Source organism: Arachis hypogaea, chromosome 8 (genome assembly GCF_003086295.3).
Source record: "Arachis hypogaea cultivar Tifrunner chromosome 8, arahy.Tifrunner.gnm2.J5K5, whole genome shotgun sequence".
Classification (NCBI taxonomy): domain Eukaryota; kingdom Viridiplantae; phylum Streptophyta; class Magnoliopsida; order Fabales; family Fabaceae; genus Arachis; species Arachis hypogaea.
In genome coordinates, this window is record NC_092043.1 from 32156803 (window position 1) to 32300981 (window position 144179).

The window sequence follows — 144179 nt, forward strand, 5'->3', positions numbered from 1 at the left end:
TGTTTTGTCTTGTATCTCACAGTTTATATCAGAAAAAAGTCATTTTACAATGCAATGATGCAGTTAGCTTCGACACTGATACGAGTTTGAAATTGAAGGAAGGAATGTACAATGCATTGGTAAGATAAAGATTTTCTAAAAACTTAATGGTTCACACGATGCAACTCACAGTGGAAGTACCATTAGGGAGTTTGACAATGATCGGATCAATTTTAAATGTTTCAAAAAAATCCCTGAGGCAATATGACACATGGTCAGTGGCACCAGTGTCTATTACCCAAGGTTTATACTTTTGTATGCAAACATTAAGAGCCTTTGTGTAAGATTTAAAATGCAGAATATGTGTCACCTTACCATGAGGAGGTGGCTGAGGTTGAGTTAAGATGTAGTTCACGCTATGAATATGTTGCACTTCTTGCTTATTGAGTAAGGCCAACAAGGCTTCCTTTTGTTCTGGAGTGAAATCGCTCCCTATAGTCTTCTTCTCCTCCAACTGGGGGTGATTGAAACCAAGACCATCATTTCTATCCTCGGTTTCTTCACCTATGTTGAAGCAATTCATCATTACTGGGGCAGAGTTAGTGTTTCTTTGCCTTAGATGAGGAGGAAGTCCGTGTTCCTTGTAACACATATCTACTATGTGTCCAGTTTTGTCACAAAACGAACACTGCATCCTTGTTCTGCCTCTTCTACCCCTCCCCCCAGCTTGAAACCTGCCTCCCCTACCTCTTCCTCTCCCTCTGCCTTGAGAAGTCATAACAGTGTTCAAGGAATTGGTAGGTACCGCCAAAATTTGAATGTCTGAGGTAGTTTCAAGGCTGAGAAACTGTCTCTCTTGTTGAGTAAGTTTGGAGAGCACTACATTCAGACTCGGCAACTTGTCCAAGAGCATGATCTGAGACCACACATTAGAATATTGCTCATTCAATCCTCTTAAAAACTTCACAATTCTTTCTTCCTCCCTTTGGCTTCTAATTACTCCTAGATCACATTGACACGTAATGCCACATTCACATGATGATATTTGCCAAAAATTGTCAATTTCTTCCCAAATAGTTTTGAGTTTCGTGTAGTAGGATGTCACATCCAATTCGCCTTGTCTTAATGTGCATAGTTCTTAATATAATTCACCAACACGGTACCTATCCTCTTGATAATAGTGTTGCTTCAGATCAAACCACAAATCACTAGCAAGATTGTTCCATGTTTCACTTTGACGAATATCTGGACTAATTGAAAGATTTATCCAGCCAATTACATAAGTGTTACACATTTCCCATATTTCAAACAATGGATCTGTGCTCTCTGATTTTGTGATGCTTCCATCAACGAAATTTTGTTTTGTTCTTTGATTTAAGTGCTCTCCACATTTCTCTACTCCATGTACTATAGTTCTGACCAGTAAGAACAACAGCAGTTATGGGGTACCTGGGTTTTCTAATGGGTGAAGAAAGTAGGCACTTGTTGGATCTTGAACTGGATTACTGGTTTTCGCGATGCGCGCTTGAATCGCTGATATCTGACTCAGAAATGATGCTATCTGATGCATATCCATGGTTCTTGAACCACCTGTCGAGCCTCCCAAACTTGAATCTGCCATTTTCGGCACAAATTCAATGAATTTCGGAGATGAGAATTCAGACCTTCTTCTCTTGATCTCGTTGATCGGAGTTATTACCTCACTCTTTGATGAACATACAAAGAGATAAACACACTCTCATCAAACACTATCGTAAGAGTCCAAGAGAAGAGAAGAAAAGAAATTTAGAAAAGGAAGAGATAAATCTGAGAAATCGAATTGGGAGGAGAGAAATTAGGTCAAAGAAATTAGAAATTAAAAAAAGAACATTATTGATGTGAGAATACGAACGATTGTGGTGAATCGAGAAATTAGGTCAGAGACGATGTTGAAGTGAGAAGTGAAAGAACAATTGAATGGAAAAATTGAAACAGGAGATTAAAAGGGAATGGATTCATTATCAATTTTTTAGTCACAAAGATAAAAAATCAAGTTGTTCCATCTTCAACCATGGCTTCTACGTTTACCGCACCATGTTAAAGGTGTGTGAGGAAAGAGATAAGCAAGTTTAAATTTAGAGCCAATGAAAAGAATAAGCCAAAAATGTTAACTTTTATTATGACTTTCTCTTAAGAAATGTTTACAGCAACTAACTGCATATGTATATATACTACACTAACATGCACTAACAAAATTAGGGAGAACTAATTAAGGCTAACTCATTATAAATACAACTAATAGTAGTATGTTATATCAGGTAATAGTACATTAAAATTAGTTATCAAAATCAGCTACCAGTATAAAATACATGCTAGAATATAAATACATATTACAAATAAATTAAACTACACATGTATTTATACATAAATATATTAGTGACTGATTTTAGTGGCTAATTTTAGTATACAAATAGTATTTTTCTATATTAAATTGATAATTTTGACAAATTGTCAAGTTGATAAACATGATAGGTTAATAAATTTAACAAGAGATATTTTTTTGTACTAACATAGAATTAGTATAAATAGGTGACTTGACTAGTTTAGTTTATTATGATAAAAGTAATAATGTAATAACGATTAAAGAGAAAATTGTAAGATTTTTTTTATGTGTTGTGTTTCTATATATTTTGTGTATTAAATTATTAATTATTTTTTGTGTTAGAGAAAATTAATTTTGTATTTTTATTTTTTTTGTATTTTAATTGATTATTTACATAATTTAACTTAGTATTTCAGGTATAATTTAAATTTAGTTTTTGATAAAATATTACAAAATACCACTTTATATCTCTGTATTAGAAATTTAATTTGGAGATAATAATTATCCGTTTAGTATCTCTTTAAAAAAAATTAGTTATTAAAATAAAGTAGCATCATCAATTATTACTTTTGTATATTATTAGAGATTTAATTAAAATAGAATAATTATCTAATTTTATAATATTATTATATTATATTATATTTTTTAATAACATATTTTTTAAGACACCAAAAAACAATGTTTTTTTTTTTGTAAAATTGTGTAAATTTTCACACTTTTACTTGTTGTACGTCTCGTTTTTAGCACAATCCACGTGTATTACATTTGAACAACGTAAATTTAAATTATTTTGGAATTTTAAGTTACCGGAATTAAAAGGAAATAAAATAATACATAGGAAGAGAATCTCTTGTGAGCTCTTAAGAGTAAATGAATGTTTGAGCATTTACTTTATTCTTAGTAATATGGATCGATTTAAAGTTAATTTCCATTTTATTATTTTTAAAATTATAAATTAAAAATTAATAGTAAATTAAACCTGCAATATTAACGTAAAAGACAATTAATGAATCAGAATAGGATATTAAATTATTCTCAGAATATCTAAAAAGTTTTCGTTATATAAATTCGAATAATTTATTCAATAATATATTAAATTATTGTGACCTGACCATCCATGTCATTAATTTGGTAGTTTTTTATATTCGGTCATAGACAAAAGCTATTTCTATCAAGTTTTATACAAAATTCCAGTGAATATTTCTTTAACTTTTTTATTTGATAAATAGAGGGATAAGTACTTTTTTCGTTCTAAGGTCTGGGGTCGAAATCAAAATTGTTCCTGACCTTTTTTTTTTTATTAAAATCATTCTCAACGTTACAAAACGTTATAAAATCGTCATTTTCTACTTCAATTTTATTTTTTTACCAAATTATCTTTATTAAATAATAAAAATAATTAAAAATTAAAACAAAACCTAACCCACCCACCCCCTCCCCCAACTCCCTCACCGTAACCCCCACCCCTCACCCCACTCCCTCACCCCCTCACCCCACTCCCTCACCCCCTCACCGTAAACCCCCCATCCCTCACCCCCTCACCCCCTTCTTTATCACCACTAACCCAGTAACCCCCAATTCCCTTTTCCATCATCAAATCTCTTACCCCCTTCTTCAAAAATTAGTCAACCAAAAAAGAGAGGAAAAAAAAGGAGAAAATAAAGTATATACGATTGAACCAAATTAACTAACAGAGCCAGTGCCATTGATAATAATGTAACCAAAAAATAATTAGAAACAGTCTAATTGTTCCTGTAATTAATATATCAAAATTGTCTAAACTACATTAAAACCAAAATCTTCATCTTGAAAGCATCTCTGAAACAACCAAAATCAATTATGATGAATCTGCAGACCAAGCAAGATTATCAACATTAGTGCTGTTCCCCAAACAACTTGAACAAAAATTGGTTCAAAATTTGATGAATTTGAATCAGCATAAAGATTTTGTAGGAAGAATGAAGAACAGAATCAGAAGCACCTCCTCACTCTCTTTTTCCTCACCACCATCACCATTGCCACCATAGCCAAATCATCATCAGAAAGCAACAAATATATAGAAGCAGAAGTAGAAGCAGAAGGCAAAAAGCAAAAGCAGAAAAGCAGAGGCAGCGGCGGAGGGTCCGGAGGGTCGGGAGCTGGACGGCAGCGGCAGTGCCTCCATGCAAGCTTGCAACGGCCGGTGGCGGCGGGTTGGACGCAGGTGGCGGCGGCGGGTTGGACGCAGGTGGCGGCGACGGGTTGGACGCAGGGGCGGCGGCGGGTGCACCTCCGAGGCAGTCCAAACGACAGCATGAGGGGGTGGGGGGTTACGGTGAGGGGGGAGGGGTGATGGAGTGGGGTGAGGGGGTGGGGGGTTACGGTGAGGGAGTGAGGGGGTGAGGGAGTGGAAACTGATGAAGATGATGATGATGGGATGGGATGGGATGGGATTTGGGGGTGGGGTTTGGGGGTGGGTGTAGGAGGAAGGGAAATTGGGGGTGGGTTTAGGATGGGGGGAGAGACGAAGAGATGTTGGGTGTCCGTGGGGTGGGGGTGGGGTTTTATTTTTTTAATATTATTTTTAATTTTTATTAATAATTAAGGGTAATTTGGTCCAAAAAAATAGAAAAGGACAATTTTATAACGTTTTGTAACATTGAGGATGATTTTAATAAAAAAAACTTGGGGACGAAATCGATTTTAACCCTAGACCTTGGGGACGAAAAAATTACTTATCCCTTAATTAAATAAAAGAATTTATTTTAATGTATGTGACTTGACCTGACCTAGATAAGAAGTTGGACTTATGAAGAGAAGCACTAGAAATGTATGGTTTGCGTATAAGCTATAGCAAGACGGAATATATGGAATGTAAGTTCAGTTTGAGAAAAGAAAATCCTAATATAAAGGTGAAGATTGGAGAAAACATCTTACCAAAAGTTAAAAGTTTTAAGTATCTTGGGTGCATCATACAAGATAATTGAGAGATTGAATAGGATGTAAATCATAGGATCTAGGTAGGTTGGTCAAAATGGCGGAGTGCATATGGTTTTATATGCGACAAAAAAGTGCTTTTAAAACTTAAAGGTAAATTCTATCGCACTGCTATAAGACCGGTTATGCTTTATGGTACGGAGTGTTGGGCGGCCAAAGGGAAGCACGAACATAAGTTGAGTGTGGCAGCGATGAAGATGTTGAGATGGATGAGTGGTCATACGCGATTGGATGAAATAAGGAGTGAAGATATAAGGGAGAGAGTTGGAGTAGCACCCATTGTGGAAAAGATGGTTGAATCGCGTCTTAGGTGGTTTGGACATATGAGAAGAAGAAGACCGATAGAACACCCAATCAGGAGGGTGGATGAAATGGAAGATGGACAATAGGTGAAAGGCAGAGAAAGACCTAAGAAGACCATCCATGAGGTAGTCAAACGAGATTTACATGTAAACGGTCTCTCTGTAGACGTGATACATAACAAAGCATAATGGCGTCGTTTGATTCATGTAGCGGACCCCACCTAGTGGGACAAGACTTTGTTGTTGTTGTTGTTGTTGTTGTTGTTGTTGTTGTTGTTGTTGTTGTTGTTGTTGTTGTTGTTGTTGTTGTTGTTGTTGTTGTTGTATGTGTAAAGCGCCAAGTACGTACCAAATTCGTTATTATATGGAACATCCACGGGTGTTTTTACTTAATATTGAGGATGTGGATATTTTGTGGGTATGTGGTTGGAGGTTCAACACGTGAAAGGTGTAGTGATAGAGAGCGTCAGCGACGTGGCCGTTTTTCGATAACACAGGGAGGATGTGGTGATTTGGCGGTTGCAGACGGGTGGCAGTGCTTTGCCAACATGTGGGAGCGTGTTGCCCCAGAGTCCATGAAACATTGTAGGGTTTCTAGCATTTCCGAAGAACCCGCAGCAATACGGGAACGTGTTGCAGGCGGTATGCATTCAGGAGACAGTCTCTCTACCTTAATAATTAGCGATGAAACAGTAAAGTTTTATAAATTGAGCTTCTTTCTGACCCATTCATGCATCATTTGTTAGTGTTAGCAGAAGAAGAAGAGAGCGTTAGTGTTAGCAGTGTGTTAACAGTCGTAGTGTGAGTAGTGTATTGAAAGAAAAAAATTATATAAAAAAAATATTAGTTTGTAGTGATTAAAAATACATGGTACGTAATTATACGACACCCGAAAAATATATTATCAATTATTCAGATCATCCAATTTATGTAAGTTGATAAATTTTTTTATGTATTTAAATATTTTTAATTTTTGTTATTGTTAGTATCATATAAAAATATAGTATTATTATTTTAGTATTTTTATTTTTTGGTATTTTATTAATATTTTCAAATAATATTTGTATTTGTCTAATATAATCATATTTTATTTTATATAAATGTGAATATATATATTTTTTTATTTTTTGTTATAAGCCAGTCGTACCCACGCCCATACGTCTTGCATTTTGTATAGAACGTTTGTGACTCAGACTCATAAATATTATAGTCGACTCCTCTAGAGATAGTGTAACTTCTTATTACTGCAACGACAGACTTTTTAAAACTATATTCCGTTCCGATCTTGAACTCTCCGTCTTCAGGATTAGCAACACCTATAGAAAGCAGAAATCATCATTCATTGATCCATCCAAAATATAAATTAACAAAAACGTATTATTCACTAATCACGTACCTATGTTTGCATATTTCGGGAATTTCAGTGCATTCATGGCGTCAAGATCCAAGTTATGCATAAAAGGTGGGACATTCATCAGTTGACTAACTGCGGGATGTACCACTACATTCTCTGCTGCTGCTTCAACTCCCACATCACCATCCTCATCTTCGTCGCTGGCTTCATAAGTGGCTTCGAAGTCCTCTTCGCTCTCACTGTTCATTCATTCGTACACTGCAGCTCTATCATCCTCTATATGTAAATCATTTTGAATCTCATCTGCCTCTACGTTTCCAAAATCAACATACAGCTCAATCTGTGGTTGTCACATCTGAGTTTGCCGGTGAATTTAGAACATATTCTGCATACTCACTTCGTCAATGATCGGCATAATATCAAACTGTAGACTACCAAAAACTATAATCGGATTCTGATACATAACACTACTCACTCTCCTTAATATACCATTCTCTATATTTTGACAGAGGCCGTTCTGAACTCCATGAATGTTATGGTGTATGGAGCCACAAACGAAAATGGATTACAACATACAAACCTCACTCCTTCTTGAGTATTCTGTATAATCTCACTGTTATGATATACTACCAAGTTTGTGATACCCTCTATCACACCAGAAACACACTTAAACAACTCTTCTCTTCGCAATGAAATAGTATCAAGCTTGGCCATATATAGGCAGAGCACTCAACAAGCCCCCACGTGTTATATCGCTATTGAATCACAAAATGACACGTCAACAATGCGCCCACGTGTTGATGCTGCCGTCCAATCACACTTCTCCACGTCATCAACATACCCCCATGTGTTGAGGGTGCATCGACTCACGCATTTCCACGTCAACAACATGCTCCTGCGTGTTAAGGGTGCCTTAAATCACGAATTGTCACGACAGCAATACGCCTTCCACGTGTTGCGTCAGCACGTCCCTACGTGCGCAACGCGCCCTTACGTGTTGGTGCTGTACTTCTGATACGTTTACCAACGTGTAAATACACAAAAAATGTCTACTTTTACCTAAAACACCAATATATTCTCTATATTAAAAAAATGAGCCTACTTATAATTATTAAAAGAATTTTAAAAATAGAAGATCATTCTGATTTTATTTAAAATAAAATTTTGAGTGATGTTCCTATGTGGCTAATTTACTGTCCAAGGTATAGTTTCTTTCAAGGAGGCGGCTCAAATAAAGACGCCTAAAACGTCTTTTTTTAAAGATGTTTTCATATTGTGTTTTAATTGGTTTCTGTATAATTTATTCGGTGTTCCTCATCACATATTATTAAATTTCTCAAAAGATTTTCTTTCCAAAAATAATAAAAAATATTTAATTTGGACTAAAACAAAAAAGATAATAGATTAACTATTAGATTTTTTTAAAAGATTATTTATATAAAAAAATATATCACATTCATCAATATATATATATTGATATATATAAAACAAGCTCAAGACTCGTAAAATTTTTATAAATAAAAAAATAATTAATTTATATTCGTACAATATATAAAATAATGATCATATTATTATTATATTATAGATTAAGATTCACTAATTTAAATTTTTTTTTATTTTTAATATAAGCATTAAAAATAAATAAAATTTTTATAACTAAATGTAGTGTAATAAATATATATAATATTAATTAGTTCTTAAAAAGTTCTAAAAAAAATGTTTCTTTCATTTTAGTAAAATAACTATTTATTAAAATAGACAAATTAATTATTTTCTTTTCATATACAGTTTTTTTAAGATATAAAAGTAATTAATTAGGACATTGGTTAAGATAATTAAAGTCACTATTTCATTAAATTTTTAATTTAAAGAAAAATTCTAGTTAATTTTGGTATAGAAATTTCAAATTTGAAAACATTGATAAAAATTATGTTGAATTTTGATTTATTTGATTCTCATTTAAATTAATCACTACATAAGTTAAAGTTTTGTTTTGAAGTTATATTTGAGCTTTAAAGTTTCAATTTACTTAGTTTGATTTTTTAACTTAGGTATCCGTGACTCATATTAGGGTTTTAAGTGTTTAGTTGAAAAAAAATAAGGTAAAAAATTTTCAATTGTCACATCAAATAGTCGCTAGAATGTATAATGTAGCAGTCGTTAGTCCATCTCAGCACGTCGTTAACGATTTTGTGAGACAGTGACAAAAATAAGATTAGGAACCAATATGAGTCATAACTATTAAGTTGGAAGACTAAATTGAGTAAATCGAAATTTTTGAAATTGGATCGAAACATAGTTGTTAGAACCGAACCAGTGATCGAACCGGTCAAGCTACTGGTTCACTGATTTATTGGTTCAACCGATAAATCACTGGTTGAACCGATAAAACCGGTCGCACGTAAATATAAAATATAAAATAATTAAAAACTTAAAATTAAAATTTGAAATACATATCTTTACTAACATTTTATGAAGAATCAAGTCTCAACTTCTAAAAATAACTAATATAAAAAAATTATAAAATTTTAATACTACAATAGTATCTTATTTTGACATAATAAAAAATAATTAATTCACAAAGCCTATCATCTAACTATAATATCAGTAGATTTTAACACTAATATCAAAACAAATAACCTTAATCACAATACTAGCAATAAAATAGATCAAGTAAATTAATAAATTTTTAGTAAAATTTATATTTATATTAATAATAGTATATAATTAAAATATAATTAATTTTAAAAATAGAAAAAATAAAAATTAAATTAAATTAGATATTTATGTATACTATATAATTAGTATTTGTCAAAAATAGTACTTAGAAGTGCAAAGGTTAAGTGGCAAGTAGAGGTTGTTTTTGCTCCAAGATTCTTGGTTCGAGACTTTGTGGAGACATTTTAAAAATTTTTTCAAGCAAACCAGTTCAGTTAGATCGGTTTGCACTGGTTCTTACCGGTTCATATCGGTTTTATTCCTTAAACGGTCCAAGGAGTAAACCGAACCGGACTAGGGTCTAGTTCTAGTCCGGTTCACTAGTTTTCCGGTCGAACCAGCCGATCCAGTAATTAAGATCTAATAACGGTTTATAATAAAAGAAGTATTCTTTTGCAACAATGAACCTATAGTAGTAGTTAGATCATATCCACAGTATTTATCCGTATCTGATCTGTAATTTGAGGATATGATCTGATCTGTAAGATGATCGGATTGGATCGAATCGGATCCACACTCTAATCAGATAGAAGTAAATATGTTTAAAAAAGTAAACAAAAAAAATTATTGACTTTTTTTTATAAAAATAAAATTTTTTAATATTTTTTATTTTATGGATATATTTGATATCTGATCCAAACATAAAAAGTGCGAATATCGAATTTGATCTAATGACTTTAGTGCGGATTGGATTGAAATTTCAGGCATATCCCATCTGGAAACACTTCTAGCAATAATAACTAAAAAATTATAATGATTGTATTTTTAACTAAGAGGAAGTGCAAACAAAAAAGTACTAAATAGAAGAACATTAAATCAAATATTAAAAGAAAATTTTACTTTAAAATAGTTGGACTTTTTTTGCTCATATATATATATATATATATATATATATATATATATATATATATATATATATATATATATATAATGTAATAATAATAATATGATAATTGTTTTATATATCACACAAATATAAATATTTTTTTCTATGATCTTAAGAAAGGTTTTGTAAGTCCCTAATCTTGTTATCGATTTTTGTAGTGTTAGCCCTCATATTATCAATTTGATTCATATATAATTCGGATGATAAATTATTTGGTGACGTGCTTCTTTTTTTACTGTGATATACTTGTTTATTATTATTATTGTTGTTATTATTATTATTATTATTATTATTATTATTATTATTATTATTAATAAAAAATAACAGGCCAAATTATTGCCATAACATAATAGAAGTATGGAAGTTTATCATTCTTCTCTAATGGAGAAAACAATTTCAATAGTTTATTTAATGTTTAGTAGAATAAAAATAAATTTTATTAGAATAAATTTTAGTACGAGTTTAATATTTTTATTCATCATAAAATCTTTATAGAATTATTCGTAGATAAATTTTGGAAAAAAGAAAAAAAACCATGATTTTTAATTTTATTTTTAAATAAATTTTATTTTTATTTTTTAATAATATTAATTTTTTACCGTGTATAATTATTCAATTATTTTTTAATCATATATAAATAAATTACTCTTAATAAGACTTTTTTGTGTTATTCAATTATCTTTTTTAAAAAATAATTAATTATTAAAATAATTAAACTTTTCACAACAAAATTAATAAAAAAATTATGAACGAAAAAAATTAACAATCCTAATAATTTTTTGTATTTTTATTCATATTTTAATTATAAACATAAATATAATTTGATTATATTATTTATGAAATGTGACTATAGATGTAGATAAAATTTAGTTATATTACTTATATATAGTTTTATTGTATTGTATTGTTTATATATAAAGTTAGATTATAATTATGACAATAGAATTGTTCTTGTATTTTTATATGTGTGACTAATTGGTGGTGTTAAAACATTACTCTTAATTATAAATAAGGTTTATAATTTAAAAAATGAAAGACTCAATTAAAAAGATACGAAAAAAATGATATTAAAATATTCTAACTCTTTAAAATAAAAATATTTGAAATTCAATTAAAAATTATTTAAAATTTAAACTCAACAAAAATTTATATTCAATGTGTTTTGTATTAAATATATTTAATAACCTATTATATCATATTGGTTGAAATTAATTTTTATAATGTTAATTTTTTAATAATACTTTATTAAAAAAACCATCTTTTTAGAATTTTTTAAAAATTAATTAATATTATATATTTTGTTACATTACATCTTATTATAAAAAATTTATTTATTTCTAATGCTTATATTAAAAATAAAAACAAAATTTAAATTAATAAATTTTAATCTATAATATAATAATAATTGTTGGGTATATGAAGATGGTAAGATGACAAAATCTTATATTTGTGTAGTGGTTTCAAGGCACGATTAGATCGCTTTCTTTAGAGAGATATTTGTCCCCACACTTAGTTGCTATAGGATTGATGACAATACTCTCCCAGGATACAATGAAACCTAAGAATTTCTTAATTAGCAATAGTAAGAAATTCTCAACTCTCTTGAACAAAGAAAATCTCTTAATAGTAGTGTAAATTGTACGCTTAGTACTTCATATCTGAAATAGTGGACAAGGACTTATTTTTACATATTGCACGTAGCAATTATGATTAGTTACGTATACAAATGGTTGTGTCATTTCTATTGCCAATGGATACAATATTTTGAACATATACAACTCTTAAAGAGTTGTGTCCCTTTAGCCAATAGACACAATGTTTTGAACATACACAATCCTTAAAAGGTTGTGTCCCTTCAACCAAATGGTACAAAACGGTTAGTAACCGTTTATTAATATTAATAATATTAATAATAATATTAATAATATTAATTAATCAAATTTGTAAATACCCTTCAATCCCCACTATTTACAAAATTTAAATATCATACAAGTATATGCATAAAGAATGTGTCACTAAGATTAAACATTCTTTTAGTGTAAATTTTAAAGTTCTAACGAAGTAATAAGTGTCTAATCGATTAAACATATACTCCATATGCTAGTACCAAAAATCACACACATTACTTATACCCTCCAAGTTCAAGAGTTTACAATTTTAAGCACTTATATGGCCTTGTGCTCATCCTGGTTTCATGAATATTTACGAGAATAAAATCTCTAAAATTCTCGATTAGAGCGGCACCACTCTTATATTCATATAGGTGGAATCTTTTGATAGATAATATTATCATTCCATTAAGAGTTTAAACTTACCCTCCTAATTTATTGTAAATAGCACTAAATCCTATACCTTAGTGCTCCAATTGCTAAATAACTTATTATTACCCATTAAACCTTGAAACTAGTGGTCTACTAGAATAAGGTTGGGTTCCCATCATTTAGCAATAATAGGTTTTAATCCCATTTTAGCAGTAGTTTCTTTGATTTTATCCCTTGACAAACCTTTAGTCAAAGGGTCTGCTAAATTTTCTTGTGATCTTACATAAGTGATGGTAATTACACCATCATCTATTAGTTGCCTCACAAATTCATGTCTCAAACTTATATGTCTAGACTTTCCATTATAAACCTTATTATATGCTCGAGACATGGTTGATTCACTATCACAGAAGATTGAAATGGCTGTCGTCTGCTATGGCCACAACTTTATATCATATAACAAATTTCTTAACCATTCCGCTTCTTTACCTGCGGCTGATAAAGCTACAAACTCAGCCTCCATAGTAGAATGTGTAACACATGTTTGTTTCTTTGAGGCCCAACTTATTGCTCCACCACCTATGGTGAAAATCCATCCTGAAGTGGATTTGTTATCACTAAGATTTGTAATCCAACTTGCGTCGGAATAACCTTCTAAAACTGCGGGATAATCACTATAATGTAATCCCAAGTTTATGGTTTTCTTGAGATAACCAAGAACTCTTGTTATAGCTTTCCAATGTTGATTGCTAGGCTTTCCTGTAAACCTTGATAATTTGCACACAGCAAATGCTATATCAGGTCTAGTACAATGCATTGCATACATTAAACTTCCTATAGCACTAGCATATTCTAATTGTACTATAGATCTTCCCATGTTTCCTTCTAATTTAAGATTAGGATCATACGGCGTATTGGATTCTTTAATTGTGAGATGATCAAACTTTTCCAATACCTTTTTAATATAATGAGATTGACTTAAAGTAAAGCCAACTTCATTCTTATGTACCTTTATGCCTAATATTGTATCAACTTTATTCAAATCCTTCATCTTGAATTTAGAAGTTAGATACTCCTTCGTTATACAAATTCCTTCTAAATTTGTTCTGATGATTAACATATCATCAACATATAAACAAATAATTACTCCATAATCTTTAGTAAATTTTGAGTAAATACATTTATCCGCACTATTATGTGAGAAGCCATTTGATAACACCACTGAATCAAACTTCTCGTGCCATTGTTTAGGCGCTTGTTTTAGCCCCATACAAAGACTTAATTAATTTGCAAACTTTCTTTTCATTTTCGGGTAGCACATAGCCTTCCGGTTGCTCCATATAAATTTCTTCATTAAGATCTCCATTTAGAAAAGCCGTTTTAACATCCATTTGATGTATATGAAGCTTATGTATGGATGCTAATGCTATAAGAGCCCTAATAGAAGTCATTCTTGCCACAGGTGCGTAGGTATCAAAATAGTCTAGACCTTCTTGTTGTCTAAACCTCTTGGCCATTAACCTTGCTTTAAAAGTTTGTAATGAACCATTAGTATTATACTTTTTTCTAAATACCCACTTACATCTTATAGGCTTTGATCTTGGAGGTAAATCAACCAAGACCCAAGTATTGTTAGATAATATTGAGTCCATTTCATCATTTATTGCTTCTTTCTAAAAAGCAGAATCCCTTGAAGCCATAGCCTCTTTGAATGTTTGAGGATCACACTCTATGTTCATAACAATAAGAATCTTGTTTGTTACAGAATTCCTAGTTCCTTCTACCAAAAAAGTGATAGCCTGAGAAGAAATAAAATCTGGACCCAAGTCCTTTTCTTTTCTTACTCTCAAGCTCTTCCTTGGTTTAATAAACTCTTTGTCGCTTAGACGTTTATTATTTTGATTATTTATTTCTTGTGAAATATTAGTATCATTTTGGGGATACTCTGAATTAGAAGTTGAATCATTGATAAATTTATTTTCAATAAATTCTACTTCTCTTGATTCAGCAACTACATTAGACACTAAGTCTAATATTCTATATGCTTTAGAATTTTGAGCATATCCTATAAAAGTGCCTTTTATGGCTCTTGGCCCCAATTTGGTTCTCTTTTGATTAGGAACTCGATAAAAGGCTAAACACCCCCACACTTTAAGATAATTTAAATTAGGTTTCCTTCCTTTCCAAATTTCATAAGGAGAAATTTTCTATGTCTTGATGGTATCCTATTATGGATATGACATGATGTCAATAATGCTTCACCCCACAAATTGTAAGGCAATTTTACATTTAGTAACATTGAATTAACCATATCCACTAAGGTACGGTTCTTTATTTCCGCCAAACCATTTTGTTGCGGAGTATATGGAGCGGAAGATTCATGCACAATACCATGTAATTCACAAAAGTGATCAAATTCATTAGAAAAATATTCTCCACCTCGATCACTACGAAGAACTTTTATTTTCTTATCATGCATATTTTCTACTTCCATTTTATATTTCTTAAACATTTCAAAAGCTTCATCTTTATTTCTAAGCAAATACACGTAAGTAAATCTAGAACAAACATTAATGAAGGTTATAAAGTATCTTTTTCCTCCTCTAGTAATATTGTCATTTAGCTCACAAATATCACTATGAATCAATTCTAATAAATGTGTATTTCTTTCAACCTTAGGAAAAGGTTTCTTAGTAATTTTAGATTGTATGCAAATATCACATTTCTTACTAAAATCCTTGTTACTAAGATCAATACAGTTATTCTTTTGCATATATTCAATTGATTTGTAATTTAAGTGTGCTAATCTACTATGCCATAAATCACAAGAATCAACAACATACAAGGAAACATTCACTTTATTAATACTAAGTTTAAACATGCCTTCAGTACAATATCCTTTTCCTATGAATACATCATTCTTAAGCAAGATCACTTTTATCGGATTCCATAATAACTTTGAATCCTTTCTTACACAAGAGACTAACAGAAACTAAATTTTTTCTCAAATATGGAACATGAAGTACATTTATTAAACTTAATTTCTTTCCAGATGTAAAATTTAATTCCACACTTCCTTGACCACAAACTTTGGCTGAGTTGTCATTGCCCATCAAGACTTCTCTATTGTTCACTTCTTCATATGTTTTGAATTGGTTACGAACATTGCAAACGTGAACAGTAGCCCCAGAATCTAACCACCACTCAAGTGATTTTCCTTGTGTTGCTATGTTGACTTCTGTAACCATGCCAATATGCATGTTTTGTACTTTTTCTACAACCATAGCAATTAGATCCTTCTCTTCCACTAAGTTGGTCTTTGGTGCTTCCCTTTTCAGAAGTCTACATTCTTTGATATAGTGTCTTTTCTTGTGACAATGATAACACTCTCTTTGTCTCTTCTTATCTTGCTTTGAATCTTTAGAGAACTTTCTTTTCTTCTTATTGGTGTTGTTTTCACCAATATGATTTACTTTAGAACTTTGAGAAAGATACACAGCATCACGTTTTCGAGTTTTCTCCTCTATACGTATATACCTTAGTAATTTCTCAATTGTGAAGTCCTCACCAAGATGTAAAAGTTTCTTCCTATAACCATTCCAAGATGAAGGCAATTTTGAAATAATTGCTCCAACTTGTAATGATTCAGGGATCACCACTTGTAGATCACGAAGTCTACTTACAAGGATTTGTAATTCATGAATTTAATCCATGACAAACATAGTATCATTCATAATAAATTCAAAATATTTCATCATAATAAACTTATCTGTTCCTTGTCGTTCGGTATTGTACTTTTCTTCCAAAGATTTCCAAATCTCTAATGGTGATTGAATTGACATGTAGAGATCATAGAGTCGGTCGGATAAAGTATTGAGAATATGACCTCGACATGCAAAAGTATCTTCATCACGTTTCTTTTTCAATTGAACAATCTTTTCTTTCTCTTCCGGTGTGAAATTTTCAGCGGCATCGGCAATTGGTGTAGTCTTTGGGTCAATCACATATGCAAGATTGAGAACTGAAAGAAGAAACATCATCTTGTCTTTCCAACAGTTGAAGTTCGTTCCATCAAAGCGATCTAATTTGACAAACTCTTGATTCATGACCTTGAACGTAGTGTTTTGATCTTGTGTCATCTTCAAGAAATATCTCTCTAAAATTGTTGGGTATATGAAGATGGTAAGATGACAAAATCTTATATTTGTGTAGTGGTTTCAAGGCACGATTAGATCGCTTTCTTTAGAGAGATATTTGTCCCCACACTTAGTTGCTGTAGGGTTGATGACAATACTCTCCCAGGATACAATGAAACCTAAGAATTTCTTAATTAGCAATAGTAAGAAATTCTCAACTCTCTTGAACAAAGAAAATCTCTTAATAGTAGTGTAAATTGTACGCTTAGTACTTCATATCTGAAATAGTGGACAAGGACTTATTTATACATATTGCACGTAGCAATTATGATTAGTTACGTATACAAATGGTTGTGTCATTTCTATTGCCAATAGATACAATGTTTTGAACATATACAACTCTTAAAGAGTTGTGTCCCTTTAGCCAATAGACACAATGTTTTGAACATACACAATCCTTAAAAGATTGTGTCCCTTCAACCAAATGGTACAAAACAGTTAGTAACCGTTTATTAATATTAATAATATTAATAATATTAATTAATCAAATTTGTAAATACCCTTCAATAATATAGTAATTATTTTATATATTATACGAATAAAAATTAATTTTTTTTATTTATAAAAATTTTAAGAGCTTTATATATATATATATATATATATTTTGATGAATGTGATATATTTTTTTATGTAAATAATCTTTTAAAAAAATTTTAATAATTAATCTATTACCTTTTTTATTTTAGTCCAAATTAAATGTTTTTTATTGTTTTTGAAAAAAATATTTTAATAAATTTAATAATATGTGATGAGAAACACCCAATAAATTATACAGAAATCAATTAAAATACAATATAAAAATATCTTAAAAAAAACATTTTAAGTATCTTTATTTATTTGAGTGGCCTGTTCTTCCCAATGATGTTGAATCGGCTTATTCTTTAATGAATGAACTATACGTCGTCGCATCATCAAGAACACAGTCTGATAATTTTAAAAGATGCTCAAGTCAATACAAATGTATTTCTTATTTCTTTTCTTTTTCATTTAAAAAACATACCTCTGTTGTCTCTAGAACTCCTTTTTTATTAGTGAACTATAAGAGATATTCATTGACACTTTGTATGGCACAGTTGGTTATAGGTGTATATTTAATTAAGAGCAATGTTAAGACCAGCAACATTTATGATTGGTAGTCATTAATTAGCCATCAATGATAATTTAATGGTGTGAGATTTTATCCAATGACTCACTTTTTTCTGCTGATTATATGCTAACTAAAATGTAATAAAATTGGTGACCTCCTAAACTTTTTCTTTAATTAATTCTAATAATGTACATAATCATTATATGCAAAACCGAGAATTATAACGGCGTATATATAGAGCAGATTGTAATCCGAGTTTAATATATCGAGATCAACATAAAAGAATCTTTTAAAAGTAAAATAAGATTTTTAGGTGGTGTTTGTTTATAGGAATGAAACACTGAGATAAAGATATAAATTATATATAGAGACATAAAATTATATTTGACAGATGAAATATAAATAGAGATATTATATTTAGAAATATTGAATTAATATATTTTATATTTATCTTGACAGAAAAAATATAGAAACACTAACAAAAAATATAATTTATTTTTTTAATCTTTTATAATTATATTTTTTATTATTATATATTTTTTAAAATTTTTTGGATAAAAAAATAAGAATAAGTTAATTTTTTATAATTTATCATAATTTATCATTAAACAAAATATAATAACACAATTTTATATCTCCATTCTTTGTATCTTGTCTTATCTTATTTTTAGAAACAAATACAACTTTAATTATTATATTCCCTTACAAATAAAAAATATATGTTTGGAGAGTATAATAATTGTAGGAGTTAAACTATAATTAAATAAAAGGTCAGAAACACTATATATTAAAATTGGATCTGGTTCGCCTTTTTTTCACCTAATTTTCCCTCTCACCAACATGAAAATGTGTATTTTATTGATATTTAATGTGGCTTTTATTGTTTTGGGGATATAATGATTTTTTTACTTATTTGGATTAAAAAACTAAAAGGAATAATATAAATTAAATGAGTTTTATTTTGAAGTTTCATGTTTTATTTTAGGATTTTGTTTTTTGAAAAGAAAAGAAAAGAAAAAGGATAGAATGACATAAACACGCAAAATACATGATTGAGTAGTTCACAGGTTTAATAAGATTGACATGAAACCTCTAAAATACAACATTAATCATCTCTTTAAATACTATCCGTTAAACACTTATATTTGCTACTCCAAGACTCAAGCTACTTGTCTAATATCAAATATGTGATAATCTTGTTCATGTATTAATTTTTTTATTTCGATTATATTAGATATACATTAAAATTAATTATAGATATATATATATAATACATATTAAAAATAAATTAAATTACATATATCTATATATAAATACATAATACAATTTAAAAATTGATTTTTTACGTGTGCATAGTATTTTTTATTTAAAATATGAGATTAATTATGTCTCTAAAATGTCTTTTATTATATATGATTTTTTTTGCTTAAATTAGAAAAATATGCTCGTTATTTGAAAAGCTATTTAATATGATCATCTTGCTGAATTTTGTTGGTAACTATTTTATAAATTTTTTAAATTTATTTACAAAAATTTTTTAATTTTAATATTATATTTTTTTAATATTATTGTAAAAAATATTTCTTCTGATAAGTATATATCTCTAAATATTATGATGTTCCTCACCTGGTTCAACTTTATCTCAGAATCTTTAATTTATACAATATATTATTTTTGTGTATTATGCTGTTATTTTATTTTTAAAATAAAAAATATAACAATATAAGTAGTTTTTTTAGTAAACCATTTTTATTATTCTAAAAAATATTTTCTTCTAATAAGTATATTTTTAAATATTATAATCTTTCTTTTGTCTATTATAAATGTTCAACTTCATCTCACAAATTTTAATTTATACAACTATTTTTGAATTACAATGTTATTTTATTTTTTAAGTTATAAATGTCAAAAAAAAATTGCCTATCACCATATCTATGGTACACCAAGACCAAATAAAAAGAATATTACGTGGTAAGATTATGGAAGTTTTAATTGTTCTATTTTATATGATAAAAATATTTATATAATATTAGAGTCCTCAACTAATTAAAAAGAATGATATGATTTAAGATGAGGGAAGACCTAACTGTTTAATTTGTATACTAACAAATAAAAATAATAACCATTGGACTAGTAATGTTCCTGTTACACCAAAAATTACAATTAAACTCAAAAAATAAAGAAAAAAGGCCTAATAAGAGGATCAACTTCTTAGTGAATACTTTTTTTCTGTGAAAGCTTGGAATTTTCGTTTTTGTGGCTTCTGGGTTGTTTTTACCTTGTGGTGTGACTCTTGATTAGTGAATTTTTGAGAGGCCTTGTGTGATCTTGACCTAAAGAGAAGATTCCCAAAAGTTGTAGATGAAATATTATTCGACGAAGACTTGAATCAAAACTCTTGTGTTCATTGTCACCTTGGTGTTTTGTCATACAAGAGGAAGAAGAAGCTTGTTTATCTGATGGTGTGGATGACTTATCATCTAAACGTCTTGCAGAACCAAAAAATGGTATAAACTCTCCAATCTTTGTTAAAATGTCAGTGTCATCTGCTTCTTACTGTTGTTTCCTGTCAAACGAAGTAGATGGCAACTGTTTCTTAACTTCTTTTTTATAATCAAGAGCTGGTCCAAAATCAATTTTACAGTCTGTTTCAATAAGACTGATAGCATGAGATGGCTTAGTTTCAATTAGATTAATATAGTATTTTTTGTTGTTGTATGAAATTATTATTGTGTCACCAGTTGTTACACATGAAAAGCTTCTCAGAATAATCTCCAGCATTGCTTTTATATTTGAGAAATCAATGAAATCCTTTGTGTGAGGCTGTAGCTTGAGGTATGTTTCTTTTTCAAGTGTAGTGTTTTTTCAGAAGCATAATATATTTTTTCATCATTCAATTCCATACAAAAATTTTGTCCTCTTTAGCAGTGAATGTTAAGACCCTACAATGAAAAAAATTTTCATTAGAAAAATGTCTCATTTCAAATAACATAGGCTATTCCACTTCACTTCAGCATACAAAAGTTTATGAAGTGCTGAAAGAGACATGATAATTTTATTGCCCAATTTTAAATTTGACTTTTCAACGGAAGAAACAAAATGACAGTGGTAATAATTTTTAAAAGTATAATCATCATCCTCCTCTTGGTCCCGTTATCCTCATTATGACTGACGTAGACTTTTTTATTTTCCTTACCTATGTAGTAATCACCCATATCAAATTGGTCCATTGGTATTTAGTAATACACGATTATCAATATGAAATTGTGAATTTAAAGAAATCCTAAGAGTACGTAAAAATAAAGAACATTTTGTTATGAAAAATAGGAAAATAAAAGAAAAAATGAAAAAAATTTATTAATTGTTGATTCATTAAATTGTGAAGATAAAATTAAATATATATAGAATATTGTCTTATAAAAGATAAAAATAAAGATAAGATATAATAAAAAAGTAACATAAAAGTAAAATAAAATAATAAAAATTAAAATTAGAATAGAATTTATATATTCTGTTCGGCTAAATTTATGAACCATACAATTTTTTTATTGTTGTCATGAGTTAAAATGAAAGAGTAATTGAATAGATTTGATAGGCTTATAACTCTCTCAACATTTTCTCACTCTGCCTTCACTTCTCGTAGTGCTCACTCTCTCAACCTGTCTTTGGTGCGATCTCATAAGCTAATTTGTCTCATACGAATAATAATTTTTTTTACAGTAGTATAATATTTTTTAATATCAAATATATATTTTTATATGTAATAACAAATTAATTAATGATTAATCTTTTAGATACATTTAAGATGATTGTTTAAGAATATATAACACATAATTTAAAGAATTAAGGATCACATTAAAATAGTCAATTAATTCTAATTCAAATGAGATATTCTTTTCGTTCTTATATAAAAATTTTAAATTTAAATTTTATTCTTAATTTAAAAAGAATATATATTAAAATAAAAAAATTATATCTTAAATAACATAATTTATTTATCTCACATAAAAATCTCAAATTTAAATCTTACCTCTAACTTTGGAAGAATGATGGCATTAAAATGCCTAACAAGGAATTACGAGAATAATTCGTCCTACAAAAAAGGCCATGCACAATTTTGTACATTACTTTGCCGCAAAAACCAAGAAATATGCATGACATGATGATGACCAATTGTTTACGTACGTATCTTTTGGAAATTAGAGTTGACATAACTACGTTTTCTCTCATATACTTTTTCTATTACATAATATATAGGTCTGTTTTATAACTTTTAACATATAAAATAATCATATATTTAATTGATTCAATATATAGTTAACGTCTATATATATATATAAAATTTAAAATTTTCATCAAAATTATGCAAATATGTCTCAAGTTTTAATTTTCAAAAAATATAAGAGAAATTGGGATGATGATTTTTATGACGCATTGAGTACCCACAATCCACAAATATATACCAAATAATTTCACAATTTCAAATTATTTTCAGCAAATAAATATTGAACAACAAAATGTGACAAATGTGACACATAATCATCAAGCTCAAGAACAACAAAATTAAAATCTATCCCCACAAAACACAAAATAAAATCTGTTACTGCCAAGTAATAACCCCAAGTGTATCCTAAATCCAATTTAAAAATCTGATATCACCTCTTTTCACAAACTTCTGGCCAATATTAAATCTTTAATTTCACCATTTTGTTTAGGGAAAGTATGAGGAGCCAATGAAATATTTATACAATGTGTACAATAGAGGTTTATGGAGTATTAGAGATATAATTATTAGTGTTACATTTTCCCATCAGCTGAAGCTTTTGGGATGAGTGGTATCATGACATGGTATTAAAGCGTTAGATCCGAAAGGTCAAGAGTTCGATCTTTGGTGAACCTAAAAATTAAACTAATTTTTCGAGAAGATGTTTATTATTCCTTGTACTCGGATGGTTATTCTAAATAGTATAGAAGATGTTCATTTTATATTTCAATAGCCATTGTACACATTGTACAAATAGTCCATTGTCTCCCTAGCGGAATCCGTTTGTTTAATATCCTAGTAAAACGGCTATTATAATTACACCAAAATAAGATGCATGAGTTTTCAGCCTCAAACTCATCCTAATCAGAGATGCCAACAATTCTTGAAGCTCATGTTTTGCCACATGAGACACATCAATTATAGCAAACCTATGAAAACCGTTAATAAATAACAACCTTTTTTTTTTCGGTTACTACCATGTTCATGCCAAACTCAACCAAGCTTACTACTATACTAGCTAGCACCCTCAACACTACAATCTTTTAACACATTTTGCTCGTGCTAGTTACCAAAATGTTCGTATAAGAGATATATTGACGATGATGATGATGATGCATGTTGAATTTTGTTCCGCAGGTTTGGCTTAATTTTGTTTTACAAAAGAAAAAAAAAATTGGTGCTATGTTATTTTTGAAATGATGCTTTAATCTCGTTGGTTGATTTCATTGAAATGGTAAAGGATTAGGTGCTGCATGGTTCTCAAGTTGGAGGATTAGATTAAACAAAAGCTGAATTGCCTCTATTATAAAGCTTTGTTAGTTTTAGTTTAGTTTAGTTTAGTCTAGTATGAATGAATGAGTTACATTATAGTTATAGGATGATCATGGAACCCCTATGTGAATTTTGTGGGGTTGTAAGAGCTGTGGTGTATTGCAAGTCAGATTCTGCGCGCCTATGCCTTAACTGTGATGCATCTGTGCACTCTTCCAATCCCCTGTCAAGCCGGCACGCGCGCTCTCTTCTCTGTGATCTCTGCTATTGCCATGCAGCTGTTGTTTGTTGTGTAGATCATAACATGTGTGTGTGTGAAGCCTGCGAATGGAAGCAGAATGAGTGCTTATTGAGGGGACATGGCCGCCTGCTGTTGAAGTTCTATACCGGTTGTCCTTCTTTTGAGGACTTGTCTAGGCTTTGGTCCTTTGTGTTTGATGCTAACTCCTCATGTGGTGATGGTTTGGAACCAATTAGTACAGTGTGTGTGGAAAAACCTGATAATGATGATGGTTTATTTGATTTGGTGAGTGACAAGTTGAATGAGATACAACCGTTCTTCAAATTCAAGCCTTGGACGGATCTGTCTCCCATGATTCCATCAAATCAAGATACCATGCAATTCTGCAAAGATCAAGCACTTTTTTCCCCTCCAGAATCAAACCAGCCAAAGGTAGGTATCATTAATTTTGATTGAGAATTTGTAATCTTCTTTGCATGCTTTGATTAGTACCACTAACAATACTTATGGAACTTAATAGCTGCAGGGATGTTCTAATTTCAACTATCTTGGAATCGATGAAGGAAATGGTTTATGTGAAGGTCTAACTGTGGATGGTGTTATTCAGTTAAACTTTGAAAATGCTGATGAATTAGACTGTGTATTAATGGATAATAACATATCAGTGACAGAATCTAAATGTCCTTCTGCGGATTCCATTGAGGTAATCTCACTAGTCCATTCAACTATTGTTTCTTAAACTCCTCATTGATATGCAAACTTAATTGTCACAAATGAGATTGTTTAATTTTAGGCATCATCATCAGTCCAACAAGATTTTGTAACCTTTCAATCTCCGAGCATGACGCCGACCTTCCACAGTAATGTGAATTGTGCTCTTGTGAGTCCTATTTACAACAGAGACATGAAACTTGGATTCCCTCAGGATCAAGTTCATTCCAGCATATCGATGGAATTATCCAACATTGCTGGAGACAGTAGTGCTACTGATCTAGCTTGTGAGTTGTCCAATGAGATACAATGCCCAGAGAGAAGGGCCAAAGCTAAAATGAGATACAATGAGAAAAACAAAACCCAAATGTGTGTACCTTTAACTCTTTACACTGATACATAATGGTTAAAATGTGATAATTAATTGATTATTATTCTCTTAACTATGCAATTTGCTGATCTCATCTGTGTAGGTTTGGCAAACAAATAAGATATGCATCTAAGAAAGCGAGGGCCAAGGCAAGAAAACGAGTGAAAGGTAGATTTGTTAAGACAGGAAGAAGAATATGATTATGACCCTCTGCTGCAGAATAAACCTGAATAAGCATCCAATGTGCAATCACTATTTTTTCATGCAAGATGTGGTTCTGTTTTGCAAAGTAGTCCTTAAACATTGTGCATACATTGTTTTTGTTCTGAGTTCTCAATGGAACAAATTATTTAATGCAACAAGATAATTGTTCAAATCCTGTTAGAACTTTTTAACAGGTTTCGCAATCAAAGGCAAGTGTGCACTTGGAAATTTGGAAAAAAAGGAGTTGCATACATACCATGATATTCCATTTTCTTTTATATGTAATAAATGTTAAGAGGTACAGGCATGGAACATAGAGGAGCATGAGGTTTGAAGTGAACAGATTCGAATTGCATCACAAACAAGCAAAGAAGGTAAGATAAGTACCTCTATATATCAAACAATCTTTTATTCTTTTTGTTTTCAAATAAATAAGGAAGCCTCTTTTGTTGCATAAGCATTAGAGTTGAAGATAGCATATGTTTTCCCTTCTTTAAATATTCATTTGAAGGTAAATGTTTTTCAAAAATAATCTTCTGCCTTCTCTTTTGACATTTGCATTTTCATCTGGTATTAGCAGGCCTATATGTTCTTCCTTGGAAAGTAAGCACCAGATTTTGGAAAATCTTGATTCTGTTTTGATCAGACACTAAACATTGTCAACTGTAGATTGAAACATTTTTTGGAAGCCAGTTTCAGCAGCAGCAACTTTGAAATCCTCTCTGTTGCCTCAATAATCATCATCATGCTTTGTACTTCTTCATATTTTCTTAAGGATTGGTAATTATTCTTTCAACAATGATTCAAACATTGTTTGAATGCCATCAAAGAGTTTTGTTTTTGTCACTTCTTTTTTCCAATGAAATTGGAGATATTAATGATTATTTGCTTGTTTTGACAAATACAGGTTTTAGTACCAGCACTGCATAAATCTGTTTTGGACCTCAACCATAAATTAGGAAAAATGACTCATCATATCATAAGCTTCTAAGTTGTTAGACATTAAGTTAAAAAGCCATAACAATTTTATAGCATAAATTCATCTTGATTAAGATTAACTCCTTAAAAAAAGAGAACATTCAGATAATATCATCAGGATAGTGTTGAATTTAAAGATTGGAAAAAAAATGTTTAAAAAAATGAACATCCCATTCTATTTTGAATAGTATTTTAGTTCTCATGCCAATTTTAGTTCTCATCCTAAGACTCTGATGCAATGAATCAAAGGAAGAATCATTGGAAGAATCTGATCAGCTAGGAAAGAAAGTGATGTTTTCATGTTGCCTTCTAATAATTGGTTGCTGATGAATCTTTAATTGTTAACTAATATATAATTATGACTTGATCATCCATGTAACTCTGTATAGAAATTAAACTTGGTAGTTTTTTTGAACATATAATTCATGATACAAGCAACTGAAGCAAGAATCCATATCATAAAAACCAGTTCACATTGATTTGGTATATTGAAATCTACAAGAAGTTAAAGAGATCTAAATTAACATTTCACATCATCAACACCTTTCTTATTCTGTGTCATCATGATATATATTCATCAACTATTACACCAACCTATAAATATACCTGATACATTATGATTAATTTATATTATATGCTGTCCACTAAACTCTCTCTATCTAAGAACCTGAGGATACAAATTAAATCATCCCCAACACAGAAAATCATCTCTAAAAAAGAAAAGAAAAAGATGGAGAATTAAATCAAAGAGACAAGGAAAGAGCAATATCATCATCACCATCATCATTGTTATCATGCATTATTCTTGAACATGTTGTTGTTGTGTTGGTGCTGTTGTTAGGAAGATTTCCATTGGCCCAACTTACATTAACAGGAAGAATAACCTCTGATGAAGCACCAATAACACATCTTCTTGTGAGATTGCTGCATGTGTTGCAGAGAAAGCATCTAATGTGTCTAAGGGCCAAGAAATTTGCTTCATGAACCCATCTGTCACATTTTCTACATAGATATGCATCATCAGCATGGCAATACAATGAAGCCCTTAATCCACATAACTCACAACAACATGTAGAAGAAGAAGAAGCTATTCCTCTTGTTGAGGCATGCCCTTTTCCTTGTGGACCTTTGCACATGTTGAGAAAACTATATGGTAACTATAATAACCTTTGTAATATGATTTTTTTTAATAAATTTGTGTATATTGGAATATATTGAGAACAAGCCTTTATATTCAGTTTGAATCACATACATGTTCTTTGGACATATTCTTTAGGACAAGGACAAGGATGCCACTGCCTCACGTAATCACCTTTTTTTTAATATAACAAAAAAAAATTGCCCCACATTTGTCTTATTCCTATGAAGCCAAGAGGGTCAATTTGGTCATTTAAGATATAAGGGAGAAAATATGTGAATCCTATATAGTTTTGACAAAGTAGGAAAATTGATGAACACATGATTAAGCTTTAAAGTTCTTATAAGATGCTTCAAGGGTTGTTATGAGCCATAATTTGTGTTTGTTGAGTGGTTAGGATTGAAAAAAAAAAATGAGGTTCCTAAAGTAGAAAGGTTTATTGTATGGTGTAGAAAGCACCTTTTAAAAACTAGTGACCCATCAAAGGGGTTCCATTTGATTCAATTGCACCACGTAATGCCACTTGAATTGGAAAAACATTATTATTATTTTGATTGATTGATTGTGTGCTACTTGGCATTGTTTGAGATTTCAGAACTTCTTTTTTGTGTAGTTTTGTGCCATTGTTTTTTCTTTCTCAATAAAAAAATCCTATGAAGTGTCTTTTTGTGAGGCATTGGAGGAGAACATGTCCTTGTCCACAAAAATGTTCTTGAGCATGACACATTATTATGACTCCACATGTATGGTTCAAACTTCAGGTGCATCACCCCATTATCTGCCATATCAATAATAACAAATTTAATTAAGAGTTTTAATTTGTCAAATAATTCTTAAATTATATCAATTGAAAACATTTTATAAATACTAATAAGTGTTAGTGATGATTCCAAAGAAACAGGAAGCTAATGGACGTGGGAGAGTGCAAACCAATTCATTTCGGATTTGGATCGCCTAAAATGATGCATAATGCATGCACTTTATGGATATGATGTACCATATGTATAATCATTGGGTTAACTAACAAGACATAATTGAATGTTTGAATAAATTAAAATTATTAGCATATTATATGATATTTTTTTTCTATGAGTAAGTATTATTAATAAATTGATTGAGTTTGGTGATGATGGAGGAGGAATTTTGTTATGAATTGTAACCGTTGAATTGGCACAACAGACAACCACAAAAGAGGCTATCAGATTGGATGGGAAGCAATCATGTTTAAATTATTGGACTGAGAAAATTAAATGAAGGGAAAATTGTTTATGATTTGGCACAGTTGAGGTAATGGGAAAGATTTTCATTATTATGAGGTAATTGAAAACTTGTGAATTAGTGCAATGATTGATGATTGAAGCATAAAAAAACAGATGACATAAACATATGTATAATGGAACGTACTAAATGGCCACCGAAAATGTTAAAGCAGAATCCACATTGCAAATATTTCACGCCACTCTGAAAAAGGTAAGGAAATTAAATGTATGTTGTTTTAATTTGAATGAAACTTCGTTTGATATATATATACTTCTGAGTTGTGAATAAAAAATTAGTTTCTACAAAAATATTAATTTCTTAAAATATTAGATGACATTGTGATTTTTTAGAATTTACTTAGTCTAAAGAAATGCATCATTTTAGTACAATTTGTTAGACGGGTAATAAATTGTTAATAAAAATAAAAGTTAGAATATTATTCTAATATTTGGAGGAAAATTATGTTGAAAATTATTTTTTTTTAAAATACCAAAATGATAATTTATTATTTATATAGTTGGAATAATGCATCTAGCAAATACAAAGAGTATATATATATATATATATATATATATATATATATATATATATATATATATATATATATATATATATATATATGCTTAGCTTAGTTGCTAATGATGAGATTATTGATATTATTAATAAAAATATGTTACTGCGTACACACAGAAAGAAGGATAATATAATGAGTTATAATAATAAGAAAAAGTTTAGGAGATTAGTATTTTTATTTTTATTTTTTTTAAGATGAGAATATATTTTGGTAAATATAAAGATGCAAACTTGGCTTCATTTTACTATTATATTGTAAAGATTATTTTAGTATATGCAATATCAAATTTAACTAAACTCTTTCGTTTTTCTTTAATATATAGAAGAGAGAAAGAGAGATGTATATGGTGCAACCCATATATATAATTCTATATACCAAACTTCCTAGCTTTGAAGTTTCAAATTAAATAATGCATTAAGTCGTCTAATCTTGGAAGAATAATGATCTCGTACGTGATTCTCTTATATTGCGTATACCTTTGGAAAATATAGTATTATTCAATGTTTTGAAGTTGGAAGATGAGATGAATCGAATCTAATTCAAAGAATCATCTTATTATTAGGAGAAGTTTCAATAAAAATTCCAGTAAAATCTAATTATATGGATATCAAATAAATAAGTATATATAAGAAGTTGAACAAAAGAGTTTATCAAAATTGCTTTGTCTTGTATTATCTTTGGTAATAAAGTCATAAAAATTAGAAGAGTGGATGAAAATTAGTCATATAAGTTAATTTAATTTATATTGATTTGCGACACAGAGAAATAAAATGTATGATGGTATGAATTTTGGGTGTTTCTTTCATTGTATGTGGTCTTAGTTGTCACCTTTTATGGGGATATTCCTCCTATTAAATTTCCAACTAATAGCAAGAATATGTTCGAATAATAATAATTATTGTATTTATTTTCTATTCACCTGTTTTTTCTAGTTGAGTTACATTTGGTTTAAGGGGAACCTTGTATATATTAGTGATGATGATTATTCGTCACAAATAATAAAAGCAAATCAAATGAAAGGAGACATTAATTTCTTTAGAATCACGTCACTCGCAAAGTAGCAATAATACGTGGTCATGCATAGAGAAACGCATTAGAGTAATAATAATAATAATAATAATAATAATAATAATAATAATAATAATAATAATAATAATAATAATAATAATAATAATAATAATAAGGATTTCGCTAGAAAATCAATTTGGGTATAGTTAATTATAGTTAATTAATTAGTTGAAAAATATATTAGTTATATATATAAAAAAATAAAGCAATTTCTCACTACTCTTATTGTCTGAAATTTTAAAATTGAAAACAAAAAAATTAAGTGAGTTAGCTTATATTATAGTTAGTTTTTTAGAATTTCTCTAATGATGATGATGATGATGATGATGATGATGATGATGATGATGATGATGATGATGATGATGATGATGATGATGATGATGATGATGATGATGATGATGATGATGGATGGGAGCAAATCACGTGGAGCAAACTCATAAAGCTAATCTTATGCAAGCATTGACACTTTAAGTGTTGGAGTGATTTCATCATATTTCTATACTAGGAAATCAAAGATATTAAGGTTATAAAATTTCATTCCTCTATTATTTATACTCACGTTAGATTTTCTTAATTTTGTACTATAAGATGGATTCTATATTAAGCAAGTTAGTTACTTAGTTTAGAAAATGTCGACTAAGACTAAGGATGAGTTTACTGTTTTTTTTCTAAATTGGGAACTCTTTTTATTTTTTATATTTTGACACGGGATCGTTAAATATTATAAATTTTCAATAATTTTCGATCCATGGATTTTAGTATTCAATCTTATGAAATACGGATACTTTTCTGATTTATTATATTTGTTGGACAAATTTTAGACACGACATCTATTAATACTTGTCTGATACATTTGTGTCCAAATTATGTTTTAATAAAAAAAAATTCTTTTTCGGACATACTTAATTGCTAGACACGTATTAACGCGTGTCCAACCTTATTCTAAACATATATTTTTAAAATGAGTTTAGAAATAGTATATATTATTAATTATTAAAATAAAAAATATTTTAAATATTTTATATAATTAAAAAAATATGAAAAATTTAATTTATATTTTAATATTAATAAAATATTAAAATATTATTACAATTTATCTAAAAAAATTCTATATTTTATATATATCGTGTCTTTGTATTTTATAAAAATTTTAAATTTATGTACATGTTCTATATTGTACCGTGTTATGTATCCGTGTCAATATCTGTATATCATAAGTTTAACCTAACAATGCAATGAACTTATAATAAGATTTTTCAACAAAATACAAGAGTTGTAACTTAGAAACAATAAAATAAAAATAAATTATGAATAGAGATAATAATCATGTTGATATCTTACTTAATAATTACTAAATAGAGATAATAATAATAAAAATTATTAAAATTTAGTGTTCTCTGTTAAGGGGCTAATTTGGTCATAATAAAGATAAAAATCGTGAAAATTATTTTAATTATTATCTCTATTTAGTAATAATTAAAAAATATTGTTATTAAATTTTAATATTATATTTGGACAGCTACTATTAAAAGGAAAAAAATTAGTCTTTTATTACAATATAAATTGATTACGTGATTATTGCATATTAGTTCAACATCTTAGTTAAATAATCATTTTTTTAAGGTTTAATTATTCTGTAGGTCTCTATAGTTCTACCAAATTTTTAATTAAATTTCTATATTTTTTTTCTTTTTAATTGAGTCCCTATACTATATAATTTTTTTTCAATTTAGTCCCTACTGTGACAAAAACGTTTAAAATAACAGAATATTCTGTTAAAAAAATGAATATTCTCACATTTAAAAAAAACTAATCAAAGATACCATCATATTTTGAAAATTCCCAAAAACCCCCTTATTATTTTGTCCCACACTCATCCCGTTCTAAGCCAGTAGCCCTAACTTCTTGAGCTCCCGCTGGATCCACCGTAAGGTCCCTATTGCGGCATCTCTTCTGCTCGGCCTCCCTCCTATGCTCGTCGCCACTAGAAAAAGGCCATTCATCCACTACCAGCAACAGTCGACGGAACAAAGATGAATCAAGGTTGGAAGTGTTAGCAACAAATCTTGGAGCTTCGATGCCGTAACAAAAATCACTTGAGATGTGGTTCTTTCTCCTTCAAATATTTCAGCATTCCAAACTCTCCACAAGACCCACACAGCGTTGCAATCAACGTTAGCTTTCTCTCTCCTTCTTGCTCCAAACTCATCGATGCGCACACTGCCAGTCACAGATCGGCAAAATTTTCAAATTGCTGCTGCGAGTTAATGGACTCGAAGCCTGATTCAGCAGGGCTGCAATTAAGCAAACAGTTTCTAAGGAAGTTCTGCATCTTGAACTTAGGTAGGGCAAAATAGCCTTATTTTTCCTTATTCAGAATCTATATACATTTTTTATTTTGAAAATTTTCTTAGATTTGCTATTAATAATACTAAGTTATTTTTTGATGTTGCTGGACCATTGATCTATAATTTAGAGGTCTTAGCATGTATCCCCCCTCCAAAAAAAAGTTTCATACTTGCTGATGAAAACATGCATTGGACGGATACTTTTGTTTTATTTTTTTTTTAATTTTAATTCTAAGCTTTCATTTTGGAATTCAGACTATGAATGCAAGCCTGAGAAATTAAAATTCGAGTTAATTAATAGTTTGAAAAAATGATAACATTTTGAGAATGTGGTCAGTCGGGATAAAGCTAAAAAAATTTCACCTTATTAGACCTAATAAACTCTCTCTGCTTGCAATTTCACCATTCCAAAGGGAGATGTAGTAGTAATTTTAATACCTTGAACATCTTCAATTAGATTATCACTGTCGAGGTATAATCTCTGGTTTGGTTTTATATCTAGGCCTTCAATTATGGAAAACTCCTTCAATAAATGACCTACAAGCTAACATTATATGCAAACATACTTGTCTTATCACAAGCATCTTGGATGGTTAGGTATTGGATGCTTTGCTTAGTAGAGGTGGGTTCTGCAGTAATGACCATTTGGATGTAAATTCTAATTGAATATAAGATGCAAAAAATAAAAGGGTAATGCTTCAATATTGTTCATGCAAGATGAAGCTTAATATGTTTAGCAGTCAATTCTGGTCATCTGCTCACATATTGAGTTTTATGCTGAGTAGGATTCATTCTTAAGGTGCTTCAAGTCAATTCGATAAGAACCTAAGAATTGGAATATTTATTTATTTCCTTTGTGGTGTTTTGGAGTTGTAATTCGATATTTGATTTTGTTCCTGCAAGGTCATCATATTACTTTTACCATATTTGCTTACATGTGATGCATCATATGGTATTACTAATGAAATATTACTATTTGCCTAGCTAATTTTAGATGATACTTATCCTTATAGAGATATGCTTTGATGCTGACATTATTAAAAGGACATGATTTGATCTTCAGTTTTTAAAATTTGATGTAACATGTTTATGTATATGTCAATTTTTTAAAAATATGGCATTAGCTGAATACCTATTTCTTGAATTAATTTTTGATTTTTTTATATGATAATTCAGAGTTTACAATATAAATATTTATGTACAAAGATTTTGTTAATTGGAGAATTGACATATGATTTAATTTTGCTGTGAACATCGTTAGCTGTGTGCATCCAGATCATTTTGTATATACAAGCTGAAATTAAGTTGTTGCAGATTGAATGGACCAAGGGTTTTTGTACAGACATTTTGTTCCTAAAAAGGACTTTCTCAAACGTGGAGACTTGCAAAGTGCAAGGCTTTATGTTCATGTGTAGCGGGCACTTGGTGGAACTTTTACAGACATTGCAATGTGGATTTTCTGTCTATTCAATGGACCAACTACTCTTAAAATTGGAATGAAAAACATACCTTTTGAGAATTGGCTTATAATTAAGATTTGGTGCTGTTCATTTGATATTATTTATTGTTGTTGATTTGGGTTACAATTTATCATATCTTCTAGGAAAATATTTTGTTGTGGTAAAGACGGTGTGAGAATGCATTGTATTCCCTGCTCACTTTTGGTGTTCGACGGCCTGTGCGTCACTTGGCATCAGTTGCAATGGCAAAGATCATATCTAAGGGAGATGGAATATCTGTTTATGCTAGAGCAAGCAGCCTTTAGGGATTTCTTTCTGATGGTTCTTGTTACCATAAGAAAAATTCATTTCTTCAATATACTTGTTTTTGAGTTTTTGTCAGCCAAATTGGTTCTCTTGTTTGAGGAATTATATAGAACTCAATTTTTGTAAACAATTTTAGTTATTATTCTATCAATGATTCTTGTTACCATATGCCATATGTAAGTTCTTTCATTATGTTGCTCATAATAAATACTTGAGTGCTAAAAATTGAATTTTATATTATACTTATTACTACTATTTTTCTGTTTCATTTTATCCTTTTTTTTATATTCTTAAGATAAGGTATTTTGAAAGTAAAAAAAATAAAAAGACGGTATTTTTGGTACAATTTGTATATAAATAAGAAAAAAATCATAGTGATAAAATAAAAGGGATTATAGAAATATTTTTTATGTCGTAGAATTATTCAATAGGAATTATAGGAATATCTTTCATTGAATATTTATAATTTCTCTAAATTTTCAATTAGGTCTCTATATTTTTTTTTCAATTAGGTCCCTAGGAATATATAAGTAATTTCACAATTCACTAACATTTTTTTAACGTTTAACGTTAACAAAGACTAAATTGAAAAAAAAAATGTATAAGGACCCAATTGAAAAAAAAAAGTATAGAAACCTAATTGAAAATTTGGTGAAATTATAGGACCTGTAGAGTAATTAAACCTTTTTTTAATTTAGAACTCACATCATTATATTTTTTATATTTTGATAACAAAATCTTTTGTTTATATTTGCATAAAAACCAAATATCTCATGAAAAAGTTCCTAGACCACTCTTTTGTTTAAGTTTAAATATTTGATTATATAAATAACAAATTAATTAATTATTTGTGAACGTGTTGACGAGATGTTTTGTTATTTTGCAAGTTAGAAGTACTACACAAGTCAGTTTGGTTTACAAGTCATATAAATTAAGTCAAACTTAATAAAAAAAATGCTCACCCTACAAATGTAAATGCGCACGCTATTCAACGGTTTTCATAGCGCGTTTCGCGTTCCTCCTCTTCTTCTTCTTTCTTTTTCTCCTTTTTCTTTGCGTTTTTCCTCCTTTTTCTTCGCGTGTTTCATCTTCATCGTCATTTTTATATTACTGTTGTTGCTGCTGCATTTTTTTCGTCATTCTCTTTCTATTGATTTTGCAACATTATGTATTTTTTCTTTTTTGTTTAATTTTTTCTAACTAAGAAGAATTATGAAAATATGAAATAAGAAGATGAAGAAAAAGTAGCAGCAGAAGATGAGAAGAAAGAAGCGGAAGTGTTTTGAATTATGCAGAACTTATCAGTACACATACACCAAAAGTTCTTAAAAAATACACCCGAATATCTTTGTATTACACCCAAATATTTTCGTGTTACACCCAAATTTACTGCAAATACAGAAAAGTGTTTCCTCTAATGCTGCATTTTTTCTTATTTTTTTCTTATTTTTTATTTTTCTTTTAGTTGAACGAATGTAAGTTCATTCTTTTCCAAGTAATTTTGTACCATTACGTGTTTCTTCTTCTTAATTTGTTTGATTTTTTTGTTTTTATTCTTGTTAAAAAAGTAAAATAAGAAGAAATTTGAGAAGATAAAACAAGACCAAAAAAGATGAATAAGAGAAAAAAAGAAAATGATGATAGAAAAAAAAAGAAGAAGAAGAAGCAGCGAAAATGAGGAGGAGGAAAAAGAAGAGTTTTGAATTATGAAGAATATATCAACACACATATACTAAAATTTTTTAAAGAATACATCTAAATATCTTCGTATTACATTCAAATACAAAAAATATTTTCTTTAATCCAGAATTTTTACATTACATTCAATTTAAACCATCAATGATGAATAATAATTTTCACAAACAAAAACAATATTATTCATCTACAGAATCATAAATTACTAACGAAAATAATTAGAATCAAACCATGATTGGATTCCAAATAATAATAATAATGGATCGGAGCAAATCACGTGGAGCAAACTCATAAAGCTAATCTTATGCAAGCATTGACACTTCAAGTGTTGGAGTGATTTCATCATATTTCTATACTAGGAAATCAAAGATATTAAGGTTATAAAATTTCATTCCTCTATTATTTATAGTCACGATAGATTTTCTTAATTTAGTACTATAAGATGGATTCTATATTAAGCAAGTTACTTAGTTTAGAAAAGGTCGACTAAGACTAAGGATGAGTTTACTTTTTTTTTTCTAAATTGGGAACTCCTTTTTATTTTTTATATATATTTTGACGTGGGATCATTAAATATGATAAGTTTTCAATATTTTTCGATCTACCTTAGTGTTCAATCTAAGAATGCAATGAATTTATAATGAGATTTCTCAACAAAATACAAGAGTTGTGACTTAGAAATAACAAAATAAAACAATAATCATATTGATCCCTTACCTAATCATTCTTAAATAGAGATAATAATAAAAATAATTAAAATTTGGTGTTCTCTTAACTCTTAAGGGGCTAATTTGGTCATAGTAAAGATAAAAATTAAGAAAATTATTTTGATTATTATCTCTATTTAGTAATGATTTTGGAAAAAAATTGTGTTATTAAATTTTAATGTTATGTTTGGACAACTACTATTAAAAGGGAAAAAAAATAGTCTTTTGTTAGAATATAAATTGATTACGTGATTATTGCATATTAATTCAACATCTTCGTTAAATATATTTTTTTTAATTTACAGAGCTTATATCATTATATTTTTTATATTTTAATAACAAAATCTTTTGTTTATATTTGCATAATAATTAAATATCTCATGAACAAGTTCCTAAACCAATCTTTTGATTAAGTTTAAATATTCTATTAGAGGCTTGCTACACATACAAGTCTTTTTGACTTACAAGTTTTACAAGTTGCTACACATTAGAGTCTTTTAATGCATTATTTAGTTTCCAAAGCGCTACACTCACCGTGAATTATGAACGACTCCTCTTCCTCTTCCTCTTCTTCTTCCTCTTCCTCTTCCTCTTCCTCTTCCTCTTCCTCTTCCTCTTCTTCACTCACCGTGGATTATGAACAACTCATCTTCCTCTTCCTCTTCCTCTTCACTCACCGTGAATTATGAACAACTCATCTTCCTCTTCCTCTTCCTCTTCCTCTTCTTCTTCTTTTTCTTCTTCTTCCTCCTCCTCCATGTATTTCTTCGTTATTCTCTTTGCCTTTTCATTAGTTGTTTTATTTGCGTTTATTACTAGTATTCTTGCTTCGTTTTTTTTCGATTTTCATGGTTTCTGAAATCAAGCTTTGAAATCGTTTTGAAGATAATGGAACTTCAGAAATACACCCAAACGATTATAAAAAATACACCCAAACGATTATAGAAAATACACCCAAACGATATTTTTTCGTTATTCTCTTTGCCTTTTCATTAGTTGTTTTACTTGCATTTATTACTGGTATTCTTGCTTCTTTTTTTTCGATTTTCATGGTTTCTGAAATCAAACTTTGAAATCGTTTTGAAAATAATAGAACTTCAGAAATACACCCAAACGATATTTCTTCGTTATTCTCTTTGCCTTTTCATTAGTTGTTTTACTCGTTTATTACTGGTATTCTTACTTCTTTTTTTTCGATTTTCATGGTTTCTGAAATCAAGCTTTGAAATCGTTTTGAAAATAATGAAACTTCAGAAATACACCCAAACGATTACAGCCCAAAGGACACTTTATGCATAATTCAGAACTCTTTCTCTTTCTCCTCCTCATATTCTGCTGCTTCTTCTTCTTCAAAAATGATTTCAGAACTTGATATCAAAAAATAATGGAAATCAAGAATAACGAAAAAAGAAAACAAAGAGAAAAGCACGTAAATGAAGAAGGAGAAAGAGAAGGCAAAAAACGAAAGAAAAAAAGAAGAAGAAGAGGAGGAGGAAGAGGAAGAAGAATGTGCAACAAGAAGAAGAAGACGGTGCAGTGAAATTGTGCAGTAACGGTTGAAGAAGGAGAAAGAGAAAGTAAGAAACGAAAGAAAAGAAGAAGAAGAGGAAGAGGAAGAAGAACGTGCAGTAACGTTCAAGCGCGTTAATATAATAACTTGTAAAGACTTGTATAAAAAAATGCTTGTACATGGAGAATTTCTCATTCTATTATATAAATAACAAATTAATTATTTGTGAACAAAAGAGTAATTTGTCATTAAAATGGAGATATAGTAACATTATATTCTCATTTTAATAAATTGAGAAAGTATTTAAAGAGAATTTATATATTAATTCTTATTTGAAGGCCGGAAGGAGCAGGCCGTGGCGGAGTACTGCAAGATTAACTCTTGGATAGCGGTGCCATCGATGACAGGAGCCACGTAAGCCATGGCAGTGGAAGATGCGGCAGTCGTGAAAGAGGCAGTGGAGGAGAAAGCAGCGACGGAATACCACAAGATTAACTCCGATAATGCCACGGAAGACAAAAAGCCAAATCAGCCAGGTGGCAGTGGCGTCGGCTGTAGCATTGACTTAGTACGATGGAATGAAGCCGAATTTTCTTAGCGTTTTTCAGTCTTCACGGGCGTTGACGAGGTCAATGGAAGTTCATTACTATCTGAATCTTAAAAAAAAGCCTTAAACTGGTATGTTTGTAGTTGCTGTCAACGCGATTAAGATAAAGAATATATATATATTATATATATATATATATGGATCGAATTCTTGACTTTTTTAATTTAGCGTTTTAATATTATGTTATGATACTACTTATCTCAAAAGTTTCAGTTGATAAGAAGATGTAACACTAATGATTATATTTCTAATACTCCATAAACATTCATTGTCTACATTGTATAAATATTCTATTAACTCCTCATACTTTTCCTATATATATATTATTGAAGACTCAAATCACAATTTTTTAGATGAATATGGAGAGATTATGTCATTTAAGTTATAATTTATTGGCTAAGATAAAAAATATTTAATGAGATGAGAAAATATTAAATCAATAGCAAGAACGAAATTATTTTTATCAATAAAAAGAAGCATAATAATTTTTTATAAAAAAATATAATTTATGTATCTTTTTCAAAGATGATACCACAGTAAAATTGAGAGAGTACGTAATAAAAATAGAGAATATATAAAAATAATTTGTATATTTTTTATTCAATTAAAAATAGAAAAAAATGGCTAATTATATATATGCACAAATGTAAAATAAGCTAACACAGTTTTAAATTTTAAATATGCTAACACACTTATAAAGTTTTGAATTTTAAACTTTTTTATGGACTTCTAGTTAATTCAATATAAATATTATCACCGGATCCAAACCCTAATTCACATTAGTTTTTGAAAAAGTTAATGTTACGTATCTAAATTTTTTTATAAACTAAGTTCAACTAAATTAAATAATAAGATTTAGAATAATGTTAGTCATAATTGATTTTTGTTATATTAGACTAATTTAGTTAGATTTAGTTAATAAAGACTTAGATGTATAATATTATTCATTTTGAGAAGGAAATTAATAATCAGGTGGGTTTATGTGAGATTTGCACCCTATTTCCATGTGTGCATTATGCTAGCAATAATGAATTTGAATATTCTAAATTTTGAATTTTAATTTTAGAGGTTAAAATGTGATCTCTCACTCTTAAGTAATTTTTCTCATTTTTTTTTGATTCCACCTATAAAATAAATTATAAAAGATCACACTATTTTTTAAAATAAAATTCAAAATTTAAAAGATCAAAATCCAGCAGTAAATTGGTGTGGGTAAAATAGGGTAGGGTCTACTATCCTAATTCTAGCTCTCCGTTTAAATTTTCTCTAAAATCTAAGTCTATCCGGGATTGAAATTTTTTTAATCAAACATAATATTTAATCATTCTATAGTCCATAAACATACTAATAAAATAGAAAATACAACATTAAGCCTATATTAAAATTAAAAGCAACAAAATTATAATAAAATTCATGTTAAAATTACAAAAGTGAAAAGATATAGATTTAATTTTCATCAACTTCGTTATATATGTATAATAATTTTTAATTATATACTATAATATATTAGGAGTATAGGTTGGTTGGGTTGGATTAGACTTAAATTCACACCTAACTATATCTATAGATTAACCTGCTCCACTCTCAATCAGATTTGCTGATCAAATGGTCAATTCTACTCGAATAGATTGAATCAGATTATATATTCACGAGTAGATTTAGGCACAATTTGGGTAAACAACTTAATTAAACTTCTTTTGAAAAAATAGTTTAAACAATAAATGATTATATTAAAAGTAGTTTATAAATAAGTTATTTTGTATTTGGATTTTTAGTTATAAAAGTTTCTATTTTATAGAAATGTGATAAAAAGTAATAACCTTATGAGAGAAGTCATTTTTTTAATTTCTCTATAAACTTCTAAATAACTTTTTAGAAAACTGTAATTTAATTTTAAAAATTGTATCAAACATTAATAATACTATTTTTTATAAGTTAAAAATTAAAAACAAAATATTTTTAACACTTCTCAAATAGGTCCTTAGTATTGCCAGCTCTGTTTATAAATTTTGGACTGTGACTAAGAAAGTTGCGGGCCGAAAATTCAGCAACCTTCTCTTTCTCGATTTTACTATTTAGTAAGAGAAGAATAAGAACAAAAATAGAGAACATAAGAAAAAGAAATTATTGAGTGGCACATTTCTCGAACAACCGAATTTGGGTTGAAATCTGGCCTTAGCCACTAGAAGTCGATTAAAAAAATATTTGTATGGTTTTTGATTGTTTGCTAGTACTATGTACCGTGTGAGTTACCCGTTTGTGGTTGAGAGTTAAATAAAATATTGAGAAAAAAAGGTAGACAAAAAAACTCATTTTTAGCACGCGTAAAACAGTTTTTATTTTTATTATAGAGAAGGTAATGTTGTAGGACAGCAATATGGAGAAGCAATATATTTTATAGGCGTATGGTATCAAAAAACTACTAATTGAATGGTGCGAGTGTTTTCAGACAAATGGAACGGTCCGATTTTAAAAAAAATATAATAATCAATTTGGACCATTTAATTTGATTTTTGTTCTATTAAAAAAAAATTTTATACAACACAGACGATCCGATTTGATTCTTCTAAATAACACGGACGATCCGATTTGATTCTTCTAAATTTCAAAATTTTTTCTCCTATAAATCGAATCATCCGATTTGTTCATAATATGTTTTTTTAAACATAACTCGTATGGTCCGACTTATCTATAACAAAAAAAAAATGAGCCCGCGTAGAATGGATCTGTTGTATTAAGGTAAAAAAAAAAAAAGGAAAAAGAGTGGGGAAACTCTAACTCTAATTCTGTTTTATACTTCCGCATCTGAGTATATCATTAGGGACTGGAATATCCGAATTTCTCATGACCAATGGTTGTGCAGATTGATTGGCTAAATTTAACTTAGATCAGAAAGCCTACACCTAAGTGTGGAACACCTCTCCTGCTCCTCTTGTGACTATGCTATCTTGTGATGTTTCGGGTCCTTCAACCCAACTCTATAATTTTTCTTAGCTTGCTTTGTTTGGGCTTCAGGTCCCATTGTATACAAAAAAAAAATAATAATAATAATAATAAATAAAAAAAAAATTAAGACAAAAAGAAAACAGAAAAAAAAATTCTTATTGGTTTTCGAAAAGGAAATCATTTTGAGACTTGGATCAAAAAGAAAAAGAGAATGCTTATTAATTAAAGAAATTTAACATAATACATATTTATGTAATCCATAATTATTTACCTGGATTTTTGGTTGACTTGAATCAAAGGCCGTTCACCACTAAGAAGTGGCACTCTACCGAACCCATCTTACAATACACGCATCAAGAACTAACAATACTAGATCCAACCCTCAAAGTTCTCTAGTTTTCTTAAGCCGCACATTGTGCTACCATGTTACTATACTCTCTTCTTTATTAATTGCTTACGTTTATTTTCACATTTTCAACTTTTTTGCGCTTCTATGTATATATACTTCAAACAAATAATCCCTCTGTTTCCTTCCTCTGCATATATTCAAACAACTTCATCATAATTCCAACCTTAATTAACATGAAGAAGCCACCAATTCAAAACCTCACCAGACTCCACCCTATGATCAAATTCATCTTAGCCACCATCTCAACATTTTGTGCCATCACCCTCTGTGTTTCAGTGCTACTCTTGGCCACAACAAAGATAGTCAACGTTGACCATTCATCACATCATGTTTCTGACCCTACAACACTCAATCACCTTGTGTTTGGAATCGCCTCTAGTGGAAAATCATGGCCTAGAAGAAAAGATTACGCAAAGCTATGGTGGAATCACAACAATGGAATGAGAGGGTGTGTTTTTGTCGATACTCTTCCGAGCAATGATACTAATAATTCTTCTTCTCCTCTTCTTCCTCCTCTCTGTGTCTCCGAGGACACTTCGAAATTTCGCTACACTTACCGGCGGGGAGGCCTCCGATCCGCGATCCGTGTGGCGCGTGTTGTTAAAGAGATTGTAGCATTGAACCATTCTGATGTGAGGTGGTATGTGTTTGGTGACGACGACACGGTGTTCTTGCCGGAGAATCTTGTGAAGATTCTGTCAAAGTATGATCATAGGCTTTGGTATTATGTTGGTGCACACACTGAGATGTATGAAGGGTGCCAGGTTTTTGGTTTTGGAATGGCCTTTGGTGGTGGCGGTTTTGCTATAAGTGCTCCTCTGGCGAAAGTGCTAGCCAAGGTTTTTGATTCTTGTATAGAAAGGTATACTCATCTATATGGAAGTGATGCAAGGGTCTACTCTTGCATAACAGAACTTGGAGTTGGCTTGACACATGAACCTGGTTTTCATCAGGTAACAATTTATTACTTTGGGAAAAAAATGTTGGATACTTTGGGTGACTTTTGTTTTAGAAATTTTAGAACAATCATGTTAGGTGTATACTAAAAATCAATGCATATAAATAAGTATTCGAGTAATTTATTTGTAATGTTCTTTTGGTATATATTGTGATTATGAAATTGGATTAGGTTGATCTAAGGGGAAACATCTTTGGCCTATTGGCTGCTCATCCAATGACTCCTTTGTTGTCCCTACACCATCCAGAAGCCATAGATTCAATATTTCCCAACATGACAGCAAAAGGAGCTCTTCAACACTTATTTGAAGCTGTAAAGGTCGATTCCCACAGGGTGCTACAACAAACTGTTTGCTATGACAATGAATCTTCATGGACAGTTTCAGTGTCATGGGGATATGCTGTCCAAGTTTTCCATAACAACATGCCCTTGCCAGAGGCAGTGAGAATCCAAAAGACTTTCAAGCAGTGGAAGGAAGGAGGGAGTGTTGTTGGAGGAATATACACTTTCAACACAAGAGAGGTTCACCCTGATCCATGTACAAGACCCTCGGTTTTCTACCTAGATAAGGTTTCTTATGGTAAAGATTTCTTCATCATAAGCAATTACAAGAAATCTTTTCAAAATTGCTCACATGACATGCCAACTAAGAAACTTGAAGTGATCAAAGTGGTCACAAATAAGCTAGACCTTGACATCAAACAGGTAATCTCAAATACTAGAAACATGACATTACTTTTGTAAATTGTAATTACATAATGTTATTTTATCGTTACCAGAGTGATCGCCCACATAAAAATACTTTTGTGTAAACTATTATTTAATGGTTTTCAATTGCTACTTTTACATGAATACAATTGTATATGAATTTTCACCTCATCATTATACAACTAATAACCTCTGTCTTTTGTGTTGCAGTTGCAGAGTCCTAGGAGGCACTGTTGTGATGTATTGCGCTCCACAACAGGTGACATGATGGAAGTTGCAATCAGAGAGTGTAAAGATGAAGAATTGATTTACATGCACTGATGGATCACAAAAGAGTTAAACCTATTTTAATATAAATTTAATTTTGATGTACTATCAGTATAAAATAATTTTACACGTGCATTTAATTACGTAACGTCATATCACTAAAAATAATAAATGTGACTATGTGATTGCACTATTATATAAAAGGTTTTATACTGTCAATACATTAAAATTAAACTCTTTTAATATACTCTAGTAGAAGGAATTTTTTTTGAAGAACCTTGCTACTTGCTAGTGTACTGTGTACATGATGGGATTGGAAGAGATTGTTGTAAAGGGACATATATTAATTCAATACATAATTCATAGATATTCTTACATTGAAAGTATAGATTGTTGACAAAAATTAAATGTAAGAAGTTTGTTAAGTTATTTATAGGTTCGGCATTTTCAGGTACAGCTTGCAAGAGTTGGCTCACAGGGTTCATCATAGCAATTCCTGCATTTAATAATAAAAAATAAAAGAACTTTTGAAACAAGAAATGAGATTGAATCTAATAAATGATAATTAGCAGCTCAATTAAAGTTATTTGTATACAGAGATCTGTATTATCGGGTTAGGTTCCTTGCATCGCCCTTGTTAATAATTATTGAATCTCTAACTAAATTACTTCTTAAATACTTGTTTCCTTTTCTTTATATTTTTCATGAAATAAAAGAGTGCATTTCACTTACTCAATATCATAGTAGCTAGAATCTCGATTTAACTCTTAAAATCTTCCGATATTACGATTTTAAATGAGTTTATCGATTTTACAAAATTTGTACTAAGTCTGACGATTTTACGAATTAAATCTTGTTAAGATTTTACGTTTTACGTTTTTTATTTACTTTTTCGATTTCACGTAAAATCTCGATTTTCTCTACCTTGCTCAATATATTAAGATAGGAAACACTTTTTTAATTTGTACGAAAAAAAAAGAATGGCAATGGAACAGATATTTAAGTACTCATATTCGTTGTGAACATTTATATATTACTCTTTTTTCTGTTTCATTATTCACGGATATAGTAAATTTGATTAAAAAAAAAACAGTTAATATTAAGCTACTGTTAGGATAACTAACTAAATATGGGATCATAGAAGTAAAGTTATTTGGGTCCATTGCAAGAGCATATTAGTTAGCTTATAAAAAAAAGAGCATATTAGTTAAAGTTAACATTGCTGCTCAATTGTAACCAACACATTATTAGAATAATTGTAAATTAAATTGTGAATAAATCAATTGACTAAATTGAGTCCGAATAAATTCATAAATATCTATAAATCATTCATACGGAACAAATAACAAATTTGTAGAAGAACAAAAAGTCTAAGAATTACATATTATTAAATAGATTTAAAACTTATATATAATCAATGAAATTTTGAAAGACTTTCCTAAACAATATTCATGGTTGTACCTTCTGACTTGAATAAATTATTCTTAATTAATATCTTTAAATTACTTTTGATTTTATTTTTGAAATAGTAACGTAAATTGTCGGTGAATAAACATAGACTTTGACAAATATAATTCCACAATTATGAAATTTGACTTTGAGACTCATTAATAATTGTAGAAAATGAAATAACTAATGAAAATTATTTCCTTTAAAACCTTAATAAATTAGTTTGGTTATTGGATATCATATTTATTAGTAGTATTAGAATTACTTGAGAACATACTCGTCCCATATTAGAATAAGCATGTCTTATCCAAATTTATTATATATTCGATTAATTATTGTAAAAATTCATCTATTTAAAATAGATCAGATTATTAGATCAGTCTGAATTGTCATCTCTAAAAAAATATATAAATTTCTACTGTATTATTAAAAAAAATTTGATATGAATTGAATTCAAGAGATTGTATGAATAAAAATATTCTATGTATATTAAAAATTAATGATTATATATATATATATATATATATATATATATATATATTGATTTGTATATTTTTAAATTAAAATTTGTCATAGTAGAATAATCAAAATTATAATAGACTAATAAGTAAACTTATTTATAATAGTATAATTAAAAAAATTGTGAGATTATTGATGTCAAATATATCTCTATGTAATGGGTAATTGATGAATATTTTTTATATACACTTAATATGATTGATGTAATTTTTTTCCTTGCCCTTGTTATAATCTTTCTTTAATTTGATTGAATCATATCTTACACTTCCTGTGTTTGGCAGCTCTGATCTCCTTTTAGACCGTACCATATGTTTAGTTAATGGCTTTGAGTGGAGTAGAATATAGCATAGGTGGTATACTAACATTTTCTTATCTTTGAATTGTTAATTTGGGATTCATTGAGTTTTATTGTATTGGATGGAGCGAAACACATATTTCATTTTACTCAATTTATCGTATTTAGGATCAAAATTTAGTTTAATAAAAAGAAACTAGAATGACAGTATTACTTTTTAAACCATTTCACTTGATAAAACTACTAAAATTGATCTAATAATAAATAATATAATTTAAATTATATTCCCATATAAGTATATAACTAAAATGACGTTCACTCCATTCATGTAGATGGATCTAAACGTAGCGTTAAGATTCGATTAGTGTAAGCAAAAAGAATCAAACGCCGACATTAGTCGTCACATGATAGATCCACATAGAGGATCCGGGAGTGAAGGAATATGCTCACTTTTCATGCATTCCAGGCCCAAAAATCATCCCTATATTTCAGTGCACAGAATCATACCACCAACTTTTTGTTTTTGATGTTGGAGTTGTAATGTTATTTTTTTTAAATTGTGTACAGTATTCAATTTGTAGAGATACATTAATCGAACCGTTCGATTTGTTTAATTTGTCTGAAACATAAAAATCAGATCGTTTAATTTGTGTTAAAAAAAGATTTAAAGTACAGAAATCAAAATTTTCAATTTGTGTACTTTTCATCATTTTAAAAAACACAAAAAATTATAGAGTATATCATTACTTTTACTTTCATAAAAAAAAAAAACCCCTCATATCACACCTGCTTCTAGATGAATTCTTCACAAATCTTGCCTTACATAGACACCTGTCCTTTCTTCTTTCATCTTTCTAAGCGGAGCAAAGCATGCTTTTCCCTCCTGTGAGTAAGAAAGTAAACACATAATCCTAAGCAAAGGTTTAATTCCGTCGTTTATTAAGATCTTATTTAATTATTTAGTAGAAATTTAAAAGGTTTAGATTAAATTATGACATGATTATAAAACTCTGTTTCATCCGCTTTTATATCACTCCATCATCTATCGTTTTACAAATTTATTATTAAATTATTTTCGTACCTTTTACTTTAGTATTTTTGTACTCAAGTTACTAAATGGTTTAACAACTTTGGTAACGCAAAAAAAAAAAAAATGTCACCCTTAATAAAACAGTGGCATATAGAAAAATAATCTGAAAATAGTATTGTATTTAGTAATAAATTTTCATGGATTCTTGATCTATACAAGGCATGCATGTTGCAGTGAATAATAATTTTGTTAGAACAAGGGGCACGTGGTTCTTATTTCTGTGGGAACAAGCCAACCTCGTGGACCAAATTAAAGAAGAAAGAAGTTACTATTACTCCAAAGAACGAAACGTTCATACAATTAAAAGTCTTCTAAAAAAGGATTTTTTACGCCGAGTTTTCTGCTACCACTATTGATTTGTTAATTTCTCACTACAATAAGAAATAATATTCTTTTAATCAAGTTGCAGTTACACCTAACTTTAATTTCTTTTCCTGTATACATACATACACAACTGTTGAATGCTGCAATATGCAGAACAATAACATAAAAATGCAGCAGCATCTGATGATGATTCAGAAAAGCACCAACAAGAGCAAAAGCCAATCTCTGAGAAACTTGATTCTATTACTCTCAACTTCATTTTGTGTCACTTATTACATCCTTGTATCAACTCAGCTTCTAGACACACCAAAGCAAATACTACAACACTTGAATAACAACTACTCTTCAAAACTATCATCATCATTACAAGAACATTATCCTTCAACCACTATTGACCATGTCGTGTTTGGAATCGCCTCCAGTGGAGATTCATGGCCTAAGAGAAAACAATACACAAAGCTCTGGTGGAACAATAAAACAATGAAGGGGTGTGTATTCGTGGACAAAACGCCAATCGAGAATGGTAATGACTCTTCTTCTCTTCCTCCTCTGTGTGTCTCTGAAGACACTTCCCGGTTTAAGTACAGTTACCGGGGCGGTCTTCGATCGGCAATCCGCGTGGCGCGTGTGCTCAAGGAGACAGTGGCATTGAATCATTCGGGTGTGAGGTGGTATGTGTTTGGTGACGACGACACGGTGTTCTTGCCGGAGAATCTGGTGAAGACGCTGTCCAAGTATGATGATAGGCTTTGGTACTACATAGGGTCGAATTCGGAGAGTTATAAACAGAAGTGGTTCTTTGGTTTTGACATGGCATATGGTGGAGCTGGTTTTGCTATAAGTGGTTCTCTGGCGAAGGTGTTGGCGAAGGTGTTTGATGAATGCATTCAACGGTATCCGCATGTGTATGGGAGTGATGGCAGAGTCTACTCTTGTGTCACTGAACTTGGTCTTGCTTTAACACTTGAACCCGGTTTTCATCAGGTACTTTCCTTCTTGCTTTTTATTTAATTTCACATGAGATGTAATAGCTTAAAGTCGTTAAATAATTTAATAAATTTTACGGCTATTTGTATGACTTATTTCTTGTGTGTTTTCTTAGTATTTATTGTCATGCTATATTAGATACAGTTATAGAATGAACCATGACTCTCATTTTAATAGATAATCATATTCTCTCTAAAGTTATAAGATTGTTCGGATGATTTTCTGAATATTTGACCCTACGAAGTTGAGGAACCTGTTTCTCGTCCAATTATGAATTAGGTCTTTCTTGAGAGCAAAGACATTCCGATATTTAAACTAAAGAATATTTCAGATGTAATTAGTATAGCTTTTATTATCTATTTTCTGGCTTATTTCTCAGTTTATATAAGGTGATCAGTTTCGTTAGTAAGGTAACAACTTTATTAATTAATGGTCTTCATGACTTGCTCGTTATGCTCATTACATAACATTTTAGATTTATTCCCTCATAATTGGGTGTTTATTTTAGGAATCCAAGGTTCTATTGCTCTTAGAGTAACTTGTTTTTTTCTATCCCATCCTAGATTTATTTCATTATAATATTTGGATTTTTTTTGTGCCGGGTTATTAAATCTAAAACTATTTTTTGAAGTAGAATTTATATGACTCAAACTTTGTTTGATTGCCATTTGTATTTAGATGTTTTTTTTTTGTTTAAATCTAATTTATAAAAATCAAATAGAAAAAACAATTGATTTTCTTTTCTATACTTTATCAAAAAATTCTACTTAATTAAATACTTTAATTAATATATATATATATATAATAGATAGTCGGAATTAGTTTTCATTACTATACTATATCATTGAATTACACTATAAAATTGTTTATGATATACTTTTTTGTTTTAAGAATTATATAGACTATTTTAGAACTAATTATAAAACCAAAACCTCTTTTATTATCATTTTAATTATCTAAAAGAATATGTAAAAAAAAATTATAGTAGAAAAATTTCCCTCGTTGCACGAGTATATAAATCTAGTTTAGTCTAACATTTCAAAAACTAAAAAACGTTCATGTTTTTTCTCTAGAGTCTAGATTGAAGAATTTGAATTTTATTGGGTTATTATTTTTGAGTGGCAGTAATTTTGCTTAATCATGTTCAGGTTGATTTGCGAAGAAATGCATTTGGGCTATTGGCTTCACACCCCTTAACTCCCTTGGTGTCTCTCCACCATCCTGATTACATTGATCCAATCTTTCCCAACATCAACACCACGCGTGCAAAATCTCTTGAGCATTTATTCCAAGCTGTCAATGTTGATTCCCAGAGGATCCTACAACAAACTGTGTGCTATCACAAGCGCTTTTCATGGACTATTTCTGTCTCATGGGGCTATGCTGTTCAGGTATACCAGCATCCTATGTTACTAACAGATGTTCTTAGAGTTCAAGGAACATTCAAACATTGGTCTGGGGGAGATGTTCTCTCACCACTCTACACTTTCAACACTAGAGGATTTCACCCTCATCCGTGTAAGAGGCCTACCATTTTCTATCTTCAAGATTTGTCCTATGCTAATAATAGTAAATTGAATGGTAGCATCGTAAGCAATTACAACAAGTATTTCCAGAATTGCTCATACGATGAGGCATCACCAAGGAGATTGGAAATGATCAAAGTTTTCTCAAACAAGTTAGAGCTAGATATCAAACAGGTAATATAAATTGTTACTTTGTTCAAATAAAGGTCGTTTAATTTAGGTTTAAATTATTCGGTTTGTTTTAGTTTCATAAAATTTTTAATTAAGTCTATATATTTTTTTCTTTTTAATTATGTCTTTATATTATTTTTAATTTTATAATTAAATTATTTTTAGTATAAAAAATATTAAAATTAACTAAACATTTTTCTACAAATTAAAAATATCTATAATTAAAAATTTGATTAAATATTTCATCACATATTTTTTGAAAAAAATATTCTATTGATTTTAATATTTTTTACATAAAAATAACTTAATTATAAAACTAAAAGTAATGTAGGGACTTAATTGAAAAGAAAAAAATTATAAAAATAAGAAATGCTATTTGTACACTAAAATAAGTTACTAAAAGTAGCCACCAATGTATTTGTGTATAAATACATGTGTAGTTTAATTTATTTTTAATGTGTATTTATGTTCTAGCATATATTTTATATTAATGGTTAACTTTGGTGACTAATTTTAGTGTACACCTAGTATAATCCTACAAAAACTTACGTGTAAATTTAATAAAATTACAGGGACTAATAGAGTAATTAAACTTTTAATTTAATTTTGGCATCTTTATTAGTGTATTAAAAGTGACATTTGTTTTAAGATGAATGTAGTGCACTAGTAACTAATGTTTTTGTGTTGCAGTTGCTGAGTCCAAGAAGGCAGTGTTGTGATGTATTGAACTCTAGCGCTAGCAACATAATTGAAATTGGAATTAGAGAATGTAAAGATGATGAATTGATTTACATGCACTGATGATAGATCATATTTGTTCAATAGTATGGATTTCATGTTACATTTGGCCAAGCTAAAGGCTTCAAAGATACCTTAATATTACTCAAAATTTTGAGATTTCATGTGTAGATGCCGACAGAGCTGCAATTCAAGCTGAAAAAAATCAGTTAGTCCATTAATCAACCCAAATTTTTACCGACACCGCTTCCTCTGTCCAAAGAAATTCAATCATCATTGAAAACCATGAGCAAAACAGAGAGAGATCAAGTGAACGAAGAACATATTGTTTTTGTAACGTCATAAATCGTAAAAGGTGATTAGGTGAATACATTGTGTTGGAAATTTGTTGTTCTTCCATTTCATATATTTATTAAAACTTAGTGATTATGAAATGGTGATGGAGATATTTATCAAAAGAAAAATGTTCTCTACACTAATTTCATATAATAATAACATAAGATTAGTCAAAAAAACTCAAAATGATAAGTATTTTAAATTATTTTAATTAATATATATATATATATTAAAAATATTATTTTATTATTTTTGTATACATTTTTTTATTTGTAATATGAAAAGTAATCAATATGAAACGAGAGAGTATAAAAAATTTATTTTTTATACAAGAAAAGAAAAGTATATATAAGATAAAAAATATTAAGAAATTATCAAAATTTATTATTTTTTATTATTATTTAGTCATTAATTTAATTTTTTTAATTTAATAATTTAATAATATATTTTATTTCATATTTTTTAATATTAATAATAAAAAATAATAAATTCTGATAAATATCTAATATTTTTTATAAGATATGCATATAAAAGAATGACACAAACATATTATTTCTCTGATCATAAAAGGTGTTACACCATCCACGTTGGAATAATATAAGAATTTCAGTACTCAACAATAAAACAATGTAGAGGGGATAAAAGTACATATATCGGCTAGCTTTTTTAATATAAAAAAATATTAATATTTTTTTAAAAATAAAATTATTTAATATAATTACATATAAATGAACACAATTTGTTAAACATTCACAATTCACTTCAAATATCAATACTCAACTAAAATATCATTTTTATTTTCATATAGTAAAAGAAATATCAATATTCAATTTAAACATAGTCTTTATTTCCATAATAAAAATAATTTTTGACATATATGACTCTTCATTATTTGATCCTTACAATGTAACCATTCTAAGGTTTACTGAGAAATGGGTAGATCTCATATCTGATGTTGCAGCTTCCACCAACAACTCTACCACCTTGTTTGCCATCGCAGCAACTGGGAAGCTGGTGAATTGCGTCATGAAGGCATTTGTTGCAGTCAACGCTAGAAAGGTCTCTGGTGCACTGAGCCAACCCATAAACTCTCTCACACTCTCCAACCTTCAAGTCTCCGCTAGCATACAGTCTAGGATCCTCAGAAGCCTTAGAAGCAAGCAAACTCAACAACTCCTTAACCACATAGTTGAATGTTGCAGCATCACTCACGTTTTGCACGTTCAACAAATAGAACTTATTAGTGTTATCAACTTGTCCAAAGAAATCTGTGTCCGAGTACTTGACCTCGCAGTTATCGTACCATATCACGGCACCTTTGTTGTACGGACAGAGACTGCGGAGTTCTTTGGCTGCATCGGTGACACAAGTTTTGCAGTCTCCAACGGAGGCGTCGCCGCGGCAGAGGGCGAGGCCGTAGGCTTGTTGGTTCTGGAACTGGCCAAAACCCGTTGAAGGGGTTTTGTAGATGAGTGAGTTGATGAGAATTTTCAGGTTTGATTCGTAGGGGGTGTAGGGTGTGTAGTTTCCAGTGTTGGAACAGAAATGGAACAGAGGAGGGTTGTCATTGGCGGCTCCATGACATGTTTGGACAAGAAGAAGAAGAAGAGTATTGATTAGGAGAATAAGGGTTTTGGGAGTGAAGATTATTGATGATGAGGACGAAGACATGTTTGTCAGTTTGTGTTTAACTTTTGAAGTAATATTATTTGATGACACGCTCAATTTATAGTGAAATAATCGTCAGTAATTCTATGTTGTGCATGTTTTAAAATTAAAGGTTGACATTTTCTATTGACTTCTTCTGATAGTTAATTATTATTGTATACACAATTTGACAATGTCACATATATATGGTATTCGTTGCTTGATGATTACTTTATCAATGCATAAGAAATTGACATATGTTACGGCCTGGCCCAATAACCGCACGGGTCGGTCCGACCCGATCTCCACCCGACCCGGACACGTGCCCTCCAACCGACCCGGACACGCGTCCTGTACGGTTCGCACGTGGCTGCAGGACAACGTCCTCGGAAATATGGGCCTGTCCTCGTCTTGGGGCCCACTACTGACATGTATATAAGGGGAAGATTGGCTCTTCCCCCGAGGTACGTCACCTTACACATCACTTCCCCTGCTTGTACGATTTCTGACTTAGGCGTCGGAGTGTCTTTGCAGGTGGCACCCCCCCTTCGTCCATCCACCAGCTCAAGTGCTCGCCAGCTCGGCTAGTCCGCTACCAGTGCGACCCAAGTTAAGGCGTCCTCACCTACCCATCTTTCCACCTGTATACCCGACCTGTCCGGAATCCGACAACCGAACATTGGCGCCGTCTGTGGGGACTTCTTTGCCTGAATGGAAGTCGTGCCAGGTCCCGGCGACCGAGCTCGAGCAGCCGGAGCGGAAGGGGCAGCCTCCGTCGCCTCACAAAGGGGAGGCCGGAGATCCCCCCAGCGATATGCGACAACCCGACCATTCGGAGGAACGGGCGGCGATAGCGCCATAATAATGCAGGAGCTACGCCACAGAGTCCAGAACCTAGAACGACAGTTAGCCGACCGGGAGAGGGATGGATGGTCTACCGATCCAAGCTACACCCCGTCTCCCGGGGGCGAGGAAGAAGAGAGCTCTCACCGAAGCGGCTCACGACGTATATCTGCATCCCGGATGGAAGCAGAAGACACGCAAGAGGAATCACCCATTCCGAGAAGACGGAATGACATAGTCATCTACTCCCGCGGCAGACAAACTCGCCGCACGACAAGACGACGTGAGGACAGAGAAGGGAAATCTGAGAAAACACGACAACCTGTGATAATGGGTGTCACGCCGTTCCACCGATCTATCCTCGAAGTCTGGTTGCCGAAACGCTTCGACAAACCAACGGACATGAGGTATGACGGAACTCAAGATCCTCTGGAACATCTCACGGCCTTTGAGGCCAGGATGAACCTAGAGGGAGTAGGTGACGAAGTAAGGTGCCGCGCCTTCCCGGTGACCTTAGCAGGACCGGCGATCAGATGGTTCAATGGCCTCCCTCAAGGTTCCATCTACAGTTTCTCAGACGTCAGCCGCGCGTTTCTGGCTCAATTTACAACGCGAATAGCGAAGGCCAAGCATCCCATCAACCTCCTCGGGGTAACCCAGAGACATGGAGAGCCGACTAGGAAATACTTAGATCGATTCAACGACGAATGCTTGGAAATCGACGGCTTAACCGACTCGGTGGCCAGTCTCTGCTTGACAAACGGCCTCCTCAACGAGAACTTCCGGAAACACCTTACCACGAAGCCGGTTTGGACGATGCATGAAATCCAAACGGTGGCCAAAGAGTACATAAACGACGAGGAAGTCAGCCGAGTCGTGGCTGCCAATAAGCGGCAGCCCGGCTACAACCAAACCCGGCAACCAGGCGACGGAGAGAGAGCAAAGGAAAAAGCTAGGGAGGAAGCGCCGAACAGGGCACCTCGACCGTTCCCCCGAGTCGGGAAGTTCAATAACTACACTCCACTCGCTCTCCCGATCGTCGAAGTTTACCAACAAATAGCTGAAAAGGGGATTCTCCCGAAACCCCGACCACTAAAGGACCGAACCGGGGGAAACAAGAACCTTTACTGCGACTACCATAAGGGATACAGCCATCAAACACAGGACTGTTTCGACCTGAAGGATGCACTGGAACAGGCGATAAGGGAAGGAAAGCTAGACGCATTCTCCCATCTCATCAGGGAGCCGAGAAGGCGTTATCGCGATCAAAATGAGGAAGCCAAGACGCGCTCGACCAGGAGGCGGCAGGAACCTGAAGACGGGAACCATGGCCTCACCGTGATAAACGTGGTAACAGCAAAGAACGCCGCACCAAAGTCCCGATCGGCACACAAGAAAGACGCCAAGGTTCTGGCGATCTCATCTACACCAGTGCAAAGCACCAAAAAACCCCCATCAATTTCTTTCGGCCCGGAAGACCAGTGGTTCAGCGACGCCCCGGAAAACCCTCCCATGGTCATAACGGCCAGGGTAGGAACCGGCCTCGTCAAACGGATCCTTGTCGACACAGGAGCCGATTCAAATATCATGTTCCGCAACGTATTCGACGCACTCGGTCTGAAGGATGCCGACCTGACGACTCACCAGCACGGGGTTATCGGGTTAGGCGATCATTTCATCAAACCAGACGGAGTCATTTCCCTACCGATCTCGGTAGGACAGATGCAAGGCCGAAGATCGGCGATGGCCGAATTCGTGATCCTCCGAGACTCCACAGCCTACAACATCATCTTGGGAAGAAAAACAATCAACGATGTTGAAGGCATAATCAACACCAAGCTGCTAGTTATGAAGTTTGTCACCGATGATGGATCCGTAGGGACCATAAGAGGGGACCTCGAGACGGCGGTCGCTTGCGACAACGCCAGCCTTTCCCTCAGAAAAAAGTCCAAGGAAGCATCTGGCGTATTCCTAGCCGACCTCGATGCCAGAGTAGAAGACAACCCGAGGCCGGAGCCAGAAGGGGACCTGGAGAAATTTAGCATCGGTGACGAAGGGGAAAAGTTTACATTCATTAACAAGAACCTCCCACATGAGTTGAAGGAGCCTTTGATCGAAATGATAAGGGCCAACAAGGACCTGTTCGCATGGACGCCAGCCGACATGCCGGGCATTGATCCACAAATCATTTCGCATCACCTAGCCGTCAGGACGGAAGCACGACCAGTGGCTCAACGGAGGAGGAAGATGTCGGCGGAAAGAGCAGAGGAGGTAGCCAAGCAAACGGCCGGCCTCCTAGAAGCGGGCTTCATACGAGAAGTGGACTACTCGACGTGGCTCTCAAATGTGGTGTTGGTGAAAAAACACAATGGCAGATGGAGAATGTGCGTGGACTACTCTGACCTTAACAAAGCATGCCCCAAAGATTGCTTCCCACTCCCCAACATAGATGCACTCGTCGACGCTGCGGCGGGGTACCGGTATCTGAGTTTCATGGATGCCTACTCTGGTTACAATCAGATACCGATGCACCGACCAGACGAGGACAAAACGGCGTTCATAACGCCAGGAGGAACGTTCTACTATAAGGTAATGCCATTTGGCTTAAAAAATGCAGGGGCAACGTATCAAAGGCTGATGAACAGGATATTCCACAACCTCATAGGAAAAACGGTCGAAGTTTACGTGGACGACATCCTGGCAAAGACAATACGACCTGATGACCTCCTAAACGACCTGGCAAGCGTATTTGCGTCCCTCCGTCAACATGGCATGAGGCTGAACCCCCTCAAGTGCGCCTTCGCCATGGAAGCCGGCAAGTTCCTGGGATTCATGATAACTCAAAGAGGGGTAGAGGCTAACCCGGAGAAGTGCCAGGCAATACTTCAGATGAAGAGCCCGGGATGTATCAAGGACGTCCAGAGGTTGGCAGGAAGGTTGACATCACTCTCTCGGTTTCTCGGAGCCTCAGCGGCAAAGGCCCTGCCGTTTTTTAACCTCATGAAGAAAGGGATGGCGTTCGAATGGACACCAGCGTGCGAAGAAGCCTTTCGACACTTCAAGGAAATCTTGGCGGCACCCCCCGTTCTCGGGAAGCCAAGAGACGGGGAACCACTATACCTGTATCTCGCCATAACAAGCGAAGCCCTAGCCGCAGTGCTAGTACGGGAGGACGGGAAGACCCAACAGCCAGTCTACTTCATAAGCAGGGCTCTGCAAGGAGCAGAATTAAGATACAGCAAGTTGGAAAAGCTAGCCTTAGCGCTCCTAACCTCCTCGAGAAGGTTGAAGCAATACTTCCAGAGTCACCAAGTGGTCGTCAGGACAGACCAAGGGATTAGGCAAGTTCTCCAAAAGCCCGACCTGGCGGGAAGAATGATGACTTGGTCCATCGAACTCTCTCAATATGACATACGATACGAGCCCCGGCAAGCCATCAAGGCGCAGGCCATGGCGGATTTTTTGGTTGAAGTAGCAGGAGATCCAGGCGAAGACATAGGCACACGGTGGAAGCTCCATGTGGACGGAGCCTCCAACCAGACCTACGGAGGAGCCGGGATCATCCTAGAAAGACCAAACGGGGTCGTATACGAACAGTCGGTCAGATTCGAGTTTCCCATCTCGAACAATCAAGCAGAATACGAAGCCCTCATTGGAGGCTTAACCCTAGCAACAGAGGTCGGCGCAAAAAGGCTGGAAGTATGCAGCGATTCCCAAGTCGTCACTTCCCAAGTGAACGGCAGCTACCAAGCCAAGGACCCCTTGTTGCAGAAGTACTTGGAAAAGGTCAAAAGCTTGAGCCAAAAGTTCGACGAGGTCACGATCCAGCATGTACCCAGGGAAAGGAACACACGAGCAGACCTTCTATCAAAATTAGCCAGCACGAAGCCAGGGGAGGGAAACCGGTCTCTCATCCAAGGCATGACAAGGGAACCCGCGATCACACTACACATAACGACCCTAAGTCCTTCATGGCTAGACCCCATCACCAACTACTTAGAACACGGCCAAGTCCCTGGCGACGAAAAGGATGCGGTGAAGTTAAGGAGGGAAGCGGCCAAATACGCCGTCATCCAAGGACAGCTGTTCAGAAAGGGGCTCAGCCAACCCCTACTGAAGTGCCTACACCCCGACCAAATGGACTACGTCCTCAGGGAAGTCCACGAGGGCTGCTGTGGGCACCACATCGGAGGGAAAGCCCTAGCGAGGAAGTTGATCCGAGCTGGGTACTACTGGCCGACGATGATGGCAGATTCCAAAGAGTTTGTCAAAAAATGCATAAAGTGCCAACAGAACGCCAATTTTGCCAAAGCACCGGCAAACGAGTTAAGCTTGCTGACGACTTCTCGGCCGTTCGCTCAATGGGGAGTCGACCTCTTAGGGCCCTTCCCTGTCGGCCCTGGGCAGGTCAAATATCTCATAGTGGCAATCGATTACTATACCAAGTGGATAGAAGCCGAACCATTGGCTAGCATATCCTCAGCCAATTGCAGAAAATTCATGTGGAGGCAGGTGATAACACGGTTCGGGATACCAGAAGTCGTCATCTCGGACAACGGCACACAATTTACTGACAAAAAGTTCACGGGATTTCTCAACGGCCTAGGAATAAGGCAAAAGTTCTCTTCGGTAGAACACCCTCGGACGAATGGACAAGTGGAGTCCGCCAACAAGGTTATCCTTTCAGGGCTAAAGAGGAGGTTGGACAACAAAAAGGGTGCTTGGGCCGACGAACTGGCATCAGTTCTCTGGTCTTACCGAACGACCGAGCAGTCCTCCACCAAAGAAACTCCTTTCCGGTTAACGTACGGGGTGGACGCGGTGATACTCGTAGAAATCGGAGAACCAAGCCCACGACTTCTTTTGAAAGGAATGGAGGAAGCCGTAGAAAAGGACCTGATAGAAGAAGCCCGAGAAATGGCCCACTTGACAAAAACGACGCTAAAACAAAGAGTGGCGCTCCGCTACAACACCAAAGTACTCAAGAGGGAATTCGAGCCAAACGACCTCGTCCTGAGGCGAAATGATATCGGCCTGCCGACCCCCGGAGAAGGAAAACTGGCGGCCAACTGGGAAGGCCCATTTAGAGTCAAGAAAGTGATGGGAAAAGGAGCATACAAACTAGAAAGACTCGACGGCAAGGAAGTCCCGAGAACTTGGAATGCGGACAACCTTAGAAGATTCTACTCCTAGAAGACGGAGCGACCTGCCGACTAATCTAGCTAAGTAGTTAATTCGTCATTTGAACTTTATAGTAACTTTCAAGTCTTTTATGTGGATACCGAATAAGATACACTTGTGCAAATTCTCCGTTCTATCTTACCTCCGTTTTTCAGATAAATCATCTTGTCATGACTAGCAACAACACCCAACCCGGGACTGATCACCCCGGGAGGTCATCAACTACCGTTGTAACAAGCAACTACACAAGAGCCCACGGGCCGCTGATATAAACAACTATAAACCAAAAACGGTTACTAAAAACGACAACAAAATCGGACAAGTAAGAAAAACTTCATTACGACAACACGAGCAAACGACCAAAGAGTCATTGTTCACAAGCCAATATTAAAACGGCAAAGATTAAACTGTTCGTAAGCCAAAACGGCTAAAAACAACTGTCTACAAGCCAAAACAAAACGGCTAAACAAAAACGATGGAACAAAGAGTTCATTTCTTCGGAACATCAACAACCTGGCCATCCTTAATAATCTTAAAAACGCCAATTGCCGACGTGTCGAACTCGGGGGCAACAATTTTGATTTGGGCCTTCAGGGCTTCCTCGGTGCCCAAAATCGCGCCTTTACCCTGTTTAACGACGTCTTTGTACTTGGCCTTCCATGTTGCCAGTTCGGCCTCCACGGCCCGCTTCCCCTCCTCGACTTCGGCCGTACGCTTCTGCGCCTCGCCGACCTGTTTCTCCAGAGCCATCTCACGCTCGACCAGACGTTCAATCGTTGCGTCCGACTCTTTCTGTTTCTTCTCGGCAGCTGTTAACTTTTGTTCGGCGGAGGCAGCTTTCTGCTCAGCGGCGGTAGCCTTCTTCTCGGCGGCGTCCAACTTCTCCGAAGATTGAGTCAACTGCTGCCGGAGAGTTTCCACTTCACTTTTCAATTCATTGTTGGCCTTCCCAGCGGAGGCCAACTTCCGACGAAGAGACTCCATCCCGGACAACTCGAACTCGGCCTTCCGAGCAATAACCGCACCGCGCAGAAGAGTACGGTACATCCACCTCGCCTGCCCGGCAAGGGACGACTCATGGAAATGTTCCTCCGTACCAGGGATCAGCTGGGTGTCTATAAATTTTGAGGCGTCGAAATTCCTTTCCATAACGGTAAGGACACCCTCGGGACTAGACGACGCCGTGGATGTCTTTTTTCTCTTTCTCTTCAGGTTAGAGACCTCCACCACCTCCTCCTCATCATCCGATTTAGGCACCGAACCCCCAATCCCGGCAACCTCACGGATAGGGGAAACACGGACCGCCTTGCCACCTTCAACCGAGGCGCCCTGAGCCGAGGTCTCGATCTCGTCGGTTGCGGCCCTCTGTTCGGGAACATCCTGGCCCTCCGGGGGAGCATCAGGCCCCTCGGAGACAGGCTGCTCGTCACCTTCCTCGTCGTCGCCGCCGGCAAGAAAGGTTTGAAACAGATCGGCAAGGCCCGTCACCGACGCAGACATATCCACTGCAAGAAACCAAAGAAGGTCGGTTAGTCGTCACACAATATCAATAAAGGGAAAAAGATAAAGCGTAAAGTAAAGAGCTTCTCACAAATATAATTACGACCGGAGTCCCGATCACCCATGAGGAGGTGGGGATTTACTGGGTTCTTCCCAAAAACCGCGTTTAGCACCTCGGCAATCTGCTGATCTTCTGCCGACATGTTTTTGTAAACTACCTTAATAAAACTATTGGCTCCTGCCCCGAAGCTCCAATAAGTCGGGATGAGCCGTACCCCCTCCAGAGACAACCAAAAGGGGTGGCGACCTTTGGCCGGACGGACTTTAAAATACTTGTCCTTAAACCCATGGTAAGAATCTTCGAACAAGCCGAAGATCTTCCGACCCTGAGCAGCCCGGAAGGACATGAACCCTTTCCTATGTTTCCCCTGCTTGGAAGGGTTTGTGAGGGTGAAGAAGAAGAGGAAGACATCTACGGACACCGGCAGGTCGAGATATTCACAAACCATCTCGAAACAGCGGATCGAAGCCCAACTGTTCGGATGCAACTGCGACGGTGACACGGAAATTCGGTTTAAGAGCGCCATTTGAAAGGCGGAGAACGGAATGCGAACCCCGACTTGAGTGAACATGGCCTTGTAGAACCAAATCCAGTCGGCAACCCGGCTGGGTTGGAAGTTGATTTCATACAACCGCTCGTGAGCAGCCGGGACGAAGGCGTCATAATTGGCCTCCTCGTCAGTCCCGCCACACAAATACCCGGCTTGTCGGAACTCGGTGAGCTCCTCCTCGCTCATTTGGTTGGGTGAATCCCTCACATCTGAGACGACCCAAGCATACTGGTCGTAAGCCGCAGGGTTAACGGATGCTCGGGAGACCGTGCGGGCCATACCTACATGGGGGTACCATCCAGTTAGTCTAAGAGATCGGTCGCTCAGGCCGAAAACAAACACCACCCCCCACGATTTCCCGACTAAAGGCAAACAAGACTAAGTCTAAAGGAACGAGAAAAAGCCTACCCTAGAATGGTACTTCCCCCCCTAACACGTCTACTCGCAACTAAGGCTACGCAGTAATATCAAAAGAACCAAGCGACAAACATACCGAAAATAATGCCTAAAAAGAGGGATGATTCGAAAATTACCTAAGTTGATGGAGAAAAGGATGATTGCGAGTCTGGAAAAGTGCAAGGAACACGAACGGAGGCACCACAGCAACGCCTTGGAATCTTGTAGCAAGGAGGAAGAAAGGAAGAATAGGGAGTGTGAGAAAAGTGTAGAAATGTCAAAACCGATCGTTTAAAAACTACCTCCAGAGCGCGAAACACCTGGGGGCAGAATGGGCTTTTCAAAAGGGGTTTTTCACCCCATTATGAGCATTTAATGCTCGGCGCAGGAAACGAAGCGATGAAAACGGTTGCTTTGAGCAACCAAGAGACGCGCGTTGGAGGCACACCCCTCCCGCGAACAGCCGACCAGTCGAAATACGGGGATGACACGCCATTGGTAGCTCCTACGACTACCATTGGCGCGTGGAGGCACTGTTACGGCCTGGCCCAATAACCGCACGGGTCGGTCCGACCCGATCTCCACCCGACCCGGACACGTGCCCTCCAACCGACCCGGACACGCGTCCTGTACGGCTCGCACGTGGCTGCAGGACAACGTCCTCGGAAATATGGGCCTGTCCTCGTCTTGGGGCCCACTACTGACATGTATATAAGGGGAAGATTGGCTCTTCCCCCGAGGTACGTCACCTTACACATCACTTCCCCTGCTTGTACGATTTCTGACTTAGGCGTCGGAGTGTCTTTGCAGGTGGCACCCCCCCTTCGTCCATCCACCAGCTCAAGTGCTCGCCAGCTCGGCTAGTCCGCTACCAGTGCGACCCAAGTTAAGGCGTCCTCACCTACCCATCTTTCCACCTGTATACCCGACCTGTCCGGAATCCGACAACCGAACAACATAGTTTACCAGTTTGGATGTAGAAGTTTTCAAAAATCTAGTGGCTTAATATGATAGGAATGCTAGATAGAGGGCAACATGTTCTGTTTGGTAGAAATTAAGTTAATTATTTGATAATGCGCCAAGCTACGTACGATCCAGTTCTTGAATAAACTAAGACCTGGAATAATTTCTAGAAGAAGAAAAAAGCTTGTGATGATATTTTTAGTATATTAGTTAACTTTTCTTAATTTTAATATTTTTTTGAAAATTTAATATTTAAAATTTATAATTTAAAATTCAGAATTAAAAATTTATAGTTTAAGATCTAAAATTTAACATAAATAAAATAATTTTAAAAAAATGAGCTGATGTTAGTTGACAAAATTTATTCTCTAATATTATTTTATTATCTTACACTTATTAGTCAATTATTTATTTATTTATTTAAGTAAAAAAAAAAAAAACCTATATTACCCTATTTACAATCACACATTAAAAAACCCTATATATATATATATATATATATATATATATATATATATATATATATATATATATATATACTAATCACACTTTTAACATATCTAACAAAGGAATTTAAACATACTCTTATTACGGATAAACATATTAGTTTTTTACTAATTTATTGTATATTATTAATTTCAACTAAAATATATAACATAATATTTTTTATATAATTAAATTAAATTTTTTTACAAAATTAAAAAAATTTCTCTTTTCTCTTTTTTTTTTTATTTTTATATTCTTTTCCTTCTTTTTTTATTTTATCTCTCTTATATATTATTACTTTATTAATTTAACAATCAAAATATACTGTATAACATTTTCTCATTATAACTAAAATTAAAATATATTATATATTATTAATTTGATAATCAAAATATATAATATTACACATATCTCATTGTAATTAAAATAATATAATTTTTTTCCAAAACTAAGGAGTTCGCTTTCCTTCCTCTACTCACTTTATTTGTTTTGGTCTTTTAACCAATATGTGCCAAAAATTTTAAAATTTATTACTAAAGTATATCATATGATATTTTTTAATTAAAATAAAAAAATTCTTTAAAATTAAGAATTTTTTTTATTTTTTATTTTTCTTTTTTCTTTATTCACTATATCTTTCTGATATATTATTATTATTAATTTATCATGTCAATTATATATTACTAATTTCATAACCAAAATATATATAATATTAGTTTAATTGAAATCAAATTGAAATTTTTTTCTTTCAAAATCAAAGAAATCTCTCCTTTCCCTTCCTTTTTTTATCTTCCTCTATCTTTTACCTATTTTTATCTCTCTTATATATTATCACTAATTACTAATTTGACAAACAAAATATATCACATAATATTTTATTATTACAATTAAAACTAAAATATATTATATATTATTAATAATTAATCAAAATATATTGCATAGTACTTATTTTTGTTGCAATTGAAATAAATTTTTTTGTTCCAAAATTAAAAAATTCATTCTCAATTTTTTGTTCATTCTATTTTTGTTAGCTTTTTAACCAGTAAGTCATCATTTCTAAAACTTATTACCAAAATGTCATTTTAAATTATTTTTTCGTATGTCGTCATTTTCTATAACATTTTTTTTGGTATACAAATTTATACAAATTAATTCTAACCTAATAAAACTCATTTTTATAAAACATTAAAACGCGCGTGAAATCACGACGTTTTTTCTCTAACGTTTATATCCCACATTTTAAAGGATTACCATGTGTTCATAATACGTAATGAAAGAAAAGAAAGTAATTCTAAAAATCTATTTTGTGCTTAAATTTTATTTTACAAATAATATAGATCAGATTTAAATACCTTTAGACGCTTTAGTAAAAACTTTATTTTTCGATTGTACGAAAATTCTATGCGTATCCACACCGAGACCAACATTTACTGTCAATTCCTTGACCAATGGATATCTGATCTAAATTGAGAAATCTCTTGTAACTTTTTGCACGCCATAAAATTTTTCTCCAAGAATTAGACTCACATACGTTTATGCGTCTAAAAGTAAAGGAATAAAACTCTTGTACTTTATTCTCATCTCTTTCCTCTACTCTAGGCATACATATATATAGTATGAGATTTGTTATTGATTTTAAATTTGAATCTCAATTCAAATTCAAATCATATCTTATTATTTTAAACTTGAATAATCTTTCAAATTTATGAAATATATCATAACTCAATTTGAAACAGAATCAATTAGGATCTCATCCAAATTTAGAATTCTAAGTTTAGAAATAGAATAACTAATTATTCTCAATTATCATATTATTATTATATTCTTGGTGCTAGCAAAGAATATAATAATATTCTATTTTAATTAATATAATTATTTATTTGATCAAATTAAAATAATAATTAAATAATTCTATAGCAAAGATTAGAACACTCGTTAGTGTGTGACCCTATAGGTTCAATACTAAGCGGGTAGTAAATTAGTCATACTAAATTTACTAATCAAGGTTAGCGTCTAGCAATACTTCTCAACGACCTGATAGTATGAAGTAATAATAATATATATTTTTACTAAGAACCTGATAAGAACAAAGTATAATTCCTTCTATCTTTTTAGCTCTTGGTTAACCCTTAAAGTATGGTTTAATTGTCAAACTTTAACTTGTTACCATTATTATAGTGAACTGTGAATGACTTAAGAAACTCATTTCTTCATTCATCAATCTCCTTGGCCAAGGTTTTATTCATCTCAATCATTATAATCATAGAGTTCAAACTCTTTACCGAGAGTTGACGGATTCCTTATTGACTAATCATTAAGTCTACAAGTATTTAAATCATACCCAATATTCATTCAACTACGATCCTAGGGTATTAGGTGTCCGAAATCAAAGTATAATAAATACATTGTTAATTACTATGACCGTCGCAGGTCAAAGGAAACTTTATTGCCATGTTCATTTTGAGAATATCCTATTGACAAATATGTGGTAATTATAACCATTAGAAATTTTCAAAGTGAGCCAATTCAATGGTCATATCTCTATATAACACACACACGCACACGCACACGCACACACGCACACGCACGCACACGCACACGCACACCCACGCACGCACGCACGCACGCACGCACGCGCAATGATAAATCTCTAAATTTAATAAAGGATATTATTATATTAACATTTTAATATAATAACAATAACAAATTATTTAACATATGATTGGTTGAATTGTGGTCATACTATTATTCCTAATACATTCCTCCTCCTCCTCCTATTTCTTCTCCTTCTTCTTTGTGTTTCTCCTCTTTTTTCTTTGCGTTCCTTCTTCTTCTTCGCGTGTTTCATGATATTCGTCGTTTTTTATTATTGCTGTTGTTGCTGCAATTTTTTTCTCCTCCTCTTTTTGCAATACTATGTATTTTTTTAGAAGGTAAAATAAGAAGAAAAAGATGAATAAGAAGTAGTAGAAGATGAGGAGGAGAAAAAAAAAAGTTTTGAATTATACAAAATTTATTAGTACAAATTCACCAAAAATTCTTAAACAATACACCTAAATGTCTTAGTTTTATCCTAAAATTTGCTGCAACTACATAAAAATATTTTCTCTAATGCTGCATTTTTTCTTCTTCTTCTTTTTCTTATTTCTTTTTTTCTTTTAGTTGAATGAATGCAAGTTCATCCTCTTCCAAGTAATTTTGTAGCATTATGTGTTTCTTCTTCTTCTTTGTTTGATTTTTTTATTTTTATTCTTGTTAAGAAAGAGTAAAATAAGAAGAAATTTGAGAAAGTAAAATAAGAAAGAAAAGATGAATTTAAAAAAGAAGAAAAAATGGTGATGATGATAAAAAAAGAAGAAGAAGTAGCAAAAAGATAAGGAGGAAGAAGAGAAAGAGCTTTGAATTGTGTAAAATTTATTAGTACAAATCCACTGAAAATTCTTAAATAATACATTTAAATATCTTAAATTTACCTCGAAATTTGTTGCAACTACACAAATTGAGAAAATTCTATGGCAAAAATTCTATGGTAATAATTTTGGAGCAGGCAACATCATTAATATGGCAAAATTTCTACGATAACGATAACAATAATGACAATAACGATAATGATGATATATATAAGAAGAAGACGACGATGCTATAACGATGATGATCATGATGATGAAGATGATGGAGGAGAAGGAGGAAAAGGAAGAAGGAGAAAAAAGCCCAACAAAAAAAGGAGAAGGTGACAACGATAACGAAAGAGAAAAATAATGAAAAGGAGGAGGAGGAGGAGGAGATGCTGAGCGCGTGAATGTAAATGACTTGTATGAATTTGTATGTGTAAATGACTTGTATGTGGAGAACAATTGTAAAAAGTAATTATCTATTTCTCTCTATTATCCTCTCATTCGATTATCTATTTAAATCAAGAATAAATGACCATTTGTGCCTCTGAAAGATGAATATGCTAACATTTGTATCTATACTAAATCAAAACTGAACTTGTATCCACGCTAGATGCCTTCCGTGTGACAAAAATGTCCTGCCTTAGATCTGCATTTGGTTCGTGGTTATCCGACCCTACGTGGCACTCCAACCCTCCAAAACCCTATCTACGTGGAAGTAAACATTGGTATATGAAAGTGGATAGGGTTCTATGCATCAAATCGAAACTCTAGCAAGTTACCTTCCCCAATTCGAACCATACCCCAAAAATCGAATCTTGTTGAATTTCATATAGTGTCAAGTACACCCACGGTCAGAAAGAATTATCTCGTAACCCCTAGAATGTCTTTACGCAGATTTAACTCTGCTGCAAATAATGAAAGTTGTAGCAGTTCTTCAAGTTCGAAGAAGATGAAGGAGAAGAAGCTCGACGACAAATGCTTCTGTGGGAGGAAGGTTGCGTTGATAGAGTCTGGCACGATAACAAACCCTAATAGATAGTTCATCAGATATCCTCTATGAACGGTAAGGGCTAGGCGCCATTGTTGTTGAGGTGAGAAATTTATTTTTGGATTTTTAGTTGTCATTTGGGTGCGTTTTTTTTTATTTTTTCAGACAAGAGACTGCAAATACTTTATTTGGGTGGATGAAATCGAAGAAGGATGGGAGGGACTAACAAGATGTTTAGCCAAAAGAAATTCGAAGTATTCTTATGCAAGGCGTGATGATGGATTGACTGTCATTGAAGTTGGGAAAAATTAGCAAGCATCCTCAATGTTGGCTAAGAAGATAGACAAATTTAGGATTGAAATTAAGGGTGAAATTAGGGGAATTAGAGTGTTGCTTTCAACTATTGCGTTGGAGGTAGTGTTTTGTTTATTGCGTGAGTTGTATTTGGTGATGAAAATATAAGATTTGTATAATTCGGGATCTTTGTTTATCACGAGAGAGTGAATGTTTTTTCTGATATTGGCATGACATGATATGTTTCTTGTATTGTTCTATTTTTTTTAATTTCTAATACATTGACATAGACATGCATGCCTTCTTCTGACTTCATAGGTCTGTAAAATTTTCTCTCGTTGATTAGTATATCATACCCAGATCTGAAGAATTGGCCAGCCTCTCTCACTGTCAAGTTTGTCTAAACTCTTATCCTCTCCTCTAGCTCATTTAACACCCATTTTTTCTCTGCTGACTTACAATGATTGTCTCTACTGCAGGTGTATTCGTTTACAAAAGTCTTTATTTGATAACTTTCTGGAAATGTTCTCTTGTTATAGTATATTGACCAAGGACAGTCCTCATCGTAGCATATAGCCTTAGATCTTGTGGAGTCACAACGTGCAAAGAATATGCTTCTTTCAATGTTGATATTAAACTTTCGGACTGTCTTCTTAATCTAGTTGAAAGTTTCAAACTCCATACTCAGTTCCAACCGCATCTGGCTAACAGGGGCATCGGCATTACTCTGAGAAATAACTAGAGTCTCGTCAGAATCTTCATCACTTGCTATGCTATGCAAGTCCTCTAACTCATAGCAATGATACTCAGCATTTTCATCAGAAAAATCCTCTCCATCAACCGAGACATAGAAGGTTGGAGGTTTGTCCGAATCAGGATTCGGGATGAAGGATTGTCCTGTAGAGGGAGACCTCTTTGTTGATCTTCTCTTGTTTCTCTTTGGCCATCCCTCAACCTCATCTGAAGGATCAGTTTTATTATTTTGGGGAGTCCTATTGGAGTCAGAGGGTGAGACTGACTCAGGGATTGATTGTGAAAGTGAATTCCTATACGACTATGGGATGTATTGAGTTAGTTGTTGAGGTGCAAGAGGTTCAGAGATATTGGCTTCAGAAGGCGGGACTGGGTCTGAACCATCAGTATGGGATGGTTGCTGGTCATGCTCAATAGATGGCTAGGAAGGTTGAGACTGAGTTAATAGTGGCTTATCTGGTAGGACAGGTGTTGGAGGAGGCTGAAAAATCTGTCTTGCTTATTGGGATTATGAAGGTGCTGGATTTTCTGTCTGTTGAGGAATGTGATACTATCCTCATTTTGGGCCTCAACATTAACTGGGTTCTTTTCTTGCTGGGCCTCTTTCCTGGGCTGGACCTCACCTTTTTTTTAGGGTTCCTTCACAACTTGGACATGACCTACTATTTCAGCATCTTCATCATCTTCCACTACTATCAATCTTCTTTTTAGACTCTTCTTTGGAGTTGAAACCCCTTTTAGCACAGCTCTTTATTCTCATCTTTGATGGAGTCATATCTTTCTACTCAACTAGCACAGGATGATCCACCGGATGCTCTATATAGACATTAATTTTGTTACCATTCTTCACGGCTGGCTCATACATTTTAACTATGTCCATATCAATTCTTAGTAACCTCAACCCATTATCAAGCTCATTCCCAGGTTCTAGTCAGTAAAAATCAGCAATAGACATATATCCAGTGTCCTTAGCAAATGAGATATGAAAAAATCATTGAGGGTATCAACGTTAACCCTCTCAATCTATGTTACTTCTCCACCAATGTAACTAACCTTTTCACATGGCCCTCTCTCAAACCGTCCTCTATGATTAATTTACAGAGTTATATGGATGGTGGCCATTCCTGAAAATAAAATTAAACAATACAATAAAAGAAAAAATTATTGTCTGTAACTGCAGCTAACACAAACCTGCAACTAACTATTCTATCAATTCTCAATCACATAAAATTAATCACAGGATTTGATAAAGTAACAGAATATGCCTAACTAGTGGCAATGACATATAAAATTAATCATTAGTGGCAACGACATACCTCTGTTCTTCACGAATTAAATGGAGTGACATCTTCGCTGTTGACGATGAAAAGCCTGGTATGAGGTTCTGCTCGCTGTTCTATGCACGATTCTTTATTACGTCTTCGTGGTGATCAATTGGGAGAGTTCCGGTCGTCTTCTCCGATTTGGGAATGGAGCGACAGCGACAATGAACCTCTGCTAAGGCACAACAGATTCTCCCACAAAGTGTACTTCTTTTTTCCAAACGCTTAGTGAAAAACAACATTCACTTTCACGTAGATAGGACTTTGGAGGGTTGGAGTGTCACGTAGGGTCGGATAACCACGAACTAAGTGCAGATTTAAGGCAGGCCACTTTTGTCCCATGGAGGGCATTTAGCGTGAGTACAAATTTAGTTTCGATCTAATATGAATACAAATGTCAGCGTATTCGTCTTTCATAGATACAAATATTCATTTATTCTTAAATCAATGCATGTCTGTCTTCACTAAATTAAACTAATATAATTTAATGCTTGATTGTTTGTTTGTTAGAAAGATTAAAGATTTAAAGTTATTACATTGTTGTTCTTAAATTTCTCCAACTCAAAACGGTTGGTAATATAATATTTTAACTACAAAGAATTTAGCGAGTATGCACCCAGCCAAACATGTAACGAATGTAAGACTATCAATGTTGGTAATTAAACACTAGTAGTAAATACTAATTGCAACTTCTTTACTACTTTTCTTAGATTCCTAACTGATAAAAGTTTAATATTCTGGCACCTTGGGTTGGTTACATACTTGGATTAGGTGCCTGCAACACTAGGGAGATAGGATAGGAACCCCTCTCACATTTGCTCCACAAACCACAGAAATTATTAATATTTTATTTCCACTTGAATTGTGCTGCCATATTTTGATTGGCTATTAGACCCGAGAAAGATTCCTAGTGAAAATCAATGGCCAATTGATGTGGTTGCAAGTAAACTAAATCACAAAATTCTAATATAGTGGAACAGAGAAAAATTCATTTTTAAAATTATGCATCTAGGAAAAAAGCCAAACATAAATTGTTGTTAATGTAACAAGTCATCAACAACTATCACCTGTTAATTCTCCTTCAGACTTGAAGCAAATAATTATAAGATAGTTACCAACTCCAGCTATTGCATGATTGAACCAAAATTATACATCATTCTAAAGCGACTCCTCCAAGTTCCTCTATGGTTCCCTATATATATATAGACTTGGATAGTTGGATATACTTAAAGCCATCTATCAATCAAATATCTCTAATCAGGTTTCATCAAACCTTAATACATCCTGTGACTCTTCCTCTGACATTATCAAATATGGGTGTACTTGAAATCATAGTCAGAGTAACTTTGGTGACTGTACTTATCAAATTGGTCATGGCTACAGATCACATTGTTGGAGGACCAAATGGAGGGTGGGATACAAGCTCAGACCTTCAATCATGGGCATTATCTCAGAAGTTTTCAGTTGGAGACAATCTCAGTAAGTCTCTTGCAATGCATTCATCAACAAACTACAACTTTAATATAAATTCTACTTAACAACTGTCTTTCATATATTTTTGTTGTGCAGTTTTTCAGTATCCACCAAATCATAATGTGATTGAAGTTACTAAGACAGATTATGACTCTTGCCAATTAACAAAACCAATTCAGACCTACAATGATGGCAAGACAACCATTCCTCTTACTTCACCAGGAAAAAAGTACTACATTTGTGGAACAATTGGACATTGCAGCACAGGAATGAAGGTTGAAATAGACACTACTCTAGCCACTGCTTCATCATCACCAGTAGAATCTCCTTCACCACAAGAAATTCCCATCATTCCCTCTCCAGGTCCAGAGGGACTAACACTAACCCCTTCACCATCAGCTGAATCACCAAGTTATGGTGTTCCATTGGCATCATCTCCATTGTTGGATACACCTCTTGAAACTCCTACACTCTCACCAATGGTTCCTTCCACTGAATTTACTGGTTCTGCTGCCTCACCTCTCGAAAACCATTCGGTAGACCAGCCAGATTCATCATCAGCCAGCAAAGTCATGCAAGCGGCAGTGCTAAGCTATTTAACAATGATTGTGGCCTTTTAAGGATGAGAAATGTTTACTCTCCACCATTGTTTGTTCTATGTTAAACTATTGTGTTTGGTGTTTTTTCTTTGTTGTATTGGTGATTTGCTGTGGTTGAAATTTCATAAAGACTAATTCATAATCCATAATGCATCCATCAGTAATACACAACAGAAAACCATTTAATTATGATAGCATCACAAATTCAAAAGTAATACAAGACAAGTTCACCTTATTGAAATGCTTCAGAACACACTTTTAGGCTTACATTATTAGTAAGCACATACACACACAGTTCACAATCCACACAACTTAGACATTGATATATGTTTTAACAAACACAAAACAATGAAGTGGATGCTCTAACCACTCTATTATGCCACTGGTGGACGAAGGAGATGATCCTTTGATGTATCAACTGCAGCTGGGGGCATAAACTGCCACATGGCTATGCCAGGGTAACCTATGAAGGGTATCAGCTTTTGGCTAGCACCTTGTGCTTTCGTGGCCGCCGGAGCATGATGGAGGAAGCTTGGCTGAACATTTGTCATCTTGAACTGCTGCTCCAACTTCTCTTTCTCTACCTTGAGCCTATTTTTCTCATCCCGAAGCTCATTCTTCTCAGCCTGCAATGATTCTATTAAGTTCTTACTACTAAGTCAAAAGCTATAATGGTTCAGTCATATCCAACCCTTTTTCCGCTTTTTCATCAAGAAATTCTTAGAGGTTCTTCAAACAAGTCATACTCTAAGAGCACTTAAAAAGTAACAACTATAGTCTAATCTTATGAAGAAGAACATGTTACTTGAAAGTAACCATTACAAACAGAAAATCACCCACCTTGAGCTCTTTAATTTTTTCAAGCATTTCATCATTCATTTCCTTCAGCTTCTCTGCTTCATCTCTTAATTGGTTTACGACTCGGACGGCATCACTTAATATGGCAACCTTGTCGGTTTTGGGCTGCATGCTACCAGGCTCCAAGATGGAACTCAGTTCCAGAAACCTTAAAACCATGCCAAATTTTGAGGACATGAGATTCAGAGAAGACTATACTCAATCACACAAATTTAAAATAATAGCATGCCTCTCATTCAGTTTGTCCCTTCGCAATTTCTCTCGACATGCCTTGGTTCCAGATGCACATGATTCAGTCCTCAACCTGAAGTAACAGTTGCAAAATTACAGAGGTGAACACAAGTGAATCATAAGAGAGCAATTAATACTTAATTCCGGATCTTAATTGACTCATGAATGATTTCAGAAACAGTTTTTTTTGCCTAACAATGTTAGATTTTTCCATTAGCTATTACTATCAATATTAAACATGATATCTAGGCTCAATGCAGAATCAAGTATGTAGGAGCAAGCATGGCATTTCCATGTCACAACTAACATAGTCTTCTTTGCTTGATTCCTTAGAAAATTTCAAATCCTTCCTCATCCTACTAATGATAGATTTTTTCAAAATTCAGTTTATATGATCAAATATGTCTTATACTATTCATAAACCACATTGCCTAATATGCAAGTCATTACAGTTTCCCCTCACAACTGATAAAAACAAATCAGAGACCAGGGCCAAGCTGCATATTATACAAAATTTCTAAATATTTGATGTTATCATTACATGATGAAAATGCCAAATTATGAATAATAGTTGCTAAACTGTTTAGAAGGAAGGATTTTAGAAGAAAAGAGATATTACCGTTTTGAAGGGCCACCTTCCAGCACAATTGAATCCACTGAGTATTCCATTTCCAAGCTGCAATCATGAAGCAGTTATGTGATGATCCGGGAAAAAAATCCATAGAATTCCCTGCTTTTAAACTTGGGTTGAAACTTAAAACAAAAGAGAAAGTTGAAGAACAAAACAAAACCCAAAAACACCCACCTGATATTGGAAGAAGGAGGCTTGAAATTGGTGTGAGGCTGAGGTTGAGGCAGCCAGGTGAAAGCAGCAGAGTCTGGAGCCATGAAGTCTGCCACAGAGATGTTATCAAAGCCATAATCGTAGAGCCAATTGGATGTGCCTCCTGAAGAATCTATGTCCATATTGAGAGGGAGTGAGAAGAAACAACAAGTGTTTGTGTGTGAACTGAAACCAAGTATGAAAGGAATATGTTACTCTGTATATATGTTTTTCATTTTGTTTTTGTTGCTTTGGATTTGGTTTACTTGCTTGTTCTATACAAATAGAGAGTAATTAAAAAAAAAAAAGGAAAGTCATTGTGGCTGTGAGAGGCTGTGACGGAAGCAGCAGCACAACAAAGAGTGAGTGTGTGTGTGTCATGCACAGTGATAGCCAATGCATTTGCATTACGTTGAAACAGTGTTCAGACTCCGGAGCCAACTCAACGGAATCTCTCAGCATTAAAGATTTTATAAGAAATATAGTTTCTTTTTAAGCATCAAAATTACCTTATAAGTAAAACTCTAAGGCTCAAAATCATGGCTTAAAAGAGAGTGAACATATTCCTTCTTTGATGCCTTTCCTGGGAAATGAAATGGAATTACCACTTTTAAGCAGGAGGACCAATTATGAGGACTGGGTCATTGGGTGGGGCAGCTAGCTACTGTGGTTGTTTCTAGAATTACGTTATTGAAATTGACATCCTAATCATAACGATTAGTATAGTAGTGATGACAAATTGAGAATAGATTAATAGTGATTAGCTCATTTATGCAGAGTAGTCCACTAAACTAATATTCTTAAGTCCTGTTATATTTGCGCATAATAAAATCCAACTAGGCTTCTTTGGATGGCTTCTTTCATGCCATAACATGACGTAGTACTTGATGTCCATCGACAACAATAACAATACATCTCAGAATATTGTGACGCACTTTATTATCCAACATTCCTACTCACCCATGAAATTCAAACAGTTACCGCTGCAATATTACGCAGCCTTTCAAAGGCTAAGAGCCTAAGATCACTCTTTTTCTCATCACACCTTTCCTACATTTTGCTACCTATTTCTATTTCGGGGAAAAGTCCCCACACCGCCACATATAACTCATTATTTTACAGGTCTGGTCAAGAAAGAAACTAAAAAAGAAAAAAAAGAATTGTGGTCTGTGTTCTTTATTAGAATAAAAAAAAAGGAAATTAATATTTTTTAAAAAATAATTAGAAAATATTTATTTTTTAAATTTCTTTTTTTCTCATAATCTTTGCACATTTATTATTTTATTGGCTCAAAACCGTTGTAATGTTAATAAGGTTAATATGTATTTTATATTTTAATCTTTTAACAACTGATTTTGATTTTGATATTCACCTAACATAAGTACATAATAATATATATAATAAATGAATGTTGATTCAATTATAATCAAGAATTGATCCTCTTAATTTTTTCTTTTCATTGATATTATCAAATGTGAATTTATATCATTTAATATTTTCTCTCACATTTTTTTTCTAATTAAAAAGAGTATAGTTGGAGATTATACTTTTATAACATAGAGAGAAAAAATTAAGAGGATCATTTCCACTATTACTTAAGTACAGAATCGCATCTAACGAAAATGCAACTAAAGGGAAAAAGGCCAATGGGTTAGTAATCCTGATGGACCAATGAATGATAATTAGGGCTACTATCTAGGGTTACAGTTCAAATTGTCGCCCAAACTAATGAGTTTGTGGATATTAAGCATAATGATTTCTCCCCGTCCGAAAAATAATTTCTCATAGATGGACAATAAGACATAAGTGAAGTGTACTACAAATTTCAACCTTGTACTGAAATGGGGGCCCATGAATCATGATCCGGGCCTTACGGTGAGTGTTCACTCGCTGCTGGGCCTGAGAAGAATCAGTCAGCGTCCAGCGAGGACCAAACGAAATTATTATTGCATCGATTTCGGCCTAAGGAGGTGGGTGAGAACTGTAGCACTAGTAATCACGAATTAAACATAATTGAGTAATTGACATCTTATTTGTATATACGGTAGAAATATAATTATTTATTTATGTTTTTTTAACCTAAATTTTTAAAATAATTAATTTTGTAATATTATATAAGAAATTTTATGATTAAAATATTTAAAATAATAAAAATTCAGATATAATTAATTTTATGTAAAATTAATAATTAAATTTTTTTAAATAATTTATCTAAATTATTATTTAACTATTTTCAAGTATCAACTTGAGTCGACCAAAAAGAGAAAATCGGAGATAGATTATATCACTCTTATGAATTTAAACTTCAAATGTTTGAGATAATTATTTTGACAATATCTAAATTTGGAATCCGATGGGTTGGCTAACAGACGAAGGGAAAAAAAGGTAAGGATAAGTGCTTGAGCAGTTGAACCTTACGAATTATGATGTTGCAAGAGTCCAAAGACAACAAAAGAATTTACTCTAATATAATGTAAAGGGTCGTTTGTGATCATTGATAGACATACATAGTAAAAGGTGGAAACTCAGATAACAATGTTACAATGCATAGGAAAGTTAAACAGCAGTGTCATGAAGTGGAAATCAAAGTATACGGCAGGGGCGGCACCGTAAATTCACTACTAAACAAGCTTTACAGAGATGCTCGTCTTCCTTATCTCACGGCCTCATTTCTCAACTCTCAACAACCAGCCATCATTGAAAAGGGGGAAAAAGATTAACTAAATATGAAAATAATTGTAACAGGAAAAGAAAAATATGAAGACTCAGATCCACCGTTGCTTCCACGTACATTGTCTTCTATACAACGATCCGGAATTGAACCCAAAAATAGAAGAAAATAAATTAAAAAAAAAATTCCATGAGGAATGTTCTAGCTAGAGAACTCTTAATTACTAATCAGTATCACTTAGCCGATCCTAATTCCTGTGTCGCGAAAATGCATGTACGGGACCAGGGGCTACTAGAGCGGAACCTCCTGGTGTAGGTGTACCCGTGGGTGGTGCTGCTACACTTGGAGGATTTGGGGTGGTGGTCGCCGCCGGGGCCGGAGGCGGCGGAGGAGATGAGTTCGAATCAGGAGGTGGAGGAGGAGGGGTTGGATTTGCGTTAACGGGTGAAGGCGGCGGCGGCGATGTGGCGGTGATGGGGGCGGCGGTGGAAGCTGGAGGAGAAGGAGGAGTAACGGGATTGCCGCCATAAATGGGGGAAGGAGGGTTGGGAATGTTGAAATTGGGAGGTGGAAAACCTGAAGGAGGAGAGCATGAGGAATCATCATCGGAGCATTTGGTGGCGGCGTTGTGGTGGTGGCGGTGGAGGATCCCAAGTCCTAAGACGAGGCCAATAACAACGAGAAGGGTGACAATAAAGATGAAGATCTTAGTTGCTTTTCCAACGTAGCAAATCATTGTGTGTGTGTGTGTTGTGTGAATCTGAAAGGCGATTTTGTTCTCAGATGCAGAGACGGGCGGTGTGGGTCTTATTGGAGTCTTTTTCGTCTTTTTCTCATGGTTGTTTCGGGGGAGAAACAAGAGTGCTGCGAGAAGCTGCTTATAAATAACGACATGGATTGGCAAGTGCTGAGAGAGAGAGTTAACCGAAATGGTTTTGTTGTTTAAAGAATACAAGACTAATTGAGAGTTAATGTGAGCACGTGAAGGCTACCTTAAGTTGTTAGAAAGTTAAATTTGCCAATACCAAATTAGGACCAAGGTCAATGTTGCTTTCGCTTTACTGTCATGCTGGCTGCTACTAACCGCTTAGAGGTTTCTTTATTTATTTAGTTTAGTGAGTGGTTACTTACTATATAATATAACTGATGCTAACCATGCTTTTTGGCTATTAGCATTAACCATTAGAATAAGCCGCAATTACAAATTAAAGTGATTATTTTGCTACACAAAGATATCTCAATGACTGCTAACGAAATAGAGAGTCAATATAGCATTATTTATGTTTCTTTACTGCATAAAGTTCCTTTTTCAATAGTTTCTGAAAATATTAGCTGTAAAAATGGGATTGGAGTAGATGTGGAAAATAAAATAAAATAATAATAATTGGACATTCCTCGCACTCGCAGGGCTGTGTAGGATAGGAATTAGGAAATACCGAAATAGGAATCAATCTACAATGAACGAGGATGGGTCACAGGGTTCAATTGAACCGTTAAAAGAAGGGAATGGTCAATGATATACCATAGAGAACCGTGCTCGACAGACATGCATGTCTGCCACGTCGACCTTCCTAGCCTGTCTTCATCCTCAAATTTCACTCAAGACTCAACCCCAACTTACTCAGCTTATGAACTGTGAAAGGCTGAAACTGAAAGCCTATAATATCTGATTAAAAATATGCAAACAAATAATAATCTATTTAAAAAATTTATTAATAACTTACATTAAATGCTTTTATTTTGTCAAAACTTACAATAAAAAATTGGACTCTATTTCTAATGTATGTCAAGAAGTTGGGCTTCCTATGTGGTTCTTTGTGGCTTTGCTATGATCATGATTTGGGCCATCCCCTAATAAAACGGCCTATAAAGTATGATTAGTATTTATTCTGCGTAAGAATCCTTAAGTAAAGTTATGATTTAATAGAGCCCAATCATATCCATCCATTAGTCTATCTACTAGCATTATATCCGTGCTACATATGTAAGAAGAGAGAGTAATTGGGGGAAACTATATATATTGGACTCATTCATTATTATTCATAGATTGTCTCTTTGTCATGATTGATTTAATTCGTTGCGATATTGCCATGCATCAATGGAGTTTCGTGTAATGTAATGTAACAAGAAAACATATATATATGTAGATGAAAGTGAAGAAGAAATGGAAAGGTTAGTACAAGGTGGAATTGGTACGAGGAATATTAGGCTTGGGATTGGAGGAAGGTATGTGTATGAGGGAATCCCAGGGTGGGTTGGAGGAGCCAAACGTGTAGGCACAGCAAAGAAGCCAACGGCAACAAAGCATGCCTTCAAATTGGATTGCGAGTATGTCAAGAAAAACAACCCAGGTGGTGGTCGACGTCGTGGTCGTGGTGTTGGTGTGGCACTCAAAGCGGCAATTGCTGAACCAAAGGTATATAATACAAACCAACCATTTATTCAGTCTATCTTTTCCCGTAATAAAATAATACCGTAGAAAATAGTGCTGTGTATATGTCTTCAAGCTCTGAGTTTTGAATGGTTCATGTTCATTATTATCAACCTTCCCTAGCTTGCACGTGCACTTTTTTTTTTTTCTTTTTCTTCTTATTTTGGTTTTCGTTTTTTCTTTTATTAATTATTTATGTATCCACTCAATCAACTCTAACTCTAAGGTTAACTTATCTTCTCGCTTTATTTGGTGACCAAAGAAAATTTCATTAAAGCTAGCCCATAACATATCATGTTTGATTGACCATTATGTCCCCACCTCATCATCATCTTATTCCCATTTATTTGTTTTGTTCTACTTTTGTTTTCATGAAGTGGCTAATTTGTAGGTTGCGTAGGTGAACAAAGAGGACGGGGTCATGTTATGAACCAAAAATAGCTCGTCAATTCTATGTCTAAGGCTAAAATTATGAAAATGGAAAGAAAATGCTGAATGATTAATTTCTTTTCTCATATTTTCAAATGATAAAAACTAAAAAAGTATAAAATCTTCTGTTCTAATGTTCTATCGGCTATTGACACTATCTAAACTGTAAACTACTATCCTAATAATTATCTATTTATCCATAACAAGTTACATTGACCATTTTAAAGTAGTTCATTGTACATATTATACAAATAGTCTATTATTTCTCTAGCGAGATCCAATGTTTAATGTTATCCATAAAGTCCCTTGCACAAGATCAACTAGATGAATAAGTATCAAGAAATGTAAAAATGGTTAACACTTGGTATTAAAAAGTTATATTAAGGTAGTGTTGGTTTAAACTTTAAAGCTATTTTATTGGGAGTTGTTCCATAATCCATAGTAAGAATAATACATTAATTCGTATATTAATTTTGGCAGTATAATTTGTTATTAAGCATATCAAATCCCGATATTCAAAGAGATTTTTTTTTCTGACCATAAAAAATAAAAATGACATATTCTCTTGTTAAGCTAACATAACAAAATATGAATATGTCCCTCAATTATTAAATTTTAAATTTTAAAAAGTTTTAAATGGTTTTTATTTTCTTAAGTTTGGATTATTTTTCAAATTTATTAAAATGCGTAAAAAGATATTTTATTCCAAAAAGTGCCGTTTCAAAAAAAAAAAGGCAACATCCATAAATATTAGGGATATATATATCTTTGAAATTTTTTAGTATTTATTTTATTTTTAATTATTTTATATTTATATTTTTGTTAAAAAATTAGTAAATCCATAGAAATAATAGAATATTATTTTTTATTTTCATTTTATTTTTTTATCCTTTTTCCACATTGCAGAATCATAGAAATAAAAAAAAGAAATATTACATGTATTACTTTTTATGTACACTTTTTTTTGGAAAATTTTGGTTTACACTTCAATTTATGTGTATATATCTTTTACTTTTGATATTAAAGTAACTAATAAGAAGTAAAAGAAAATATAAAATTTGTCTTTTAATTATACCATGAAAGAAAAATAATATATTTAGTAGTAGTATACTAAAAATGAAAATAAAAAATAAAATAAACCAAATACACTCTAAAATTTGAGTTTCCAAGACATGTAAGATACAAATTTTATTTTATGGAAAAGTCTAGAGGCAGCAATTTTATTGTATTTTGGCTAGCATGTAACCAGCAGAAAAAGGTGAGCTATTGGATGAAATCTCACACCAATCTCACATCATTAAATCATTATTGATGGCTAGTTGATGACTACCAATCACAAATGTTGCTGTCCCTAGCATGACTCTTATTTTATTTTATTTTTTTGTTGATATTGAATTATTTGAAAAAATAATCATGTTCAGTTATCATGCAGGCTCCAATACCTACTACTTACGACGATCCAATGCTTGCAAATTATGTACCAGTATATGTCATGCTCCCTGTAAGTCACAACCTTAATTAAATGTCATCCCACATATACATATAAATAACAATGCAGCATACATGTATGTTAATGTTTTCCTTTGTGTTTGTTCTTATTCCCAGCTAGGAGTTGTTACAAACGACAATGTCTTAGAAGATAGAGAAGGACTTGAGCAACAGCTGAAGGAGCTTCATGCTGCAGGTGTTGATGGTGTTATGGTTGATGTGTGGTGGGGCATTGTGGAATCAAAGGGGCCTCAGGAGTATGATTGGTCAGCATATAGAGACTTGTTTCAACTTGTTCAACATTGCAAGCTCAAGTTACAGGCCATAATGTCATTTCACCAGTGTGGTGGCAATGTGGGAGATTCCGTTTCCATCCCAATCCCTAAATGGGTCCTTGAAATCGGAGTATCAGACCCTGATATCTTCTACACCAACCCCAATGGCATAAGGAACAAGGAATGCTTGTCTATTGGGGTTGACAATAGGCCTTTATTCCATGGCAGAACTGCTATTGAGGTTGACCACGTTCAAAATTTTTGTTTTCTTACTCATATTCTTTCTATTTGTTGCTAACTTTGGAGAACATGATTTAATAGGAACTTTTTATTCTTTAACTTGAAGGAAGAATCATTCATTTCTATCTATGAAATGAAGCAAACCTCTAATGCCTACTACATTTATATATACATGTTTAAATTTGTTTGGATGCAGATGTACAGTGATTACATGAAGAGCTTCAGAGAGAACATGGAAGATTTTTTAGAATCTGAGCTGATGATAGACGTTGAAGTTGGGCTTGGCCCTGCTGGAGAATTCAGATATCCCTCTTACTCAAGAAATCTGGGGTGGGTATTTCCTGGCATTGGAGAATTTCAGGTGAGTTTAGACTTTTCTGTTATATTCAATACATATCAATAAGATTAAGCTTTTAAATTCTCATACCCTCTTTGAATAAATCTCCAAAACCATGCATGCAGTGCTATGACAAATACCTAAAAGCTGATTTCAAAGAGGCTGCAACAAAAGCAGGTCATCCTGAATGGGATCTTCCTGATAATGCTGGTCAATCCAATGACACACCTGAATCAACAGAGTTCTTTAGATCAAATGGAACCTACACAACAGAGAAAGGGAAGTTTTTTCTTACATGGTACTCAAACAAGTTGCTGATCCATGGTGATGAGATCCTTGATGAAGCCAACAAGGCATTCCTAGGCTGCAAATTGAAGTTAGCAGCAAAAGTAAACTCTGAAATATATCTACTGAATTTGCACCTAACAAGAATTGATTCTCTTTTGCAACAACCATGATTCACCTAATAACATTTTCTTATGAAAATAGGTAGCTGGAATTCACTGGTGGTATAAAACAGAAAGCCATGCAGCAGAGCTTACTTCAGGATACTACAACTTAAAAGATAGAGATGGATACCGGCCTATAGCGAGGATGCTGTCTCGGCATGACGCTCTCTTCAATTTCACATGTCTTGAAATGAGGAACTCTGAGCAAAGACCTGATGCCAGAAGTGGTGCACAGGAACTTGTTCAGCAAGTAATCTATTCTATCTACAAATGAAGCCTAATGTGTTCTTCTCTGCAGAAACCAAAAGACAACTTGTGAATTGTGATTGATAGGATAATCTCCATGCAGGTTCTAAGTGGAGGGTGGATGGAGAAGCTTGAAGTTGCAGGGGAAAATGCGCTTGCAAGGTATGATCGTGCAGCTTACAACCAAATCCTTCTGAATGCTAGACCAAATGGTGTCAACAAAAAGGGCCCTCCAAAACTGAGGATGTATGGAGTCACATACCTCCGTTTGTCAGATGAGTTAATGGAGAAAACAAATTTTGATATATTCAAAACCTTTGTGAGAAAGATGCATGCTGAGCAGGTAAGCACCTTGTGACATATGAAGTGAAGCAGTGAAAGGCTTTGTCCTAATTGCTTTGGAAAATTTGCAGGATTATTGTCCAGAGCCAGAGAAGTACAACCATTACATGTATCCTATGGTGAGGTCAAAGGCAAAGATACCAGTGGAGGCTCTTCTTGAAGCAACAAAGCCAGTGAAGCCATATACATGGCATAGAGAAACAGACATGAGTGTTGGTGGTGTTAGTGGTGTACTTGCTGATATACTAGCCATTATCTTATGTATATTTAAGCAGCGCCGAAACCAAGACTAAGGGGGAATGAAAAGGGGAAAGGTATTGTTTGTTGTGTTGATATTGAGAATTAGGAACATGCAGTTGGATCTGCTTTAAGATTCTTGTAAATCTGTCAAGTGCTAAGCACGACCATAAAGGGAATAAATAACATCAGATTCATATAGCTAAGCATATATGCCAAGTGACACCAAGAAAATAATAGTTAATTAATGATACTGTCTTATGAAAATTTGTGAGAATGTTACTTAAATGCTATATATAGTGGGACCAAAGATGCCAAATTATTTGTAATAAACTAACAACCACTTCCATGATTCCATGGCAAGAATAAGAGGAATAGGGAAAGAGAATAATGCAAAAGAAAGGATGGAGATGCGGGGTATCGATCCCCGTACCTCTCGCATGCTAAGCGAGCGCTCTACCATCTGAGCTACATCCCCGTATTGGCTATATAAATTGTTCTTTGATTTAATTGCAGATTACATCATTGCATTGCTTCAACTACACCAAGAACGAACTGCAGGGTCAACGTATGAGCTCTTGCAAAAAAGAGATTCAATTTTTATAAACTGCGTTGAACTTTCCAAATTATAAAAATCTAATTAAAAATTGAATAAAACTATAAAAAGTCAAGGACAAGTTAATTTCAATACATCGTACGTACATCCAATTAAATTTTATTTAAACTCGTAAAGAATTATTAAAAAAATAAATACAATTAATAAAAAATATATCAAAATTAAATTCATATTTTTATATAAGATCATTAATAACTAAATAATTTAAGTTTCATCATTGACAATAATAAATAAAAAATCTTATAATGTCATTTAGTCATATCCCATTTTTTTCTAGTACCATTCACCATTCATAGTAAAAGAGGAATTGAAAACCCTAGAAAACTCCTCTGCAGTGAACCCAAAACAGAAAGAAATTGAGAAGAAGAAAATTCTAGAATAGAAAAGGTTTCTTAAGAAAAATGAAACAATGAATTCTATTGAAAATGTAAAATGAAAAGCACTCTCATCAGAACCCCAAATCTACATTCCTTACACTTATTTATAACACTTTTACTATCTCCTAAGCAGTTCTCTCAATACTCCCCCTCAAACTGAGGCACGATTTGTCTCGAAGTCGCAGTTTGAACATGTATTTCTGAAACAAACTTAGGGACAATGGTTTAGTTAAAGAATCGGCCACCTGATCTTGAGAAGGTATATTAACAACATAGAGAGATTTTTGATTTACTAAATCCCTTAAAAAATGCAAATCCAGCTCAAGATGTTTACATCTACTATGCAAAACTGGATTTGCAGCCAATAAACAGGCACTCTGATTGTCACAAAAGATGGTTGGTGACATAGGTTGTGGGATTCGAAGCTCTCCCAAAAGTTGCTGTATGGACATTAGCTCAGTTTGGGCAGCACACATTGCCCTATATTCTGCTTCAGTACTGCTCCTGCTCACCTTTGTCTGCTTGTTACTCTTCCATGAGATCAGATTGCATCCAAGATAAACACAAAATCCAGTGATTGATTTTCTATCATCTAGATCTCCACCCCAATCAGCATCTGAAAAAGCCAACAACCTAAAATCAGTAGATTTAGAAAATAATAATCCATGATCTACTGTACCTTTCACATATCTCAGAATTCTTTTTACACTCTTCCAATGCAGCAATGTTGGTTGATGCATAAACTGAGATACTCTGTTAACAGCAAAGGCAATATCTGGTCTTGTCATTGTGAGATATTGAAGTGCACCAACTATTGATCTGTACAGTTTGGGATCATGAAAAGGTTCCGAGTAATGAGCTGAAAGCTTTGTGTTGGACATCATTGGGGTAGGCATCGAATTCGCAGTCTCCATTCCAGCTCTCTTAAGTAATTCAGATGCATATTTGGTTTGTGAAATATGAACACTACCTGTAGACAAATATGAAGCTTCCAAGCCTAAAAAATAACTAAACTTCCCCATATCCTTTAACGGAAAAATATTGTTCAATTGGTAAATTAATTTATCTAATTCTGCAGCATTATTACCGGTAACAATTATATCATCTACATAAACTAACAAGTAAATCACATTAGAATCAAAAAATCTAACAAACAAAGACACATCAGATCTGGTTTCTTTAAATCCAAATTGTTGAAGAGTAGTAGATAATGTTTTATACCAGGCTCTCGGTGCTTGTTTTAGACCATAAATGGCCTTGTTTAGCTTGCACACTAGTTGTTCACCCTTTGTAGAGTATCCCGGAGGTTGCATCATGTATACAGTCTCATTTAAGGTGCCATTAAGAAAGGCATTATCAAAATCAAACTGTCTCAATGGCCAATTTAATGAAACAGCAATAGTTAAGATAACTCTAATGGTGGAAGGCCTTACCACTGGACTATAAATTTGATCATAGTCTATACCTTCCACTTGATGAAGCCTTGACATTACCGAACCAATGTATACAGTGTAATCTTCATTAAGACCATCGATTATCGCTTGTATGTGATCTGAGTCAGGTACCTCATAGCCGAGAGCAAAAAGGGCGTCGACCACATTCCGAATCTTGTTCAGAAAATCAGAAACAGTTCCATTTTTCTTACATGATTTGAGTTGGGATTTCAAACTCTGAATTCGTGAAGCGGAAGCATCTTCAAAGTATTTTTCAATTCTTTCCCAAACTTCATAAAATTGTGAAAGATGAATTACCTTGTTCTTGATGCTGGTAGTCATCGATTCTACAAGCCAAGTAGTGAGAGTTAAATCTTGTAATTTCCATGTCTTGTACTTCACCGATTCAGAAGTTGTTTTGGTCGCTTCATCAGTCACGAACTGCGGCGGAATCTTGGAGCTGTATAGATGATCTTCCATGGAGAGGCTCTGAATTATTAACATAGCCGTGTGTCTCCATGTGCTATAATTTTCTTGAGTGAGTTTGTCTGAGATAGGTGAGAAGGTTTTCTTGGAAGAGTCAGAGAGGATAATCTCCATGACAAAGATGAACAAGATTATAGGCTCTGGATACCATAAAAGAGGAATTGAAAACCCTAGAAAACTCCTCTGCAGTGAACCCAAAACAGAAAGAAATTGAGAAGAAGAAAATTCTAGAATAGAAAAGGTTTCTTAAGAAAAATGAAACAATGAATTCTATTGAAAATGTAAAATGAAAAGCACTCTCATCAGAACCCCAAATCTACATTCCTTACACTTATTTATAACACTTTTACTATCTCCTAAGCAGTTCTCTCAATACATAGCGTGAATCAAGCGGTGCTTTTACATTTTTCTCTTTCATTTTATTATATTAACGACAATATATAGAATTTGAATATTGAAGAATGTTATATATATATATATATATATATATATATATATATATATATATATGCTAAAAACCATCAAAATTTATTATTATTTTTTATCATCGTTTAATTATTAATATTTAAAAATATAAAATAAAAATATTATTAAATTACTAAATTAAATGAATTAAACTAAAAAAATTTAGTTAAGGACTAAATAATAAAAAAATAATAAATTTTGATAATCCTCTAATATTTCATATATATATATATATATATATATATATATATATATATATATATATATATATTACACCTAATTTTTTTTAATTAAAAGTGATCGATAAAAAATAATAAAAAATTATTTTTATATTATAAAAAAATACAAAAAATATATACATAGAAAAATAGTGTAAATATTTATTATTTCTCTTAAATATATATTATTTAAACAAATTTATTATACATTCAAGTTTTATTAACATTTAAATTTAACTAAATAGGTCTAACACTAACAAAAATCACTCTCATTAAAAGAGTGTGTAACACGTGCTCAAAATCCCAAACAAACGTTACCACTCGCTTCACGCTCTAATATGAAAAATCGTTCACATCTCCTACTCAAAATTGTAACAAAGGAATTTGAAACCTCTCTCAAAATCTCTCAAAAATCTTTTAAATTATCTACGAAAACTACAAAAACGCTTGAGATCATCAACAAAAAACATAAAAAAAAGAATAATAAAGATTTCTCAAGATACTGACAAAACTACTTGTTCATTATGTTCAGTTTTTTCATTCGCATTTCTACTAGTTTGGTTTAGGATTTAGTGGATCAATCGAGTTCGTTCATTTAGTAGATCGAATTTTTCTTATTCAATTTTTTCTTGTTTTTCTCTGTAACTAGGAATCGAATGAAACTGTAGTAGTTGTGCTGCATTTTAGGTACATTTCTCAGTTTATTTGAGGTTCATTTGTATTCGAAAATGAATCCAATGTATTTTTGTTGATAATTGAGTCTTTTTTACTACTTGTTCAAATCTGAACCGATTTCAGTTCATTTGTGAATTAACTGAGGTTCACTTGATGCTGCTATTAAGTATTTACCAAATTTTGTATTCCTTAATTTTCTATGGTACTATCATTAAATAATTTCGGTTCATTTCTTAGTTTATTTCAGGTTTATTTGGATCCAGAAATGAATTCGATGCGTTTTTGTTGATGATTGGGTCTTTTTGATTGTTTGTTCAAATATGAACTAATTTCGCCTCATTTGTAAATTAACTGAAATTCACTTGATACTGCTGTCAAGTATTCACCAAATTTTTTATTCCTTAATTTTTTCTGGTGTCATCATTAAATAATTTTGGTTCATTTATTAGTTTATTTGATGTTCATTTGGATTCATAAATGAATTCGATATGTTTTTATTGACGATTGACTCTTTTTGACTGTTTGTTCAAATCCGAACTAATTTTAGTTCATTTGTAAATTAACTAAAGTTCACTTGATGATGCTGTTAAGTATTGACCAAATTTTTTATTTCTTAATTTTCTTGGATACCATCATTAAATAATTTCGGTTCATTTCTTAGTTTATTTGAGTTTCATTTGGATCCAAAAATGAATTCGATGTGCTTTTGTTAATGAATGAATCTTTTTAATTGCTTGTTCAAATATGAACTAATTTTGGTTTATTTGTGAATTAACTGAAATTCACTTGATGTTGTTGTTAAGTATTGACCAAATTTTTTATTTCTTAATTTTCTGTGGTGCCATCATTAAATAATTTCGGTTCATTTCTTAGTTTATTTGAGGTACATTTGGATCCAAAAATGAATTCGATGTGCTTTTGTTAATGAATGAATCTTTTTAATTGCTTGTTCAAATATGAACTAATTTTGGTTTATTTGTGAATTAACTGAAATTCACTTGATGTTGTTGTTAAGTATTGACCAAATTTTTTATTTCTTAATTTTCTGTGGTGCCATCATTAAATAATTTCGGTTCATTTCTTAGTTTATTTGAGGTACATTTGGATCCAAAAAATGAATTCAATGTGTTTTTATTGATGATTGAGTCTTTTTGACCGCTTGTTCAACTATGAACTAATTTTGATTGATTTGTGAATTAATTGAAGTTTACTTGATGCTGCTATTAAGTATTCACCAAATTTGTTATTCCTTAATTTTCTCTAATGCCATCATTAAATAATTTCAGTTCATTTATTAGTTTATTTGAGGTTCATTTGGATCCAAAAATGAATTCGATGTGTTTTTTGTTGATGATTTAGTTTTTTTATTATTTGTTCAAATATGAACTAATTTCGGTTCATTTGTGAATTAACTCAGATTCACTTGATGTTGCTGTTAATTTCGGTTCATTTATTAGTTTATTTGAGATTCATTTGGATCCAAAAATGAATTATGTGTTTTTGTTGATGATTACGTATTTTTAATTGCTTGTTCAAATATGAATTAATTTCGGTTCATTTGTGAATTAACTGAGGTTCACTTGATGCTGTTGTTAAGTATTGACCAAATTTTTTACGGAAATATTTGGTAACAAAAAAATAGTTAGAACTTGTCTTATTTAACATTTATTAATTGTTGCAACAATTAATAAATGTTAAATAAGACTAATTTTGTCTATTTTTTTTTGTCTCCCTAGTATTATGAAATTTTTTATTCCTTACAGCAAGAATAACAAAAAAGACCATCTCAAAAAAAGAGAAGCCACTTTACGATTATGTAAGTATATACACATAAATTAATTCTATATTTGTATTATAAATATATCATGGATTATACACATAAATTAATTCTATATTTGTATTATAAATATATCATGGATTTGTCTTTAGTAAGCTCAAGTGTTTTGAGCTTTTGTGATAAGCACAATAAATAATTTATAAATATAACCCAAACGGGGTTTAATAATAATTATTAATTTTTTATTTTTACCACAAATATTTTTAAAATTCATTAAGTAACCTTAAGTTTGCTACCTTCACTCAGTGACTAATGGTCCGTTTGGGAAATTCGATAAGTAGTTTTTTTTTTTAACTTTTGACTTATGAAAAGTGATAGTATTAATGTCTGGTGCAATTTTCAAAACCAAATTGCAACTTTTCTAAGAAGTTATTTTAGAGCTTATAGAGAAGTTAAAAAAAATGACTTCTCTCATAATACTTCTACTTTTCATTACATTTCTATAAAATAAGCACTTTTAGAATTAAAAATTCAAACACAAAATAACTTATTTATAAGTTACTTTTAACAGAATCATTTAATGTTTAAGTTATTTTATCAAAAGAAGCTTAATTAAGTTAGTTACCTAGTTGGCCTAAACCTACCAACACACCCTTTACTCTCGTTCTCTTCTCTTTTCCTAGAACCCACTGTCATCAACAACAATCCCTACCCACTACCATCAGCCACAACAATAATCCCTACCCACTGCTATCAGCCTCTCTTTCTCTTCCCTTTTCACAAAATCCTACTGCCAATTTATTTTAGAATTCCCTTTTCAGCTTCAGAGTGCCGTCGTTCTTTCTGCCTTCATCGTGCACCGCATCTTTCGGTCGTCCGTCCTCAGCGCCGTCTCTCCCTTCATCGCTACACTTCAAGAGTTTCAATGGAGTCTCAGCCTCAGGTATGAACTTGTTTCATTTAGCTCATTTTTTTTATCCATTTATCTTCTGCTACATGAATCTGTTTCGTTGAAGTCATTCAATTGAGTTTTGTTCTTCTTATTTCATTCAATTAGTGGTTTTGTTCAGTTTACTTGGTTGTTTAAAATTTGAGTTAGGGTTAAAAAATTTTGGTATTTATTTTTATGATTCTGATTTCAATTTCTGGGTTTATGTCTCTTTTCATGATGTTCTATTTTTTATTTGCTATTTCTGTTTGGTTTCTGATCATGATTTCAATTTCTGGTTAGTCATTCTTTTTAAAAATTCAATAGTAATTGGTTAGTTTTGCTTATTTGATTATAAATTGTACCTATTTATACTATTTTTTTGGGTAATTAACGTTAGTAATTATAAATTGCAGGAAGCATCAAGTCATATACTGATGAATCTGTTCAAGCGAAACCATTCCATCTTGGGTTGAATATACCAAGTTACTCTGCGAACGCAGGATTCGAAACCATTCCTTCACTCATACTACAAATACAGCTGGAATATACCAACTTGGACTGCTGTTTATTACGATAGTAGTTTTCAATCAAGAAAGATGCTTGTGCTAAATTCCATCCCCTGTTGGAGGATATAATTTTGAGCTATCTGATTTTTTTCTTTTCCTCTCATATGCAAGAAAATTTGTTGTTATATATAAATAGATAGATACCTTTCTTTTTGTATTATTTCTGTTATGTGGAACTTGTTTCAAAGATCTTGCTGTTTCTGTTTGTTAAGTTTAATTCTGTACACACTCAAATCTCAACATTCCAACTTTATTGAGCATCATATTATGCAATTTTAGCCTTTATCCACATTCAGGTAGTAGATAGTCTACTAACTCATGCAAAGTGATTACCTTAAGAAATTGATCCGTTTTAATTTGTCAATCATAGAAACAATAATAAAGAATAAGAAGAAGAAATAGGTCTATGAAGATAACATGTATATGTGATTTATCATATCATGTGCATAATTCTTCAAGCTTTCAGTAAACTGAAAAATAATTTACATATGATCTATGACATTCTCTCTGAATGTAAAACAGAAAAAAACACGAGAGGAAATTAAGTATGTCCCTATCTAGTCTAGGTCTATATGAAACATTACATTCACCAAGTAAAAGTGCCCTATCTAATCTAGGTCTATATGAAACATTACATTCACCAAGTAAAAGTGCCCTCAAAACGGCCTCACACAAACCACTATAATGGATAATCAAATGTGCACCATCTGAAACTTCATGGTAATTTATTCATGGCATATTCCTTGAAACAAATCTCTGGATTTGAGAGGGCACAACCTTGACTTCATATCCCTGCCAAACGTGAACTTTACTTGTGTTGTGACCGAATGGATTGCTCAGCTTCAATGGATCAAACTCCCTGTTGCCAAATGCCACAATCCAATCACTCAAGAGTGTGTCAAAAACAACTTGTTCCCTTAATTTTTCCTATACACACGAACAATGAGGAGTTATTCCTCCATGACTAACCATTTGTATTTAGCTAAAAGTAAGTAAAAGAACGCATGTAATTCACCTTGGTAAGAATAGGGAAGCCGGGAATAATCTTCAAGATGACAATGTCTCTAGTGTTGAAGAAAGCCGCTTTTTCTCAATAACAGAATTTGAAAGGAGCCAGTTTTGAGTGACCACCCAATGCAATAGTCTTGGAGAATATTTTGCAAGCCACACCTGCTAACTGCACAAACAAAATGGTGATATATCCACCACCTAGTGAGGTATTTCACAATGACAAAAATACATATTTTCATTGGCGTGAGCACAACAAAATATATACCCAATACATCTATTAGTTTCTAAACCTATATTTACATCAGCTAGCAGCACAACAAACATAAACTGAAATATTAAAGAATCCCTCACCCATAATTGGCACCGTCCACAACCATAGTTCATGAATCAACAAAAGCACCATCCTACAAGTTCAGCAAAAAGTAAAAAATGAATCTAATAAAAGCCAAATTTGCTTAACTTAAAAGTTAAAATCACGATTTACACATAATGTTCTTACATCCTTCACTATAATCTTGTCTGGAAGTCCAATTCTTGGTAATAACCATTCCAACACATACAATGAGGAGTTTTCATAATTGCTTGTAACAGGTTGATCATCTGAAAAGCAAGAATATGCTGAAGTCATAATATGCAGCATTAGAAGCATTTTTTGAAACTTCAGTCATCAGTTTCCACAATGCAGAAAGTATCTTGCAAAATCAACCAATCATTCAAATTTGCAGGTCAAGTGCAAAATTTCAAGACAAAGCAGTTCAATATCCGTTAAAATCACTCCAATAGATCAACTTTAACCATGCATTCCAATCCCATAATGCAAAAACCATTCAAGTACTCCAAGAGACAAAAAAAGACGTAGAAAAACTTACACACCCAATTCACAGCGACGAACCAAACCTGAGAACACTGAGAAAGGAGCTTCCACCATGCTGGCTTAGGTCCTGATTTCGATTTCACTGACGGCTTCTTCATTCGGCCCGCAGCAGCCGCCGCCGCCAAAGTCGCCGCAGCACTTGATTTTTCTCCATCCACCGCATCCTCACCTAAAATTAACAAAATTCAACACAAAACCCACTCCAAATTCTACCAAAGATTCATTATCCAATAGTCACATGCATGCAAAAGAACCATTCACTTCCCACGAAAGAAACCAAAAAGGTTGCGACTTTCTAACCTATGGACTGAGGGGTCACCAAATCATCCCCTTCTGTCGCGCCGGCACAGAAGGAGGCGTGGCCTTCAACGGCAAAGTTTTTGGCAAAACATAATCGCAAGAATTTGGATGAAATCGAGAAATCGAGTAGCTTCATGGAGGCACCTGGTGCGGAAGAGGGAAGAGGAAGAAGCGGCTGTCTTCTATGACGGTGGTCTTCCATGGCTGTGATGATGGGTTTTTTTTGGGGAAGTTTTTTCAGGAGCGGAAACGAGGGTTAGCAAATTTAGATTTTATTGTTGGGGGAAATTTAAAATATTAAAATTTGTTGTCTTTTAGTATAAATTTTAATAAGTTATTTGTAAATTTTAATAAATTATTTATAGATTAAATATAAATCATTAGATTTATTATCAATCTAATCTAATGCTTCAAATTGTATGGTGTATTAGATAAGCTCAAAAGAGTTGAGTTGATTTTAGACGAATCCATATATCATATAACATAAAAGATCAAAAAGAAAAAAGACACATGTAAAAATTAAAAGTAGACAAGTATCATTAAATATAATTGATCCTCAACTTCTAACTTTATACATATTAATAAATTTTTTTCAATTGTAGTAACAACTAACAAATTGATGTTTTTAGGCATGAAAATGGTCCAACTATTCTCTTAGACAAGATAAATAAATTGAGAAATAAAATCACTGAGAGATCTGAAGGTATAAGAATCTTAAAGTTATCTGTTGCAAGTCCTTTCTGTAGATTATCATCTGGTGATATAAAAAGTAAATTGATTCAATCTTCTAAATTGTAATGAATTTCTATTGACATTGTTGAACACTATATATTTGAAAATGTTAATATATGTATTTGAAAATCTTTTTTTAGTTTTTTTTATTTATTTGTTAGAAATGTCTGGACTGTATTGGAATCACATTAATTTGAATGAATCTAGATTCACACTGGAAAAGATTGAATGTATTTATTAAACCTCAACAGCGACAAAAACACAAATGAACTAAAATTTAGACACAAATAAACCGAAATTTATTCTAATAAACACCTAAACTGTTTACCACAACACAATTGTAGAAACTAATTTGAAAAATCAAAAAGTGACTATTCAATAAAACATAACACAAATAAAAAATTAACCCTCATTTTGATCAAAAAAAAATTATATGAGTAAAAGTCAAATAAACCGAAATTTAAACACAAATGAATCAAAATTTATTCAAAAAGTGATTATTTAATAAAATATAACCTAAATTAGAAATTAACCCTCATTTTCATCAAAGAGAAAAACATTACATGAGTAAAACATAAATAAACTGAAATGAATTTTACTAAACACCGAAACTTCTATCATAGTACGTCATATCCTCTTCAGGATAATTCATATCCTATGCATGATAAAGGCTGGAGTTTAACTGAATCATTAATCCACCATCTAAAAGGTTCAACTATAAAAGAAGTAAATCATATATTAACAAATGTAATAACATGCACACACATTTTTGCCTAATAATAAACAAATCAATGTTACCAGGGGCGGAGCTATGTAATAGGAAAGGGGCAATGCCCTCCTCATTTTAATTTTTTACATGTAAATTATATGTAAATTTCAGTTTAGCCCCTCCTTAAAATTTTATATTAGTCTTATTTTATTGTGTAAATATTTTTGGCTCCTTCTAATATTTTATCTAGCTCCGACCCTGAATATTACCTCACTTAGAGTTGTCTTTTCCTTTTTCTTTGATGCATTTACGATTTTTTTTTCATATTCGATTCCAATCTATTGGGACATCCTCTTGTTCTAACACGTAGGGGACTTTAAAGGTCGTTAACATCATTTAAGGTAGCATCTTCATGAGAAAACGAATATTTATCTTTACTTTTTACTTGATATTCTTGCATCTTAGACATGATATTATTAAAAGTGTGGTGCAGAATACCAAATTATCAAATCTTACTTCTTGGCTCTAGTAAAAGCTCGTCTTGAAAGATGTTATTACAATACTATTGTGTAATAACACATGAACTAAAAATTGTGCATTTTATAAATTCAAAAATTTGTGCATTCTATCCAAATTTAAATTCATAAATAATACATGTTTTAACAAAGAAGAATGAAATTATTCATTATCACTTTATTCAATTGCATTAGATTCTATTCCATTTCATTCAATTCAAAATTGCTAAAGAATAAAGCTAGATAAAATAACTTAGATGAAATCACTTAGATGCAGACCACTTTTGTTATCTAAATATCTCACCACCAACTCTATAAATATCTCCTAGTGTCATAGTAGAAGTTATGCTTATTGATGAAGTTTTTTAATATTGAAGGAACCAACATAAACAAATCTTCCACATGTCTATTTTTTCCTAATGCACAAATGAAGTTTTCCCAAGCTTAAAAAAAAAAGGTAGTAAGATAGAAGTAGAGTGGTAATAACTAAAAAGAAAAAACAACTAGCAATTTTCGGAATAAGAAGATAGGAAATATAGGGAATGACATATATATCCAACGTCCATTATCCAAATTGTAAATAACAAAAAAGACATAGTTCTCCCCACGTCTCGTATGTTAGGACTTCAACTTCTCGCTTTGCATGTTTGTTTCTTGTTTCTTTGTTTCTCTATCTCTATCCTAAGACACATTCCCTTACCCGAAAACAAAACAAACTTTTCCCACAAACTTTCTTCAACGCATATCCTTGAACTGAAACCCTCAATTTTAATCAAAATCTATAGCGGAAAAACAATTTTTATCCACCAAAAAATTCAACAGAATCTCAAGGACGCGCTTTGAAGCTCTATTGCTTTAGCATGCATTGCTTCACGTTCGTTGGGTTGGTGTTTCACCTTACATACCTTCTAACGTTATAAACAAAATAAAATATATATATAAAAAAAAGGGTTCATACGTTTGCTCAACTCCATCATCAAATTTTGGCATTCGCGTTTTTCCTAGGATCTAGCTAGGGGCATTCCCTAATTTAATTACCTTGGTGTGTTCTTCAACAAGCAACAAACAAATTTGGAAGCTAATTATTAATAAGGACCTCTTTGACAAGGCTTGTTCTTTTGTCTTCATGAAGAGAGTTGTTGGAGAGGGATTTTTTCAAGCTCAATGAGATGAATTGGAAGTTACACGTTTGTGAATTTGGAAGGAGCAATGAAGTTTACAAGACCTGTTTATGCTGTTTTTTTTGTCTTTCTTCTTTGTGCCTTGGCCAAAATCGGCTTTGAAGGGAAACTGTGGAAACCCCAAGAGTTTTATGCAGATCATGGTGTTGTAATTAAGGTATTTATGTTTTAGCATTTTTCTCTATCTTTCCATTTTTCTCCTTTATTTGTTTCTTTTCTTTATGGAAAAATAAAAGTCATGTTTATGATCAATATTATGAAGAAATATAGGATGAGATATTATGAACTGTCTTATTCTTTTGTAAGTTAAAATGTCATGCTAGCATTTGTGATGTTTGAAGCATAAATGGTTTAGTCCTCACAGATTCACTGAGGTTCTTGAAGACCTTAATCTAAGATCAACTCAAATATTGTGATGTTTCAATTGTTGGTTAATGCAGGAAGAGCAGGAGTGGATACATTGCAGGAAGGAATTGATAGAGAGGAACAATGATATTAAGGACTATGACTTGGAAATAAAAACAAACTTATTAGATTGCATTACAAGGACACATCCTCCAACTCATGATTCAGAAGAGAAGGAGCATGATCATGTGTCAGTGTCACAGTTTTATTCCGAAGACAATCGCGGTAGATACTTGCTTGACAAATTACCTCAGAGTGAGAGGAAACTACCAAGACCTGTTCCTGTTCCATCACCCAAAAAACTGCGTGTCAAGAAGAAGTTTGCCAACTCGCTTCCGCCTCAAGGGATAACACTAAGTGCCATTTCTCCTTCTCCAAATTCTCCACCTATAGACTTTTATGTGCTATTTCCACCACCACCAGATTCACCTCCCCCTCCTCCTCCTCAAGTTGATGAGGAGGATAATAGCAAACGAAAGATACCAATTATCATTGGTTCGGTTGTATCAGGAATAATAATCATAGTAGGCATGCTCTTATGCTATCGTGAGATCAGGAAAAGCAGAAAAGTCTACAAAGATGACAGGCCTTTAACTGTATTAGGCTCAAGTGATGTGTCTGGTACTATTTCTGTGCTGATATATGATGATGAATTGATGATAGTAAAACATTCATGGTTGCTTCAATCAATGTTTGTTTTTCTTCTTTCAGGTTCAAAGAAGTCTATTGCTTTGGGAAATTCTAATACCAATGAAAATGGTATAATCTATGTAAAGAACCCTTCTATTGTTGGGAATGTTACCACTAGCCCTGAAGATAACAATGCCTCATTGGGTATGGGTGTTGGTGTGGGTTTGGGTTTGGGTGTGGCTGCGGGTGAGGCCTCATCATCAGAAAGCAAGGAACAAGTTCCATTAGGTGCTGCTCCAGAAGGATTAGCCCCTGAGCCGGCAGGGCCACCACCCCCACCACCTCCACCCCCTGCTGCTGCGCCTCGCCCCCCACCGGCTCCAAAAGCACCTGTTAGGCCTCCACCTGCCCCTCCTGTTAAAATCCTTTCACGGGCACGTCTTAGTAATGTAGAAGAGGATTCGGCGGATGCTCCGAAAGCGAAACTAAAGCCATTTTTCTGGGATAAGGTTGCTGCATCTCCTGATCAAGCAATGGTCTGGCATGAGATCAGAGCAGGGTCATTCCAGTAAGAACATTTTTAAGTCATCTCAAAATCAGGATTTATCATAGATGAGGAAAGTAAAATTGTATTAACTTTTTTTGCTGATCTTGATGACAAATTAACAGGTTCAATGAACAGAAAATCGAGTCTTTATTTGGCTGCAACAACCCCAATAGAAAAGAGTCACCATCACAAGAACCTTCATTACAGTTAATTCAGATTATTGATCCTAAGAAAGCACAGAATTTATCAATTCTTTTACGTGCTTTGAATGTGACTACAGAAGAAGTTGTTGATGCCCTTAGAGAAGGTGACTCACTCTCTAGTCTTTATTTATCATCATATTATGTTCATTTCAACTTTTAGTGTTCATGATATAGCAAGAGTTAGTGCTTTCCCTGTTAGAACATTCTGTAATCTGTTGGTTGAATCAGGTAGCGAGATTCCTGTTGAGCTGATCCAAACATTAATAAAGATGGCGCCAACAACAGATGAGGAACTGAAGCTGAGGTTATTTGATGGAAACATTGCTCAACTTGGCCCTGCAGAGCGGTTTCTCAAGGTCTTAGTTGACATTCCACTCGCTTTCCGGCGTCTCGAGTCTCTACAACTCATGCTCACTCTTCCAGAAGAGGTCTCAAGCATCAAGGAGTGCTTTTCAACATTAGAGGTAACTAAACTATGATTCAAGCAGTATTTTGAATTTGATTACCATACATAGTTATAAGTGCTAACATAGATGTTCTGTGACTAACAGGTTTCATGTGATAAACTAAGAAAAAGTAGGCTCTTCCTTAAACTACTAGAAGCAGTTCTCAAGACAGGAAACAGATTGAATGATGGAACATATCGTGGCGGCGCTCAAGCCTTCAAGCTTGACACACTTTTGAAGCTTTCGGATGTAAAAGGAACCGATGGAAAGACAACACTTCTACACTTTGTGGTTCAGGAGATCATACGTTCTGAGGGAGTAAGAGCTTTGAGAACAGAGAGAGCGAGGCAGAGCAATTCTAGTGTCAGAACAGAGGATTCTGTTGATGATTCCATTGGCCAAGAATCAGAAGAACACTACCGAAGACTTGGCCTTGAAGTAGTTTCAGGCCTAAGCAGTGAACTTGAAGATGTTAAAAGGGCGGCGATTATAGACGGCGATGCTCTAACGGCTGCAGTGTGGAAACTTGATCGGTTACTCAGCAAAAGTGAGGAGTTATTGAACAATGATTTGAAGAGCATAGATGAAGACAGCAACTTCAAGCGTTCCCTTGAAAATTTTGTGGACAAATCAAAAGCTCAAGTGTCATGGCTGTCTGAGGAAGAGAAGAGGATCATGGCTGAAGTGAAGGCTACAGCAGATTACTTCCATGGACAAGCAGGGAAAGATGAAGGTTTGAGATTGTTTGTAATTGTTCGTGATTTCTTGGTAATGTTGGACACAGTATGCAAAGAGGTGCAGTTAACAACACAGAAGCCAATGAAGATCTCTCATAAGAAAGAGGCTTCAAATTTGTCGTCGCCACCAGTATCTCCGAATACTCAGCAGCAGTCTCCTTCTGATCTGCATAGAAGACTGTTTCCGGCCATAGCAGCGCGCAGGATCCATTGCTCAAGTTCAGATGAGGATGAGGACGAGAAAGAGGATGATAATTAGATTAAGAGGTTATTATTACCTTGATAGCTTTTCTAGCAAGTTTTATGCATATGCAAGAAGATAAGGCCCCGCCAATGAGTTATAGTTCAAATAGCATAGTCTCTTCATACTCATTCAGAGGTTGTGGGTTCGAGTCTCCTTATCTTTGGTAAAAAAAAAAAAAGAAAAAAAAGAAGATAAGGCCCCAAAATTCTTGTGCTAAGAATGAAGGGAATTGTATATATCATAGCTTGTTAGGGATAATTCATGATCAATGGAAGATGCAAAATGTTTAGTATTGTTGTTCCTCATGAAAACATGCATGAGTGGAAAGGGGGGGGGGGGGTTGGAAGGGACATGGATTAACTTCTTGATTGGTTTCTCCCTTAAAAAGTTGATGGATCTGGTTGAATGATGCTGCAACCTTTTTCAAGTAGCTAATATTAATTGGAGTGAGCAAAAGCTTCATGATGTTATAAATTCTTAGTGCTGAAATGGACCTGTTTTATATGTTGTTGATTACTGTTGCTTATCTACAGGGTAGTTCATTAGCCAACCTTGTGTCTAACTTTTTAACTCTAGAAAATTTTTAGATGATTTATCTGACAAGTATAATTCATCTGTTCTTGTTTTACCTTTTTTTTCCCTAGTCATTGCATGTTTTTTCAAGTGTATCATACAAAAATATCAATTTAGGATATCTGTCAATAATCCTCGTTCAAAATTTAGGATATTTGCACGAGGATTATTCGCAAAAAGCAGAAATTTTTTGGTAAAATTTAACCTTTTTCTATAAATTAAAATATCTATGTTGATGCTAATATATATAAAAGAAATCTTTTAAAAAATATATAAGAAAAAAATATTGGAAAAGTATGTGGAATTAAAAGGGGATCAGCCAAAACAATATTAAATTAATTAATTTAATTTTTATTTAATTTTTAATGTTTGTTATTAATTGCCGTTTTGAATAAAATCTCTCATTGACTAATATGTTTCAAATCCCCAATAACCACCTCTGGGATCACGGAACCCTTTCAGCAAGCCCGATCCAAAATTCATTTTCCCTTTCGCCAAACACAAATTCGAAAAATACATAAAAGAACATCCATTTAATATGAAAAAGAAACATTGTCATACTTAGTAGAAGAAACATCCATATATATTAATTCGTAGAGATTTTGAATTCATCGAAAGGTATTTAGCTGGATTTTGACTGATATGTTTTTGATTCCCTAACTTTACTCAAAAATATTTTATTGTGGCGAGTTTCTATTTAATCTCTTTGTCATAATTACAGCAAATTTATCGGATGTAAAAGAACGAATCTATTTTTTTATTTATAATTTATAAAAGTTAATATCAATTCTCTATACAATAAATTTTAGCCATCTTATTTATTTTTAGAAAAAATATAGGGTATTAATATACTATCTGTTAATTTATTGTCAACAATAATTAATTATTATAAATACATCTAAAAAATACATTTATAAAAACACTTTCATTAAACACAGTTATAAAAAAATATTTTTATTAAAAACATCACAAAGACACTTCCATTGAAGAGTGCTAGGTACCCAAAAATTAATTACAATATAAAAATATCATATAAAAATTCTCATTCTCTTGATAAACAAGTGATATACACCTTCTTATCACTTACTCTCCTTATCACCTACCATTTTTCTGCGTGTTTGGAGTCATTAATGTTCTTTCGAAAATCAATTTCAGTTTCTTCCAAATTAAATCCTTAAAATTCCTCACTCACATTATTACCCATTAAAATACAATTTTTCTGCAAAAATTATAGAGGTTAAATTTAAAATTTTAACGACTTCTACTGCACAACTCATATTTTACATATAAACTATTAGAAAATAAAAAAATAAAAGATAACATATAAAAAAATTAAAAAATAAATTTTTAAAAATAATTATTAACTCGTCATATTAAAATCAATAAATAAGCATACATATGAATATTAAATAAAAAATATTAAAATAATTAAAATCATGACCTATTAGTGCACATATGAGATAATTTGAAAAATACAATAAGACGCATAGTTTAAAATTTGGTAATATTAATTATAGACATCATATGTATGAAATTATGAATATTATGAGTACAAAATTATGGATTTTATTAATATGAAATTATAGATGTTATGCGTATGAATTTATGGATGTTATGAGTAAATTTATCAATTGAATAAATTAATTTAAGAATTTGACATTTTTTCAAATTCAATTATGAAAAAATTTAAAAATATATATGTTAATTTGATAATTACTTATGCAATAACTAAAAAATAATAACTAAAAAATAATATATGTATAGATGTAATATCTAATAAACATGAATTTAAATTTTAGATGTTAGTTGTATGTAACTATAGATGTTATGTATATGAATTTATGAATGCTATGTGTATGAACTTAGTTAGTACAATATAATTATAGATGCACATAAAAAAAATTAAATCAGTTTATTACCATACCTCATCAAAACTAGTGTAGTTTTTCATATTCTCGAAAATTGATTGACGGACAATAATCTCATTGGGTGAGTTTGTGTGTTGTTCAAATTATTCTTCAACTCTTTCTTGTAAATTTTCTTGTCCTATTCCAATTGTGCTTATAATTAAAATAGAGTTGTGATTTTTAGTTGGAGGAAATAAACAACCTTCATGATCCAAATTAACAATGAAAAACCTATTAAACCAAGTTTTCATATTTGTCAACGTTTGCCATAATAATAAATAAATTAAAGAAAATAAAAATCAATTACAATTAAAATCATTTAATTAATATTATTACTGTTTTTAATTATTATTAGTAATTATTGTATTTTTAAATCTAAGATTTGAACCTCTCTCCAAAAATATCATTTTTGTTGGTGTCTATTTATTAAACATGGGAAAGAGAATCATATGACATTATAACATTCAAATTATAAAAAAAATATTAAATAGTGATTAAAAGAATGTCTAATAGTTAGGAATATAATATTATAATTAATATCATTAATAAGTGGGGTTGATAAGAATATGATAAGTAGATTGATAAAAAAGTGAGATAGAAAATTAAAATATTATTAAGTTATATAAATAAAATAAATTATGAAAATTTTTTGCTAATTATAACTTAAAATTTTTTGTTACCAAATTTTTTTTTAATAATACCACAACAGTATTTCTAGACGTAAGACATCTTATAAAAATTAGCCAATCATCTTTACGAAAAAGAATTAAAAATAAAAAAATTTACCTATTATTATTATTCAAATAAAACATAAATTACTAATTAAATATAATAAATATACACATTAAAAGTGTCATAATTATATCATTTGAATTATAGTTTGTTAGCATATTTTATAAGACTCTTATTACTACACTATTTAGTCTTTTTATAAAACATATTACTTAGGACTCTTATTTTTATTACTGTATTTCTTAATCTCTTATATCAATTATTGAAAAACTGTTTCAAACAAATTTAAATTAGACACTATTTTTTTTATTAGATACATTTAAATATATGATAATTATAATATTAATTTATAATTTTATATTATATTTTTAGTATTTTTATTTTAATTTATTTTTTAAATATTTTTTTTAATTATTTACAAACAAACTCTAGTATAAAAAATTTATGTTTTTTTCTAAAAATAAATAAATTTAAATTTTTGAAACACTAAACTATAATCCAATTCTTATTATATTTTAGTTGAATAATTATGTATAAGTTATTGAATAAATATTTTGAAAAATATTTTTAATATAAAAATACTTTAAATTTAATATAAATTTACATAATATTTAGTTAATCTTTAAATAATATTAAAATATATTATATAGTATAATAAATTTATCTCTCTACATATTTCCGCGGATTTGACCCTAATTAATAACTAAAAATGAACATCATGGTGAAAGCTATACAGGATACCTAAAAGGTTGCATCTTTTCTTTAACTAACACGAATGGCTTGAACACACTGCACTCCAGAATTTATCTTACACACTAATTAAATAATTGTGACCGCGGTAAAACCATAATATAAAGCTGAGCATGCGCCATGAACAAAACACGAAATGCCACCAATATACAAGAAGTGATGATCTGAGAATCCACAAGAACGTTTTTTATGGTGGTTTGATTTTGTCCCGAAATGCAGCAAGATCATTCCAATAGCAAATGTAATCCTGACCAACAAAAATATGGTTTCAGTAAATAATTGTATACTCATTTTATTATGCTGGGCCAACACGTCAAAGGTGTCAGTTCCACAAAATACAAAATCTCAAATCTACTACGGATTAGTCAAGTTAGTCGAACAAAAAGTGAAGAATAGAAATAAGGCAATTCTGAATGAATTGGTATGAAGGTAGAGAGACATTACCATGCTAAAAGCAGGAGAACCATGGAGATTTGCTTGATAAAATAAGCCATGACAAGGCCTTGTCGAGAACAAAAGCAACTGAAGACAGCCAATAAACAGACTATAGCATGGGCTATCCCCAAAAGTATCAATGCAGCGAACCCCATTTGAAAGGCCTTCTGACTTTGTTGTTTACACTCCACTAAATACAGGTTTACATAGTGACCCTGTTTGTCAAACACAAGTACACAACAATTATACTATTGATCAAGTGTTGGCCAAAATTAATAATATTTGCTGACTATGTAGCATTGTTCCTATAATAAGATTGCAACATACAAACTTATTTTATGTCGCAAGACCGTCACCAAACACAACCTTAAAATATCTATGTGTATATATATAGCTTGAAGCATACCTTTTTTTGTGCAATTTCAGCCTTCAAGCCAAGAATCCCAGCTACAACATCCATGATTATAATCAGGAGACAAAGGAAAATTCCTGCTATTCTAGTAGGGGCCATTGTTGTGGAAGAATTTAGCTATCTGTTTCTGGTTTGCTTGTTGACAAGTGCTAATTGAAAAATAGTATAGTGGAGTGAAAAGATACGTACGGAGCAACAATATTTATATACATGAAGAGTAGGAAGAAGTTGGAACAGGTGGGAAAAGTCTCTTTTGTCCAAACTGTACAATCTAAACTTTAATATGCTTTGCGTCACTATAGGTATAAATCTTGTATCTACATCTACATTTATGTAACGCCGTATATTATCCTAAATAATTTGGAATGATTGTGTTCTAAATTTTGTTATATTTTGCTTATCCTTTTCTTTTTTATTTTTTTGGGTCTTCATGCTTATCCTTTATAGTATTAATTTTATGTTTTATGGCTTGATATCTTATTTCTTGCTATAAGCACAATTGTAAAATCCAAATCTCCCGTGCAAAGATCATTATCTACGTACCCCAAAAAGGAAAAAACAAAGAAGGGGGGTGTTTTTGATAAATCACTATATATCCATCGTGATTAACCAAAAAAAAAGAAAAATTAGCCAGCATAGTGAGAGATATAATGAAAATAAGTCAAAATGGGAAAAAATCTATTAAACAATGTAAAATGATAAAGTAATAAGTTAATTATTATTATTATTAATTTTTTATTTTAGCATTAAATCAGTCAATTAAATCAGTCAATTAAACAATAATTATGAGAATTGTATATACATATATAACAAAAAAAGACCAATTTTTTAGTGGCACAAGATTTTGGCAGCTAACCACTACAACAATTTCTACAGATAGCGGCAAGAATTTTGCGGTGGTTTTATAATGAATAATATCGGTAGATATTATGGCGGTTGAAAGTGGGATTGCAATTAAGCTTATATTTAGTGACAGTTTTGGTAAACTGCTGCAATATGTTACTTATGTTGAATTATTATTTAATTGTTTGTAGCGGTTTTCTTCCAACTACCACAAAATGCGTTTAAATACATATTTCAATGTTAAAAAAAAAAAACATTCGCATATAATTTACTTAAGTATTCACTACTTTTTTTTTAAACCACATATGTTTAATCATTATTACTTAAATAGTAATACTATTTCTAGATTCGTTTTACCTACAAAAGTTAATAAATTAAATAAGTTACTTATATTAACTCATTTGAACAAATTTATCCATAAGTTTTTCTCGTTTACTATATTATCATTTAAATTTGCGTTCAAATATAAATAAAAAAATTAAAAGTCAACGTCTGAATTTATAAAATTAAATAAAGTTCAATTGAGCATAAATTAAATTTAGGCTTCTTCGAAGTTATGCCTTACTAAATTTAAATTAAAAAAATTCTAAAAGTAAACAAATATGTAAAACTGTGACCCAAACCATTAAATTAAAGGAATCAACATAACTCTTAGAATAAAAAGTCAAAATTTCTCTTCAACATCGTATTGACCTGATGAAAAATACTCTGTCAAGAATCTATGGCCTTCATGTCTTACAGAATCTGATATGTCATCTCCATACCATAGCTTTTTGTTACATATATATCATCTTGCCTTTGTTGGTCTTCTAAAATTTCATTGTCTTATTCTAAAATCTTATTGAGATCAAATTACATGGAGATGTCAATTTCAACAGAGAAAATATTAACTAAATTATCTTCTGAATCAGACTCTTCCTTATCTTGACAGTCATAAATTATTTTACTAGAATATTCAATTAATATTAAAAATATCAACATGCATATACAAAATAAGTATACTCAGAAAAAATTAAAAACTTTCAAGTCATTAGATAATAATTAAAAAAAAAAGGATGATAATAAGTTAAGACAATTTTAAAATTAAACACAAATAAACAATAATTATTGGTGCAGTGACTTCTATATCAAATCTCAATACTCACCTTCTGCCCCCATATTACTTTAATTTTAGCTCCTAAACATGCATGATTTTTTACTTTTACTATCTTAATTAAATTTTTACAATTTATACGCCTTTATATATATATATATATATATAGTGATTGAGTCAATCATTTTTATTATAATAATATATAATATTAAATATTTATGTGAAATCTGTTACACTGGGTTAAATTTTTTTCACATAAATTTATGAAAACTGCTATATACATAGATGCAGAGCAAACAAATTACTAATCATTAAGTTTATATGAACCTCATATGTTCATGTCTCTTATATCAAACCAAAAACATTAGTAAGGTGACATTTTTCTCTTGGGTCAACAAAGCATTAAGGTGTTCTAGTTTATCATGTAGTGTGTCTTAGGTAACATGTTTCATGAGGTATTAAATTTTTCAATACCCATTTTTTTTCTTAACAATGAGACCATAGTTTTTATTAGATATTTGTTTTAGAGTGTTTTTTTATTTAAATTAGAGTTTTGCTAATATTTGACAAGTAATATTTTTATTAGATATTTGTTTTAGAGTTTTTTTTTATGTAAATTAGAGTTTTGCTAATATTTGACTAATAATATTATTTTTTTTCAAGATTTATAAAAATAACTAGAAAATCACGGTACAACATTATACGTGAACCCTCAAACGATGACAAGACTAATACTAAAACTAAGGGTACTATGGTAAGTGATTGACATTAACACTTTTTTAGAAAAACTTGCATTGAAATTAGAAAGTCTTTAATTATATCATTGATCTTTTTGTAACTTTTTCGTGGAAAATTATGAGTTTGTGATTATAATTCTAAATTAATTCTTTTTATTGAATTTTATTTTAAATGATTTCATCTTGCCTTAAGGTTGGAATAATGCCTAGAGATGCTCAAATATCACGTGAGGAACCATGTGATAGAGTTCCTCTATTTTCGTCCTCAGCTAATAGTGTTCCAGCATCCCATCTTAAGGAACCATTTCGTGCACCGCGTAATGATAAACGGCTTGCGCCGTCAAGTACAAGTGATACCCTCAAACTTCCACAGAACACACGAGATTCAGCATCGCGATGAAGTGGCCGATATTACCTTTGGAGGATGAAGATTACGACGTAGAGGTGGATGAAGTTGAGTCGCTTGATGACCACATTGACGACATATTTGCTACCCAAGAAGTCGAAAAAACAACGAGAACAAATGCAAAGATACAGATTATTGAAAAGTTACTGTCATTGATAAACTTTGTTTCTCCTATTTTTGTTCATGTTTTTTTTTAAAGTCCTTTACTTCTATGTATCTTTTGTGAAACGATTATCGTGATTTTATATATATATATATATATATATATATATATATATATATATATATATATATATATATATATATATATATATATATATATTTCTTAGAGGATAGCGTGAGAAAATAGTTTGAGCTTAGTGTCAAAGAAGCTATAGCACTTCATCTAAATACAAAGATTATACTCTTAATTTAACAAAGAGTTGCAACTAATTGGATAGGCAGTTGGATTATTAATTTTTAGGGAGTTTGGGTGTTGACTATTTCCAATTTTTCATATGTGAAGAGAGTTGGAAGACAGCAAACAAAACTAACAAAGAACATGCATACAACATGGTTAATGTAGATGTTTTAGTGTTGACATATTAAGGCAATTCAGTTATCAATTTTTTGAGAGGTAAAAACTTTTCTATGGGTAAATTATATTGCTAGTTAAATTATCTATATTTTGTGTTTCACATATTTAAATCAGCATTTGTATCTCATATGTCATTGCGACTAAATGGCATCTAGATTCTTGTTTTTTTTATACCGGTTCATTTTAAACTAGCCTTTTTTTATTATTGATATTCTTCACATTACCATAGTTTTATGCTTGTTGTTTGGTTTTGGTTACTGACAATGGCAAATAATTACAGCGGGTCTTTCACTATGAGGATGATGCCTGAGGAAAAATAAAGTGAAAAATTATACAAAGGATAGGAAAGAACTGGAAATATACAAGACATAACTTGTATCATAAGTTTTACAAAGAAATAAAGACACTTTAAGAAAATGTTAAGCATCACCCATCAAGAATAGAAGAAAATCACTAGAAATGGTTCCTTGAATATCACTTGAAGGAAGAAACAAAGGTAATAAATGGTATTTTTTATTATTTCTCTTAAAACATATGTATATCTACATAAAAGACTCCATAAATTTTATAATCAACATCCCAGTTTCATAGAAAAAGTGTAAACAAAACATTTTAAATCTTTTACACACATACTGGGGGACTCCAAAATATTGGCAAGACGAAAAGAGGAAAAGGTAATAAATAATTATTTGTTTTAAGATTTTGCTTCATTTTCCTAAATATGGTGGTGTTATTTATATGATGAAAAAGTTTAGGGAGCCAGCAACTTTTGTATTTTTTGGCCACCACTTAACCATCAAAAGAAAAATGAGTGATTTCTCATCATTGGATGTAATCTCACACCATTAAAAATATTATTGATGGCCAATTGATGGTTACAAAATACCAAAGTTGCTGGCCCCCTAGCATTGCTCTTATATGATTGTGTCGATATTAATGTTATAGGAGAAAGTACGAGGAAGGCCCATTAGTAGAGGAGAGTTGTGGACCATCTCTCATAAAAAATGGCTCGTATATCTATACCAATGCGCGTGTTGTTGGTGTAAGTTATGTTTGAAAATTTTCAACTTCTCTTATTATATATATCATGCTAATTTTAAATCATTATAATCCTATTTCTTGTATATCTGTAGGAAGTAATTGTGAATATTGAGAGTCAAGATAAATCCTCTAAGCAGTTTTCACAAAATGATTCGCTAGCATAAGTTCTTGGAAATGAGCACTCAAGATGAGTTCGTGTCTTAGGTGTTGGACCATGTCCCACCCAAGTTTTTTGTAACGCTGCTGCACAACCGTCGGATTCTGGTGTGCAAAATGAAGAGTATTAGAGGACGATTGCTGAATTAAAGGCTGAGGTAGCAGAAGAGAATGCAAACAGATAGACGATGGAGAAGCTTTTGAGATATCTAATCCGACAGCAAGGAGACAATTTGCCACCTGACGTTACTGCAAAGATAGATTCTTTGGGGAGTACACCGATTTCATCGCGCGCAAGGCCATTTTCTTCTGGCAATCATGACCTACAAAAAAAATAATGACATTCAGTCAACGAAATTAGATATATACTTTTGAATTTAATTTGTTTTAGTGTTTAATGTTTATTTTCTTGAAATTATCTCATTTTAATTTATAAGGAATTGTGCACTTAAGACAATTTCATCAACATAATTAAGTTTCTTATGATATTTTGTTTTTTTTATTTCGTCAAAATTTATTTATTTTAATTAATTTCTAATAAACTAAAGTTGGAAAAACAGACAAAATAAAAGAGGCAAAATAATGAAAAAGTAACCGGAATACTGAATCTGGCGACGGTTCTAAACCGCCGCAAAACGAATGTTGTTTTCGTTTAGCTGCTATTTAGTGGCAGTTACAAACCGCCACAAAATTGATAGACATTTTGGCTGCCAGCTTTGGCAGCGGATAAAAGCTATCCAAAAACTAATTCATATTATGCGGCGATTATTCTAGCAGTAGCATAAACCGTCACTAACCGTTTGCCCGAGACTTATCTTTCAGCGGTTATTTAACCACCTAGAGATGGCAATTTCCCCCGGCGGGGCGGGTATTCGCGAGAATTTACCCGCTGGGAGACAGGTTTGGGGGTTATTTTTTTCCTGTGGGACGGGGGGGCGGGTATCCATTTAATAAATGGGCAGGGGCAGGGAGAAAGGTACCCGCCCCATGATACCCGCATAATACCTATATATATATATATATATATATGTTATGATGGAATCAGAAAACTTAATCCTCAATTTCTCACGCCGCTTCTGTCTCACTCTCTCACTCTCTCATCAGTTCACTCTCAGTCTCACACCCCAACCTAAATTACGTGACTGCGTCTCAGGTCTCATCATCTCCGTCTTTCTTCCTCTTCCTTCTTCCCTTGCCGTCGCTCACCTTCTTCCTCTCACTGAGTCGCCGGTGTCGCTCCATACTTGCTTCTTACAGCGTTGGCGCTGCCTGCACCCGCGTTGCCGCCTCTACTTTTTCCAGCCATACTTCTGTCATCACCAGCATCTTCAGATCTGTCATCACTAGCTATGCTTCTGCGTCCATCTTCTTCAGATCTGCCATCATCAATGGTCAATAAACTATTTGCATTCTTTTAATTATATAATCATTCAAAAAGTTTTGATTTTTTTGTCCAATAATTATGTAAATATTATTCTAATTTATACATATTGTTAATGATTGATTTATATATCTTTTGTGTACCTTTTATGAACATAATGTATGCGTATATTTGATTTTATTATACTGTGAATTGTATATATTTTGCTGGAAGATGATTTCGAATTGATGAAAATTAGAAATCAGTCTGGTTTAATTATGATGTAATTTAAATTATTTGATTGTTCTACATATATAATTGTATTATAGATTGAAATTGAATTAAAATTTTTATTCAAAAATCTGTGGATATCTGCAGAGACCCCGATCTCCGGCGAATATGGGATCCTCATTATTCGTTGTGGAAACGGGACCAGAACGGAGACGGATTATGAGTGACGGAGATGAGGGCGGGAGGCATGTCCCCACCTCTATGGGGATCCGTTATCATTTTTATAACCACTGCAAAATATTTAGCGACAGTTCAAAACTGCTACAATGTTATTCCAAAATCTCTGCTAACTGCCAGAAGTGTTATAGTGAACCATGACCATAGGTTGACCCTTCAATAATATGCAACACTTGACATTGGTGCTTAGTGTTGGAAGCGTGTGATCTGAGTGAGAAAGACTATGTTAAAGTTAATTAAGCACAGTAATAGTTAAATGTTTATTGCGAAGGGAATAACGAAAAAATTTGCAGCTGAAAATTGGATTTTCGTGAGTTGGCCTGATTGGATAGGAGAAAAAGGTCTAAATTGAAAAAAATTGTTGGGTAGTTAGTTTAAATTTCAAAAATATGTTTTCAAGTGTTTCTATATTAGTATCCCATTTAATTAACCATGTCATCCATACGTCCCAAACGAAAAATGTTAAAGAATTATACTATTTGTGCTTCATTTATTCTCTTTAACTTCTAATGGACGAAAATTTTGTATCTCTTATTTTTTCATATTTTCAAAAATTAATATATATACGTATAAACATTTATTCTTTTAAATATAAAAAATGATTAATAAAATAAATTAAGACTCTCCGTTATTACAATTTTTTCAATAACTAATGCAAATGAAAAGTTACGAGCTATTCTTAATTACTGGTTAAACATATCATTAGAGCGAAGTTGTTTATTTGTTTGTCTTACATATTTGACTAACTAAAATTGTTTATTACCTCAATTTATTGATATCACTTTAAATATTTATTCTTAATTTATTTGAATGTTATTAGAACATAAAACTTTAGTTCAGCTTAAACAATAAATGAGTGAGGATACACATTTTGATCTTAATTATGTTGTAACATGTAATCTTTGTTACCGTTATCTGGGACGTTTAGTTCAATCTTCAGTGTAGTTACTATCAGCAGCATCCTTCTAATACCATTCAAAGTTAACTGTGTTTTTAAAAGAATTTAGAAATTTCGTTTTACACACATATATAAATATAAATAATGTGTTTTTTATATATATTTAATTTTCATAATCGACATCCAATCATGAATCATGATAAACGACACAAGATTAAAGAAATTTGATAAAGGATATAAATAATTACATAGCCCACTCAAAATAAGAAAATTTAATTTATGTGACAGTTTTTAAATCCTGAAAAGGTTTTACTAAATTAGTAGAAGCTACTTACAAAACAATTATAACAATGTTATCAGTAATTTTTTTTTTCAAATGAACCTGTTATATTATTTCAACAATGCCATGCTATTTACCAATAATGGCCTAGTCATTTTTATCAATAATCCTCACCTTTGAATGAAGATTGTTCAGTATTTCTCTTATTTCTTGAAAATTAAGATGTTCACTTTGATGCTAACATATATATAAAGGGTTAAGTACTGAAATCGTTCCTAAGGTCTGGGGTGAAAATTAAAATTGTTCCCGATTTTTTTTTGTTATTAAAATCATCCTCAACGTTGCAAAACGTTATAAAATCGTCATTTTTCACTTCAATTCTATTTTTTTTACCATATTACCCTTTATTATTAATAAAAATAATTAAAAATAATATAAAAAAATTAAAACAAACTTCCCCCCTCCCCCCTCCCGTAACTCTCTCACCCCACTTCCTCACTCACCCTCCCGTAACCCCCTCAGCCCACTCCCTCACCCTTCACCCCTCACCCAATCTACTCCTTCCACCTCCTCCCTCTCCCTTTTCTCACCATTTATTACTCATAACAAAACAAATTAACAGCAACATTCACAAAACAAAAAAAATCAGAAGCAGAAGAAGCATAACAATTTCAATAATCACATCAATTTTAATAAACAATAATTTAATAATTATCAACTACAATTTCAGTTTTCAGATCCAAAAGTTCAATAATCATCAAGTTACAATTTCAGAAGCAGAAGTTCAAACAGAGCAGAGGAAGAAGCAGAGGCAGTCACAAAACCCCTCACCGTAACCCCCCACTCCTCACCCCCTCACCCCCTTCTTCATGTATATGTTCTTTAAAATAATCACAAAATTAGCAACAATCTATCATCAATTATGTATATGTTCTTCAAAAATTAAAAAAAGAAAAAAAATAGGAAGAACGAAGGGGCGGCGCGTGGGTTGAACGCAGGGGTGGCACACGGGTTGGACGCAGGGGTGAGGGGGTAAGGGAGTGAGGTGAGGGGGTGAGGGAGTGGGAACTGATGATGATGGAATTAGGGGTGGGTTTGGGGTGGAGGGAGAGACGAAGGGATGTTGGGTGTGGGTGGGGTGGGATTTTATTTTTTTTTAAAATATTATTTTTATTAATAGTTAAAGGTAATTTGGTCAAAAAAAATAGAAAATAACGATTTTATAACGTTTTGTAATGTTGAGGATGATTTTAATAACAAAAAATGGTCGGAGACGATTTTGATTTTTACCCTAGACTTTAGGAACGATTTCAGTACTTAAACCTACATAAATAAAAGAATATTTAAAAAATATATAAGAAAAAAGTACATTTTATTGTGGCGAGTTTTTACTTAATCTCTTTGCTACAATTACAACAAATTCATTGGATATAAAAGAACGAATTAATAACTAAAAATGAATTTAATAGCGAAAGACATACAAGATACCTAACAAGTTTGCATCTTTTCTTTTCCTAGTATGAATGGCTTGGACACATTTGCCATATATAGAGAGAGAGATAAACAAACTGTCATCAAAAGCAATAAAGCACTCGAGAAATTATCTTACACACTACTTAATTAAATGTGGCGGTGGCAGAACCGTAATATAAAACTGAGAATAGGCCATGAACAAAACAAGAAATGCCACCAATGGACAAGAAGTGATGGTGTGAGAATCCACAAGAACCGTTTGAACCGTGGTTTGATTTTGTCCCTATCACCAGCAAGATCATTCCAACAGCCAATGCAATCCTGACCAACAAAAATATGGTTTCAATAAACACTTGTATACTTATTTTATTTTATATTGGACCGATTCCGACAAAGTTGCAAGCTCCACAGATTAGTCCTTAGTATATCAGGGCGAGGAATAAACAAAGAAGTGAATACAAATAATACAACTCTAAATCAAGTGGTATGGAGCTAGAGAGACATTACCATGCTAAAACAAGGCAAAGCATGGAAATTTGCTTGTTTGAAGAAGCCCTATTAATCCCTTGTTGAGAACAAAGGCAACTTAAGCCACCCATTAAACAGACTATAGCATGGGCTAGCCCCAAAAGTATGGCTGCAGCCAACCCCATTTGAAAGGCCTTCTGACTTGGGTCTCTACACTCGAATAGCCACAATTTTAAGTGCTGAACCTGTTTATCAAACCCAATCATTGTTGTCTCTTAATTAACATTTACTTCAATGTATTAAAGTAGGTAGTCCTTTAATTTGAATACACTTTTTATATGTTTATAGTAATATTGTGACATAGAAACTTATTTTGATGAGGTAAAAATTCTTATGATTTTGTATTTTATATTCATTTTGAATCATAAGACAGTGTCATGAAATTACTCGTTCTAAAAATTTAAACTAAAAGAAAAAAATAAGATTTCTTGTTGGGTTTATTTAATTTTTTCTAAGTTTTTTTTATTTTTATGTGTGATACATATTTTTTCATTTTTAGAGTTTTTCAAAGGTTAAATTCTAAAACTTTCAGACATAGATACCATATTATAAAATCACTAATCATTTCAAAAACTTAAACTGATAAGAGAAAGTAACATGAATGATTATATTTTTAACAGACAGTTACCAAATACAACATTAAAAAATCTATATATCTCGCAGCATACCTTGTTTTGTGCAATTTCAGCCTCTATGCCAAGAATCCCAGCTGCAACATCCATAATTATAATCAGGAGACAAAGAAAAATTCCTGTTGATCTAGTAGGGGCCATTGTTGTGGAAGAATTTAGCTGTCTGTTTTTGGTTTGCTTCTTGGCAAGTACTAATTGACAAATAGTATAGTGGAGTGAAAAGATACGTAGGGGGCAATAATATTTATATACATGAAGAGTAAGAAGAAGTTGAAACAAGTGGGAAAAGTTTCTTTTGTCCAAACTGTACAAATAAACTTTAATATGCTTTTGTGTCTTATTTTTTTCTTCTCCGGAGTGCTGGATTCGTTCAATAGAGTGCAAGGAAAGTAGGGTATAAACCAGCTCATAGTATATAGCATGCGTGGCTATAGGTATAAATCTAGTATCCACATCTACATTTATATACGCCGTATATTATCCTAAATAATCAGTGTGTAAATTTGTGATAATTGTGTTCTAAATTTTAATACGTGCTTACTTTATACTATTAATTTATTCTCCTTTTATGGGGGTTCATATTTTATTTCTTGCTAGTTGCTATAAGCACAATTGTAAAATCGATATATCGATTAATCCAAAAAAAAAAAAAAAACCGAGCGTAGTGAGAGATAAAAATAAAATAAGTCAAAATACATTAAATCAATCAATTGATTAGTCAATTATGGTATGTAATCAATTATAAAAATACGTATTTAGTATCTCAAAAAATTTTATTGTACTATAATAAATAAGTTTGATTATTTTATTATTATATATTTAATTATTCTATTATTTTACTTATTTTTTTCTTTCATTCCATCATTTTTTAAATCTCACAGGTTTAATTTTGTAAAATATAACTCATTTTTTAATTGAACAAAATGGTCCAAAATTGTTAGTTTATAGAAAATCAAAGTAGATTTAAGAATGAATCATGAAATGTTATGATTCTTAAATTTTTTTATTTATTAAAACTAGAATTTTTTTTAAGAAACATATCTTTAAAAATCCATTCTATAATATAGGATCAAAAAACCAAAATAAATCATTTTAACTCTTAGAAATTATAAAAAAAATTGGTTATCCCTTTCACGCTAGGTTTAATTATATATTTTAAAAATTAATTATTTAATTAAAAATATATAAATTAATATATATATATATATATAAATATATTTTGACTGGTTTTTTTTATACATAATATTTTTCTTAATCAAATCCCATAAAAATTACTAAAGTTACCAATGTGTCTCACCCTCGTAATCTCAGGTAAGTTTTTTTATTGTTTTTTCTTTACCATTATTATTATTTTCCCCTATTTAATCAAGGAACCAATGAAATGGCATCACATGCCCACGTGAGGTAAGGCATCACCGTTAAAGCCAAGAATATAAGTGAGGTGTCTGTAATGTCGTAAGTAACACTGAACTGTGTTGATGACAACAAATTAGTAAATAACTTTATTCTAAGCGTTATTTTGTGTTATAGTTCTACATTATTATGTTACTTGCATGATAAGTAAATAACTTCGGGACACTGACGGCATCAGCTACATAGCTAGTCTCTGGCAATACAACAGTAACGTTGAGAATTATTTTTCAATCTAAATCACTAATATTTTTTCTTTTTTCGTCTTGAATCAGAATCAGTAATCACTAATATTCCAAGTAGCAGTAATGAACTTCAATCAAATCGGTTCATGCTGTGTGTAAACTGTAAAATGTGACGCTCTCTAGTACCATATTTTTTTTTACAACCAACCAAACATTAATAGTTATTAAGTCTTACAAACATTATTTCCCATGTTTGTTAATGTCTAAACATGCAAATTAAAGAATTCTCTAAATTGAAATGTGTCAACTTTTTACATATGCTTTTTTTTTTTTTGTATTATTATTCAGCAGAATTTAATTGATAACGAAGATCCAGCCTTATACATATATCGATTTCAAACAAAATTTGAAGTTAAACCTACAAATCTAAACAATAAAATACTTAACAAGCATATACTTCTTTATTTGTTTGCTAGATTTTTAGTAGGGAAATGGAGAACTAGCATTAGCTTCTTTTTGGTTGGGGTACACGTAAAACAGCCCATTTCTGACTCTTGGGCCTTCCATATAAAATCATGGCACCTTTATAATTTATTATGTGAGTTTAATTTTGATATGGTAAATAATTTTATATATTTATTTAGTTAAATTTATGTGCTTAAATAATTTTTTAAGTAAGAATTTTAAATATTAATTATCTTTATTAATGTAATAATTCATAATTAATTATTTGTGTAAAATTTTTTATTATTAATTATATATACAAATTAAATTCATATTATATACTTAAAAAACCTTTTTATACACAAAAAGTAATACTACAAAACTCTTAAAAGATTTCACCCAACCAAAATTTTGAATTTCTATATACCAAAATATTGAATATACAAAATCACTAGAGTTTAATTATGATGTATTGATGGTGGTTCAATTATATTTTTTTTGGAATGTTCATTTATTAATTATGATGTATTTATAGTGGTTCAATTATATATTTTTTGAATATTTATTTATATAATTAATATGAAAATTAGTTATTTTTACTGATATAATATTAATTATTTAGATACATGTTTGAAATTATTTTATTTATTAAAATTAATCTTTTAATAAAAAGAAAAAGAAGGAAATAAGTAAGTCAAATACTAAAATAGGGTCTAATAAATTCAAAAACACCAAGCCACATGATAAATCATTTGTAAATCACTAGCAAAGCAAACAAGATGTTTGGTATAAATTTAAAAAACAATAAATGAACGAAAAAAAATTAAAAAATAGGTTTAAGTAGGAAGAATGAGAAGGTGTCAGTAATTTGAAGTCTTGTAATATCATTCCAAAACGGACTTTTATTACCACGGGTCCACTAAATTGAATAATTGATGATATACTAAACTTATTCATCTGTTGCACAATTTTTTTTATGGTGAGTCTTCAAATAATTAGCACCGGTTTTTAGGAAAAAAATGTTAGTTATTTTTTAATTTTCAGTTTTTATTCAATCTTTTTAAGAATTTATTATTATTTAATTAATTTAAATATCAACTTTTATATATCAGATTATTAGTTGTGCAAAAAATCAAAAAAATTATTTATTTTTTATTCTCTCTTTTTTAAAAATTAAATAAAAAACCATATTTAAATGATATCTAATTAATTAAAAATTATAAATAAAAAAAACTCTAAAACAGCTTTCAAATGAACACTTACACATTTTTATTTTTAATATCAGATTAACAATGATATTTTATTTTTTTTAATTATAAACTGCTATAGTATTTTTTTAAAATGTGAAATAATTTAATTTAAAAAGTAGGATTTGAATTGTCAATCCAATTTTATTAAGAGGTACAGAAATCAAATTCTTCAATTTTTAGGTAAAAAATTGGACCATCAAATTTGTGTATTCGAATCTTCTGTTTCGTGTTTAAAAAAAAAGTTGGAGTACATCAAAAAAATTTTAATTTTTTAAACACAAATCTAAAGTACGCAAATTTTTTTAATTTTTTAAATACAAATTAAAAAGTTCAATTTGTGTACCTCCCAAAATTTAAAAAACACAAAAAAATTATAATATTAAAATATATCATTATTCTATCTTTATATCTAAATTTTTTAGCCAAACTATTACACAGTTACACTTTGTTGAAAATAAAAAGGATTATATAATTATATTATAATATGAGGAATAGAAACAGGGACGCTTATTAAACATGAAAAAAATGTTGTTTGTATAATAAAATTAATACTAAAATTAATTATTATATATTTATGTATAAATATATATATTTTATTTCTTAATATATATTTTATAATAATTATTAATCTTAATTTAGTATATACTTAACATCATTGAAATCAGCGAGTTATTATATACTTAATTTAACAGATGATTATCCGTGTGAACCGATAGTCACTGTAGATTGTAGTAAGATCGTACAGTAATAAATTAGTTGTTATTATGAAGTAATTCTTAACCGCATGCAATAATAAAACGAAATCAAACGCACGAGCCACTCACCATGATCATCATGTAAATCTCTAATAAGTCTAACCAAGTAGTATTAACATACGGCACAATACCCCAAGAGAAAGAGACTCTAATTAATAAGTAAACGACAAAAAGAAAATTGAAACGGCATGACAGAAACTGATCGAGAGTGAACACACAGTTAGCTGCAACAAAAAGTTAAAACGACAAAACGGAAGCAGAAGCAGAAGCAGAATAGGAATGACGCCATATTCACACAATCCAAAAAGTTAGTTGAAGAAAGGTTTTGAATCAGACACCATGTTCATGTTGGCGTTCATATTCTGAAGGAGAAGCCTCCGCTCCGAGAGTTTCGTCAGCAACCCTAACTGCTCCATTGAGAAGACGCACAAACCCTTCGACGACATCACCGTCTGCGCCACCGGAGAGTTCACCAGCACCTGCAGCAACTGGTTCCTGCTCAGCCTCTCCAAGTCGCCGAACCCGAACACACAGCCGCCGCCATTGTTGAAGGAGGGTGACGGTGGTGCGTGGTAGGGCATGGATTGAAGAACGGAGACCTGAGCCTGCAAGAACTTAACATAGCTGTAGGCTTGTTCGAAAAGTGTGGCCTGATCCATCTTCTTGTCCCATGGCATCAACTTCTGGAGGCAGCGAGTCTTCTCGCTGAGCTTCTGCCTTCTCTGGCGAGCAAAGTTGCTCTTCGGAGGAAGGGGTTTTGCTCGGAGGGAGGACGGCGGAGACGATGACGATGATGAACACGAAGAGTAGGTGAGGCGGGGGCGTTTTGGGATGAAGTTGAAGGGTTCAAGAGTGGGGTGAAGAGTGAGGTGGTTTGGTAGTTGTGGTTGTGGAGGGTGGTCGGTGAGGAAGGAGAGGAGGGAGGGGTTGAGGTTTAGGAGTGATTGGAGGCTCATTCCTGAAAACATGGGGTCTATGCTGTAGGGCTCCATGGATATCATCAACTGCCAAATTGGAGACTCCAAATTGTCTCTTCATTTATATACATTGGAGAGACACGTGGAGTGGAGGGATTGGGTGAGAGGTTAGCGGCAAGGGAATTATCCTTCATATACAGCTGGCTCTCTCTCTCTCTCTAATTTAGTTTGTTTCTTTGTTTGTTATATGTGATGGGCGCTGCTCTGCTCTCCGTACTCATGCATGCTCGTTTCTGCTTCTTTTCTTTAGCTTCATTACACTTCTTTTAATCTCTTTTAATTCTATTCAGCAGGTCCGTTACAATATTAATTATATAATAATACATATAAACACAATTACTTTGATTTATTATTACATAACGAATCCATTCACATATCATTTGAATGGGCATGAGTATGAAATGATTTGCAAACCGAAAAAAGGGAGGGGTATATGTGGAATTACGGTAAAAAATATACGGAGAGGCTTGGAATTTGGTAACGAGGATATATGTGTGGTGTGTTGATGTTAGCATGGGTGGCTTTACACGTGACGGCACTTCCTGGAGACGGCTATATAAAAACCCATATGATCAAGGAATGTTGCACAGCTATGATAATTTTTGTTGTACTAATTCGTGCAATGAATATGTAATTCAATCATATAGCGCTGCCACAGCCGCTCCATTTGTTGTTCTAAAGTGAAGCATGCACTACAGTCTGCAGACAAAATGTCAGAGCAAAAAGAATACACCAACAATACTCCCATTTTTCGTCTTATATTTACTATCATACCATGCTAGCTATTACCGTTAAATAACACACAGGTGGTACAGGACAACCTTCTCCAAATCTGTATATGCCCCAACATAGCATCCCATAGAAATAAAATATGATTGAATTCATACACCAAAAATATTGCCCGACACCATGCTTTTCTAATTCGATAGATAAATAGTAAGAACATGTAGGTGGCTTCTAGGGTGGGCCTGCGATTTCTGGTGCTGCGAGAACCAGCTGTTTTATGACATGCCTTAAGCAGATTGGAGTATTTGCCCCCAAAAAAAAAATGCAGTTTGGGGTATAAGTTGTAGGTGTTTTGTATTGTTTTTGTTTTCTATCGGCTAATAAAAAAAGTTAGGGATTACCACTTTTTAAGATAATTATCCAAATATTTTTAAATCAAATGTATAAATAATTTGTTAATTACAAAAATCATTACCCACTTATAGAAAAAAAGGTATTTTTTGTTTTCTCTGTTGCATTTAAAATATTTTTAAAAAATTCTTAGCCAGACATTTTAATTTTTAACTAAAATTAATTAATCCTTTAGTCCCACTATTTTATTCTGCCACTCTACTATTCTGCTTCGTCGCTCTTCTCGTAAGTTCTCATTTCCTTTTTTTCTTTTTTTATTAATTTCTCTGCATATTCTATATTTTATTAATTTTGAATCTGATTATTATGCAAGTGGAAGGAGAGGTGGAGCTAGTGCAGTATACGAAGATGGTGATGTTGAAGAGAAAGAGAAAGACATTAATTTATGGTGATCTTGACAATGGGTCTTGGTCATAAAATTGGATTATCAGAGACGGCAAAGTTGGAAAATAATTTGAATTCAGGTGCTGAATGTGGCATTTTATCAAATGAAAGATCAGAATTCTTCACAAGTGAATCTCTCTTGAAATTGGATGTTTATAAACTTGAGAATTCTGCTTTCATCAGAGATTAGCATTTAAAAAAAAAAAAGAGAAAAAAACTATTTTTTTTTTCATTGCTATTTTAAAGAAGATTGTGGACAAAAAAAAAGAAGAGGAAAAAGATGAAGAAGGGAAGGTCTTTCCATGGTCATATGATATGTGAAATAGTGAGTGGAGGATTCTAGGAGAGTGAGGTTCTTCGTTGGATGCTAGAAGATGAAGAAGAAGATTATAAAAGCACAAAAATGAGGTCTTTTTGGCACACAAGAGCCTAGGGATCAATTCGTCCCTTGGATTTGTATCACTTAATGTCTAACTCACCCACTAAATGTGACACGTTGGACAGTTTTGTTAGGATTTAACAAAGCAAAATGACCCAGGGACCAATACGACTCACGGAATAAAACCTAACAGATTAATTAATTTTAGTTGGGACTATAATGTTTGGTATGAAATTTTTTAGAAATCAAAATGTGTATGTACTTTAAAATATATTTTTATCTTTAAAATTTGTCAAAAATTTAAAATATGGTCAATTTTATAATACTTATGAATTGATATCTAATTATTGTCTATATTATTTTTTATGACAAATTTTAAATATTTAAAATTATTTATTTTTATATTTGAGTAAAGTATTATTTGTCTCCAACATTTAGGATAAGTCTTATTTGTGTCCCTAACGTTAAATAGTTATATTTGTATTCCTAAAGTTTGTAAAAGTGATTTAATGTTATCTTATCATCAATTACACATCATGAGTTTTAGTTGAAGTTTTTAAAATCTTTTTTTTTGAAATTAGAATATAAATGTCTAAGATAAAACCGATGATCCACTTTGAAAAATAGTTCATCAAAAATTGAAACTAATCTCTACAATATTTACATAATTCACTTTTCTAGGCACATAATTGAACCTAAAAACAAATAGTGAGTACAATATTGAAATCGAACACATTCAAGTGAGACCTAATTAAGAATGAATTGATGAACCTAATTAACATCATCGTTCTACCAAATTTTAATGTCCTTCCTCAAAGAAGAGGTACAAACTCGAGAGACACAGATCAGCAGCGGATGTATCACCGCAGGCCATTGACCTTGGTTCAAGCACATGAAAAACATCGTCAAGAAATCGCTTTCCGCAAAAAAGTTCATCAGTAGCAACGAGGACAAAGTCATCGTAACCTCTATCACGGGGAATCCTCTTGGACAATTGAAAAGTTTAGTTATACAAGTTTTCTATATCTAAAAACTGAATTTCGTTAATTATTTTATATTGACTTAACGGCAGGATTACATTAAAGCTAAACGAAAATTTTTTGGATTAATGTTAAAGGTCAAAACAAGATTAGATTCAAATATAAAAAACTAATTTAGTATTTTATCCTAAAAGAAAATGTAAAACTTTTTTTAAAAAAAAAACTTTTTATATATTTAAAGGGAAAAAAAGTACTTTATCCTTGTCGTTAACAAATTTAGAGAATACTTTTACTATAATAACTAATTATTCAATTACATTTTTAGTAGTTTACACATGCAAAATGATAAAACTTTTTTTATTTAAAAGAATTTAATTTTAATACATTAATGATATAAAATATTTTATATAGTCTTTCAATAACATCCAATTTTTTAGAATTGACCATTCATACTAATTGAAATACATGTAAAGTTAGCTTATATTAAGCGCTTATTATTTTTCGTGTGTAAGAAAGAGGAGTGTATTTCAAAATGATGTGAGAAAAGATGAATTTTAGGATGCAATGGTTTAAACAAATCGGTGCCTCCAATTTGTTTCATTTTTTAAATCAACAATCACAAATCGAACGGTCCAATTTGTATTTTTGAAAATAAAAAAAAATTTAATGTTAAAATCGGACTGTCCGATTTTTATTTTTAAAAAAATAAAAAATACAAATCGAAGGATTCGATTTGTAGTTTATTTTTTTCTTCAAACAAATCAGACCGTCTGATTTGAATAATACCAATAAAAAAATACCATATAAAAAAAAATACCTCATCTTCCAATAATAATATATTACATATATATTTAATCAATATAAAAAAATTAACATCCATCAAAATTAAATTAAAAAAAAAAAACAACGCATGTGTTTCCGGGTTACATAGTCTGACATCAGAAAACTTTTAAAAAAGCAACCAATCACAACATTTGCTCCCTCAAGTCACAAAGGACCAATTTAGGCGGCAAAAAATGTATATATAGTTTTATTTTTATTAAAAAAAAAGAGCGAAAATAGAAAGTGTAGCATTAAATTTATAAAAGTAACATCTTCCGTGCTTATAGTCTAAGGCGCATAATTTCTTTTCCAGTTTTATAGAACTGATGGACCTGGATCCCCTCCTAAGACAAAGAACTATGAAAAAGAAATGATGATAAAGTTTCAAAAAAGAGAAAATTTAGAATTTCGTAAGAATTCTAATATTTCCGCCAAAGTTTAAAAAAGAAAAATCGAACATAAATGCATAGATATTTTTTTTTTCGCAGCAGATAACACTTTATCCTTCAATTATTTAAGATATTTAACTCTCTTTTTGTAACAAATAACGTAATTCCACTGATGCAAATGTCACTGCATTTCCACCTTTGTACTACCTGAGTTTCCAAACATTATCAGAGGAATATCCATCGTACTAACATCATTCCTCAATCGTTATCAACCACAGGTGACAACTCGATACAAGGACGAAAACAGCACCGCAGCGCAGACCCCTTGCAACCAGAAAAGCAACGGAACCAAAAAGTAAAAACCCTAGGAACTCGCAGGTTTCCCCAGAGCCAAACTCATCATCTATTTTCTATTTACCATCTTGGGAGCATTGATTAGGAAAATCACACTCCAGGAGAATAAAGCAATGCCACTAAATTAACCTTTTCTTTTTTCCCTGATTTTCATTTCCTGTTACATAAGAGTAAACAATGCCCCTACACCTAAATGAATTAACAATCAAAGGTCAAGAAAACTGTACACAAGAATGACTTAAAAAGGAGTACAAGATATGCTTTTTAACAGACCCACCACACTAAAAGAGGCAGGCAGCTCTGGATGATGAACCACACTCCAAATAATCTAACAACGGTGGTTTCACCGGGCAAGCTCTCTATCACGGAGCCATGCAAAATTTCTAACGATCCCACATGGCCTGGTATATGGCAGGTCTGTGCTTCAACCAATGAACCATCTCCCTGTCCAGTGGTGTGTTATTTATTACAGCATCTAACATTGGGCTACCAAAGAATTTGGGAAAACTTTTGAATGTCCATATCTGGTCCTTGGGCCAAGGTCTCTGCGGTTGCTTCTCCTGTGGATAAATACACACAAATACACATGTTTAATCACCAACAGTGAAGTCAAGATATCACACAGAAGATCTCGGTATTAGTTTCAAACTCCATTCCTGTTTGTTAATTCCCTAGCAACACATCCTAATAACAAAATACAAGTGTCTAACAGTAAATATTCTGAACTAACCATTCTTGCAAGCATTGATCTTACAGTCCTTGGACCATAAACTCGATGCTTTGATGGCTTCAGAGCCTTGGCATAAAAGGAACTGATGTCTGGTAAAGACAGGCAACCCCTGCTGGCTCTACCAAGGCTATGATCTGGATCCACATTACTCTGATTGTGCCAAAAAATCAACTGCCCTAAACAATAATTTTCACCATATATTTTCCGATACTCCTGAAATCCTGCTCCCAACTTGTTAGCGTACTTGGGACCTAAGTCAAGTGGACTAATATAGACAGGTGGTGAAGTAATGGTTTCATAAGCCTGCAAGACAAGGAATAAACTTTAGATTGCAAAAATAAAATTTAAATTAGAACTGAAGCTCTACCACAATGTGAAGCTTATTGGCTTTCACAGCATGAAAAGCATACCCGTATTCTAAAGAAGTACTTGGTATATGCGTAAATATGGATTAAGTCAGCAGCAGCATCATGCCGACATTTGTATGTACAAAGAAGATCTCGGACCTCATCCCTCAACCTTAAAAAAGGGAAGAACAACATACTGTCAAGGTTATGAGATCTGTCAGGTAAAATACACAGAAAGACTTAGTATAACCCACTTACCATAATAGAGATTTCTGCACCTCCTTTTGAATATCTCCAGAACTTGAAGGATCGTGAGCATCAATTTTAGACCTCAGTTCATTCAAGGCATCTTCTTCCACGTGAGGAGCAATACACTGAAGAAGCTCCTCAACAAAAGAACCCTCTCCTTTCCAGAGAAAGGAAACAGCTGCTTCAGGACTGATCTTCTCAAGAGGAGGTGGTGCTTTTCGGGGATCACCAAAAATACATCGCATAACATATCTTACCTGTAATATCCGATCAAAATTATCATTATTCAAAACTCGAAAACAAAATTAGCTGGAAAACTACTGATCATCATTCAGATAGTGTACAACATAAGTTGACATCATTGATCTTTTAACTTCAAGATGAAAGAGTGTATCAGTGAGGTAATTGACACAATACTAAGAGATTTGGTATTTAACTTGCTTCTTTATGATCATGTTTACATTTAAAAACTTTCCTCTTAAGAACATTAGAGAGAGAGAGAGAGAGAGAGAGAGAGAGAGAGAGAGAGAGAGAGAGAACAAAGTTACAACCAACCTTGTCAAGAGTGACAGCAAGATTCTGAAGCCTTTGGTTGTAGACACCCTCAGCCTGAATCATATAAAGGACAGGATGAGCAGAAGCAATTGTGTGAAGGAAATATTAGCATAAAAAATTAGGAAATGTCATCTCTTAATACTAAAGTGCGCATGCAGAGAGAGAGAGAGAGAGAGAGAGAGAGAGAGCACACCTGAACCTCAGCATCACTCCTTTCAACTTCAAGACATATATCTGAAAAATATTTTCTTTTCTCTTCCAGATTATGCTTTAGAATTTCCTCAGGAAGTTTGGTTCTCTCAAAATTGATGAACCTCACCTTCACCACATCAAATGCAAGGAACATTAATACAAGAAACAAACTGCAAAAACTGAGGAATATTCCTAACAAGACATATGTTATGAGACATACAAGGCGTGCCGCATATGCAACAAGCCAATCTGGCAGGCCTTCAAGCAAACAGCTTCCTAAACCAGCTCTTCCCAAGTCATTATAGTCCTCTTCCGACACAGAATTCAATTCACATGCTTCTAACATCAAATAATGCCGATCAAGAATTCCATGCGAGTCCTTCAAAACCTGAGAGGATGGTTAACATATTCCAGTCAATAGGTAGAGAACTAAACCATCAGATCAAACAAAAATATCAATCTACTTGTTACATACTACTGTAACGCCAGCCATAGTTTCATGAGTAACACTATCAACAAATCAAGCATGCTATTAAGTATTAACATCTAAACAGATAGTTGCATTTTTCCCAAGTTACGTTTTCTAGGAATGTAGAAGTCAATTTTTGAAGTCCAAACCTTTTGGAAAGCCCCTTCACCAGTTAAATTGAGATAGCTCCCCCGGCATACTTGACTTCCACATAAACAAACCGATGCTTCATATTCCTCCTTGCTCTATACGAGGTTGAATTCATTAGACAGACGTTCAGAAGATTAATTTATCAATAGGAATTGAAAAAAACCAGGAGGCAACAGGACATACCTCTGTCACAGAATTGTAATCAAAAGTGATCTCCTCACCGGGTTGAATTTTACGAACACTATAAATCCCAATTTGATAATGACCGTCAACAGCAGTAACTCTAGAAAACAGTAAACAGATTATATTTACCACAAGTACAATTGAAATTAAAAAGTTTAACAAAATAATTGCATCCCCGCTAAGCACTGTGCTGAAATAGTAAACAAAACACTGAAATAGCAGAATTTTACAAGCAAGAGAACTAGTATCTAGTATCACCACCAGAAAAAAGTCACCTAACAGATTGGTAATGATCACATAACATTAATGTGAAAAGCTTACTTGGCTTCACAATTTGGTCGGCAAGAATGGCATATTCGGCTTGCATAATTAGCCTTATGCATGGCATCAACAACGACCAAGTCATACCCATCAGCATCACCCTGTCAGGAGTATTGCAAGATTAGCTAAGCACAGAATGGAAGATGGATGAACCATTCATCTCACTAAATATCACAAAATTGTTACTCAGAATTGACAAGCACCTTTGGTCTCTCAAGGTAGATGTTATAGAATTCAGGTGCCGGATCCTTACTATTTTTCTGCAGAGATCGAATCCCATCTTGTTTCTCAAACCACTTCCACACAGGATAAACCTGTAGAAAATAAATTTCAAAATAAATTAAAATGCATCACCATAGATTCGTATAGTATATCAAGACAAGATAGCCTTGTTATAAGAGATAGAATATAGACAATAAAAGCCCATCAATCCAAGTAACATTCTATGCAAAACCTTAGCAGCAAAGGCCTGAATAATCCAGTGCCACAAGAACACAAGAAATATGGTAATTAAAGGATCTAATACACACAAAATCGTTAGAGGCACATACACTATAGAATTAGCTTTTGCCAACTTTTTTAGGTTGCACATGTAGAACACAGAAGTGGCAAATTTTAGAGAATAAGCGAGATAATTGGTTTAAACATAAATCAAGATAGAGAATACAGTACAAATCATATGGACATGAAGATGGATTATTGTTTATATCTTGGCATTATCCTGCGAAAGAACATGCATATGCAAAATTCCATAACCATATACAAAGTCCTACCTCTCCCAAAAATTCCACAACAAAATCATCTTCGGAAAAGCCTTCTTCCTTGTTACAAACAACACCAAGTCCCTGCACAGAAATACCGGAAAAAATAGAAATTACATAAACAGGAAAAAAAAACTGAGTAAACAATGCAGAAGCAGACTATGTAAGGGAACCAATAACATTGTAGTTAAACAAAAAAAAAATGTATATGTACCTTTCTATAAGCTACATATTTGTCATCTGGACGACTGTCTATGGCCTTTAGAATACCTTGACACATTTTAACTGTTCGTGCATCACAGCCCTCCTCTGCACATCTTTTAATCTCTTCAATAACAGGCTGCAGAGCATAGCTCATTGGAGTGCTTCCACTTCCAGTAAAATTCCTGACTTGCTTATTCAATGTTCGAAGAAGCACATCTTCTATGAACAAATGTTTGTCCTGAAGGGACCAATCTAACTCCTCAGGCATCGAATCAAGCAAAAGATTATGTGTATAAGGATCAATTCCATACACTTCTTGCTCAATAACTTCATTCCCAAGCTGCTTTCTAGGTTTATAATCCTTGACTTCAGGAAGTTCCATATCTGACTCCTCTGTACCATTCTTTTGTGCACTCAACTTTTCTGCATAGTCATCTGGTAATGAAACCCGCATCTTCCTTTGCACATCTTCCTCATCAGCTACAATGACATATTGATCAATGACTTCATATTTTCGAGTAACAGGGGGAACAAGGCTGGCTTTAGTCATGCGAGCACCCCACTCACGATCATCAGTTATAAAATTCAAATCTCCCTCCGGTGTGAAGTGTCCATCTCCCCTCGACTCCCCAATTAGATTTTCTGAATGTCCTTGGTCATCACTTTCAGCCTCAGAGGTTGTAGTATCACTGTCACTCTTGCCATCTTCATAAGACCGATCAAGATCATCAGATGTTTCACTCTCTGAGTCCATAGATTTCTTATTCAACTTAGATAAGCGCCTCCTAATTTCCCGATCGGAGGTATATTCCATATTGTCCAATCCATGTGTTCCGTTACTCCTATACTTCCTATCAGTTACCAATCTATTTTTCTTATACTTTGAGGATAGCACATCTCTGTCATGCACAGATATAGAGCTCTCTTCCAACAGCGTTGCAAGCTGAATAAACAATGTGATCATACGATTCATGTCATTAGCATCACCCCGATTCTTTGCCCTGTGATGGATAAGCACACAAATGACCCAACCATTAAACATGAATATTGTTGAAAAACGAAGAACATTAAGCGTGTAAGGTGAAACACCCTTTCTTTGACCTAATAAAGACATGCTAAATGAACAATTCCAAAACAGAGGTAACTGGGTCTCAGGATCTAAAAGTAAGATGTATGTGAAACTGCCAAACGGTATAAAAACTTGAGGTATAACAACAAAGCAGTCATAGAGCTTAGAATTTAACATAAGAACTTCAATGGTAAGAACCAGATTCTGAGAAAATTATGACAAACTATGGTCTATTTTGTTATTTATTTATTTTAAGAAGTCCCCTTTTTTTTTAGTGAAGATGTTCTTTTGTTTATTATGATTGACAACATAAGCCAACAGACCCTACTTCATTAAAATGTCTCCAATCATAGTAATAATATATACCCAATTTATCAAAAAAAAAAAGAGGGAATTACAATCTCCATCCAAGGAGACAGAAGAATAGAAGAAAGAAAACTTACTTTATAGCATCACGGCACATTCTACTTATGTCCTCCTTGACAGAGCTCAAACCACGGCCAATATAATATCCATTTTTCATTCTAGCCTCAATTTCTGCAACCTGTTAAAAATAAAATATGACAAATTAAATTATGACTATCAAAGGACTTCACAGTAACAGTAACAACGGTTAAAAAAAAAATATTTCTGTACCTTAGGCACAAAAAAATCACAGGAGTTTGTCTTCATAATTTCTCTCAGTCTTGAAGCAAGGAATTCCTCCATCCTCTTATAACCACTTTCAGACTTCTTAATTGCCCATCGCCTTGTACGAGCATCCCTTGATAGAATGGACGAGGACCTTCTAGCATCATATAGTTTTGACCGCTTGTATAAGTTTCGACGAAACAATTGCTTTGCGGTGTCTCTCTTATCCACACTATCAAAGTAATCCTTCAACTGACCAAAATCATCCATGCCTAAACTGCTGGATTTTGAAACAGATGAAGTTTGATCTGTAATGTGTTTAAGGCTTCTGATTTTATGGGACTCCTCTAAAAATCGGCTCTTAATCCATTTCACATGGACAAATTTAGGAGTCAGCTCTTCGAACTGGCTGCACCCTCTGATGTCTATTGTAGACAAACCAGGAAAAGAGTGAAGAATTTTCTCAAGTGTGTCGGCCGAAATATTCTTACAACCCATTAGAGTCATAGAACTGATCTTTTCTTTGTCATAAGCATCCTGCAATAAATGATCATATTAGATGATGAGGAACGAGAAAATTCCTGACAATCGGAAAGGTAAAATAAGTATCAAACCTACCATAATGTTCAACAACATGGAGTCAGTGCAGGAGTGACCCAATGATGATAAATTGACATGTCTTGAGACTTCTTTGTAAAAACGTACAGCAGTTCTCCAATGCTTGCAAGTTATTGATGCAAAAACAAGGGACTTCAAATCAGATCTCAGAAAATGGAATATTCTTGCTAACATATGACCATCCAATAAGCCCCAGGTTGCCACCTCAGAGTCAGTAAGACCAATGGCTTCTCCAATGAAAGTAGCATCACCACATAGATCCTCAAACGTGGTTTCATCCTTCTCAATAGTAGGACCATCTTCAAACTCACTGTCTTCCTCACCATCAACCAGCATCCGGGCTCTTTTGGTAGCACGTGCATCACCGTCTAAATAAACATGGCCCAACATAGACACACAAAAATACGAAAATATAACAATCAGCCAAGATGACAAGCAAATTAGCTAGCTAGTGAAGACAACTGAAGTTGAGGAAATACATTCGGCTAAAGGGGGAATAAATGTTCCCAAAAACAACAAAAAAAGGGTGAGAAATAAGTGTTGCCACTTGCACTAAAAGGGATGCAACAAAGACAAATAAAGCAAAACCAAGTTGAAAAAGGACTAGTTATTACCTGATTTCCAATAAATTTGCTTCTCAATTTCTTTCTTTGGTTGTCTTGCATTGATCCATGGATCTAAAACCTCATTTATAGCTGCAGCAAACTCCCGACTCTTATATGATTTCATTACCAGTTCATGCAGTTTCCCTCGAGTGTAACCAACAAACTGAGGGTGTATGATGTTAAACAAACTTAGATTTGCATAAGGTTCACCAACACAGACATCCTGAATGTGCTTTGATTGCACTCCAGATGTTGAACTGCTTTCTTGGTGGCTCCCAAGACTAACGTCAGAAATTTCTGTAGCAGAGGTAACAGGAACCCATAGTTTATCACTTTTCCTAAACACACTGCTAAGCTTTTTTATAATTCCTTGATCTACTAAATGCTGCAGTTCTAAAAATGATGATGGCCCTCTTTCACGCCCAGAACCATCAAGATAATACCAGTCCCCAAAATGTAACTGCAAATCCTTAACAGTACAGAGATGATCTTTAGGGACATTAATGAATTCCATGCTACGGCGAGAACCTCGATCACTAGCAGCTTTTGAATGAGAATCCTCTTCAATTGACGATCTCCTGCTGTCACTACTAGAAGAATGAGGTCGGGTAGACCTTGAATGATATCTATCTTTGCCTCGCGATTTGTGCCGTAACTCAGACATCAATGATCCCTGATCCTTGACGACACATGCATTTATTCTAACCACTGAAAGAACATTTCCTTTCGTTCCTCTAACAAAGGCAGGCTTGCTTTGAGCTGATCTGCTCGCAGCACAGTAATCAACCCGCTCATCAGCACAAAAAGCCCACAAAGGGAGATCAAGTTTCCTGCTCTGAGAAGGAAAATACAAGTCATCTTTATGAGGCCAGCGAGGATCTTCACATCCAGACTTTGGCATTAGGCATAAAGGAAATCCATCATTTAGGACAAATTTCTTCCTAGAATATCTATCTTGGGCATCATCATTCCTCTTCCAATCCCCACCTTTGCATGACCAACGGGAAGAAAACCAGTCATCAGGAGCAGCAAATCCATTATCCTTTTCACAGGACATGCTCATCTCATTATCTCTTGGTGCAATATCAATTCTTGAACCACTATCTTCACTGAGGCTGGAATCATGCCAAGGAAAACCTGAACATAAAAAGTAATTAATAATCTTGATAACACGGCATGTAACTCTAAAGAAACAACTATTTGCTTTTGACTTCACCCAGTGAACAGTAAAGTACAATTGTACAACCAGAAATGTTTTGTATTTTAAGGCTTATGATTAAGAACAAAAATGAATTTTCAAAATTATATTATCACCAACTCACCATATCAACGGAAATTTGAAAATGCAATTGACAGATCCAACCATCATAAGTGACTGAGTTGGCTAGATGCAAATATATTAATCCAACTGGGAGAAAAAGGAATTTCGGGCAAGCATAGCAAAGGGGAAATGAAACCGAACCTAAATGATAAGCAAATTACTTTGTATTTTTAAACTATCACCAAATGCATTATGTAGAGCATTAAAAAGTTACTAAGAATTCAGGCATAAACTCAAAATGCATTTGCTTGAATCAATATTTCTTCTTATATCTTTTTTCTGGTATATCCCACCAAATTATTTGATGCTGTTGAGTTTCATCAAAAAACACAAAAGGAAATAAATAAACGCTAGAGATTGAGAAACCTAAAATAATAAACCAACATCACCACGTCAATATTGCAATGTATCAGAAAACCAAAACATATTAAAAAAGAATACCAGTAATTTGAATATACCACGCTATTCATTGCTAACAAATCAAAGGGGGGAAAATATACAACCTTAGAAGAAATATAAAAAAATAAACAAATTAAATTAAAAGAAAACCGGGTCCGGCTATTAAGCAATTACGCAATTACGTACCTTCACAGTCTTCCAATCCCTCCAATTTTGCATATTCAAAATTCATTTGCAGAGCCTCTGCAAGATAAGAGGAAAATATCACCAACATGGGAAAGATAAGATATTTAGGCGAATAAAGGAAAAGTAAAGATTGACTATTGAAGCTGTGTTTGTCTCAACTAAAAAATTTTACAAAAATAAAAATAAATTTAAAAAAAAAAAAACAAAAAACAAAAACACCCAGAACCCTGAAAAAAGTCACCTTCAAATGTCACGAATAAATTTTATAAAATATTCAGAATTTAGGGGGAATAAAAAAATAAAATCTTTAACGCTTTTTTGAAAGAGCAAAACAAAATAGCCTTCTAAAAAAACCAGTTTTAGTCTTTTTAACTTGAAAATAATATCAACTAGTAAAATAAAAATTTTGAAAATCAGAGACACCAGACGAATACAAGTGTGTCATCCACAAGACAAATTACCTTTTATTGCCTCAAGCTCCATCCCAGGAGTGGCATCATAACCTTCTAACAGACTTCCAACCCTTTCATCAATGTGGAGATCCTCCAACAGTTCAGATGCATGCAAGTTGTCATCAGAGCGCAGCAAAGTGGCTGGCATTTCCTGACTTTGGTCAAGACCAGATTGAAGAACATCTCCAGTATCTGCCAAGAGATTACCAGGAGCTTCTGGAGGATTTACTAGCTGAGTAATGGCATCTGACATAATGGACTGAAAAGGCTGAGCCGCCAATGGTGATGACGCATTTTCAACAGTTAACCATCTGTCACTATCTAAGTGCTTAATAAAGTGATCTGACATCAGTACTCCTTCATCAACAAGGACCTTGATGTCAGCGAGTTTAGCAGGACCATTTTCTACGCCACCATAATCAAGGTAAAACCATTTCCCAGATGCTGAATCAGTCACCATAGGGACATGTGGAGGGGTATCACAGATATCCATATCTTCTTCCATTGATGGAAGCTCCTCAGGAACTAGCTCAATGTGAGGAGATTCTTTGCTAATAGATGGGCTGCGGGGCAGCTGTTCATTTGTAGGTTGACTGGAGATATCTTTGTCAGTCGACTCGTCAGTATTGGGTACATTTCTTTCACTTTGAGATTCTGCAGCAGAACAATTTGACTCCCTCTTGTGCTTATCATCTTCATGTTCCTTAGAATTATATTCTGAGTTAGGCTTTTCACTTTGTAAGGTTTTACAAATTGTTTCTCGATCATTATTTTTTCTATTACCATCAAGGGATGATCCTTCCACTAAATTTGGAGTATGGTCCCTGCGATCATTGGGCCGGCCTCGATCCTGTGGTGACCGCTCGGCATGGGGAGGACTTTTGAACTTATGATCATGCTGTCGATTTCGCTCCCACATCCTCTCATGTGGTGATCTCTCGCGACCATGGGGGGATTTCTCCCTGCTGTAAGGTGATTTGTCACGACCACAGGGGGATGGACGAACTCCCTGTGTAGGACTTTTGAATTTGTGATCATGCTGACGATTTCTGTCAAAATTCCTCTCGTACGGGGATCTCTCCCGACAGTGTGGGGATTTCTCGAGCCTATATGGAGATCTGTCACGGCAAGTCTCCAGCCTATATGGAGATCTGTCACGGCCAGAGGGGGACCTTCGCAACGGAGTGCGATCTCTATGATCATAATACCTGGACTGATCTCGTGGGGACCGGTCAGAATGACCAGGGCTGTGTCCATGCCTGTCATAAGCTTGCCTTGAAGACACAGAAGATTCATGATTTCTGGAAGAATATTTGTCTACTGATAACTTCGAAGGATTACTACTTCTGTATGGTCGCTCCACAGAGCGGCGAGAATAGTTCTCCGGATAACCATGACGAGGGAAGTCATCAGAAAGCCTCCGACTTTTTAAACTGCCATAATCTCCAAATTGCTTCCTGTCGGAGCTGTCAGAATCATTACTGAGCCTTTTCATGCGAGTCCCAGGATTGTAATCTCGTGAATAATCCTTACCATTGCTGTTTACATTTTTCCCTTCGTCCACAATCTTTGAACTAATCCTCACACTCCTCTGTTGTCCACTCTCCCAGCTGGGAGAACTTTTAGCATACTGTCCCCCGCTTCTGTTAAACTCTTTCTTTCTATAAAAATCGTCAGAAGCAAATCTTCCAGAAGGGGGAGTCCGGTCACGTTCGATTTTCCAGGCTTTTTCCCTACCTGGATGGAACCTGCGGATTCTACTGTTGCCATAATCATCCTTGCCCATTTCTCCCTTATACCATCTATCCGGAATGAACTCCCCCTTTTCAATATCATCCTTCATACCTCTCCAGGACCCATATTCACCTTTCTCAGCTTCTCCTTTCCTACCCTTCTCAGGAACCACTTCTCCTCTTTCCACATCCTCTCTCTCCCATTTTCCAGGAGAATTCTCTCCCTTCTCCAGCTCCCTTGCTTTCCATTTGTCGCTCACGATCTCTCCAGTCTCAATCTCACTCCTCCGCCGTGGCAAAGGTGGAGGTGGCGGAAGTGGCATATCCGGCACAAACTCTCCATTCTCAAGGTCATTTCTTGGCCACTTCAAGGTGCCCAATTCACCCTCTTCCACTTCCTCCTTCTGCACCTTCTCAGCACAAATTTCGCCATTCTCAACCTCGCAAGTCCTCTTGTTTACTCTGTCAGACCCCAATTCACTACTAACCGCCTTGTCTTTTCTCTGCTTCATCTTCTTCTTCTTCTTCCTCCCTCTGGTACCGTCAGGAAGCTTGAGCAACTTGGAACTGAGCACATTATTCCCACCACTACTCTTGCCCTCGCAAAGTGTCTTGTCCATGATATGCTGCAAAGGCATGCACGCGACACCCCCATCGCCCATGGAACTCACCAACTTGAGAACCGAGAAACCCTAATTCTCCCCTCGGCCGGGGCTGTCGATGCTCATGCTTCACAGGCTCGCTTCAGCTCCAATTCAATTCAGGCTCCAATCCAAAAACCCTAAATTGAACAGAACAAAAAAGAACAAGAAAGCGGATCAGAAACCGAAGGAGAAATGTAGGGTTTTATCGAAGCGCAATCGCGAGACGCGAAGACGAAACGAGGGTTAAAAGAGGAAACCTTTGGAGAAGCTGGGTGATTCAAAGCCCACGAAGCTACTCAACGCAAATCTAGAAATCAAAATTGAAAAGATGAAAGGAGAAGAGGATAAGAAGAGGATAATTACCGAAAGAACCGGGAGAGAAGAGACGATATAGATCGGAGGAGAAAACTGTGGTGGTGCGAGGAATGAAGAATATGGCGAGATCGAGAAGTGATGTGAAATTAATTGTGTTTTGCGTTGAAGAAAGAATAGGGTAAATTAAGTGTTTTGTGCTGTTATTTGTTGCTGCTGTTGTTGTTGTTCGTCGTTGGGCCTTGGCGCTTCTTTGGTTTTCTTTCTCTCTTTCTTTCTGCTATGTGTTGTGTTGTGTTGTTGGTGTTTCTATCTTATAATTTTTTTTTCTTCTTTTTCCGTTTTCTTTTGCTTTCCCCCTGTGTGTTCTTGTTTGTCTCAAGGGCGAAACTTGGCGTTTCATTTATTTTTTTCTCTTATAATATTTGTGTATTTAACTTTTTTTATTTATTTATTGGTGGATTAAAATACAGAAATGCCCTTGTAGACGAGGGAATGGCTGCTCAAGTAGGAGGGAGTATTTGCCTATTTGGGATGTCTAATGCTACAGGGAATTAGTCATTGGCGTGTGGGATAGTGTGATATTATTTTGTTTAGTTTGGGTTTGGTCCACTCCAATTAACATGGTTAATGGATTGGGATAGCCCATTAGTTAATAGTCCATTTCACTCCATGATCCATCCATGATTAAGCTCCAGGCTTTCACGTCCAAAAAAAAAGCTCCAGGCTTTTCACTATCCAAAAAAAAAAAGCTCCGGCCTTTTATATATCCACATACCGCCTAACCAATATATATATATATATAATTTTGATCCATTATCAGTATAAATTAGTTCAAAAATATTATTTGTACACTAAAATTAGTCACTAAAATCATTCACCAATATATTTGTATATAAATATATGTGTCGTTTAATTCATTTTCAATGTATATTTATATTTCAACATGTATTTTATACTGATAACTAATTTTAGTGTACATATAATATAATCTAAATTAATTTTACATGTGCATCTAATTATATAATTATACATTAATAAAAATAATTATTTTTTACATTAATCATATAAATATATCCACATATGAATCCTATTCCCCAAATAGAGTGAATCTTGGCTGATAAAAACTAGAAGGCCATATATATATATATCAAAAAATTTAATTTAAAGATTTGCTATTAAGTATTGAGTTTTATTATATTATAAAGTAAGATTTAAATATTTGATGTTTATTTAAATAGATTAATAAATTAATTATTAAATTAATTTAAATTGTTTAAAATTATATAATTTTAAAAATAAAAATAAAAATAAAAATAAAAATAAAAATGTACTATTGCAAAAAGGAGAAGAAAAAAAGGACCGAAGAAAATTATATTATATCATCCGAAACGGAAAAAAAAAAGGACCATAAGAGAAAGAATTTTTTAAAAGAAAAAATCATACGTGCGACAAGAAAAGAAAATCACACTATTCTTTTCAAGTACGATAACGCACATTTGAGATTAGTTGTGCATGCATGATGCATGGTTGATATTTATTATAGAAACTGCGGCACTGCAGAAAAATGTTTAGTGAGAAGCTTGACATAATGCATAGGCCCTTTTTATATATTGAATAACTCAGCATCAAATGTCTATCAAAATCCATTAGCAAATAAGGAAATTCTTTTTGTGTGAGGAGTTAATTTAGGTAGAGAGTGAAGATTTTTATATAAGTTAAAAAGAATATATGTATCACATGTATATCTTCGTTTTTCACCAAAATTTCTTTTTTCATTATAAAATTACCCAATAAATAAATATATTGACAAAGATGTCAAGCACTGATTCACCCTTGTACAATTAAGATGTCACATACTTACAGTGAAGGATCCAAAAAATTTATGTTAGGGGACAAAAATAATATATATTACTATCAAAATATATATTAATTTAAATTTAAAAATATAAAAGTGCACATTAATTATTCGAATACAAAAAAAATAATAAATGATCATTTATATCCATGAGAGATGAAAACGCTGACATTTGTATCCATGAAAGCTCGAAACTAATCTTGTATCTATGATAGATGTTGTCCGTCTGACAAAAGTACCCTGACTTAGATCTGAACTTGGTTCGTGGGTTTCCGAACCTACGTGGCACTCCCAACCCCCCCTAAAGCCATATCTAAGCCAACCATTCACCATCATCATCTTCATCTTCTTCACCATCATCCCCATCCATCACTATCTATTCCCAGCCACCATAACCTGCGTCACCATCACTTCAGCACCGCCACAGCCACCTCCATTCACCACAACTTCCGGCCAACCATTCACCATCATCATCTTCATCTTCTTCACCATCATCCCCATCCATCATTGTCTCTTTCCAGCCACCATAACCTCCATCACCATCACCTCAGCACCGCCACAGCCACCTCCCTTCACCACAACCTCCGGCGACAACCCACACCGCCGCGCCCCTTTCTCTTCTTCTTCCCCTCTTCTCATCTCCGTTGAGCCCAGAAACCACAGCGCCATCTCCTCCTCTCCACCAAAGTCCAGAGCGGCAGTGGCCACCTTCTCCATTCCTGGGTCTCCTCTCGTCTGCCACCAAACAGCCGCGACACCCAACCTTCTCCGTAGCGTCCTTACGGCGTTTCAACCCGTCACCACTCCCTTATCCGAACCCTAGCTCCACCGACCATAACCGTCGGCCTCTACGAGCCACCGCAACCCTCTTTCCCTTTCTCCCCTTTGTGTGTTCTCTGTCTTCCTCAGCCACACCAACGAACCGGCCACCTTCTCCTCCCTCTCTCTCACTGGCCGAACCGCCGCGCCGTCGACGAGCCACAGCGACACCGACGATGAGCCCATTTCCCCTTTCTTCTTCCTTCTCTGTCATCCAAGTCAGGGCACTTTTGTCAGACGGACAGCATCTATCATGGGTACAAGATTAGTTTCGAGCTTTTATGGGTACAAATGTCAGCATTTTCATCTCTCATGGGTACAAATGGTCATTTATTCAAAAAAATAAAAAATTACATTAGCTACTAACTTTCTTCGCTTCAAATCTTAAAGGTACTTCTCTTCTTGTTTTCATATTTTGAAAATGTTGAATAATTATTTCATTATCAACTCAATTACGAAGTCGACTCTTTATGATATTCATAACAGAAAATGTTTTCTCAACTGATGTCGTTGCCACAAGTAGAATCAAAGCTAATTTCAACAGAACAAATATCAATAGATAAACAATATACTTTTTTGTCTCAACTAACTTTTGAGATAGTTTACTGATTCCATTTATATTTGAGAATTGATCATCAAGACGTATATCCAATATAAAAATTAATAAGTAAAAAATAATGGCTAAATTTGATCTTTTATATTCACGATTTTTACTATTTTAGTTTTTCAAAATCAAAATTCATTATACTAATCCGTAAGACCTAGCTCCAAGCACCATATTAGTCCCTAGATTCCTTTTCAAACACCATATTAGTCACAGGACTTTTTTTCGTATTGAGTCAAAAAATAGAATGATGAACTAACTCTGACTTAGCATGCTAAACACAGAGCTAAATGATGTTGCTTCATTTTGGTGGTTAAACAAGGTAAAAACGAAATCGTTTTGATAATAAAGAGAGATAAAATAGTTTGCACATCATATAAACTCTTCTTCATCATCTTGTTACTATCTTGCTTAAGCGCCAAAATGAAGGATGGTAAACTCTGGTTTTTAGAGAAGGTTCTGCCGAAATTTTTGTAAAAATTTAAAGAATTTTGTAAGTTTGGTTTAAACGAGAAATAAGTTCCATGATTTCAATTTGTGAAAATGGTTTATGATTTAACTTATTTAATTTTAAATAACGACGAAAAGATATTTATTTAATTAATTAAAGCTTTAACAACACAAACTATTTTATCAAACCACGGGTTCGGGTTTAGAAAATGTGAGAGAAAATAGTGTAAATAGAGTTAGGTGACGAACTTGAAGGAAAAAGAGATACGTGAAAAAAAGATGTAGTTGAATTTCGATTTATAGGAATTCTTGTGATAAAGGTTGTGGGTATATATTGAAATTGAGGATTTAGAGAAGTTTGGCTTGCCAATTTATAAAATAATTGATTGGAGGAATGATTTAATGAGATTGAATGGAGTTATGATGTGTTGAGTTAGACTGTTGTTGGCTATGGATGATTATGTTCTATTTTGAGTTAGTATACAACCTTGACCTCGAGTCTAGGGTGTCGTATTTAGAGACCTTATACTTGCAAGCCGTATGTAACAGCCCAAGCCTCACCCGATGAATGATAAAGAGTACGGAGTAGGGTTTGGCGGAGTTGTTGATGAGTATATTGAGAGTTGTGATTGAAGCTGAGATAAGTAAATATTAAGATTATAATGAATGAGGTGATGATAGTGATGATGAGAATAATGTTAAATTTGAGATTTAATGTGTTATGAATTGATGAATGATGATGAGATTGAGAATGATGAACTATGATTGAAATATTCATATGGCTTATGTATTTGAATTATCAGAGACACGAGTATCCCTGGGTAGACACATTGGCTTACCACCACTTGCTCCAGGTTGAGACTCGATACTCTGTTGACCCTTTATCGCAAAGATGTGATCGGGCACTTTAACTTTTAGAGTTCCTCTATGGGCATGCACATATATAAATTGAGCTTGGGATTTTCTTATGGATATTTTTTAGTTTAGGGATGCGCGCACAGAAGGATTGTCCAATGGTTACCTATCAGGACATGTCGGGTTGGCTATATAATCGACAGATGATATCATCAGCTATAGGGCAGATATACATCCTCATTATATGCATTTGTATGCTTCTCTTGAGTGTGCATTATCTTGGTTTGCCTAAATGATTAACTGTGTTTACCTGCTATTTGGTTTACGTGCTGTATTTGTACTCTATCTATGATTTCTTTGTTTGATTTGTATGTGTATATTTATCTGAAAGACCTTCTTTGGTGGAGGTGTGATGATGGTGGTTTTTGATATGGGATGATGGAGGTTGAGACAGGATGAATTAGGTGTTGCTTTATTATTCTAATTTATGAATTGGTTGGATAGGAGTGAGTGATGTAAGTTGGGTAGGAAGCCCTTAGGTACATTGGTCCTTTTTCATTTCTTTAAACTATTCACCTTACTAATTTGTAAACTAAAGGAGTTTCTTTATGACTTTTCAAAGTAGGTTTTTCTATAAAACTTTGTCAAAAAGTTATTATTCAATAATAAACTGTTTTTATAATGAAATTAATTCTATAGTTCTTTGCTTTGATGCTATTCTCTTCCCTGCTGAGAACCTGCGAGGATGATATTCTCACTCTCTTACAGAATTTCTTTTTCAGTAACAGGTTCAGGAAGCTTTGCTGTGAAGTCGCAACCGAATTACAGAGCTTTAAGTATATACGTGTTTTCATTTTCTGTATTTGGTTTAGTCTTAAGTTTTATTTTTTCCTCGTCGTTTATTGTTTCGGTTCTTAGAGGGGTAGGACCTGTATTTGAGAAATTATAAATAAGTCTATGTATTTAATATTATGTGGATATAATTGTGTGATTAAGAGTTTAAAATGTAAAGACTTTTTGCTTTTAAATTAAAAATTCGGTTTATATTCGCGAAGGCTCAATATTAAATAAAAATAGTATTATATTAAAAGAGTAGAGGTAGGTAATGCCTGAACTTTTAGTGCAATTATGAGGTGCTAAAAGTAAGAGTGTTATAATTACTCTGCAGCCTGCGGGTCCCTATAGTTTCATTGAATTTTCAATTAGGTCCCTATACGTTTTTTCTTTTCAATTAAGTCCCTAGACGTTAATTTTTTTTTCAATTTAGTCCCTGTCATAACAAAACCATTTAAGATAACAGAATATTCTGTTAAAAAATCGAATATTCTCATGATTGGGTTAGAATAGCTAATTGAACACACATCTATTTTTTCAAAATACCAAAACAACCCTTGGAATTTTATCCTAAAGTTAGAGAACCCTAGCAAGCCCTAACTTATTCTCCGAAGTTCTTGTGTAGTGGTGTTTCTCCTCCATCGGTTGGTGTCGTCGTCCATCTGCATCGTTGTCAGCGTTCATCGATTGGTGGTCGTGTAACGCCCTAATTAGCCTAAGCTTTACCTCGCGTCGTAAAGCAAAGGTTAATCAGAGATTATGACAATTCTAAACTCATACATATATAGCAAAGGTTAATTAGAGATTTGACGTTTGAATAGTCCTTTCCGGCTATCCATCCGTTTGCGGATGATATGCGGTACTGAGACATAGCTTCGTACCAAAAGCTCTTTGGAAAGCTCTCCAAAACCTTGATGTGAATCGAAGATCGCACTCCGACACTATGCTTGATGGCACACCATGTAACCATACTATCTCCTTGATGTACAATCTTGCCAACTCATCCATAGAACAGTTTACTCGGGTAGGCAGAAAATGAGTGGATTTGGTTAAGCGATCCACGATCACCCAAACCGCGTCAAATCCCGACTTAGTCCTTGGTAATCCAGTCACAAAGTCCATCACAATTCCTTCCCACTTCCACTGAGGAATTTCAAGTGGCTGTAGCATTCCCGATAGCTTCTGATGCTCTATTTTTACCTTCTAACATGTCAGGCACTTGGATACCACTGTAACTACATCACCTTTTATCCTAGGCCACCAGAACATCTTCTTTAAGTCATGATACATCTTCGTACTTCCGGGATGAATAGAAAATCCACTGTTATGAGCTTCTGACAACAAGTCTTGCCTTAAACTCCCGACATCTGGTATACAAATTCTCCCTTTATACCTCCACAACCCTTCATCATCCTTGGTAAATTATCCACGCCTCTTATCACCAACTGGTTGCAACAATTGCTAAAGCTTTTGCTCATCTTGCTGAGCCTTTTGAATCTCCATTTTAAACGTACTTGAAATCTGAAACTGATTCAAAAAGCCCTTCCGGCAACCTCACCAATATCCAGCTTAAGATCCACGAACTTATCCAATAGCTCCTCTTCCTTGATTTTTATCCAAGCTATTGTTAAAGACTTCCAACTCAATGTGTCTGCTACCACATTCGCCTTTCCAGGGTGATAACTCAATTCAAAATCATAATCCTTAAGCAACTCCATCCACCTCTTCTGACGCATATTAAGCTCTTTCTGATCAAAGATGTACTTGAGACTCTTATGATCAAAAAAGACGCTAAACTTCACTCTGTATAAGTGGTGCCTCCAAATTTTCAATGCAAACACAATCGCCGCTAATTCCAAATCATGAGTTCGGTAATTTACCTTATGCGGTCTTAGCTGACGCGATGCGTAAGCCACCACGTTCCGGTGTTGCATCAACACGCAACCTAAACCCTTCAGTGATGCATCACAATACACTTCAAACGGTTCGTGCGGTTCCGATAAAATCAAAACAGGTGCTGAAGTTAACTTCTGCTTCAAAGTTTGAAAACTTTCTTCACACTCCGACATCCACAAAAAAGGCACCTCCTTCCTTGTCAACTTAGTCATCAGTAGTGCAATCCAGGAGAATCCTTCAATGAATCTTTGGTAATATCCGGCTATGCCCAAGAAGCTCCTAACTTCCGTCACTATCGTTGGTCTTTCCCATTCCATCACCGCTTCTACCTTAGAAGGGTCTACCACTATTCCTCCTTTGCTCACCACATGACCTAAGAACTTTACTTCCTCCTTCCAAAACTCACACTTGGTCAATTTAGCATACAATTTTCGCTCCTTTAAGATTTGCAACACAATTCTCAAGTGTTCCTCGTGCTCTTTTGCCGTCTTAGAATAAACTAGGATTTCGTCTATGAAAACCACCATGAATTTGTCCAAAAAGGGACGAAATACTCTATTCATGTAATCCATGAAAACAGCAGGTGCATTCGTTAACCCAAAGGACATAACTGCAAACCCGTAGTGTCCATAGCGCGTCCAAAACTCAGTCTTAGGGATATCATCCTCTTTCACCCTTATCTGATGGTAACCATCTCAAATCAATCTTAGAAAACACCCCAGCTCCTTGCAGCCAGCTGATCCATCAAGTCATCTATCCTTGGCAGCGGGTACTTGTTCTTCACAGTCACTTTGTTCAACTGTCAGTAATCCACACACAGTCG

General features: G+C 33.1%; 11 protein-coding genes, 2 long non-coding RNA genes, 1 other non-coding gene and 1 pseudogene across 21 annotated transcripts; 7 read left to right on the top strand and 8 right to left on the bottom strand.

Moving 5' to 3' along the window:
* Positions 1 to 23769: 23769 nt before the first annotated feature.
* Positions 23770 to 25179, top strand: LOC112705261 (putative zinc finger protein CONSTANS-LIKE 11). The gene is made up of 4 exons (XM_025756095.2): positions 23770 to 24330; positions 24419 to 24601; positions 24692 to 24978; positions 25083 to 25179. Exons 1-4 carry the CDS (start codon positions 23770 to 23772, stop codon positions 25177 to 25179), a joined length of 1128 nt encoding a protein of 375 aa, XP_025611880.1.
* A 1438-nt stretch (positions 25180 to 26617) lies between these two features.
* LOC140174837 (uncharacterized) lies at positions 26618 to 28784 on the bottom strand. Its single transcript, XR_011864780.1, has 2 exons — positions 28704 to 28784; positions 26618 to 28077 (listed from the first exon to the last, which is right to left on the bottom strand). It is a non-coding gene; the product is annotated as an uncharacterized lncRNA (long non-coding RNA).
* Positions 28785 to 42113: 13329 nt separating this feature from the next.
* LOC112707026 (uncharacterized) lies at positions 42114 to 44507 on the top strand. Its single transcript, XM_025758580.3, has 3 exons — positions 42114 to 43142; positions 43319 to 43852; positions 44066 to 44507. Exons 1-3 carry the CDS (start codon positions 42363 to 42365, stop codon positions 44174 to 44176), a joined length of 1425 nt encoding a protein of 474 aa, XP_025614365.1. The 5' UTR covers positions 42114 to 42362; the 3' UTR covers positions 44177 to 44507.
* A 3389-nt stretch (positions 44508 to 47896) lies between these two features.
* LOC112707027 (uncharacterized) lies at positions 47897 to 51378 on the top strand. Its single transcript, XM_025758581.3, has 3 exons — positions 47897 to 48783; positions 49935 to 50486; positions 51174 to 51378. Exons 1-3 carry the CDS (start codon positions 47947 to 47949, stop codon positions 51282 to 51284), a joined length of 1500 nt encoding a protein of 499 aa, XP_025614366.1. The 5' UTR covers positions 47897 to 47946; the 3' UTR covers positions 51285 to 51378.
* A 998-nt stretch (positions 51379 to 52376) lies between these two features.
* Positions 52377 to 53263, bottom strand: LOC112707028 (antimicrobial ginkbilobin-2-like protein; annotated as a pseudogene).
* A 17907-nt stretch (positions 53264 to 71170) lies between these two features.
* LOC112707029 (uclacyanin 1) lies at positions 71171 to 72152 on the top strand. The gene is made up of 2 exons (XM_025758583.3): positions 71171 to 71415; positions 71506 to 72152. Exons 1-2 carry the CDS (start codon positions 71250 to 71252, stop codon positions 72027 to 72029), a joined length of 690 nt encoding a protein of 229 aa, XP_025614368.2. The 5' UTR covers positions 71171 to 71249; the 3' UTR covers positions 72030 to 72152.
* Positions 72153 to 72169: 17 nt separating this feature from the next.
* Positions 72170 to 74557, bottom strand: LOC112707031 (transcription factor bHLH115). Its single transcript, XM_025758584.3, has 6 exons — positions 74430 to 74557; positions 73903 to 74106; positions 73717 to 73773; positions 73096 to 73170; positions 72849 to 73014; positions 72170 to 72634 (listed from the first exon to the last, which is right to left on the bottom strand). Exons 1-6 carry the CDS (start codon positions 74459 to 74461, stop codon positions 72383 to 72385), a joined length of 786 nt encoding a protein of 261 aa, XP_025614369.1. The 5' UTR covers positions 74462 to 74557; the 3' UTR covers positions 72170 to 72382.
* A 3653-nt stretch (positions 74558 to 78210) lies between these two features.
* LOC112707033 (beta-amylase) lies at positions 78211 to 83271 on the top strand. Of its 2 annotated transcripts, none has more exons than XM_025758586.3 (8): positions 78211 to 79007; positions 80884 to 80952; positions 81057 to 81455; positions 81651 to 81815; positions 81917 to 82180; positions 82281 to 82490; positions 82590 to 82829; positions 82900 to 83271. In XM_025758586.3, the coding sequence occupies exons 1-8, from the start codon at positions 78756 to 78758 to the stop codon at positions 83119 to 83121; spliced, it is 1821 nt and encodes a 606-aa protein (XP_025614371.1). In that variant the 5' UTR covers positions 78211 to 78755; the 3' UTR covers positions 83122 to 83271. The 2 variants fall into 2 exon arrangements, with proteins under 2 accessions (XP_025614371.1, XP_072057213.1); XM_072201112.1 differs by having other exon boundaries at positions 78541 to 79007; positions 80873 to 80952.
* A 199-nt stretch (positions 83272 to 83470) lies between these two features.
* TRNAA-AGC (transfer RNA alanine (anticodon AGC)) lies at positions 83471 to 83543 on the bottom strand. Its single transcript has one exon. It is a non-coding gene; the product is annotated as a tRNA-Ala (tRNA).
* A 6148-nt stretch (positions 83544 to 89691) lies between these two features.
* Positions 89692 to 90882, top strand: LOC112707036 (uncharacterized). The gene is made up of 2 exons (XR_003155963.3): positions 89692 to 90055; positions 90457 to 90882. It is a non-coding gene; the product is annotated as an uncharacterized lncRNA (long non-coding RNA).
* A 134-nt stretch (positions 90883 to 91016) lies between these two features.
* LOC112707035 (uncharacterized) lies at positions 91017 to 93078 on the bottom strand. 7 transcript variants are annotated; one of them, XM_072201113.1, is made up of 6 exons: positions 92795 to 93078; positions 92494 to 92663; positions 92120 to 92220; positions 91972 to 92024; positions 91625 to 91786; positions 91017 to 91536 (listed from the first exon to the last, which is right to left on the bottom strand). In XM_072201113.1, exons 1-3 carry the CDS (start codon positions 92994 to 92996, stop codon positions 92128 to 92130), a joined length of 465 nt encoding a protein of 154 aa, XP_072057214.1. In that variant the 5' UTR covers positions 92997 to 93078; the 3' UTR covers positions 91017 to 91536; positions 91625 to 91786; positions 91972 to 92024; positions 92120 to 92127. The 7 variants fall into 7 exon arrangements, with proteins under 7 accessions (XP_072057214.1, XP_072057218.1, XP_072057217.1 ...); XM_072201117.1 differs by having other exon boundaries at positions 91017 to 91468; positions 92518 to 92663; positions 92795 to 93066; XM_072201116.1 differs by having other exon boundaries at positions 92518 to 92663; positions 92795 to 93066.
* A 2318-nt stretch (positions 93079 to 95396) lies between these two features.
* Positions 95397 to 99335, top strand: LOC112705264 (formin-like protein 3). Its single transcript, XM_072200095.1, has 6 exons — positions 95397 to 96088; positions 96372 to 96957; positions 97048 to 97534; positions 97636 to 97820; positions 97945 to 98180; positions 98268 to 99335. Exons 1-6 carry the CDS (start codon positions 95960 to 95962, stop codon positions 99156 to 99158), a joined length of 2514 nt encoding a protein of 837 aa, XP_072056196.1. The 5' UTR covers positions 95397 to 95959; the 3' UTR covers positions 99159 to 99335.
* Positions 99336 to 103545: 4210 nt separating this feature from the next.
* Positions 103546 to 104051, bottom strand: LOC112705265 (protein VASCULATURE COMPLEXITY AND CONNECTIVITY-like). The gene is made up of 2 exons (XM_025756100.1): positions 103947 to 104051; positions 103546 to 103755 (listed from the first exon to the last, which is right to left on the bottom strand). Exons 1-2 carry the CDS (start codon positions 104049 to 104051, stop codon positions 103546 to 103548), a joined length of 315 nt encoding a protein of 104 aa, XP_025611885.1.
* Positions 104052 to 113164: 9113 nt separating this feature from the next.
* LOC112708394 (protein VASCULATURE COMPLEXITY AND CONNECTIVITY) lies at positions 113165 to 114739 on the bottom strand. The gene is made up of 3 exons (XM_025760555.3): positions 114481 to 114739; positions 113792 to 113997; positions 113165 to 113605 (listed from the first exon to the last, which is right to left on the bottom strand). The coding sequence occupies exons 1-3, from the start codon at positions 114583 to 114585 to the stop codon at positions 113428 to 113430; spliced, it is 489 nt and encodes a 162-aa protein (XP_025616340.1). The 5' UTR covers positions 114586 to 114739; the 3' UTR covers positions 113165 to 113427.
* Positions 114740 to 124016: 9277 nt separating this feature from the next.
* Positions 124017 to 136493, bottom strand: LOC112707037 (histone-lysine N-methyltransferase ATXR3). Its single transcript, XM_025758590.3, has 20 exons — positions 136092 to 136493; positions 133361 to 135865; positions 132900 to 132956; positions 131003 to 132130; positions 130389 to 130756; positions 129777 to 130307; positions 129584 to 129684; positions 128082 to 129072; positions 127880 to 127951; positions 127310 to 127420; positions 127107 to 127207; positions 126786 to 126885; positions 126602 to 126697; positions 126204 to 126371; positions 125985 to 126110; positions 125792 to 125845; positions 125246 to 125493; positions 125051 to 125159; positions 124641 to 124943; positions 124017 to 124470 (listed from the first exon to the last, which is right to left on the bottom strand). Exons 2-20 carry the CDS (start codon positions 135744 to 135746, stop codon positions 124294 to 124296), a joined length of 7227 nt encoding a protein of 2408 aa, XP_025614375.1. The 5' UTR covers positions 135747 to 135865; positions 136092 to 136493; the 3' UTR covers positions 124017 to 124293.
* Positions 136494 to 144179: the final 7686 nt, after the last annotated feature.

What these genes read in the sequence shown, in the direction of transcription:
- LOC112705261 (XM_025756095.2), top strand. Translation starts at nt 23,770, where the DNA reads ATGGAACCCCTATGTGAATTTTGTGGGGTTGTAAGAGCTGTGGTGTAT. An exon ending in CTTCTGCGGATTCCATTGAG is followed by an intron (nt 24,602 to 24,691) that starts GTAATCTCACTA and finishes GTTTAATTTTAG; the next exon opens with GCATCATCATCAGTCCAACA. An exon ending in GAGAAAAACAAAACCCAAAT is followed by an intron (nt 24,979 to 25,082) that starts GTGTGTACCTTT and finishes TCATCTGTGTAG; the next exon opens with GTTTGGCAAACAAATAAGAT.
- LOC112707027 (XM_025758581.3), top strand. Translation starts at nt 47,947, where the DNA reads ATGCAGAACAATAACATAAAAATGCAGCAGCATCTGATGATGATTCAG. An exon ending in TTGAACCCGGTTTTCATCAG is followed by an intron (nt 48,784 to 49,934) that starts GTACTTTCCTTC and finishes AATCATGTTCAG; the next exon opens with GTTGATTTGCGAAGAAATGC. An exon ending in TAGAGCTAGATATCAAACAG is followed by an intron (nt 50,487 to 51,173) that starts GTAATATAAATT and finishes TTTGTGTTGCAG; the next exon opens with TTGCTGAGTCCAAGAAGGCA.
- LOC112705265 (XM_025756100.1), bottom strand. Translation starts at nt 104,051, where the DNA reads ATGGCCCCTACTAGAATAGCAGGAATTTTCCTTTGTCTCCTGATTATA. An exon ending in CTGAAATTGCACAAAAAAAG is followed by an intron (nt 103,756 to 103,946) that starts GTATGCTTCAAG and finishes TTTGACAAACAG; the next exon opens with GGTCACTATGTAAACCTGTA.
- LOC112707026 (XM_025758580.3), top strand. Translation starts at nt 42,363, where the DNA reads ATGAAGAAGCCACCAATTCAAAACCTCACCAGACTCCACCCTATGATC. An exon ending in ATGAACCTGGTTTTCATCAG is followed by an intron (nt 43,143 to 43,318) that starts GTAACAATTTAT and finishes AAATTGGATTAG; the next exon opens with GTTGATCTAAGGGGAAACAT. An exon ending in TAGACCTTGACATCAAACAG is followed by an intron (nt 43,853 to 44,065) that starts GTAATCTCAAAT and finishes TTTGTGTTGCAG; the next exon opens with TTGCAGAGTCCTAGGAGGCA.
- LOC112707033 (XM_025758586.3), top strand. Translation starts at nt 78,756, where the DNA reads ATGGAAAGGTTAGTACAAGGTGGAATTGGTACGAGGAATATTAGGCTT. An exon ending in CACAGGAACTTGTTCAGCAA is followed by an intron (nt 82,491 to 82,589) that starts GTAATCTATTCT and finishes ATCTCCATGCAG; the next exon opens with GTTCTAAGTGGAGGGTGGAT. An exon ending in GAAAGATGCATGCTGAGCAG is followed by an intron (nt 82,830 to 82,899) that starts GTAAGCACCTTG and finishes GAAAATTTGCAG; the next exon opens with GATTATTGTCCAGAGCCAGA.
- LOC112707031 (XM_025758584.3), bottom strand. Translation starts at nt 74,461, where the DNA reads ATGATTTTGAGCCTTAGAGTTTTACTTATAAG. An exon ending in CTTAGAGTTTTACTTATAAG is followed by an intron (nt 74,107 to 74,429) that starts GTAATTTTGATG and finishes ACTTGGTTTCAG; the next exon opens with TTCACACACAAACACTTGTT. An exon ending in AGGGACAAACTGAATGAGAG is followed by an intron (nt 73,015 to 73,095) that starts GCATGCTATTAT and finishes CATGGTTTTAAG; the next exon opens with GTTTCTGGAACTGAGTTCCA.
- LOC112707029 (XM_025758583.3), top strand. Translation starts at nt 71,250, where the DNA reads ATGGGTGTACTTGAAATCATAGTCAGAGTAACTTTGGTGACTGTACTT. An exon ending in TTCAGTTGGAGACAATCTCA is followed by an intron (nt 71,416 to 71,505) that starts GTAAGTCTCTTG and finishes TTTGTTGTGCAG; the next exon opens with TTTTTCAGTATCCACCAAAT.
- LOC112707035 (XM_025758589.3), bottom strand. Translation starts at nt 92,996, where the DNA reads ATGGAAGACCACCGTCATAGAAGACAGCCGCTTCTTCCTCTTCCCTCT. An exon ending in GGTGACCCCTCAGTCCATAG is followed by an intron (nt 92,664 to 92,794) that starts GTTAGAAAGTCG and finishes TGTTAATTTTAG; the next exon opens with GTGAGGATGCGGTGGATGGA. An exon ending in ACAAGATTATAGTGAAGGAT is followed by an intron (nt 92,025 to 92,119) that starts GTAAGAACATTA and finishes CTGAACTTGTAG; the next exon opens with GATGGTGCTTTTGTTGATTC.
- LOC112708394 (XM_025760555.3), bottom strand. Translation starts at nt 114,585, where the DNA reads ATGGCCCCTACTAGATCAACAGGAATTTTTCTTTGTCTCCTGATTATA. An exon ending in CTGAAATTGCACAAAACAAG is followed by an intron (nt 113,998 to 114,480) that starts GTATGCTGCGAG and finishes TTTGATAAACAG; the next exon opens with GTTCAGCACTTAAAATTGTG. An exon ending in CTTTGCCTTGTTTTAGCATG is followed by an intron (nt 113,606 to 113,791) that starts GTAATGTCTCTC and finishes TTTGTTGGTCAG; the next exon opens with GATTGCATTGGCTGTTGGAA.
- LOC112705264 (XM_072200095.1), top strand. Translation starts at nt 95,960, where the DNA reads ATGAAGTTTACAAGACCTGTTTATGCTGTTTTTTTTGTCTTTCTTCTT. An exon ending in ATCAGAGCAGGGTCATTCCA is followed by an intron (nt 97,535 to 97,635) that starts GTAAGAACATTT and finishes ACAAATTAACAG; the next exon opens with GTTCAATGAACAGAAAATCG. An exon ending in TGTTGATGCCCTTAGAGAAG is followed by an intron (nt 97,821 to 97,944) that starts GTGACTCACTCT and finishes TGGTTGAATCAG; the next exon opens with GTAGCGAGATTCCTGTTGAG.
- LOC112707037 (XM_025758590.3), bottom strand. Translation starts at nt 135,746, where the DNA reads ATGGGCGATGGGGGTGTCGCGTGCATGCCTTTGCAGCATATCATGGAC. An exon ending in GCAAATTTATTGGAAATCAG is followed by an intron (nt 130,757 to 131,002) that starts GTAATAACTAGT and finishes ATGTTTATTTAG; the next exon opens with ACGGTGATGCACGTGCTACC. An exon ending in CCATGTTGTTGAACATTATG is followed by an intron (nt 130,308 to 130,388) that starts GTAGGTTTGATA and finishes CATTTATTGCAG; the next exon opens with GATGCTTATGACAAAGAAAA.